Below are 143,328 nucleotides of genomic sequence, written 5' to 3'. Positions count from 1 at the left end.
CTGAACAAACCCCTGTTTTTTGGGAAGTGCGGCGTAAGCAAGTGGCCATGCAATAACTCACTCTTCCAGACCGTGAAATGCAGTATGAATAAAGCTGAAGGATAAAGCAATTGGAGAGCATTAAGCGCATCCAGAAGTGTGTGACTCACAGACATGAGGCGCAATTTAAGTGACTGGCTGTGGTATGATCTTCAGAGCTCTGGCATATTTGGAGCAGCCAATTTCCTGTGATTTTCACCAACAGTGTTATCTCAAGTTTACCAAAAAAAAATCTGAAAAGAAATATATTGTAGTTGACTTAACCGGCTGTGTAATCCACAGTCGGGTCTGAAAGTCAATAAACTGATGATGTGCAGGATGCTGAGGAGCAAACAACCTTCTATCAGCTACAGCAAAACAGAGCTGGGCTGAGTTCCTGGTTCCACATATACATAAAACAATAAAACAAAAGGTGAAAGAGGAGAGGTTTAATCAACAATCTGGTTGTTTCTGATGCAGCAAGCGCCGACAGTCCAGGCTGCTGGTCTGCTGGTGAGGATGGAGCCTAATGACTTTGTGACCCCCTGACTTTTCCATTGGAGCCATCATGAGGTTCACATTTGTGCTTTTATGCGAAATGTCTCCACAGGTATATGTAATTCAATTAACAGGCTGATGCCATGCTAACAGCTCTGTTAGGGCTGCTAGCGTAGTTGTAGACTCATGGTCTTGTTCATCTGGATGCTTCCTGCAGGATGCTGCGTTACTGTCTAAAGAGGGTTTCAGAAATAGAATTATGTCTATACACAGTGCTGATCTGAAACCAGTAGATACACCACAAGCTCTCCAGAGGCTGTGTGTTGGTATCAGCACAGGCCACGACCTGTGGAACATCAACAGAATTTTGCTAAATCCGTGCACCAAATACATTTCAGCTACACCTGTAAGGTGTACACGCGTGCCTGTGTTTGCATGTACACCTTGCAGGTGCTTGAGATTTCTGCAAAGGCATAAATTGAGGTGGATGTGAACTGTTTTTCTAAAAGTCATTTTTTTCACTCTCTACTGCAGATTCCACATCTAAATACACCACCATGCTGTCTGACTCACTGACTGAACCTCTCCTCTTTCACCTTTTGTTTTATTATTTAATTGCACAGTCCTTTGAATAGGGACTTCTCGTCCTAATCCCTGTTATTTGACACCTCTTCTTCTCCTTACCTATCATCCGCCCACAGTAACCGTCTTCTGCGAGACACCAACCCACCTTTTATTTAATTATTCCTCTTCAGATTTTATTATATCTATCAGTGTTCTCAGCTGAGTGAGCTCACACTCACTCATATATTTGCAGCTCTTTGCCGCAGATTGTCACAAACCTCTGCTGAACCTTTTGTACTCTGAGGATTTTACAGACACCCTTAAGTGTCTTGATCATTTACCTGAAGTTACCTCAGAGGTGACTGAGGGGTGCTTTGAACCCTGTGTGGTACCTGAGGGCAGAGCCTGCTGTCTTTGAAGCTGCCTTAGGTGATAGAGCGGTGCTGCGCCTTGTGGTTACAGAAATACAACAGCAGCTGAGATGACAGAGAACACACTGCTGCGTTGAGATTGCAATCTATTGACTAGTGTTACACCCTGCTGAGACTAACATTATATAATGGAGTATTGCAAGGTCACATGGGGACAAGATTACAGGCCCTGTCGAGGTGTGGTATGTGTGCTTCAGTGGTGTGGACTTAAATTCAGGGATGTTTGGAAGGGCGGTGTGTGTGGAAGGATGTGTCGGTTTCACAAACCTATGCTTGCAATTAGCACCTCACACCAGCTGGACCCATAAATCCACTTGATTGTCAAGTGTGTGCCAGCTTGCATGAAAAATACAAATGTATAAAAAAGCAAAGGAAAGACAAATTTATCCCCCCCCCCTTTTTTTTTTTAACTTTTACAAGACTTTATCATGAACAGATACATCACCCAGCAGGAGATATTCACAGACATCTTCAAAAAAAAAAGAAAATACAAATCAGTTTGTACTCTTTTAATTAGTATACTTCCTGTAGATTAATAAATAGTATGCCATGACATCAGTATGTACAGTCAGAAACATTCATTGACAGAGATACATTCTTCAGAGCCAGGTGGCCTTGTTTTGAGATCCAGTGCGGAGTAGTGGAGGCTTCTGCGGTGATTCGGACTGCTGAAACCGTCTGAGTGTATCGCATCGCAAAGCACCTATTTACAAGTTAAAGCAAGCGTAGCATCATCACTTGTAGACAGTTCACTGATCCTCTTTGTCCAAAAGGGTACATGGAACACTTTACAAAATTAAATCGCTTTTATTTTTCCATCTGTAGCATTATCTTATACATAGAATTTACAAAAGAAAAGGCTATTTTAAAAGCGCTCTTGTAGAATAGCGTGACGTTTTGTCGAGGTTGGCACATTTGGCACATTAAAATGTTTCTGGTGCAGTTCACAAACCATCATGCACTGCGGTCGCCCATGAAAATAACTTCCACTGGGCACCACTTCCTGCATGTGAAACAATTCAAAAATCAAACTTCTTGCAAATCAATGAACATATTTGATGATATAACTTACATTGTGCGTGTTTGATTTAACCACCCCTGCCACTCGCCGCCTGCTCACACTGAACAGTTAAGGGAGAGTTGAACAATATGTGCCAAAGACGTCTGTGAATCCACACAGCAGTGTATAGATGTACTGCTCTTGCACTTTTAGGAAGGTGTGAATGGTAAAAGCATAAAGAATCGTGTCAAATCTGACGAATGACAGAATGGCAGATGAAGGTAACTGACAACAGTTCACCTGAGATGACTGAAATCAACGATATTTCACTGGTACTCTGTTCACAAGACTCAGGCAGCTGAGGCGTTTATGGCCACTGGCATGTCGATTTTTACAGTAAAACCATTCAGCTTTCTTTGTCTAATGCACCAAACTGCTACTTTTTTAATGCACTGCACTATGTGACCACTTAACATTTAATGACGCCTCCTCAAACCTTCTGCATATACATTTTTTTCTCCATGATTTCTTTTAAGTAGCAAGAATGAAGCATAATTACAAAAGTTAGAGACATAATAATAGATAATTGAATGTTTGCATTCTGTAAATTTTCCCACAGTCCCTGTAAATGAACTTGTTTTTTCTTCATTTCGGGGACTGTAGCTCAACCCCATTGGCCCTTCTTGGCAGCATCAACACAGCATGGACTTGAATTTCCAGGATACAGAGCATTCAGCATGTCAGAAATTACATGAACACAGTACTTCCACGTCTTCACTCTCTCTCCAGCAAATCACATAAATCACACCCAAAAGCATGACACACAATACACACAATGCAAATACTCTCTCTCTCTCTCTCTCTCTCTCTCTCTCTCTCTCTCTCTCTCTCTCTCTCTCTCTCTCACACACACACACACACACACACACACACACACACACACACACACACACACACACACACACACATACACACTGCACCTCTGCCCCTCTCTGAAGGAGTACAGAAAATGCCACAAGTTCTACAGTGCTTTCTTTGTCATCCAGAATACGAATACAATATAAGGCAATTGTAGATATCTGGTATATTTATGTGCGTGTTTGTGTGCGTGCGTGTGTACGGGCATGCGCGCCACTGTGTGTATTCTGCACTCCAGCAGTCGTGCTTTTCAGATGCTGCTGTGTATGAATAGCGAAAAGCACAAGAAAATGAAACCGTTTGAGTAAAATCGAAGTTCTGTTGATGCATGCTGACAAAGTGAGTGGAGGCTCGCAGCTTTTCTCTTTTCTGTCTGCCCCCTCGCATGTTTAGGGCAGTTACCCCCCCGGCCTGACAGAAGTACTGGCTTTTAGGTCAGTGTTATCAAATTATGACTACGTCCAGACATTTTTCGGTCACGTGTTTAGAAGCTGACAGTGGATTCCGTCCAGCCGTTCGAGCCGTCCCCCTTCATCGTGCTGGCTGTGCGGCCTCGAGGCGGCTGGCTGTCGGTCAGGCCGAAGAGGCGCGCCGCTGCGCCGCGGTATTTCCAGGACATGGTGTTATAGAGGATGGGGTTGATGGCGGCGCTCAGGTAAAAGAGAACCACGGACACCAAACTGCAGTACTCGGACAACAGAGACAGCAGCGGGGACGGAGCGTCCAGAGAGCGGAACTGCACGTAGCGACCCACGTGGAACGGCAGCCAGCACAGGACGAAGGCCAGCACCACCACCACTGGAGGAGGAAGAAGAGCAGCAGGTGAGGAGGAGGATGAAGAAGAGGACGAGTAAAAGGACAGGAGAGGAGTAGAAAAGCGGGTGCAGGAGTAATGGATGATGGATGAGAAAATGAATGAACTTGAAAACATTATTTTCAAACTAGATAAAAAAAATGTTTTTCTACCTTAATTACTGGAGGCTAAAGTTAAGACTCAGACTTTAGTTTACTCGGTGATCGATGCCCACCCGTGTAAATATTAACAAACTGTGAAGTTACGCCTGTGCGTAATTTGCGCGCTCTCAACATACCCAACATCTTGATGGTCTGTCTGTTGCTTTTGTCCCGGTGAGCCACACGAGAATTTATGTTTGTCTCTCTGTGTCTCTGCCACAGCCGACGGCCTATGAGGCTGTAGAGCACTGTGAGACAGAACACCGGCATGAAGAAGAAGACGGAGCTCAACCACACCATGGCCCCCATCAGGCCTGACTCCACTGCGTAGTTGGTTATCTTACACTCCCGGGTGTCCACGGCCTCCAGGGAGAAGCCAGTATCATTCATTCCCGAACTGTGATTTGTCGGCCACATGCTGTCATGCTCCACTCCAACCATGACAAACACGGGTCCGGCGCTCAATAGAGACACAGTCCAGAGTAGAAGAATGAGGGCACGGACCCGCCTTTTGGTCACCAAAGCCTTGGCGCGCAGCGGGAAACAGATGGCCAGGTATCGCTCCACTGACAGCGCGGTGATGCTCAGGATGGTGGAGTAGGTGCACGACTCTGACACGAACTGAAAGAGCTTGCAGAGCGCGTCCCCAAACCGCCAGGGCCTGTACCTCCACATACGGTAGAGGTCCAGCGGCATACAGAGGAAGATGAGCAGGTCGGATACGGCCATGCTACACAGGTACAGGTTGGTGGTAGTGCGCATGTCCCGGTATTTACTGACCACCAAAATGGTCATGACATTCCCGGCCACCCCGACCAGAAACAGCAGCGTACAGGCGATGGTGATGGCTGTGAGCAGAGGGATTGAGTAGTAATTGAGAGGAGGCGGGCCAAGGTCAGCGTTCCTTGTGGCGTTGTGGGTCTCCTCCCAGCTGCAGTTATGGGAGAGGCACTCCGAGAGATTGGGCCCAGAGGGCATACTGTCGCCGCGCGGTTATTCACGGGGCCGTGCCTGGCCATGACAGCTAAAAGCACCCCGGGTCTGGGACTCCTCAAGCCCCTTGACGTTGCTCTTTTCTCCCATCACCAATGTTTGATTTGAGGAGGTAATGGCAAAGGTTGGCAGCCGTGCGTAAAACCAGGATCCTTGCGCGCGTTGCAAATAAGTAACCCCTATTTCACAGTGAAGTTTAAACAAGTGACAAGCCTGAGTGGCCGAAGTACGTCAGAGATGCTCCAGGGAATAGATGGTCCTCTCCAGAATCTAACACGCGAAGCTATCTTAGGTCGATCCAAACGATCCACTTCATCTGCAACACGCGCTCCTCAGTGGTCCAACAATGTTTGGTGCTTAGAGTACTTTCAAAAGAAGAGTAGGCGTGTTAGTTACAAAACAACTGACAGGCTGGAAATTTAAGATACACATCGTCTGCCGAAATACCTGCGGGGTGTATTCCAATCAAAACAGACGCAGCAGAAAAAACAGTACAAACATGTACTGTCAAAAATGATTTAAGAAATTTAGAGATAAGTTATCTCCCGCGTCCTTTCTGTTCCTGAGCGCCACTGAAACATGAGAATCCTTCATGCGCCAAAGCATCCCGAGGAGTTCCCATCACGGAGAGGCAGCGCGTCCCTGCGTTTGCGCGTCAGACAAAAACAAAACAGTGGCTCGGTAGGCATGTGATGGTGAGTCACAGGCAGACTCGTAATGATGCGGCAGCAGCGGTGAACATCTGTCCCGGTTACCGCACCGGAGCTCCAATTCAGCCGAACACAAACGGATAAATGACAACCAGAGTGAAAACAAATACTGTGTGACGGAACGGAGAGAGTTTTATAAAAGTCACAAGCACCACGAAGGAGCGACGCATTGTCAGCATAATCATCCAAATGAGACTTCAAAATGATTTAAGCTCATTGAAGTTGATGAGAATGGCAGAGAGATTCACTCTAGCTTTCCAAATCTGCTCCTCCAGCTATGGCGCATATCCAGAGTGAGGACTCTGACTCCCAGTGCGCAAAACATCATATATAGGTGAAGTGGCGCTGCTCAAGGGAGGGTGGTGTGGGGGGTCCACTGTGAGTCCAGTGCTGCAACGCCACCTACAGGTGCCTTTAGGGCAGTGGTGACTGGGGGGTTACTGGTCACCAGTTTTAGAAAACCTCTGTTTCCCACCAGGTCTTTCAGAGAGCGCTGAGGAAGAATCCAAGAGGGAGTCCGTCCTCTGATCAAGACCCTAAATGACCACCTGCTGCAGAAGTGTGGCTCTGCAGCTGCAAGGAGATGAGTAAAAAATATATTTTTTCCCACATGGATCAGTTTAGACAACAGTGTAATATTATAAGGTTCTACCTGAGATCCTTACAATAATCTGCATATGGATTTTTTTAAAGAGCTATTTGGGCTTTAAGTTTGGAAAGTGCAGTTTTTACCTGGTGGGGCGTCAAACTGTTGATGCTTAACATCTCAGACCTGCACTCATTAAATTCCACAAAGCATCAAACTGCATTATAGTCAGTCTGAATCCCAGATTGAATTTACGGCTCCAAGCTGCCCTCTGCAGAATGACAGCAGGGACCATGGTGTGGCATTTAGGAGCATGCTGCTTTAAAGAGTGTTTGCAAATTTGCAACATAACCCCCCCTGTCTGCTGAGGAGGTTTGTTTGCAAAGAACATTACAGGACATGATATGCACATGCATGTGGAGGATGTCATGCTTCAGCCAGAGGAGAAATGCTGCATGGTGCGAAATGAGGTTAGAGCAGACAAACAGAATATCCTGTTGTTCTTAGTCTTTAAGTGACCAGTTAAATATGTGATTCAAAAGTAGTTTAACCTCATTAAATAATCTAAATTCCAGTGCAGCCAGAGTCTGGTTTTAACTTCATTTTCACTGAGTGTGTAGTTAACACTACTGCACCAGGTGGAATACAATACTGTACACTGCATCGCTGTCAGCTTAGATCAACAATCATCGTATCTTATTTTCTTACTGCCTTAATGACGGTCTGCTGCAGGTCTTACTGCTGAAACAAATGACTGGATTGGATATAAGTGTGAAGCTCAGCACAATTTGCAATTTGTATCTCTATTTTTACAGCACTGATGAAACCATCATGCTTCAGATATTGTTATCTCTCCGCCCTTTGTGCTGTTTACCAGTGGATGCCATTATGTTTATGACCACTGAATACGTGTGCGTGTGCGTGTGTGTGTGTGTGTGTGTGTGAGTGAGAGAGAGAGAGAGAGAGAGAGAGAGAGAGAGAGAGAGATTTTAATGGTGGAAACAACTGGAGCAGGACGTTTGTCAGAACTCTTGGGTCTTTCACAGCCTCTTTGGCACCTTTTCTTCAGGTATGTGTCTGTCTGTGGTCATGTGATGCGTACATGTATTGTATGTGTGTGTTTGTGCCGGTTTGGCTGTGTTAGTGTGTGTTTGAGTGACGGTCCTTTTTAGATTTTCAGGTAAGACCTTAACCTATGAACTTCTGACATTTGTATCTAACTACGTATCAGTGGTGATGATGATAACAGCCAAACAACAAGCCGAAATCAGCGCTATTTATACACCAAATGTCCAAACTGGACTGTTTCTGAGACAGCAGGGGTCAAAGCAGCAGCACTGGGCGTCTTCACTGAAACACGGCTGTATTTTAGAGTCAGGAAAGATTTTCCTGTCTGCGCTTTTCATGGCTGTGAGCTGAATGTGATGTGTATGACACAGAGGTCTGTCATGGTTTCCTGAAGTTCATCTCTGTTTGTTCTTTTTATGATTTTACTGCTGTGCGTTCTGTGCATTTACCGCTCGACTGTTGAGGTCCTCGTTCCGCTCATGTGATTCCTGAGTGCGTTTGGTAAGCATGGAAAAGAGGTTGTGTTTTCAGTTTGATGTTGTCTGACTTCGGCTTCCAGGGTGCGGTAGAGAACGGGGTAAAGTCCCTTTCATACACACACACACACACACACACACACACACACACACACACACACACACACACACACACACACACACACACACATGCCTTGTTTCCATCATTAATGACAACATTACATAGACTTACATTCATTTCCTGGAGACTTACCCTAACCTCAACCCAAGTCTTTACCCTGAAATGTAATGATTTGTATTACATACCTACTCACTTACCTCAATGTGAATGTGTAAACAGTCTATGTCACCACAATATGAGTAATACACATTCACAAACACACACCCATGCACACACACTTTACAGCTGAGTGGTTTTTGAGGGGTGCAGTACATTCCTTCATCCACAAGATGGAGGAAGAGATCTCTCTTGATTTGTACTTGAACCTGTGGCTCTAAAGACTTGCTTGTGAGTGGCTGCCAAACCAATGAATGGTTTAGTTCTACAGGTGTTATATGAGAACTTTTCAGCATTCAGCTGGACTTACAGGTAAATCAAAGTCTTGGCATTATTGTTTGTTCTTTTTCTATTTTTTGTTTTTCATATTTTTAGATTTTTTTTTAACAATAAGGACTCAAAAGGACTCACATGCATGCAAAACCACAGGCAGTCAGACATGCTCATGAATACACTGATGTGAACAGACAGACAGACACAGGCAGGTACATGTGCATAAAGCCAGAGAAACACACACAGACAAACACACACGCACACACACAGACACACACGCACACAGACCAGAACAAGAGACAAAACAAAGTGAGAACGTGAAATGATGAGATCACAGGCAGCACCAGTGTCAGTGTTTTCTCCTCCTCCTTCACCAAAAGTCCAGAAGTGTTTTTATCCAATGAGAGACGCCTGTGGGAGGAACCTGTTGCTGCGATTGGTGTAGAGTTTCAGAGACCCCTCCCTTCCTGAGGAGTTGGAGAGAGTTCACAGTTAGTTTTCTCTCAGCCACACTTACTGAGTTAGAGAACAGAGGGAGCAAAGGATTAGCTGTCTGCTGAGTGCTGCTGCACACGTCTCTGTGGGGAGAGTGTCTGTCTCAGTGTTGCCGTCCATTCAGTGAAGACAAGGGGACTGATCAGCAACCAGCATGTGGACTGCACGTCCACAGAAAGAGCAGGTTGGTAATGTCTCCCTCTCCCTCTCTGTTTGCCTGGGTGTCTGCTCTGTTCTATTTGCGTCCATGGGCTTGGGCTGGAGGGGGTGGGATGTGTGTCTCTGTGACACTCCTTGGGTATGGGTTGTCAGTGGGATCATGGAGAAGAATGTGCAGTATGTAAGGGTCTGCCATTATGCCTCCAGCTCCTAACAGTGGGCTGGGGGCAGCTCTTGTCGTCTTGCTGCACAGCAGATGTGTGTTTAACAGGAGAAGGTGTCGCTGTGTCTGCTCATGCTGGACAGACGTGCGTTACGTGGTGGAGGTGACGCTCGTGGTCCTGCAGTTCGGAGTGTTTACCAATGAAATGCTGCAACAGTTTGTGTGTTACCTGTTGTGTAAAACTGCACAGGTGTGTGTGTGTGTGTGTGTGTGTGTGTGTGTGTGTGTGTGTGTGTGTGTGTGTGTGTGTGTGTGTGGGTGTGTGTGTGTGTGTGTGTGTGTGTGTGTGTGTTGGCCTGCTGCCCCCCTTCTCACGCCCTGTTGTGAAACTTTGTTGCCTCAGCTGGAATGTCATGGGAAGACTGGAGATATTTTGCTTCTCTTTTCTCTGCTGCTACCACCCTCCTCCTCCTCCTCCTCCTCCTCCTCCTCCTCCTCCTCCTCCTCCTCCTCCTCCTCTTCCTCTGTTGTCTTTGAACTGATACACATGATACTGACCTCTGGCATTCAGCAGTCTTCCTCCTGCACAGGCTGCAGCTGAGGCGTGACCTCAATAATTCTCCGATGTGTTGACAGCATGCACGTACAGTAAACTTTATCGCCGTTGCTCCTGCCCGAGGCTTCGATCGTGTGCATGTGTGTTTAACTTTATCGACCCATTTCATGTGTTGTAGTCCGGAGCTGCGGGTGATGCACGTCAATCATTAATCTGGACAGTGGGAGAAGGTGGAAAGCTTTAGTCCACAGCCGCTGACCGTTCTCCAGCTGAAGACGTAAACTTAACAAGAAGTCTTCGTCTCAGGAAGGACTGGAAGGATTTCAAATATTTTTAGCCAGGCGGGCAGATTGCTTGTGTAAACTTATTCCAGATGTGCTCTCATATGCAATGCTCTGCCTCATGTTGAATCACCGTCAAAAAAGCCACAGTTTCCAACCACAGCCTCAAATTTGTGGGTCATTCAAACACAGCTTTTAGCACACAGGACATTGTTTCTGCAGCTTTCACTTTCAGGCTGCATCATAAGACTGCTCGTCGCTGATAGGAAGGGTTTTCGGGCCTCGAAATCCCGAACAGGGACTTCATTTACTGCTGAAGACAAATGAAAGGTCTCTCGTGCACAGACTGATAGATAGAAGAGGTTCATGAGATGCTGATATGATGAAACCATCATCAGCACCTTCAGTTTGCCACTATTCCTAAACTGTCTCCCAATGTGTTGTCTTATGAGATTTCAGAGATCGAGGTGGCTATCAGGTGATGTCTTGCAGACTTTAAAGGTTTTGGTCCACCCAGTTCCAGAAATCATGTTTTACCCCTTGTCGTTAGTGCTATCTAGTCCAGCAGATAGTTTTTGTTCATTTTGCAGAGGCTCTGAAATTTCCAGTGTCCCCAGATCAATGCAGGTAAATGGAGATTTCTTCAGAAACAATGCTCTCATTACTCTGTTTGACTATTCTTAAAAGTCAAAGCTCCAGTGAAGCCTCTTCTCACCTTCTTTTGATTCACTGGTTTCTGTGAAAACATGAAGCTGCTGACTTTTTAAGACGCTGTTGGCATCACAAATGAAATTCCATTCAGCTTCATTATATTTGGGTGGTGGCGGAAGTCTAAAGGACAGGTATCTCCACACCTGGGCAAAGAAAACCAGAACTGTGTTCATGGCTAAGAACTGCTGCAGGCGGTCCTCGGTGCTTTCTGTCCTGCCACTGTAATCATGGTGAGTCAGAGTCGCTTCAGCGGTCGGTAAAGTATAGTTTGGTCATTTCCAGGCTCTAACTTGGCTGCTGTGGTCTGGCTGAGTCAGGCTTGGCTGAAGGAGAGAGAGAGAGAGAGAGAGAGAGAGAGAGAGCAGTTCCATCACTCCTTCAGCACAATGATGCCTTGTGTCGCCGCCAGCAGAACGCCACTCTGGCGATGATGACGATTGCGCCGTCTCCTTTTCTGGCATCTACTGTATGTCTTGCTTTCTCTGCCGCTCTGACCATCCCTATCCCCCTATCCATGGTGTGAAGGATTAGATAATAGGCAGCTTTAGTGTGGGCAGAGACAGAGAGGTGTCACAGACCTCTCTTGTTGCTTCTCTATCCGTTCCTCCCTCCATCTTCTCTCTCCCTCTTTGTACCATCTGCGCCACGAGGAGCTTGGCACCACACGAGCTGTTAATGCCAAGGTTTATTTTATCTTTATTGTATGGATGTGTGAGCGTGAGTGGTGCACAGTGAAGATGTTTACATGCACTGTATGTATGGTATTCGTACAATGAGTTGAATCATTCACTGTTTGCCAGAGCACTTTGTAAATGTCAAGCTTGTTATCGCACATCCAGGAATAGACGATGCATCTTACAAGTTATCTATTTTTCCTCACGCTCGGTAATCAGTGACAGCATCTCCATCGATGTTGACATAGCCGTTCAGCCCGCCTCCGGTGTTCTCTTCAATAGTTTGACGCTTTTCAAACACGTATTGCAAAGCGAGCCCAGCGCCGAGGGACAAAAGCAGGAGCGCCAGCGCAAATGTCTGACGCGCAGAGCTCAGTTTATGGTGGGGATGACTGTGCATGTATTCTGGATAACACATTTTTGATAAATGCTGTGATAAGATATGAGGATCACTGTTTGATAAAGACATCTGGTCAGAGGTGATGAAGAGCAGCTCTGACAGCAAAACTTTCTGCGTTGGCACTGAAACTGTCGGTGCGTTCCACAGCTTTATGATGAAATGCTGGAAATTTGATTTGTTGTCTTCACCTTTTTCTCAACCCGTCATGTAATTCCACTTGACTCAGTGATTTCACGTTCATCCAGAGAGACCAACCCTATTTTCAAAGTCTTGATTTGATCCTACCGTTAAGAGAAAGAGCGAAAGGAGACGACACACAGAGAACGAAAGCAGAATGCAGCTGCGACATCCACCTTAGACCCCTCTACCTCCAGGATGCCCTGAAGAGGTGGAGGAAAATCCTTTTCGTTATTTTATTGGAAATATAAACATTCTCCACCCAGCCTGGACAATGCAACCGTTTCCCTGTTCAAAGCGTTCAGGATTTGGTTTCTGGCCTCGTGCAGTGAGCACAACTCAGCTCTGGGCAGCAGCCACAGCACGGCAAGTCGAGTAAACCCCCCCAATCCCCCGTGTGTCTACTTGTAAGAGAATAATTAGTGAGCTTGAGGACAGAACAGGCTGCAGCGTGTATGATCACTTCACATGGGGACCAATGGCAGCGCCTTCCCACACCGATCACAGACGTTTGGCAGTGAACTGGATTTTTTGGCTGCAAGCGACTCAACTTCCTGACTTAATTTTGGACAGCTAAGTGAGGGATAAGGGATGCAGATTTCTTTTTTTTTTTTTATCTGTCCGTCAGTACAGCCATGGCGACCTTGTGTCCATTCCCACGTGTCCCTGCACTGCTACAGGAAACAAGACTCAAGACCACAAAAACACATCTTTTATTTCATGAGTCACAGAGAAATGTTTTATGTTACGATGCGTCTCAGGAGGACAGTTGGAAAGGCAGGTACTGCAATGCAACACGGCTTCCCGTGAGACACATTCAACAAAAACGGGGTGAAACCTTTCTTCTATCAAGGGCCATTTCAGTTTTAATAACACCCGTCAAGGGCCTCACTCTGTTACTGAACACGTATGACACTAACCTCTGCAGTGGCTGGAGCTGCTTCTCTTTGCTGATGTTAGATAGCGGTGATGATGATGCTCCTCGCAGCTGGTTTCCAGGTTTTATGGTCAGTCAGTCTTTTCAGTTTTGATAAGAGTTGCTCTCAGTTTCAGGTCGTTTCTTCACGGCTCAGTGATTTCATGGTTCAGCATTAAACAGCGAATATGTTAAACTCCCTTTGTTGACTTTTCGTGTCCTTAAACCTCTCAAATGCCTGAAGGAGGTTTCACCCTCAGCAGCATATTCAGATGTCGTGGCAGGCTTTTGCTCTTGCACAGCAGGTTCCCACAGCTTTAATTTCACTTCAGTTGTTTTCAGATGATTTCAGCTCTGACTTGTCCTTTACTTCAACAAAATGTCCATTTCTCTTTTGTTCTGCTGACAGGCACCATGAAGCATTGATGTGAAATCAGCTGCTATGAGTGTTGCGTTCAGGGACCGCTCGGATGAATGTGTTTAGTCTACCATTTTATATTATTTTTTTTATTGCTGAAAAAAGTAATTGCTTTTTTGACTTAATGAATCACCCCGTGGCCCAGATCAAGCGGCCTCCAGAGGCCAAAGGTTTCCCACCGCTAAGCTAAAGCAAACTCGCCTCATCCTGCTTTCTTCTTCCTGCAGCTGTCTCAGAGTGGCATGAATGGGTGAAAATGGGTGTGAGAGATTAATGGATCAACCGTATGTTGAATACAGTATTGATTGTGGATTAACCTTCTGTAACTGTCAGTAATTATTAAACTTTCTAACAAGTCCCCATTTATAAGTGGCCACAGGTTTCTCGCTTCCTAATAGGCCATCAGCAAAAGTTAGTCAATCATCTGTAGTTATAGATCCTAAGGAGCTAACATTTAAAAAATATATGGAAATCAAAGCTTAAGTTATGAATGTTAAAGGAGCGGTTCGACGTTTTGGGATGTTTATTCATCTTTTGGCGTAAAGCTACATGAGAAGGTTGATACCGCTGTCACGTCTGTCTGTTAAATTATTGAGCATTTCCAAAGCTTTTCTCAGACTTTGTGCTAAGCTAAGCTAGCCGACAGACATGAGAGGTCAAACTGTCCATTGGAGCCGCTCATTTGATGAAATGAAGAGCTGAAGACGAGGCAAGTGTGCTGCTGGGGTGGAATAAACATCAGTCAGAGAGAATTTTCGCAGCCTGGTTGTAATGATTTATTACCCCTGTTTATAAAGCCTCTAATTAGATCTGAAACAGACCCCTAATTAGAAAGTGGTACCAAAATTTCTCCAGTGGGACAAACGTCTTTCCCAAAACACAAATCTGAGTTGAATATCACTTCTCCAGTAATGGATTTGGTCTTAATAGAGCGTATGAAGGTTGGTTCCTGCATGAAAAGTGTGGCAATATGTTTTAATGGCTCTCTCGGGCAGGTTGAGAGACGAAATTTCCCATGTGTCGCATGTTGGGAAGATTGACTAGTGCCCGCTTTGCTCTTATGTCGATCATTTTTCTCTCTCGCTGCCACTCTGCGCTGAACCGCCGCAGTTCTTCTCCCACTCATTCTTTCACTTCTTCATCTCTGAGTTCACAACGCGTCGATTCCATCTAATTGACATTTAACAGGGATGCCAGCACATGAAGGGAGAGGCGGACGCTCTGAGCCGCTTCTGTTGATATTTATATACAGAGTAGCTCGCTGGCTGTTAAATCTATCGCCATGACAACAGGACAGGAAGCAGGAAGTAGGCAGCGTTCCATTGGAATGGAGTCGAGAGATAACGGCTGCAAACACTGAATTCCACTGCGTTCTCGTCCTCTCTCTGCTCGCCTCCCGTCAGGTCGCACGCTGCAGACACATCACCAGCACTTTCATGCACGGACGTGCGTGCATATGTTTGACATCTGAGTCTGCACAGGCAGACGTTCAGGCCACTTTCAGCATTCCCAGCCCCTCTCCAGTTATCCTCTGGGTGGGTCAAGCCTGTCGGGGGGTCATGGATATTCTTAGAGCAGCGAGATAACTGCACTGTCATAAATACGCTGTCTGGAATCTAAGATTTCCTTCACTCCCCACAAAAGTTTCACCAGTGATGCATCCTGCGTGTCGACCTAGACCGAAATCATATTTGTTATTAATGATTTAAACAAAAGATGAACTTCTTCTGTAGGAATGTGCGTTTTCTGCTTTGTCTTTGTTCTATTTTCCAGATGTATGGTTCAAATTAACCAACAGACTTACACAATGAGCCTGTATTTCTCCTTGAAGGCTAAATACAGTACAAACTTTATTATAACATTATGTAATTTCCATGCAACAACATTCATTCATTCATTAGCATTCATTCAGATTTTTGACCATCATGAAAGATCAGTGGGAAAATGTGCACTCAAATACAAGCCCTGGTGGTCATGAATCAAGGAAGTTTGGCTTCAAGCGAGTCATGATTAAAGTCTAAAAACCGCAGATCTGCATACGCAAACACATTTCTTCACTAACTTGTGTAAAAGCTTGGGCAGTAAAGGTGTTTTTTCAACCAGGGCTCCCGCCTTTGACTGCATACCTGCTAATGTTGCTACCGGCTAACTAACTGGCTAGCAAAGAGTTCAGATCAGGCTGCTTTGAGGTTATGTTGGACTGGATTAAATGGTTTTTCAGTCCGTTCAGTCAGTTCAGACCCTTTACTAAACATGTCCAATGAGGATGGAATAATTCAGATGTCACTTCATTCTCAGCTGTGTTCACTATCCTGTCCACAGGGAGATATTTAGAGCGGCCGCTGACTCAGCGACGGACAAACATGCTCTGCTTAGGAATGTGAAAACACTGCTTTTAGAAATAGTCTTGAAGAGCTGTTTTCTATTCGAGTTCTATTTGAACAACAGTCTGCTGAAGTCCTGCAGTAAAGTGATCTTATTTCAGAATCAGAATGAGAAAATGATGGGATCAATGAAGAGGTAAACGCCTTCACAGGCACAGCAGGAAGCGTGCGGTCGCTGCAGGTAACGGCTGACTGACGGTACCTCTCGGCTGTGTGAGCGTGTTGGATCTTGTTCAGTGGAGTGCGAATGTTTACCGTCAAGCTGTTATCTGTTGGTGTACGAGCTCGCGTGGGATCAACTTGTCGCAAACATTTTTAGCTCCTAGCAGAAGAATTTAGCACTTTGGTGGGAGAGAAGTTATACAGGCTCAGATGTTAGATTTAGGCGTGATAGACAGCTGTTTGGACGTGGTAGTCAATGGAAAGTCCTTAAAGGTAAACCTCTGGAAGAGAGTGTGATTTCTTCGGCCTCCACTCGCCGAAAGGAAACTCGTCACTTTGTTCTTTTCTTCAGTCTGTCTCATGTGTTTGTGTTGCTCCAGCCTGGACTTGCCTCAGAGAAAACGTTCTAGAAATCTGATGAATCACCGAAAGCTCATCCTTCAGTGCTTAACCTAAGGAGGAACGAAACACTGCCTCTGTTTACAATTCTTTCAGAAAATGGCGACAGTACTTTAATAGCTCCACTTGTAGCTTTTTATACACCATCACCAGACTTTTTTTATTGTTCTGTCACGGCTGTGTAACTGCCTTCTCTGAAACTTTAAGCAGCATTTCCAGTAAGGGGATGTTTTCTGTCTGATTTAACCAGACTGCTGTGAAACGTTTTCCACATTGTTTCATATGAATGCACACATTTTGGATCACTGGGATGAGATAGCAGCACATGAACACACATATTTACACGTTTCCTCTGCAGGATAAATCTTTTTAAACAACAGGCCTTGTTGACGTTGTCTGCAGGAGCGTTAATTACACCTCCAGTCCAAGGTGCTGTGTAAAATGCAGGTAAAAATAGAAAGCAATCATTTGCAAAGAACAGCTCACAAAGTGCTCCTCAGCCCGCGTAGTGATCTCCTTCATCCAGTCATGTGTTCACAAAGTGGTGAACCTCGCTTCATCCTCACTTGTGAACGACTGAGCCTTTCCAGGATGCCCCTTTCATACCCAATCATGATGCTATCACCTGTTACCAATCAACCTGTTTACCTGTGGAATGATCCAAACAGGTGTTTTTGGAGCATTTTCCCAGTCTTTAGTCGCTCCTGTCCCAACTTGTTTGAAACATGTTGCTGCATCAGATTCAGACTAAGCAGATATTTACAAAAATCAATGTGAGTGTAAATTAAATATATTGTCTTTGTACTGTTTTCAGTTGAGTATGTGTCAAAAAGCAAATCGTCACGTTCTGTTTTATTTAAGTTTTGCACAGCGAGCGTCCCAGCTGTTTTGGAGTTAACAGTATGAGAGAGTAGCTTTTCTTTTTGAACTGAATTGGTTTGCCGGTACCTCACGAAACAGTGGACAGAATTTTTGTCACAACAATTAAGGAAAAATGTGGGATTCAGCATGATGGAGTGCAGGAAATGATCTGCTGTGATGTACCGCAGTTCAGGAGTAAACAGACCAAAAACTCCTTGAGTAAAATCTCTTTTCACAATCTTTCCCTGCTGAGTCAGCAGCTCTCTGTCTCTCCTTTGCTTTCTCCCTCTTATCCTTTTCTGCTCCATCTGGACTCAGAGGGCGGTTTGCCAATGGACCACATGCGTATGGGGTAGTCTTGGATGGCTGAGCGTACTGCTTGGTGGTATTTAGTGTCTTTCTTTGTGAGTGTTTCGTTCTGGATTTCAGCGGTCAGAGACTTAAAATGCAGATTACAGTGCAGCTGTTGGCTGCAGCGCTCTTATTTTCCACTCCCTGCCTGTACCCTGTTCTTAGTAATGCAGCGTTTTACGGATGACTGCTCTCGGTGCTAAAATGAAGTTGGAGCTGCAGTGTGACAAGCACACAAGAAGAATCGTTTTTCTAACAGGTTTAACAGGTTTTTGGCATCTCATGAAGTGGTTATCCTGTGAAACTGAACCCCCGTTCTGAGCTGTGGGCTCTGGTGAGGTTAGGCACAGTGAAACTAAAACAAAGAACTGAGGAGCTTCTCCATAAGTAAACATCTACCGAACGTGATGGTGTGTTAACATGCGTATATTCTCAAATATTTGCCTGTGAGGTGTAGAGATGTCGTCGTTTGACTGTGTTTATTCTTGGTGTCATGCACGACCGCTATAATTAGCGGTATGTTATTGTGACATGACTGCACAGCTGTGGGTGCATGCCATTTTTTAAATTCATTTTGGGGTGTATGGCTGACTGTATGCATGTGTGTGTGTGATGCTCAGCTTTGTCAGGTTTTACTGACAACATGGCGTCTTACACAGAAAAAATGACATCACCGCATTGTTTCGTCAGCAGCTCCACCTCCTATGGTTGCAGTCGGTCCCAGACGCACTGACAAAACTCCAGACCACATCTTTTATGAAGTAATATTTGGCAAAGATGTCACAATCCAGATCTTTACAAACCTCACTCGAAGAAAGAAATGAGCTACTGTGGCTTTTGTGAATTTTATTGCATTGACCAACAGTGGGATGAAGGAGGAGATGCAAGATATTTATTGGAAATGTAAAATTAATGATGGATATTAGCACCAAAATCAGTCTAATGTTAGTTTTTATGGCCACGTCGTAATTTTTGAGCTAAATGCCAAGAATACTTTTAACTTTTCATTCTGTAATCATGTGATCTGATTTTGATGGGAAATTTACTCGTTTTAAATTGTATTTTGCGTCGTGTTTTTAAAATGATTCAGAGAAAAACTTTTTGTCTGTTGTCTAATACGTCAGATCTTAAGTTGATCATTTTCAGTCAGTATCTTCTGTGACACAAATGTTCATCTGCACCGTATGAGTGTATGATAAGTCATTAAACTCGTGATACCATGTGTGATTATGTGAGTGAGATCATTACATGTGTCAGTACAAACAGCTAAATTCAGCCATTCATTAACTGGCTTTATTGCAGGAACGTCTGAAGTCACAGAAGTGGTGACACGTTTTATGCCGCAATAACTCCCAAAGAAATGGGAGTTCAGGTGCTGCGGTGGGAGGTTGGGTGGGGTTGGGGAGGACGGGTGTGTGCAGGCTACCTCTGCTGAGGTAGCACAAAGACGTGCAGTGAATCACTAACCTACTGGTTTTGATGCAGTCATAATCGCTGCTAAAAAAAACTAAAGTGAATGACGCCCCCCTCTGTTTTAGGTTTAAGGGTTTAAAAGCCGTCCGACTGCAAGCATGGCTGCAAGAGAAAATCGTTCGGTTGCGGCAATTCTCATGACAAACAGCATTTTAACCTGTGCACGCAGGCCTGAGGTGGTATCAGAGAACAAAATGTACAGACGTTCCTCATACTGTGCGTCAAAAAATGCAAATATTGCCTGAGAAAAATCGCGAAATGAACGGCTCTGGAGGCGATTACTAATAAAACAAAGAGAAGATGACAAATGCAAGTGCTTCAGACAGGATATGTTTTAGTTTTACGAGCATGAAAATGATGGGATGGCTACGCTGCAAACAGATCTCAGCCGAGCTGAACACCTATGGGAGGTTCTGGACCGATATGTTTGCCCAAGCTCTCCTCCAGCACCATCGTCAAAGCACCAAATGAGGGAATAAAATGATGGGCTTTGAGTGCTGCTGTGTCGTGAGTGGTGACCTCATGTGACCTAGAAAGCTGTTCCAGCTGTGGCTGCAGTTTGTTTTAGAGTGCGTTTGTTAATGAGGCTGCATGCTCGTGGGGCCTTCAGGGACTCTTATAATAGAACATCGGGGTCTTGTGTAACCGGTCATGATCTGTATATGATCACTGGAGGGTTAAAGGTCAAATGGCAGGCCCTGTCTGTGGGAGTGTGTCCACTCAACAAAGACATGCAAACACACACTCAAACACTCATTTTTCCAGCATATACAGTGTTTTATTTTTTGGAAATGATCGTGCCTCCTCTCCTCTAGGCTCGCCCTGCTCTGGGGGCTAACTGCTAAGCATGCTGGGTAATGCTCCGCCCACGACCAGTAGTCTCAACCTGGTGACATCTGAAGTTTCTGACGTCACAGCGAACCCGGACGAACTTGACGGTATCAATATGGCCGACCTCGTGGAGAGCCTGGATACCAGAGAGCTGGACATAGGCGATGCGGAGGAGACGGACTACGATGGAAGCTTAGGTGTGATTTCACCCGCGTTTCTCCCAAAAACAAGATGTAAAAGAAAATCTAACAGCAAACAAAGCAGATAACCCTGAGTCACACAAACACATGCTGTAGGTGTGATCTGGAAACACAGTAAGACAGTAAGAGCTTGGCAAAACCGCCAATTATAAACGAACAAAGCAGCCAGTTTCTCTGGTGATAAGAGATTAAACTTCCAGGAAACTCAACCACAGAAGCCCAAAGCAATGAGTGTGTCCTCTGTCCTCTTAGGCTTGTACCCAGGATCATGTAGAGAAAACTGAAGCTCGGCTAAGTGGGCTCAATCAATCTAACAGTGCGAGAGCATGACGGTGAATCTTTCCTAGATCTCACAAACTTTACTGGAGAATAAACTGAAACATTTCGACCTAACGCCGCGAACTAGGCAGACATGAAAGTCCTGAACAAAGGCCGACTTTTCCAGCGATGCAGCCTACTCGCTCCCAAGCAGCCTGAGCAACTCCTACATGCACAAGCAGAAACATCACACTTTCTATGAAGACTGCTGCTATGGTGCATTATGGGGGCATTCAGAGTGAATGATCATGCATCCGTAACACACATGATGCTGTCTGATGCACGAGATCGACAGTCATAAAATGTGACTTATAATGAATTATCTTATGCAAGAGTCTTATGAAATGTAGAGAATTACATTGTGTGTGTATAAGTGTGTGTGTATGCAAAGGGAGGTTGTAATGGCTGCAACTGTTACAGTGGCGGCATACCAGCTCATTCATAGTGATATTAAAGCTTGACGCAACACATTTATCATATGAGTTTTATAGCTTAAGGTTCCATTCTTCATTCAGACAGATTATACATACATAATAATCACTTGTGAAGCAGCATGGATTCTTTAAAATGCAGGAAAATGCATTGCACCTTGCTTACCAGGCACCAACATCTGCTTCACTTCACTTAACGCACGCAGTGATCACTTATGATACTGCATGGACGATTAGCGTAACAAGTGCTTGCTACTGGTGACTGATGAGGTGCGTTTGAGTGCAGGTAGTCATAATATGAACTGTACTAAAAGCCCATCAGTCAACCTGTAGTTCAACTAGTTAAGAGCATCCGTAAGACTCTTGAAGTTTTAATTCACATGTATGATGTTTCATGACTGTTGATATGCTGCATCAGAAAGGATCATGTGTGTTTATGAGTCCAGTGAATGCTCCCATAATGCACCATGGATGTGGTTTTCATAGAATGGGTTAGCCCCCATGCTAACCGCCCACCTCTCTTCTGTCAGGGGACTGTCGGATCCCGTTCTCAGCCGTCTATGCCACAGTGGGCTTCAAGGAGGCCAACGCTAAGGTCTACCTGCCCACTGTGTCCATCAGTGCCCGGATCCTGGAGGTGGAGAGGTTCACCACCGCGCAGGACCGCTTCAACCTGTCGCACCACAGGAGCGTCAACAAGGTACTGCGCACGCACACACACACAAACAGTATTTATGGCCGGATTTTTGCAAAGACAGACATTTTATGTTCTTTCCTTGCACTCCTTACCTTTGCTTTTTTTCCCATCAGGTCCCAATTTTTGCTTCTAAAATAACCATTTCTAACTCAACTAAAATCACTAACTGCTACCCTTCCCCTAATGTGTTGTGTGTGTTTTTGTGTGTGCGTGTGTGTGCAGTCTCTGCCAGCAGTGTTTAGGATCGAGCTGAAGCACGGCGAGTTCACCTGGGTGGTTAAGAGGAAGGAGAAACATTTCATGGAGCTTCACAGAGAGCTGAAGACGTACAAGACTTTCATGAGGATACCGCTGCCGTCACGCAGGTTGGTGCGCACACACACGCACGCACACACACACTTACCCTCCCACACACAAATGCAAATGTGCAGACACTAATGGACACAACGCTTATGCTGCATTCTGCTCCTGGAAAATTACCTGAATATCAACATTAGCTCTAGACTGCTCTCTACACACTAAACAACAGCTAGAGCCAGAGGACAGTTAGCTTAGCTTAGCATAAAGGCACACCTTACCTGACTCGGCCCGGGTCTGATTTACAAGGAACTTTATGGTGAAAGTATTTCTCAATGACTGTAATTAAAGTTTGTTTGTATCTGCTTCAAACTAACTAAAGTAGCTCGTTTAGCTATTTAAATGATGAATACATGTCTAGGCTAGGAGCAGCATCGTGGAATAATGCGTTTCCCCATTATACGTGCACATGGATTCCTGCTGTGCCAACAGTGCTTGAATGCATCAAAAGTTGCCTCCAGGATGTCTAATTCGGCCTTAAACCCGCCACTTATCATTTTTACGTTTCTATTTGTGTGTGGCAGCATGTTAATTGGTACAACTTGGAGGTGGTGGCGGGTGGATTTTTAAAAAATCTTTGAACAGAGCCAGACCAGCTGCTGGTCTTTGTGCTAAGCTAAGCTAATCGCCTCCTGGCTCTGGCTTCTTACAGACAATTAAATAAGTGGTATCAATGTCAAACTACAGGTTTCAGTGTTTTAATCTGCTGCTTCAGTAATCTTTGAATTATTGTGTAATACTCTCTACGGCGCGGTGGTACTCTGACATTTGAACTCCCTGTTTTCTCCTTTTTCATTATTATTCCGTCTTGCTCCCTCCCTCTCTCTGCCTCCTTATTTCTCACTGCTGATGTGCACACACTTTGAAAACAAAGGAATGCTACCCTTGGACTTTAAGAGGATTTACTTCCCCCCCTCCCCTCCTCTCCCTCTTTCTCTCGGCCTGTTGGTGTTATTTTGCCTCTAAAATAATAAGTCCCCATGTTTTCAGTAAAATAAGTGATTCTGCAACCTGTCACTTTATGAAGGATTTTAGATTTGCTTGTCCAAACACCCGCTGGCAGGAAAGCACACAGGAAATGATGCGTTTTCATTTCAGCGCTTTTAGCTTTCGGGCAGCGGTTGAACAGAAACAGCAATTTCCCAAATGTTGTTTGTCAAGCGCTCGCTTCGATCGCATTTTAATTCACTGTTTTCTTGATTTCCTGTCTCAGCCACACGGTGAGGAGGAGGACGGTGAGGAAGAGCGAGGTGAGGGAGATGCCCTCCCTGCCACGGGGAGGGGGGGACGAGCTGGTGCGAGACGAGCAGGTGTCCAGCAGGAGGGTACGCCTCGGCAGCTTTTTCGCCCCTTCTCCTGCTTGGAAAATGTACTGTTGTCGTAACTTCACTTTATTTTAAGGAGCTCTCCTGGCACTCGCTTGTTGCCATGGCATTTAACTCCTTGCCAGTATCCTCTGAAACCCTCTCCGACTGCCAGTGCGTGTGTGTGCATGTGTGTGCGCATGTCATATGTGTTGAAATGCATGGAGTTTGTCATTAAAATACTCACAGTGGCCAAAATACAGTGTGTGTGTTTTTACAGAGACAATTAGAAGACTATTTGAACAAGCTGCTGAGGATGGCCATGTACCGCAAATATCACCATACTGTGAGTAATCGTACTAAGCGCTGCGAGCTGTGTCACTTTAACTTTGCCTCGTGATGACCGCCCGCCAATCTATGCAGTCACGTTTGTGCTAATTATGTGTATCATCAATATCTCCAGATATGAGCCACAGGTGTCATGTGCAGCGATGGAGGGAGTATTCACATCCTTAAGCACTAACACAATAATGCAAACATACTCAATTACTAATAAAAGTCCAGTATTTAAAATCCTACTTAAAGTCCAGAAGCATCAGTAAATGTATTTATAGTCAAGTATGAATGTTAAAGCGGTCTTTGTGTAAGCAGCATTTTACTGCTGCGGCTGCTCCAGGTGGAGCTGCTTTTAACTACTTTATATGCACTTTGGCAGCGTTTGCCAACGTATGGGTCCGGAGCCCTCCAGAGCGTCACCAGAGAAATGTGAAGGGTCATGGGATGATTGATGGGAAAGAGGAAAAAATAAAATTTCGGTTCATTTTCCTGAATTTCCTGTGGCGTTTTTGTGTAATATTGGTTCAATTCTACAGTCGTTTAAACGATAAACATCCGAAAAGGTTAAAGGAAAAGTGTCTCTCTGTTGGAGACGTGCGATACGTGACAACGAGCCACGACTTACTCGAGCCAATAAGGCTGGATTCACCTTGAGCAACATTTTATGTAAAATCTGAAAATAATAAATACAATTACCTCAAAATTAGAAATGCATTCCAGCACTGGTCATGTGCTGCTGCAGATACCTGCGCTGCACTGTGGAGGTAAATATAATTAAGGGTGTTTTTCAGCATTTCACTGCTCTCTGCCCTTATGAGGGAACGTTGAGTGTTGACACAGATGATCAGTGTGTTTACCCAAAGCACTGTGTGTTTCGTGTTGACACATTTCCACTCATTTAAGCTGAAACACAAGACGGTCATATCAATAAAGCAGTGTTGATTTACTGTACTTATATTAACTTGGCAACACATTAGATATTTATGGAGCTTTAACACAGACAATGCTATGATTAGCCGTAGCATTGTGCAAGCTGTGTGCTGCCGTGCATCATTCTAACGCATTAAAAGATCACATCGGAGGTGACAACACACGCTGAGGTAATTGAAGATGAGTCACAGGTGGACGGTGCGGTGTGCGTGGATCTAATAGCTGCCTGCTCACAGTCACATGTGAACAGCACAGTATGTATCAGGTTTTGTTGGCCTGCCTGTACAAGAGTCACTGTGCTGCCTCTTCCTGTCTATTCTCAGATGGAGTTCATTGACGTCAGCCAGATGTCATTCATTCATGACTTGGGGCCCAAAGGACTGTGAGTGTTTTCTGCTTCCCATCACTCATCTCCTGTTTTGTTTTATGCCCTCTATGCATCCCAGTGCAGAAGATTTGTAACTGTTTTCTGTCTCTCCCAGGGAAGGGATGATCTATAAGCGCTCGGGCGGGCATCGTATCCCTGGCATGAACTGCTGTGGTCACAGCCAGGCCTGCTACCGCTGGTCCAAACGGTGTGTGGTTACATCTGTCCTTGTGCATTGTGTGTCTTTCTTCACCTTTGCCTTTCAGTCTTTTTCTGCTTGTGTCTCTCACATGCTGACGGTTGAACAAGGTTTAAAGTTTAAATTTATCCTCATTATACTCGCAGCTCTCCTGCCGTTTTGAGTTTTTGGCGTCGTATGATAATAAAAGTCGGATTAGACAGAAGGATTAGCATTTTCTTTGAAACTGGCGAACTTGTCTGAATTGTAGGTGTGATGGCTGCTGAAATCGTGCAGATTTCTGGCAGGAAGCTGTCTGACTGTGGGTGTTCAAACACAACGGCCGCTCGTTGCATATGTAACAACACAACGCTGATCACGCCGTAATAAGCGCCGGTTTTGGCTATCAGAATCTCAGCAGCATCTTCAAACCAGCTGCACTGGCGCACGCTCGCCTCTCTCTTCATCTGTTTGTCTGTTTGTTTCCCTCTCTCTCTGTCACAGCCAAATTATTATGTGAGCAGGTTTTTTTATTTATTATTTTCTAAAGACAAGACAAAAAAGAAGCCCACACGTTTGAAACCCTCGGCCCGTCCACCTACATCCACATGTCGATATTCTTCCTACATCCTTTCTTTAAAACAAGAAATATAAGACAGCGGTCCCCTGCAGTCAGCGGGAGCTTCACACTGACAGACACTTCATGAATCCTAATGATGATGATGGTGATGATGATGAGGATTGTGTGTGTGTCCTGTAGCTGGCTGGTGGTGAAGGACTCGTGCCTGCTGTACATGAAGCCAGACTCAGGGGCCATCTCCTTCGTCCTGCTGTTGGACAAAGAGTTCAGCATCAAGATGGACTCCAAAGACACAGAGACCAAACACGGAGTCCGCATCGACAGCCTCTCCAGGTTATATTTCTGCGTGTGTGTGATGATTTGTAAAAGAAATCGACTTTCAGTTCAGCTTTCATCCCCCAGACGGCAGGCATGGACCTGTTGCATCCATTTGTGGGTTTTATCTGGAGGTGGAACACACGAGATCAATAGCAGACATGGAGAAAAACTCCCTCCCTTTGCTTAAACGTATCGCATTTCATTCAGGTCTGCTGGTTCTTTCATCTCAGGTGGCGTAAAGCATTTTTGTTGTCCAACTCGCTCTGAAAATGTCAACCTTTGCTCCCAAAAAAAGGAATGAATGATCATCAGTGGGCTCAAAACTCACAAATTCATACCGCAGTGAAGTTAGTTTTAAGTTGGATATTCGACAGACATTCGCTCCTAATAATTATTTGGAGATTTAAAATGTAAAAACAAGAGGTGCATCTCATGCAGCCAGCGGAGTAATGATGGGATGATAGTACTCCACTGGCTGCATGAGATACACCTCTTGTTTTTACATTTTAAATCTCCAAATTATACCATATCCAATACTCCAGTCAGGAGTGCTATCATTCAATGTGCAATGTCAGTACTGATTATTCATATTCATATCAATGTGCAATATCGTATTGTTGTATTGTTTGCTCAAATTTCATTACTCCTTGTTTATATTGTTTGGTTTGATATTTAATGTCCTTTTACTGATGCCCTCTATGTTTGCTATCCACTTTTGCTGCTGTAATACCTGAAATTCCCCCACTGTGGAACTAATAAAGGTATATCTTATCTTATCTTATCTTATCTTATCTTATCTTATCTTAAATAATTATTAGGATTTAAAACTAACTTCACTGCGGTCAGCTTCGTTGCTTAAAGCTCTTGTTAACGGTCTGCTGTCACAGGGCGGATTGTTTCCTTTAGCACCTTTTCATTACAGCTCTCGTAGTCCAGGCCTTATTTTATTTTAGGAATCATTATGGGGCTCTGCCATCCCATAAAATAAAAAACACAAAGCCTGCTTTTATAAACTGACCAGCGGCGCGTTAAGCTAAAAATCACAGCATTGCCTCATTAGCCAGTAAAATCTAAATATATGTGTTTATTGTGCATATATGTGTTTTATTCATATCAGGACGCTGGTGTTCAAGTGCAGCAGCTACAGACACGCTCGCTGGTGGGGTCAAAGCATCGAGAGCTTCGTGAGGAGCCACGGGAAGGCTTTCCTCCGAGATCACCGCTTCGGGTCGTTCGCCCAGGAGCAGGAAAACATCCCTGCCAAGTGGTAAGAGCACTGGGAGAGGCCATTAGCGGAGCTGATGCTGGCAGTCGCAGACAGGCAGAGTAATAAAAATACAAAGGCGGGTTATTAGGGGAACAAAGTTTTGCATTAGTTTCAAACTGCCATGTTTGTTTGTTCCTCTGTTGTGTGTCACGTTTACAGCTCCGTTCAAGAAAACTTCAAGAGTAAAATAAATAAAACTCACACATTTTCAGCATCTCCTCCTTTCCTCTGCCTTCCTGTTAGCCTCCGCTGGTAACTATGGAAATGCCTGAGAGGACTGAGCAGTCAGCTCTCTCTTTCAGGTCTGTTTTCTTTTTTTTTTTGCACTCGCTCCCCCTCAGCTGGCAGATTCTGCGATATTGAATCACTGATGTGATAATGTGATCGTGTCGTTTCTGCGCTCAGCGTGGAGCCTGAGGGGAAGGCGTGCTGTGCTGGTGTGAGCTAATGGAAAGACATTGTTTGAAAAACAGGGTGCAGCCCGGTGCTGGGAAAGTTTGGGAAGCTCTTTCTTACTTCCACTCTGCTGCCGACCCGGCTGTGGTTTTGTGGCAGTTTTAAGGCGAGCTCCAAAAAGTGAAACGTGTGTCAACACAAGCACACGTGACAGCGACGTCCGCTCTCACAACACTGTCCTTCTTCCCCTGCAGGTATGTGAACGGAAAGACTTACATGGAGGACGTGGCTGATGCTTTGGAGGAGGCTAAAGAGGAAATCTTCATCACAGACTGGTGGTGAGTTTCAGAGTAAAGGTGCACAAACCCGGGAATAAACAGCTCAGTGGGCTTCATCTGTCCTGTCCCTGCACCCCTAAAGTATCTTTTCCTTTGCATTGTCCGCCCCATTCCCCTTGATAATTGGACGAGGACAATTCCAGAAAGTCCAGGTGTCTTTTCCACACTGCTCTTCCAAGATATTTTTGAGTCATTCAAGTACTGTAGTGAACAGAACCAGGGGAGCTCACTACCTGAGGCCTCTCACTTTCACACACAGTGAAAACAAATAAAAACCAAAACATCTTAAGTAGAAATCTTATTCAAGTGGTACCCACAAAAAAAATTTATACAAACAGGTTTTGTGTACTCAAATCCAATTTTCTCTTTTCTCTTTGTACTCTTAGGGAGAAAGTTTTTCCATAATGTAAGTTTTATGTACTATATCCATCCATTCCTCGGTGGTGGGTGGTTCTACCTTAAGCCATTTTCTTCTAATAGTTTTTACTGGCTGCCAATAGTACACAAAGCAATTTTTTATCATTCTTGATCCAATTGTGAAAGTCATTGTCTCCCAGATACATAGATTCATAGCTGAAGGTAATATTCCTCCCCATTACATTTGTTATATGTTTATGGATTTCTTCCCAAAATTCTCTGATAACCTGGCAGTCCCAGAAAATATGGAAGTGATTGGCTCCACTAGTGCCACATGGTCTCCAACAGAAGTCACCATGACCCTGATGTCCTTTCTGAATGGGTGTGATAAAAAATCTCACAATGTTCTTCCAACAAAACTCGCGCCATATGTTTGACCCCGCTGACCTCCACTGTAGCTGACATACTCTTTCCCAACTCTCCACCGAGACCACTGCCATCCCTTCTTTTTCCCACTTCTTCTTTATATATATTGTACTGTCTTGTTTTGATTTTTGGATGCCATTGTACAATATGGATATATTTGCTGCAAGACTGGGACTTAAGCTGCGATAAAGGTCCTCTTTTCCCACTGCTTTAACAGCTTTAACGTCCAGTGCAGCCTCAGCGTACACCTCCGTGCTCATATGACTGGATGTACGGTGTGTGATGTGGATGTGTTTGTGGATTCTTGAATAAATGTCCCAAAAGACGAATCTTAAAAGAGCAGGCTAAGGTTGTCGAATCATGTGACACACGCACATATCAGGCATCGCTATCATATATCCATCTGTCTTTGCACCTGTAATAGTGTGTTTGAACACTAAAAGCTGCAACGATGATGGAGGTGATGCTGTAAAAATAGTCACGCACCAGCTGAACGTGCTGCAGAATAGCTGCAAAGGCTCATTTCAGTAGTTTGTTACACGCTCAGACCTCCGTCACGCTCCAGCCAAATAATGAGGGGACAACTTGACACCCTCATACCCAGTTTGTGTAGTGCATGCTGTTGCACATTACATTATGTATTACCCACAAGCCCTGGCTCTCATGCAGGCAATACAATAGTACTGGCTCTAATTACAGCCTCATCCACACACCCAGAATAGAAATACACCGATGGAAAAACACAGTCTCCATATAGTCTCTCCACACTTCTGCTACACCCTCTTTGTCTCGCCCTCTGTGTCCTCTGAAGTCTTTGATGACTTGGAAGTGTAGCTGTGCCGCCATGCACGTTGCATGCATGTCTGCTTGTCTGTCTATATCTGCCATTTTTTTAGGCATGTAATCCAAGTATGTGATGACGTTTATACTCTTCACCTGTAAGCGGTATATTGCAACCATGCAGTTTAAAGATCAATCAGCTGCTTTGCTCTGTTTTATCTAAAGATCAGTCTTATCTTAATGTGACCTTTCAGATCTGCATTCGTGTTTCGTGTCGCCTTTCCAAGGGGAAATAAACACTGTACTTGTCTCTAGACACAGTTAGAATATTCTTGACAGTGTAATTACAAAATGAAATAGTTTATGGTCCCTGGTTGCCAAATGTGCAGCAGCCTGACGTGGCTGAAATCCCTCAGTTGCAAGGCAGTAATCACCGGGCTTATAGTCTTAACCAATGAGGTGTCAGCCTATGTGATATTAGCCAATGGCATCACAGACATGTAAACTCAGGATGCCAATGTGAGTGACTCATGAGAGTATATTATTATAAGTCATGTCTATCATATGTACAGTGTCAGGAGCCTTAAAGAGTGAATGTAAACATTACTCTTCTGCATCTTTAAATGATTTTTTCTGATTCTCTTCAAACCTGAAAGTTTCCTCCTTCCTGTATCTGTCTCTCTTTTTCATCAGGCTGAGTCCAGAGATTTTCCTGAAGAGGCCCGTGGTGGAGGGAAACAGGTGGAGGCTCGACTGCACCCTCAAACGCAAGGCAGTAAGTCGGCATTAAAGCATGGGACAATTCATAGACCCCAAGAAACAAACTATTCAATTGCAAACTCTAAGAATGATAGGATGTCACATTAAATAAGTGTTAAATTAAAAACAATCAGAGTCTTTTCCTCACAAATGATTCGTACTGCTTCGTGTTGAAATATGTGAGCAGGTTCTTAAAATAGTTTTTCCTCTCTGTCTCTCTACAGCAACAGGGAGTGCGGATCTTTGTGATGCTGTATAAGGAGGTGGAGCTCGCCCTGGGCATCAACTCGGGCTACAGCAAGAGGACTCTCATGCACCTGCACCCCAACATCAAGGTGACATATGCAAACCAGACTGTCTATTGTAAACACATCACACATTGTATTTTGCCTGTGCCGTGTATTTGAATCCATGCGTGCTGCTGTTCACGTTGTGGCTCAGGTGATGCGTCATCCCGACCACGTCTCCTCCTCCGTCTACCTGTGGGCGCATCACGAGAAGATCGTCGTCATCGACCAATCGGTGGCCTTCGTGGGCGGGATCGACCTGGCGTACGGCCGCTGGGACGACAGAGAGCACCGGCTGACGGACGTCGGCAGCGTGACGCGCTCCGTGGCCCTGGAGCAGGTCTGTCGCGCTCGCACACACAAGTCATTAAAACGGCTTGTCGGCAGTTTGGAGTTATTGGCAATAAATGTGGTTGACAAATGGTTCAAATATGAGGAGGAGAGGGGGAGCGGAGAAAATGATTTCATTCAAACTCAGCCAGTGACAGACTCAGTGACAGCCTGCGGACACGGCGAGTGTGGATGAGTTAGATCAGAAGAACAAACACTTTCACAGCGGCAGCTCTCGACCCGGCCTCTCCATTTTAATGACACACGTGAAGGACGAGCGCACACGCATTCACAACTACACAAGCACATGCTGCACTGCTGACCTCCAGAGATAATAATGAGTAAGATTTTTCCCTGTTAGCGAGGCCTAAAGGCGTTCAGTGACCCTCTGCAGCCGCTGTCTGCTGAATTTCCACCTGTTCTGTAATATTAAAATAACATGAACCTTCTCATGAAATTTTCTGAGGACAATGATGTTCTACAAAGGATGAATCACTCCTAAACTTCACATTTAAACGTACCTTTTAGGCAAAACAGTGGCTGCATTCCCATGAGAAAAGCTCATATTTGTAGTTCCCAGGTGATAAATGACCAAACTTTGTGGACACAGTTTTCCTATATATATATCCATACATGTATGTATATATCCATATACTTTATTGTCACTTTTATGCTCTTTAGAGTGTGTTTAGCTTTTATTTTGTTTTGCTGTTGTGAAGCACATGAGCGCTTCATCATTATTATTATTAGCATTTTCTGACCATTTTCTTGCTACCAAGAGGATAAACATTGATGGAAAAAATGTTGATCAGCTGCTGTGAGTCAAAACTGTAATTTTCAAGTGGATATAACCGATAAGTTAAATGTGTATTGACAATCTCTGTGTCATTTATATCAACAAAGCTAGACTAAATATCAGAATTAGCTTTCAGAGTAATAAAATTCAATTCAACAGCACCTCAGTCAACCTCCAAACCTGTCTTCAAGGTGAATGAACGTTATCACTTTTATGAAGATTTGGCTTATTCTAAGGTGTTGCATTGAACTGCGTTAGCTTAAGCTAGGTGTAGCTAACAAACTAGCAGCTGAGCGTGCATCCCTGCTGTGTTCATGCACCCAGGCTGGCCCCACCAACCCTCCGTCCACGAAGGGTGTGACATCCGTCGACGGCGTCTCCAAGAGCAATGGACGGGGGACGCCGCCCAATGATCCGGTGGACCTGCCCAAGCTGAAGGGGATTGGACGCAATAGGAGGGCTCGCTTCAGTCTGTACCGACACCTGCACAAGCACACTCTGCAGCACGCAGACAGCGTCAGCAGCGTCGACAGCGCAGGTGGGTTAATGCGAGGAAAGTGTGAGCATGGTGGGATATGCATTGGTATGCATGTCTTCATTCTGTGTGTGTGTGTGTGTGTGTGTGTGTGCAGGAAGTGGCTCAGTGCGAAGCCTGAAGACAGGTGTTGGAGAGTTACAGGGCAACACCCGCTTCTGGCACGGAAAAGACTACTGCAACTTTGTCTACAAGGACTGGATCCAGCTGGAGAAACCTTTTGATGGTGCACGACACACACACACGCACACGCTCACACACACTCTTAGTTATGTCTTAAGCTATTGCTTAGTCTAAAATTATTTTCCTTATATCCCCACTTAATATCAAGATTTTAATTTTTCCTGTAACGCCAGTTTAATGAAAAAGAAACACAGAGAGAAACATTTATTCCACTTCCTCCTCTCCTTCTGTCTTCTTCCTGTCACACCTTCTTCCTGCCTTCACTCCGTGCAGACTTCATCGACAGGTACATATATCCCAGAATGCCTTGGCACGACATCGCCTCAGCGGTTCATGGCAGAGGTGCCCGGGATGTGGCCAGACACTTCATTCAGCGCTGGAACTTCACTAAGGTACAGTACACACACACAAACACACACTATGTACATTGACTTTAAGACTTCTACTGCAAAAAAAAAACAATGGAAACGGGACAATAAACACTAACCTGTTGAAACGTCTGGCTGTAACACTGGAAAAACCACCTTAATCCTCACACTCACGCTCTCCATGGCATCAGCTTTTCCCTCTCTGTCTCCTCTCTTGCCCTTTTCCATTCCTCCTCTCACTTCTTATTTACCCTCCCTCTGCCTGCTCTCCTCCTGTCTCCCCTTCAGATCATGAAGCCAAAGTATCGCTCCCTGTCTTATCCATTCCTGCTGCCCAAGTCTCACTCCAGCGCCAATGAGCTCAGATACCAGGTCCCTGGCTGCATCAATGCCAAAGTGCAGGTAAGAGAACTGAATACAGAGCAGCGTTTTGACTTAACTGCACTCATAAAACAACATGAATTGTGGGAAAATGTGTTTTCTTTCTTGCTAATTACACAAAATGAGAACCAACCGTCCACCAACCGTGAAAAGAACCACAGAGCGAGCACAGAACAGTATAAACTCCTACTTTCTCTGCACTTTTTCTCCCAAATCCCCGTCTGTGAACGCTGCTGGAAAGAGATGAAAGAGAAAAAAGTCTCCACGGGCCTAAAAGTTATATAACTCCAAAGGTTTGGACTCGCTGAAGGGTTTTTAGCCGCAAGGAGCCGACCTTTGAGCGAGGTGTTTCACTAAAATAAGAAGCGCGTGGAGATCCCGTCGTGTTTTCTTCTAAGACAAAGTGTTCTTTTTTCTTTTTTTCTCTGGGCTGTTTCATAAATTTGTCTGTCACCTGGTTTCCAGTTGACACCTCTGTGAACGCTATGTCCTTTACTATTTGTGGCACCCACAGCTAATAATACACAACAAGTCTGAAAATGTGTCTTTAAACTTTGGCTCTCTTTGAATTTCCACATTATTTTTACCTTTAATTATTCCAGTAAGTATTGTTAAACAAAAGTACTCAAAGTTGCTCTTTATAAGGTGGGAAAAGTCATGAAAAAATACTTTTTTTTACTCATACAGGTGTTTGGTTTTGCATTATAATGATCACTTATTGCAACCTTGATTTCAAAAAAGCTGTAAAGCTGCAAATTCAGAATAAGCAGATATTTACAAAAATGAATGAAGCTGATGAGATGAAACATTCAATATATTGTCTTTTTAGTGTTTTCATTTAAGCATGTGTCATGTCATGCACATTCACATGGATTCAGCTGTCATGATTCAGCCCGTCTTAGTACTCCCTCTTTGATAATCCTCTCTGTGTGCACAAGGTGTTGCGGTCATCAGCAGATTGGTCGGCGGGCATAAAGTACCATGAGGAGTCCATCCATAATGCCTACATCCAGGTCATCGCCAAGAGCAAACACTACATCTACATCGAGGTACGTCGGCAGCGAGGCCAGGACGTGAAAATAAAAGGCTGTGAACTGAGGTTGTTCCGAGAGTTTGTTTATAAAGTCTGTGATGAAGTCGCTCCACTGAGGTTCGCTCTGATAGCAGTCATTTTGCCGGTGTTTGTCGTGGCTGTGGAGTGAAACGCTTCTTCGCTCTGTCTGTTTTCTGGCTCGTGCCTCAGAACCAGTTCTTCATCAGCTGCGCCGACAACAAGACGGTGTACAACAAGATCGGAGACGCCATCATCGAGAGGATCATCAGAGCACACAAGTACTTCCCTTTATTTGAGCCGTGCTTTTATTGAAGTGGTTCCTCCGATTATAGGAAGGAAGATCTGTGTCTGTGTCACTGATAAGCTGTGTAACTGCTCACAGGGAGGGTAAGAAGTACCGCGTGTATGTGGTCACCCCGCTGCTTCCTGGTTTTGAGGGGGACATCACCACCGGGGGAGGGAACGCCATCCAGGCTGTCATGCACTTCAACTACAGGTGAACCACACGACACTGTGACGAGGCCCAGGTTAACACCGAAAGAGGAACAGCGAGGGGAAACGAGAGCCATTACAAGTCAACTGTATTGTCTTTATTTCAAGCTGATTCAATATTCATGTACTTTTTGATGAGTTTGGATCTCCTGCCTCCTCAGGACCATGATCAGAGGAGAACACTCCATCATCTCCCAGCTGAAAAAGGAGAGTAAGTACAAGAATCAACTCAACATTAAATATCTGACACCTGATATTAAGGTGAGAGTTGGAAAAGTGCTAATCATCCCCTATTCAAATATAATCTTAATAATGTACTCAAAACTTTGTGTTTTTCCTTTCCTTTCCTTTCCTTTCCTTTCCTTTCCTTTCCTTTCCTTTCCTTTCCTTTCCTTTCCTTTCCTTTCCTTTCCTTTCCTTTCCTTTCCTTTCCTTTCCTCTCCCAGTGGATGACCAGTGGATGAACTACATCTCCTTTGCTGGTCTTCGGACTCACGCCGAGCTGGAGGGACGTGTGATCACAGAGCTCATCTACGTCCACAGCAAGATGCTCATCGCTGACGACAACACAGTCATCATCGGTTAGTCTCTCATCTGCTTCCATCACCTTCTGTCTCTTTTAATTTCTCTCATGTCGTTTTTCGCCAGCTACTATTCGAGGCCACTCTGCCTTGACACCGTGGAAATGTGATAAAACTGAAAATCTGGCTTTATTTTCTCTTTCTGTACCATGTGTGCAGCTAAAAAACGTGCATACAAACGCTGTTTAAATTTTGTGGAGACAGCTGCAGCGTAGCTCTGCAGCGCCCTCTGCTGGCTCACAAGGTGCAGCTCACCCTCTGACTTAGCAAAGGAGGAACAAATCAAAAGGCTGAAAATTGTTCCTGAACGCTCCCCTTCATCACAGCAACATCAATTTTTTATTCATTTGTATTCATGATAATAAGCTAAGTCAAATAAATGCATAAGATCTGTTATCTGTCATTTAGTCTGCAGTGGGACCCATTACTATACTTCTATTTAATATGTTGAAAGAGTTCACGCAAAGGTTCAGTTTCCATCCCGATTCGTTTGTTTCAGGCTCTGCTAACATCAACGACAGAAGCATGCTGGGTAAACGCGACAGCGAGGTGGCGGTGATTGTCGAGGACTCGGAAAGCGTCCCTTCGGTGATGGACGGACGGGAGTATGAAGCTGGAGCCTACGCACTTCAGCTTCGCCTCGAGTGCTTCAGGTGTGTGTGTGTGTGTGTGTGTGTGTGTGTGTGTGTGTGTGTGTGTGTGTGTGTCAGAAAGAGGAAGAAGCCTGATTTAATCCAGTGGAAACATTATGCAGCTCTTCAAAGTTTTGCTTTAAGCTAACAGCTTGAATAGATCTGTCACCATTATTCCCGCAGTTTTAAAAGTCCTAAATATAAGCACTGTGGACGTTCTGGAGAGGTGGTGCCATCTGACAGAAACATTTACAACAAAAAGAGCGAAAAGGCTTCATTTTTAACCGACTGTACTCCTTGTTTCTCGTCTCTTTCGGCCTCTCTCTGAGCAGGACTGTCCTCGGAGGACACACTGACACCACCATCGACCTGTCTGACCCCATCAGCGATCGCTTCTACAAGGAGGTGTGGATGACCACCGCTGGCCGCAACGCCACCATTTATGAGAAGGTATGCGTGGAATTAAATCTCAGTCGTCAGGCTGAGGAGGAAGCACACGTGCCAGATGGTGTTAAAACATTTTGACAGGGATTTGTCCTCTTTGTCGTGGCCATTCTGGGCGTGGCCATCTCAGACTCAAGCTTAACTTTGTATTGTCAGTCAGACTTGGTCCGTCCTACATCGTCAGCCTCAGCTGTGCTTACTGTCGGCTCAAGTCGAGCTGAAGCTCAAAGTTTGAGCTGAATCTCCCATCTGTGTTCGTCTGTGGGGCCCATGTGGGTAGTGAATGGGCTGTGGGTTGTCCAGGGGTTTTAATAATTGCCCTGTGTCAATTGCCCACGTGGATTCATGCAGGATTAAACTTGTTGTTAGGAGGGACCCAACTTTGGAACACATGCAAGAGCCATCTCTGTGTAGGGACTACATGGCCTGATAAATGGGTCAGTCCAAGGGGTCGATGTTGCCCATGTAGGCAGGACCTCAGAGAACCTTGAATATTTTCCCAAATATCAGGGATGTCCATCCAATGGGATATTTAGATATCAACCATGGTGGACTAACACTGCCGTCCCACTAACAGTCAAGAGTAGCTAAACCTGGTGCATTTCGTGTCTGTGTTTTGCTGCAGGTGTTTCGCTGCCTTCCTTCCTCCCTGGTGCGGAACAGGTCCGAGCTGGAGCAGTACCAGTCCAAACCAGGGCTGGCCCAGACCGACCCGGCCCGCGCTCAGGAGGAGCTGCGCAAAATCCGAGGCTTCCTGGTCCAGTTTCCTCTAGACTTCCTGTCCGAGCAGAACCTCATGCCGCCTGTTGGATCGAAGGAGGCCATGGTCCCAACTGAGGTCTGGACGTAAAGGACGTGCCGCGCTTACACATTTGAGTTGAACCATTTCTTCAGCATCCTGGGCGAAGGATCTGCATTGTGGTTGTCATCATATGTGTAATATTGGATTTGCAAGAGATCGCCTTCGATCCAGAAATGAGGGTCTGTTTCCTGCATCTCCTCTGGATTGAAATGACTGCTGGGCATTGATTATTCTCTCAAATCTGTTTCTGCTGAAAATCCTAAACAGTAGTTACAGCTTACAGGGTAAGCGCTAGGTTTTGGGATATATGAAGAACAAGACGGTGTCGCACTTGAGGACATTTCTTTATTGCTTTGTGACTGCATTCAAGCTGTGGAGATGAAAAACAGGCACGTGGACTTGGGGCTTTGGGAATAAAACTCAGCTCCAGGCACTTCGACCTTTGGACTGCTGGAAAAGCTCACAAGACGGCGAGGAAGGGACCAGGGTGAGGCGGGAGTAAAGGTTTTGACAATGAAACTAACAAATACTCGGCTCTTAGCTCAATTGAAACACAGGGACGATGATGCATGCGCTCTACAGAGTTTGTGATGTATACTTGTGAGGTGCATTCGTGCTACGTGTGCTGTTTATGAGCTCGCACTGTGCTGTTGAGCCTGCGTTTAAAAGCTAGCTATATCAGATACACCTTGAGGATCGTTTATGTAAAACAAATCCGAAATGTGCTGCAGCACACGCACAGAGACAATTTTACTGATTTAACAGCGGTGCATGATTTACTAACTGTGCTCAGATCTTCTTAACATGATTACTGTAATGCATGTACCAATCACATCTCTGGAACACCCCTCAGAGACACGAGGGACGCTCAGAGACGCTTTAATGCTGAGATCAGAGTGTTGAGCCGACCCAGGTGCAAAAGCTAACCCAACTCAGTTTTATCACACTGTCTCCAGAAGGATGAGTCGAGACTTATTATGGCCGAGGGCGAATGATCAAAGGCTACGGAGGAAAATGATCGTGCCAGACGGCAAACTTCAGAGTGTGGATGAGACAATCGGCCCACAAATTCAAAGGTGTCATTTCCTCTCCGCTCAATAGATGGTGCTAGCGTCTTACAAATGCAGTTAGTGTACAGCTAGCAGGTGATCTTTAGTCTTTTTGCTGGTGTTTTAAATGACAAGACTGACATATGTCATTCATGTGGAGCATGGCAGTTGTACTATTCATTCTTATGTGTGCAAGATAAGCAAGGTAACAGAACAAGTGAAATCCTTAAAACACACATGACAGACGAAGAGCCCTCTTTCCTGCCAGTAGGGATTTGGTGTCGCACACTGTGGTCAATGGACCTGCTTCCTTAGAATTGTCAGCGCTCATCACTTTCAGTGTCTGCAGATGTTGTATAACTGCTGTTGTAAACTCAAGGGAAATTCTTTGTAAACCTGCACGGAGCACAACAAAGGCTTCCTTCCACGAGAAAAGGAAAGGAAAGTCAGCGGATGAATTCTGTGGGAAAATGTTAACACCTGATTAAGTATAGAGTAGGAGGCCATAATTAATGAGCACCTGTCAATAAGATGTGGTTCCTTCGAATTCCGTTGGGCACGTTGGGCTTCCCTCGTTGTGTCTTTGCCTGTTGACGTGTCTTTGGCAAGCAGTTTTCCAATGTGCTGCATCATTTCCTCTGGTCAGGTGCCAAATCATACTCAGCACTGTACATTTGATTGGAGCAGAGGAGTTTCAGTACCTGCGGGGTTGTGTGGACATGCGTACCTGTGCATCCTGCAGGTAACTCCACTCCCTCTTCATGACATGACAAACCTGGTCTCTCTCTGCATGACGTGCGTTTAGGCTGATTTCGTGGCTCCTGAAGTGCTTTTTATCATTGGCAGAATCAGTCGTTATTTCCTCTCTTATCAGCTGCCTCGACCACAATGGGAATATTATTCTGTAATTTGATTTTTACACATGAAGTTCAGTTTACTCTTCAGCCGTATGATACGTCGTGTGGCTCTGAAGGGGCTTTCCAGTCTGACTCTGTCTGTGTGACAGTTTTAATGATTAAACAGGAGTCCTGTGTGGAGGCATCTCTTTCAAACCTCACACAGGACTCCTGAATCCTAAAGAACGACTCCGTTGAGGTGCAGTATTGTAAATGTAGGATCTTCACCCACAAAATGGGACTTTTTGCTTAAGCGAAGTGGCTCCTGAAGTTCTTCTCAGCACTGGGAGAGTCAGAATATTTCATTAACTGTCACTTCGTTGATGATAATGAGGATGGGACGTCGTCTTTAACCCTCCTCTCCTCTCCAGGTCTTCTAGCTTCTCATTGTGCGCAGTTACCCAGCAGGCCAAAGCCTTCATATGAAGCAAACACACTGAAATTGCTTCTTACATTTCCTGTCTGTTCCAGTGATTTCTTGCTGGAGCAAATAGAAAATTCTCTTTTTGTAAAGTAACACAACCTACATCTGTCAAGAAGAAACAGAGCTTTTACAGGGTTTCGAGGCAGAATGTGTGAATGTACGGACTTTATGTTTTCTGATTTCTTTTAATTTTTCACAGTTTTCACAGTATCTCGTTTGAACACCAACCTCCTCTAAATGTGAAGCTAAAGAACCACTCCTTTAGACTCTACTCTCCATTGTTTCTCAGTTGTTTCATCTGGCAGAGCCCTTACTGTTTTAGTGTCTGTGACGCACCTGACATAGGAATCAGTGGCATTTATCTAACAGAAGCAGACATTGTGTGAGATCTGATGATGAAATATTCATCTTTAAATGGGACCAGGGAGTTGAACCTCAACTGAAGCGCTAACGTTTGGAAACTTTATGCTCTTTGTTTCTGCAAAGACTCAAACCATTTTGATTTTCGCTCTTTCATGATTTTGACAATATGGTCTGTATTGTTTACCCTTGCTGTATTTGTCATTGCATTATTTATGAATTATGAATCATTTAACATTCTTTTTTTTTTTAAATGTGCCGCATGGTTGTGTGGATGGTTCGTGGATTTGAAACTGAACCTCTGTTGCTTTGTCACAGCCATCACGCAGCCGTTTTCTCCGTCAGCTCTCTGCAGCCTTTGGCCTCAGTTCAGCTGCTCTTGCTTCCACTCTGCTCATGTAAAATATCCTCTTTTTACAGTTGAAAGTGTTTCTAATTTATGTCTGTTCATTTAACAAAGTGTAACTCATAATTTAAATTGCTAACAAATAAAAATATCTTGGGATTTTTTTTATCTCTTGTAAGTAATGTCGGAGGTGAACGCACGCAGCAGCTCATAGATTTGAGATTTTGAAAAAATGAAAAATGAAGCTGTTGATTCATGAAATCCACTGTCAGTGCCAATGTTGTATAACACAAGGAAAGTTGCCGCTTGTCGAGCTTGCTTTTCTTGTATTGTAAATCAAAAGACTGACATGTCGGTCGTGTGAAATGTGGTACTTCTGCTGTTAACGCTTGTCTGTCCAATCAACGCAATTGTAGGGAAGTTCTTTGGAAAACCACAAGGAACAAAACAGAGAAAAGGAAAGTTGAATTCTGTGGAAAAACACTGACACCTGAGAGAAGCCCTCTCACCTTCCCTGGAAAGATTAAGCACAGATTATGCAAGACAAACATGAGGCCATGATTAAACAACACGATCTGATCTGATTCCTTAGAATTCTCCTCTTCACGTTAGGGTACGAGAAAAAGTCTGAAAGAGAAAAGGCCTTTTGTGCAAAGCCACTGCCGACGCTTTTTCAGCACCAGCCGCACCATTGTCACCGGTCAGGTGTCAAATCAGCAATGTTTAAAGATGATTGGAACAAAAATTCAACACCTGCAGGACTGCGTGGACATGCGCTCATGTGCATCAGGTAACTCGCTCTCTAACATCTTCACAAATCCCGTCTCTCATTTCTTGCATTTGGGCTGATTTATTGTCTCCTAATGTTCATTTTATCATTGGCAGAGTTCACTCATTATCTCCTCTCTCATTGACTGTCATTTCCTCCACCGTAATGGGAATATTATTTTGAGCTTTAATCTCACAGGTTGGGAGCATCAGTTTTACACATGAAGATCAGTTTACGCTTCAGCCTGTGAAAACAGTTGAAGGGAGCTTTCCAAACTCTGACTTCAACTCCTAAACTCCGAAAAGAACGACTGTTCAGTTGCAGCATGGGAAATGTAGACGAGGGATGAGGGAATAAAGGTCTGAATCAGGGGTGGAACGAGTGCTCAGATGTTTGCTAATTCATTACAAGCAAAAGTATGTAAATATATCAAAATGAAAGCCTCCTGTGTCTTTATATAACATTCCTGTCTTCATGGAGGATGAGGAGCCTGTTCCTAATACTTCATACAGCAACACTTGGCAACTTTAATCTATAAGGATGTATCATGCAGGAGTAATCTCAGTACAGTGTGTTAAATCTGAACCTGCAAAGCAACTGCAACTGTCAGTGTAGCAGCATAAAGAGGAAAGCGATACCTATAAATTGTACTTAAGTATAGCACTTGAGTAAATGTACTTAAATGCATTTCAGCACTCTTAAGAATAGCTTGGCCTCTGCTGCGTTATTTCTCACTATCATTTGTATCTTGTGTCTCTTGCCTCTCCATGAAAGTGCAATGCTAAATCCCTGATGTGCCAAGTGAGAGAAAATGCAATGTTGTTGTGCAGAACGGACAAAATATCAGGAACATGTGACAATCCAAACACAAAATGATAAATCCACATCTTCCACTTTAACACTAACATTCATGTTGACTGTGGCATTAAGGTGTTGCTTCAGCTTAAACGTTTCTCTCATCTCATCATTTGTGTAGTCGCTGCGCTGGATTGGACCATACTGTAGGTGTTCTTATTATTTTGTTTATATAAACAAATAAACTAAACAGAGGGAGGGAAAAAGAGAAATGTGCTTAGTTTGTCTTCTGTTTTTGTATTTCTGTTGTGTTTCCAGTGGAAATCAGGAAGAGTCAAATCCATACGGAGAGATTGATAGATGATTTGTTTGAACTATATGTATATATACATGCATTCACGTGTGTGTGTTTCTTGTTTCTTAGTACTAAACTGAAAAACTTAGGATAGTAAAAATGACAGAACGAATCAATACTATAAGTAGCCGTATCAGTCAGTCTCAGTCAGTGTGTAATGAGGGCTGTTGCAAACCAAAAAAAAGTTTGGGAGTCCCTGCTGCCTCACCAAACCCCGCCCAGGACCAGGCGTGGTTTGCGGTGCGCTCCCCCTCCCTCCCCTCTGCACACTCACTGGCTGTCACAGCAGCGGCTCCAAGACCAACAGTAGCAGCAATCCGCTCTCCACAGCGCTTCACCTTTCTCTGTACCGTCTCCACCCCGCAGACATGGACCTGGAGGTGCTAACGTACCCGGCGCACTCGCTTCCCATCCTCCCCGCGTTTGCGCTCTAGCTGTGCGCTCCGGGCCCCAGGCACGTCCCGCTGCCGATCGCAAGGAGACTGGTGCTATTTTGTCCATCGCTGAAACATCACTGTGTAGGACAGCAGAGACCGAGCGGCAGAGAGGACCACACAGTCGTGACAGGCAAAGGCCGTTTCAGGATATCGGGAAACTGAGAGCGGCTCTTTGCGTCCTCCATCATGGCGAGTGACTCTCCAGCTCGGAGTCTGGACGAAATCGACCTGTCCGCTTTGAGGGTGAGATGATGGGTGACATTTCTAGCATTTTTCATGTGCAGCTTCACGAGAGAGAAAGTGGTGCGTGCGTGCGTGTGTGTGTATGTGTGTGTTTGTGGCGTCGTGCGCGCGCGCGTTCCTCGCTCTCTCGCACCTGACAGCGCTCCATGAATAGCAACCGGCAGGAGAGCAGAGGAGGCTGCGAGAGGCGGATGTGTGGGAGACGGGCAGCCAGGCCGCCACAATGTGATAAATTATAGATCAAATTATATTTAGATATTAACTAACATGGAAGCTGCCTCGTGCATCTCGTGCCTTATCCATCCCGCGTCAGACGCAGGAAGGCTGGAGTGTGTGATGCTGAGGTGGCTGGGATTCTGCTGACCTGGATAGTGTGGGGTTGTGTGTGTCTCTCTTTCTTTCACAGCCTATTATAGGCCCATCAGCCTTGATTCAGACAGCAGTGGAATTTAACCTATTTCTCCCACGCGCTGCCGATCCTCTTGGCTCGTGTGTTAGAGAGCGAGGCAGAAGCTGTTCCTTGATTTCAAGCCCAATTTGTCTTTGCTGCACAGTTCTCGCCTCTTAATGGCAAACTAGTTTCCCCTCCTGCTGTTTTTCGGGCTGTTCACCTGGTGTGTGTGCATGTGTGTGTGTGTGTGTGTGTGTGTGTGTGTGTGTGTGTGTGTGTGTGTGTGTGTGTGTGTGTGTGTGTGTGTGTGTGTGAGAACCTACCTGTAGTCAATGTAGCCCTCATTCTGCTGAAGCTGAAGCTTTGCCTGCTGCAATATTCTTTTGTTCATCCGATGTGTGCTGCAAACGACAACACACTCACACAGACACACACACACACACACACACACACACACACACACACACACACAGACACACACACTCTCACACAGCGTCCTCCGCTTGTGTTAATGCGTGGATGCCCATGTTTTCGCTTTGCCGGGCACGGTGTGTGTTGTTCTCAGTGTGTGTGTGCTTCTAATGTCTGCAAGCATGACATGCTGCACATGAGGAAGGGGCTTCAGCTGAAGACCTGTTTGCTGCTGTGAGAGACGAAACCACATCACACACAAACACACTGAGAACAACACGCACACACACAATGCAGCTGTTGTCTGCCTGCCCGTATTTACCTGCTTCCTCGTCTGCTTGATTGTGTCCGCTCGTCTGTTTTTATGTCTGTCTCTTCCCCTCTGTTCTTGTCCCTTTGCTTGTGTTTCTTCTTCAGTCGCATCCATCCACCCGATGCTCTTCTTTCTTTCTTATCAATTTTATCACCCCATTGTGTTTTCCAAGCATCTTGTTTGTCTGACTGGCTGAATGCGCCTCCCTGTCTATCTGCCAGCCGCTCTGTCTCTTAGCATTATCCATCCCTGCCCTGCCTGCATGAGGAGAGACGCTCACAGGGAACAGTGAATGAATTGTGGTTACTTTTGAGGTTTGCACCCATGGCATGTGGCGTGTTTTGAGCAGTAGAATGGAAAGGAGAGCATGAGAGGAGAGGGGGAGTGAGACAGACAGAGATGAAGATGAATGAGGAAGAGGAGGGAAGCGTCTGTGCATTGGGAGTCAGCCCATGCATGTCCTGTTCTTTTCAGAGGCGTGATGTCAAGCTCGTGTCCCTCGCTGTGACTAAGAGGCAGCCACAGGGACGCACACACATACAAATGCTCACATTCGTTTTTACGATGTCATGTATGTGAATTTAAATGAGCGCGTTGATCAAAAGTGATCATCTGAGACCTCTTTTATTTGTACAGCTCATTAACAGAGAGAGGAAGATCCTCTTTGGCCTGTAAATATTTCTCAAACATGACATTTCAAAGCGCCTCTGTAACCTCTTAAAACCCGCCGACCTGCCGATGGGTCGCTCGTTCCAAACTTTCTGCGCAGCTGAGCTTTGCATAAACACACATAACTTCATCCTGAGACGTTTCCATTTGTGCAGCCATGAAAAACTCTCGGGTTTGAGCATTTCCCCTCAGTGTAAACGTCACGGTGGCTTCAATCAAAAGTTGGAACAAGCTAAAACAGAGCAGAACAGATGATTTTTTCCAGCCTTTAAGCAGGTTAAGGGGAAGTAAAACAGTAAAACTTCACAGCGTAACTCCTCCGCAGGAGTGTGATTCAGTCCTCTTTCCTCAAACGTAAATGTTTTGCACAGCAGCGGCGTGAAATCTTCAGGTGAATATCACAGAAGTCTTTAGAAAAGCAAGATTAATCCGTCAGCATGTCTGGACAGGACTGTCCAACTTTTACAAAATACACTCTTTATCTCTTCATCTGCACTGTTCTACTTCACATTTTTCCATCTTTTCATCTATTCCCACCTCTCATGATAGCCCCCCCAACACACACACACACACACACACACACACACACACACACACACACACACACACACACACACACACACACACACACAAAGACTATGTCAGATGAGTGTACAGTCAACCACTGGACTGGCTAGACAGGAAGTAGGTCAGCTGGCTCTGCTGTGGGGGGGGGGTGACGGGTGATTATAATACTGGCATGGGTGGTGGTGATGGGGGATTGTGGTTTATGTGTGTGGGGGGGGGGTGGGGAGGTGTTCGTTGGTCTTGCTCTTGCACTCGGCTGCACTGACCATCGCACACAAAGACACAGGCAGAGCTGAGTGGGAAGTGGAGTGGAGAGAGAAGTGGCTTTTCGTGTTTGCTGCCTCTGCACTTTCCCCCCCTTTCTCCCTCCGTCTCCCTCTCTTCTCACGTGCCTCGTCGGCTCCCTGCGACATTCGCTGGCGTCGCCCACCGACCCCGGCGGCACCTGCGTGGACGTCGCTTGTTTGGCTCGAGCGGGAAAGGCCAGAGTTAGAGTCAGACGCTGAGATGTCGCCGCCGGTTCCCGTCTTGTTGTGAGTCACAGTGATACCAAAAGACCAGATGAGCTTGAAGCGCTGTGGTTTCTCGATGCAGACAGTGGTTTTTATGCAAAGGGATACGCACACGTGTGCACACATGCAGGTCAGAGGCGTCAGAAGCACGGGTTCATCCAGTCAGCTGACGAGAGCAACAGATGGCGAACCAGCAGGAAGTATAGCCTCGGCACTGCGCGCACACACACACACACACACACACACACACACACACACACACACACATACACACTGCTAGTAGACAAATATGCTGTGCAGGGACTCAGGTGTGAGATCCGAGATGAAAGAGGGAGCAGGTGAGGATGAAGGGATAGTGACACGGTCAGAGGAAGACAGAGAGAGCCGGAGCGATGGATTTCAAGGAGAGAATCAGGACGTGTGAAGATGAAGATGAAGGCGGCTCAGAGGGACTCAGGGGGACAATGAGAGAGCAGAAGAAGAGAGCGACAGGGGCTGTGCTCGGGCTAAAAGGTGGAGATGTGACCAGTGACTAAAGCAGTCCAAAGCAAAGACCCCTCTCCAGATCTCCTCCTTCCCCCCTCCCTCTCCATCCCCGTTGCCCAGTAAGGCCACATTCCTCGGCCCCTCACCATGGACGCCATAGTAACGGGGCCACAGCAGTGCCCAAGGCTTACACAGAGCTTATTCATGAATAGTCTATATACTGTATGGCAGTCTGTTGCTGAGAAATGCCCCCCTCCCTCCCACCCTCCTTTCCACTCTGCCTGCCTGCTTCTAGTTGACCTATTTTTTCCCCCCCAAGTCACTGATGGAGTCTTTAATTCTCTGTTACACTTACACAAGCGTGGATGTGGAAGTTCGCGCTGTATGCATGAAACTATGAAGTGTGGAATCTGCCAAATTAAACTAGATTTCGCTGACGTTTTTGGTACCAGCTGAATTAAGAAATACCACATGCAGGAAGTGTTTGTTGTCCCCAAACATTCAGGTTGAGGACAAGTTTTCCTGGGAAAACTGTCTCATGCACGGGAAGAGTAAGCGCACTTTCAGAGTGTGAAATTCAAGTAAAAAGACATCCACGCTCTTTGATTTCCAAGTGATTTCTTGGAAGCGCGCAGCAAGGAAGATGCTAAACTGAGCAGAAGCTGTGATCTTCCAGATTGTAGCTTTAAATCGTTACTCATTCGGTTTCAGCATGCTTTAAAGACATTTATGAATACATTAAAACCTTAATATGCACAAGACCACACTCGCTAACTCTTCCCCTTTTCTTTCCTCTTATACTTTAATGATCAAAGTGCACACACACGCCTGATCCGACGGGCTTGCGCGTGTAAACAAAGCCCATAGTGGGAGTTGAATCCCTCCGTTGTGTCTGAGTCACGTGGCGGCGGGCGGGAAGATGGATTGAAATGACAGAGGGACAGAGCGGCAGGCAGAAATCGAGAAGAAAAGATGAGCGATGAGGAGGATGGAGGGATGGACAGAGGGACGACAGGGAAAGGTGCGAGATGACAAGCTGGCAGAGATGGATGGAGGGCGAGAGGCGAGGACGCGGATGGGTTCATTAGCATCGCAGAGCGAACTCTGCGGCGCGGAGTGTCTTCGGCGGCCTGTAAATCTGTGATTAAGAGTTGACTCCTGTTAATGTACTGTACATGTCTGGGGGGAGATGGACTGGGAATTAGGCTACAGCGGCATCCCCTCGTAAAAGCAAGCAGCGGTGAGCCATGTTGTTAAGTGTAAGTGGTTTTTGTAAGAGACCTGGCCCCAGCATGACTTCTATCATCCTCTTAGGGTCTCTAATTCAATCCACCTCACTTCTCCATAATTCACTTTCTATAGACACTAGCTGCACTCACCTGGCTGCTGGCTGGTGCACAGAAACATATGCTGCACTTTAGATACACAGCGGGCCTATGGTCTAGAGAAAGACCAGGCAGGGTGAGTTTTAAAAGGATAATTATTAGTTTTCCAAACACTTTTAATCCCCGTTGCTGCTTGAGTCTCACACAGATCTGCATTTTACTGCATTAACACAGTTCATGCAGCGCTAAGGTCCCATCGCTGTCTGAAATATGTGCAGAGTCAACTCTTAAAGCTGCATTAATAGTTTGCTTGTGGCTACCTGGGGGCAGCAGAACAAGCTTTAAACACAACATCGACATCTTATACGCTGCTCAGCCCCAACATTTAACCCAGTGAATAACAATGACTGTGTTTACATGCACACTGACATACCACTATTTTTCCAAATATTGAAATTGATGCAACGGCACATCCCAGTTGGATTTTCCAAATTAGGCCTTTTTTTCTGAATGGGGCATAAGACATGAGGGATATGTCGACATTATGCAGATTTTAGGAGCATGCTTTGGATACAATGCATTCAAAATGAGGTCAAAAAGCTGTATATATTGTGCATGTAAAAGTAGTCTTTGATCATCTGGTTACAATACTCTGCGAGCATTCACATAGACGCTACTTTGACACGTACCACCCACCTAAACACCGCTGCAGACCAAATACACCCCCTCTTGGCAGCAGAATCCCATGATGGCTGTGTTCAGGAATAGCTTGAAGAACATGGCAGAGCTCAAGGTGCCGACTTGCCTTCAAACTCCCCAGATCTCAATCCGACTGAGCATCCCCTCACTGGATCAGCTGTGATCCATGGAGGCCCCGCCTCGCAACCCACAGGACCCACAGGATCTGTCCTGGTGCCAGACGCCACAGGACACCCCCAGAGTCCACACGCCTCGATGGGTCAGAGCTGGCTCGGTGGCATGAGGGGGACCCATGCTACATTAGGCAGGCAGTCTTAATGTTGTGGCTGATTGGTGTGCAGCTGATACGACGAACCTGTGAGCAGACAGTCGCCTGGTTTCATTTGGAGTCTCGTTTCTAACGCTTTTTAACGCTGTGGGCTGTAAAACCGAAACACTGAGCTGAAAGATGCTAAAATGCTCAGTATAGCCGAGGGCACACACACTGCACATGTTACATGCAGTAATTTGAACCATTGTTTTATATAAAACCTTTGATTAGTGCAGTTTTAATTGTAATTATTCCTTAACTTTCCAGCACCGACCCCTCTGTAGCAGACCTATCTGCCGTCTTGCTGTCTTGTTTAAAAGGTCGTAACTGAACTTCTTCGTTCTCTTGTCTGTAATTAATGCAGTTTGTTTTCAGATTGAAGTTCATCTCTTTAATTTGTGCCGTTGTGTGAATGCAATCTCACAGATTAGATTTTCACACTGACTCTCTGAGTTATTTCTGTTTTTGCAGAAGTCTAATATTCACTTATTGCACTGGTGGTGTTTGAGCTCGTGAAATGTGTTCACACAAATACTTTCTCTATCTATAAACCGATAAGACCATAATAGACAGACATCTCATGCCAAGGTCTCAAATAAACGTCATGTTTCCAGTAATAAAACGTCCTTTGAGCTGCAGGTTACAGCCGGCTCTCAAGTATCCTTCCACTCTCTCTTTGGATTGTTTTCATAATTCAGTTCCACGTGGCTGACAGAGACAGACGTTTAGATGAACGGACGTTCAGACCTGACGTGAAAACAGGAAGTGCTTCAGCAGAGAATCCATTCATTGGTTAACAGTTATGGTTCTGTTTACTCACTTTTAAGTGTTTGCCCTTCAGTCAAAGCACTTAATTTTGAAGAGTTATCTGGAAAAATGTAGCATATGGGAGGTGGCACTTGCAACCGCCCACCCATACACACACACACACACACACACACACACACACACACACACACACACACATGCACGCATCACATTAAATGCAGTAATTTCAGTTATTGTTAATATAAAACTGTTGAATTTGAATTTGAGTTGAAAACTTTTTGTTTGGAGTGGCCTTGGACAGGTGGCCAGTTCTCACACATTAAACTAAAATGTTCTTTTCATGATTTTACATGAACACAAAGAACAAAACGCTTTATTGTGTGGCCGGTTTGTGTTGACATTGAAGTTTATCGCTTTGAGTCGTGCCATCGTGTAAATACAACCTCGCACATTAGATTTCTGCACTGATAAGTCTAATATTCACGTCTTGCACTGCTGGTGTTTCGCTCTCCTGAAATCTGCTCACGCACATACTTTCCTCCATCTGTCTTATATTTTATTTCCTGCTAATCCACGTGTCACATGTTGATATTGTTGGACTGTGCGTTTGGGTGTTTGTCTGTGTGATGGATGTGGATGGAATCTTAAACTGATAAGCAGAACCATAACCGATAGACGTCACATGCCAAGGTCTCAGATAAACGTCACGCGTCTGGTAATAAATCCTCCTCTGATCTGCAGGTTACGGCCAGCTCTCAAGTATCCCTCGACTCTCTCTTCACACTCAGTAGCATTTGTATTGTTTTCATAATTCAAGTCCATGTGGCTGACAGAAGCAGACGTTGAGATTAACAGACCTGATGTGAAAGCACAAAGTGCTTCAGATGAGAAACCGTTCATTGGGTAACACTTGTGGTTTGTTTACTCAATTTTAAGTGTTTGCCCTGCAGTCACACACACACACACACACACACACACACACACACACACACACACACAGACACACAAAGTACAGATGTCAGTCTGAAAGTTGCCAGAGACAACAAAACAGAAACGGAGAGAGGAGGAGCGTCTGTAGTGCTCTTCAGAATTTGGCAAGCGGCAGTGGATTAATAATTAACATGAATTGCTCAGCTTCCTCAGTCAACAAGTAATTACTTTACTCGTCAGTTCAAAGGAATTCAGCTCGCTCTGATTTAAGCTAACATTATTTTATCCCGGCATCAGAGATGTGTGTGTGTGTTTCAAGTCAGGAGCCTTCGTCGCCAACGTTTGTCGGGTCACATAGAGGATCATGTGCTTTCCATTTTACTCCATTCAATTTCATGAAATAAAACCGCTTTTCAGTGACTCACAGCTTAAATGGGTCAAACAGACCAGCAGCACAATCATAGGATTAGAGAAAGAGCTATCCGCAGATAGCCATTAGAGCCATTGTTGTAGATGGTGATCAGTCACACTTCCGATTAATGACCCACAAATGTTTCCCTCTCAGCAGCTGCCGGCCAGTTTGTTAAGGAAACTTTGACCAGACATTCTTGCGTATGCATCCCGTTAATTGCATCCCTTATCAACACCCGGCGTGGCTTTGCTGATGGATGGATTGCAAGTCATTTGTTTTACAGTTAAGGTCAAATGTAGGATTAGCTTTTGGTCAGGTAAGAGTTAAGGTTAGGAATGTAGCGGAGAGGATTAAGGTTAGGTGGAGGAGTGGAAGAATGAATGCAGTCCCTAAAAGTCCTCACACGTGTTATAAAGTGGCTTTCACAAGAGCTGCAGCCCTGCACTCTAAAACCCATTATTTCTAATGGCCTGCACTGCTCATGGACCAATATCCCCTGTTCAAAGAAAAGAGTGGATCCAGTGCTGCATCCATTTCGGTGTCCTTGTGCCCAAAGTTAATCCTGCTGTTGCCCAAAAGCATTCGATGTTAAGAAGAAATGGCAAAGGGGTAAGCAGGAGAGGACGGAGGCAGAATTATGAGGTCCAAAACAGACTTTTTATCTGTGGATGAGAGTAGAAAAGGTTTAGCTTGTTGAGTGTGAAATGTGCAAAATATTAAAAGGAGATGAGCCATCTATGACCAATGAATGTCAGACTGTCAGTGTTGCACTGAATGCTGCCGTAGCATAATAGCATTGCTCTTCCTCTGACTTCTAGATAAGCGGTGAGTGAGGTTAAACCGTGTCCTATCTTAAAGACGCCTATAATAAACATATCAGCTGCTATTGTTGCGTGAAAGCCTTGCAAGTCAAACTTTTCTTTAAAAACATGTCAGAGAAATGGAAAGAAGTCAAGTCCTTTGTGGGTTCTCACCCACCTGGTGTGCTGTGAAAGAGTAATTTCAAAAAGTGGTGGATAAAGTCATCGAGGTTAAATCTGGAGAAATGATGCGTGTGTGTGTTTTTACATTGCATTTCAACCTCATTCTGACTGCCCTCAGCACTTTTCTGTGCATGTTACAGTATATTTAGTGCCTTCTTCAGCAGCTGGTTGCAGACACACACACACACACAAACACACACACCGTGATTCATCAGCCACCAGTGAGGTCATGTGGCAGTCATGTGACGCTGGCAAACGCTCAAAAGGAACACAAAATGAGGAAAGGGGAAGGGGTAAAAATTGCTCCAGTCATCGGGCGCTCTAAACAATGACTTGCACTGATGGCACCAACAAAGGGTGGCCAGGAGGGGCCTGGTGCAACTGCTGACTCTTAGTGAGTCACGTATGCATGATATACTTCAATCTCAAATTTTGCATTGGATATTATTCAATGAAATCAATAATGTATAGTTTTCATTATGGCTCATGTCAAAGGAAATCACATGTAGCCAGCCAGCTGCTTTTGACCGTCTGTCCCTGCATCACACTCCGACCCTCCCCGAGATTTTCAGTGACCCTGGTGGCCACCCCGGTGAAAACTTCCTGAGGATGCATCCTCATGGCACACACACACACACACACACACACACACACACATGCAGACACACTGACAAAGCCCGCCTCACACTGAGAGCTCATTCTGCAAGTGGCCTATAAAATATGAATGATATCGTGCTATATTTTTATCAGGGAGCCTAAGGATATGTATGAACTGGAGCAGCAAAAACGCTCTGTTTTTCTAGCCACGGCACTCATTCTGTATATTTTACACGGAGGAGAGGCTCCACATGCATGCCTGCATCATGTGTCTTCCAAAGCTCGCGGTGCTTACATGCATATGAAATAACAGCACGTGTGTTTGCATGAAATTATCTGAATGTTTCTGCAAAAACAGAAAGAGAGGCAGAGTGCATCCTGCGATGTGTCTTGGGAGTTGCTGTCAGAACTTTGTATGCAGCTGTGAGAGTTAATGCACACGGCTGCCAAACACAAACACACACTCGCAGAGTGAAAAAGGAAGTGTGGGGTGGAAAACTCTACCTGCATAAGCTGATAGCAAGGCGAAGAGTCGCAGTGCTCGCGGAACGTTGCTGTCTGCACTGTTGAAAGAAGCTCGCAGTCTCTCTCTGACTCTCTTTCTCGCCCATACACATGCATCTAGCGAGACACACACTCTTCATTTTGTGCCCACTCATACTCGTTAGAACATTTGAACACTAGCCCTTGTGTGGGAGTGTGCTTTTGGCACAGTGTGTGTGAGTGTGTGTGAGTGTGAGAGAGCGAGACAGCGGGAGGATGTACTTGAGACAGAGTGTGAGAGAATGAGTTTGTCTGCGTTTGCGTGCGTTTGTGTGTGAGGGCAAGTGCATGTGTGTCTGCTGCACACAACAGAGAGCGAAGGGTGAAAAAGAACGACAGGAAAAGGAACGAGAGAGCAAGAAAAGCACAAGGCCCCGTCTTCAGAAACCGCTGACAGGTTGACAGGTCTGCTGAGACCCGCAGAAACAAACATATAGAGACAGAACGAGGGAGGGAAAGAGAGGGAGAAACCGGGGAAACAGAGGGATGGGAAACTGAGAGAGAGCAGATGAAAGAGAGAAAGTGAAGGCGTGCAGACACCTTGAGCCTGTGCACAGTTTCATACTGTAGCTCCCCAAAACGCACTTGCAAAGTTTTGCTTCTTCATTTGGCCACGATCTCTGTGTCATTTCCTTCTCGGTGTGCTGAAGCGGCACCCATCGACCTGCGTGTTACGCCGGCACAGTTAGCTGAAAGTGCGATTGAAAATTCACAGAGATGGCATGAAAGAGAGGCGCAGAAAGAGAATGCAACGACGAAAAGCTGCGGGAGAGAAGAAGCGACGAGGTTAGAGCAGAGAGCCGGGGAATGGAAATGGAGTGCATGTGTGGCCTTTCAGAACGGAAATCAAAGGATGCTTTATTGAGAGGGGAATTGTCTGTGGAAAGTGGATATCGTGTAATATCGTCTGTTCTCCGGCTTTAGATGAGTCCCAGCGCAGATCAACACAATACCGCAGTTTATTCTGGTGAATCAGCAACGAAATAAGCCTCAAGCGTCCCCCCCCCCCCCCCCCCCCCCAGTAGAAGATCTTATTTTTAAGCATCTTCTTTGGCTTGTCCCAAGATGATACTGTAGAGCCGTTTTTTGAAAAGGGAAAGAAAAAAGGACGAGAAATGACAGAACTGACTTTGGATAGTGGTGTATTTTTAGCTGACCCAGTAGAATCGGCTGTAAGTTCAAGGGAATCCACATTACAAGCATTTTATAGTGAGAACTGCAAGCGTCAGAGCCACAACACCCTGCAAAAACCTCACAGCTGATTGTGTTATAGGCCACTTACAGTGTCGGATTGTTGATAATAATATGGGCCCGTCACTTGCTGTGACATCTCCACAGGCACCTCTGGCAGGAAGAATGAGGAACAAAGTTAAAGACAGTTAAGAGTGATGCAGAAAGAATGATGGTCTGTAACATCTACAAAGCTTTTTAATAGCGAGAAGGATACATGGGGAGAAAGGAGACATAAGCAAAGCTGGTAAAAAGGGCCTCAGTGTTTCTGGGACTCGGCTGGAATGAGAAGAGCGTTGGAAAGAAGGAGCTTGTCCTGGACTCTGTCAGGAATGAAGGAGAGGGAGAGAGCATGTAGATAAAGGGGGAAGAGAGAGACATAGATGGACTTCGGCTGGAAGCTGGTGGAGCAGAGGGAGTGTGAAAGAGAGAGGAGCGAGGAGAGGGTGGGTGAATACCAGCTATTGTTGGAATGCCGTAGCAACACGCGGCACAGAGGAAGGGGGAGGTGTGTGTGTGTCCGTTTATGTATGTGTGTGTGTGCAGGGGTCAGTGGGTTTTACGCTCTGTTCGAGTTGCTCCTTGTCACAGATGCGTCGAGTTCCGTGCTGGCAACCTAGCGACTGTGGGCTTAAATTATTAGCTTGTCTGGACGCGAGCCTAAAACAATCCAGTGGTGCATTTCAGGCCGATGTATCAACACCCGGAGAGCTCAGTTGTTAGTGGAAGACGTGAGCTCTGCCTGGGTTAGAGGTTCAGCTCACGCCATTGTTAAAAAAGCAAGTAGTAGCTGTTATAATATGGAGAACAGGGCTAAGAGTCTGCAGCCATGCTAGCAGCTCTGTTAGCTTAGACGCTTCGAGCCAAATCCTATCGTTTGTAGTTCACGATTGGCCATGATGCTGGTAATCGGTGAGCCACGACAAAGTCATCTAGTTTGCCAACCTCCTGGTGGTGCTAGAGGGAACTCATGGCTCACCAAAGTCATTAGGATGCATCTTCTGGGGACCATGAATGCCTGACCAACATTTCTTGGAAATCCATCCAATAGTGGAAATTTTTCAGCCTAAAGCGAAGCAATGGACCGACATCACGACCCGCTAGCTCCATGAAAGCATGGCGTGCTCTGTCATACATACTGTTACTGTCTAAATCCCATTCGCTGTACCTGGTTGCATTAAAATCCAAACACATTATTTTGAGACAAATGTATGAATAATCCTTGTATTAGTCCGAATTCATCCTAATAATCCCTCTATGTTCCCTTTGTCTCTGCAGGATCCTGCTGGCATCTTTGAGCTGGTTGAGCTGGTGGGAAATGGCACCTATGGGCAGGTGTACAAGGTAAGATACACACATCAGAAGACGTAGACATTAGTCTATCTTTCTGGTAGCACGCTCCACTATCTTATCAGCTTTTGTTTATTCTTTCCAAGGAGCCTGTAAGGAATAAAGAATAGAAATGTGCACTGTGACTGAAGGAAAGAGAGACGAGGAGAGATAAAAGCAGCGCACGAGCTGAGGAGAAATGGAGCGAATGTAAAAGAGGAAGAAACTGGGGCACATTAAAGTGCTTTTAGGAGATTTTCCTTTCCCCCTTTTCTTGGTTTTCTCTCTCCTTCCCTGCTGCATTTGTGTTTCTTTCTCTGCTTGTCCCCTTCTGAGTTAGGCATTTCAGGAGGAAGCGTTTCTCGGCGACACAGGAAGTGCATGCGCTCAGTCGGTCTGACGTTGTGACATATCTGTGGTTTAAGGTTTTTGCCGTCAGTTGGGCTCAGCTGTTTCCCGCTGTCGTTCGAACACTATCTCTCGGTCCATGTCACCGTCTGAACTTCCTCCTCCCTCCGTCCTCGCTTCCTTTTCCTGATTCTGCTGCTTCATCCTGCCGCCCTGCAGGATGTGGCACCAGCCTGTGACACCTCTGGCTGGAGTAAACATGTGTTTGTGCAAATATGCCAAGGCATGGACAAGTGAAGCCCTGTGAGAGCCTGTAGTTAGTGTGTGTGTGTGTGTGTGTGTGTGTGTGTGTGTGTGTGTGTGTGTGTGTGTGTGTGTGTGTGTTGGAGAGTGTGTCTAATGGAGCAGAGAGTCAAGGTGAGGTGGTGATGGAGAGGAGCTGTTCTTGGAGCTGATTTGGCCAGATGAGAGGTCAGGCAGAGGTCGGGCATGCTTCGCCACGCTTCTAGGAATAATCTGACATCTTCACGTGTGCGTGTGTGCATGTGTGTGTGCACGTGTGTGGACAGAGGGGAGGAAAAAAACACAACAGGAATGGAGAAGGAGAGTTATGTGTATCCATTTATTGCTGACTCTGCTGTCTTGGTGAAAGTCACGGCTCATTTACTGGCTGACATTCAGCCAGTCTGTTCCTATACGTTACCGAGCCACAGCGCGCCTATGGCAGCAGCACCGGCCTGTTGGGTGTGCAGCCCATACAGCTGATCCACGCTGCTCTGTGATTGGGTGTCACGCAGGGTTTAATACTCAGTTATACCCAGCTGATTCTCTTACTGCTGTTGGTTAACAGATATAAAAATTTTTTCTTGTGTGCACCTGTGAGCTTTTGAATGTGTGCAGTGAGTTTTTAAAGCCAAAGTTCTTTATATTCGGCACATATTTGTACTATTCATTCTTAAAGTTGGCGGCACAGTGGCGCAGCAGGTAGTGTGCGTGCCTCACAGCGAGAAGGTCGCCTGGTTCGTTCCCCGGGTCTGCATGTTCTTCCCGTGCATGTGTGGGTTCTCTCCGGGCACTCTGGCTTCCTCCCACAGACCCATTATAAAGATGTGTTCACGCATTCAAAACTCCATTGGTGTAAACTAGAAAATAAAACTGTTGAAATGATTGACAGAGAATTAAGCGGAAAAATTAAGGAAAAATGCTTAACATTCCTCCATGTTGGTTGTTAGGATTTGGTGTCTTTTTGTCTTATAGGAAACCAAATGTCTTTGGGTTTTTGGTTGTTCAGATGAAACAAGCAGTTAGAGAGCGTCATGTATAGCTATATGTATATTATATAATCAATGAACCAATGAATAGCTGCAGCTCTAATAGAAATCTTCAATGCAAACGATTAGTGCAGAAGTGAAAATACAACACGCTACAGCTGCTTTGAGCTGTATCGCCCCTTCAGCGCTGCAGAAATAGACTCAGGAGTAAACTGGAAAAGATTGGACTCATATGCACAGATAAGGAGCTGGAGTCACTTGAGCAAAAACGCCATCTATTTTAAATTCCTCATGCGCTTGAGGTCCCTCGTCTATAGGCAAGCTGCCTGAAGAGGATCAACATCTTGCGAGCAGGTGAATCTCTGAGTCACTGAGATGATAAATTGACCTTCAGCTGGGTTGGTATTAGTGAGCTGGAATTGCTCCGGTTCCGTCTGAGCCATTTTTAGAAATATCAGAAATATACCACATAAGAATACCATCCTGTGTACAGCTCTGGACTGCAGTACCCCCAGCTTGGATCAATGAATGCTTGTCAGGCTGCTGCGGAGTGAACACAGGAGGATTTTTTGCTCAGATATAAAGATTGGAGTCAGGCTGGCTGTAAACATGATTTTAACTTCTCGTTTTGATTCCAAAAATAAATTCCATTTGCTCAGTGGCCCGGGGCCAGTTTTGCTCTGATGTATCTGTGATCATAGACTGCAAGCCAACAAGTTGTGCCTTGATATTTTCTTTCACACCAGCGTTGGCTGCAGAAGTTTAAAAAAAAAATAAAAAATGCGAATCACTCGGCAGCTCCTCTGCCCAGGCCATCTTTTATTTTGTTCTTGTATAATTTTATTGTGAAATTTATGCAGATTAATAGCTCGTATCAGCGTTGCAGGATGAAATCATTCTAACTCCAAAATTGCTGTTTTTCATTCTGCTGAAACTGAATTATTCATGCCTGTGGATGGACAAATTTAGGCTACCTTTGGGCTTATTAAAACTTTAATAAGCCCGTTGGATGGAGTGAAAAATGCATCAGGTAAAGCCTGAAAACTAAATGTCCCAAGCAGTTGACAATTTGGAGATGTAAAACTTTGTTTTAGCATAAATATATGTCATTTTTAACCTTTTTGCAAAGCAGATATTTTTTCCTGCAGCAAAAATGGGACTCGAAACGAATCCACTGCGTTCTGCTGCAGCAGTTTTCACTGGGTGTGCTGTATGTAATGAAGCTAGAGGTACACATGTGTACCCATGCATGCATCCCTGTACGCGTGTGTGTGATAATAATGCAAGCACGGTGTTTTATGTTATTGGTGATACAGGGACAGTAATGTGCCACGTCGCTGCATTTATGTGTGTCTGTGAGCAAGAGATAACAGGTTTATCAACTATTCCATTACCCCATCTAGTTAAATGATACAGATCTGCTCCTCAGTGCTCTCTCATCTCTCTCTCTCTCTCTCTCTCTCTCTCTCTCTCCATCCTTCTCTTCTTCCCTCTCACGCACACCCAAAATCTCAATTAAAAAAAAAAAAGCCTCGAGAAGTTGTTGCAGGTTGTTGTTTTTTCGGCTGCAGCTTCCCCGTCAGCGAAAAACAGTGTGGCCGAGAGGAGAACAGTGATAGACGAGTAGCCGCGGCGAAAAAGATAATTTTAGCTTCTCCCTCTGTCTCCGTTTCTCATCTTACGTCTCCATGGCGGCTCTGTTTCCTCGGTTTTCCTCCTCTGTCTGTTCACCCCCCCCCCCCCCCCCCCCCACCCCCGCTTCTTCACCCCTCGCTTCTGCGCATCGCTCTTATCAATATGTAATCACGTTTTTCTTCTTGTTTCCCCTGTTTTTTGGGTTGAAACTTCCCTGGTGAGCTGTACTTAAGGGAGCAGCCTGTGCCTACAGTATGAGTATATATAGTTTCTACTGGCTGCTCTGAAAGGACCATAAATAGAGAACATGGGTAATGCTGAATAATTAAACACATTCTCTCTCTCTCTCTCTCTCTCTCTCTGCTTCCTCCTTTAGCTCTCTCGCTCTTTCTCTCCAGCTGTTGGAACTCTCTTTCTCATCATCCCTCTCTCCATCTCCCTCATTGGTATTTCCTTCCTTTATCTTGCCACGTCTCCCTCCTCTGCTCTCATCCCTCCAGCCCTCCCTCCCTCCCCTGCTCACTCTCTCTTTTATGTTATCATGCTTCTGTTTCTTTACTGTCTCCCCCTTCTCTCTTTGCTTCTGATGCCTGTGAATATTTGATGGGGCTTATGGGAATTGCAGTTCTCCGAATTGAGCTCCTTGCCACGGCACTGGGCGGGCACGGGGACCGTCCCTGGCCATCTGTTGGCCAAATCACTCCCTGACTGACCGATAGGACGACTTATTGACCGACAGACTTATTGATCGGCTAATTGATTAATCACAGCTCCTCGTCATTCCCGCGGGAGGAGACATTTTTCTCCCCGATGGATGCAAGGACGACTTGAGAGGGCAACTAATCATATCTCGGTCACGAGAACACAGACGCACGCATGCACAGACGAGCCATCGATGACACATTCAGCCCGCCGTCTCATCGACCGTCTCCTCGGCTCTGACAGTAACAAAACATCCTGTGTTTGTGTGGGTTTGTGTGTGCGCGGATGTTTTCACATGCACATGCTTTTCTCTCCATGACTCTGCTGTCGCCATGCAGCGCAGGAGCAGCAGAGGAGGCGACCAATCTTTTCCTTTCTGATGACAGTACACATCCACTCTGCTCCTCCTCAGGCAAAGTGCTCCACACACTCTTTAAATATTCACCAGTCACTCTCTCTCATGCACACACACACACACACGCACACACACACACACATAAACAAACCACGCGACGGCTGGGGACCTGAGCCGTGTGGGCTTTTATATGCTCACCTACTGTGACAGCGACTCTGTGCAAAGAGCAGCTGTGTGGTTTCCATTTACTGCAGTGGTGTGTCTGTGTATAAACCAGTGTGTGTGAACAAGGCAGCATGTATGTGGTGACCACATGTCACTCTGTATGTTTGTTTCATGTAGCCAGGTGTGTGTGTGTGTGAGTGTGTATATGCATGTGTGTATGGTCCTGAAGGTTTTCTTCTTATCGTGGATTTCTGATGAACACGTGAGACCAGAAAACACAAAACGGAGGCAGGTGTTGTCATCACACTCATTGGCTGATAGTCTTGTTGCCGTGGCACCCAGGGTCTGAGAATGTAAACAAATGGATGGGATGTAGGTTAGAAAGGCTTCTTGTTAGCCAATCACACTGTAGCTTTCTCTCGCTCTCTTAGTGTGTCTATGTCTCTTTATCGTTTTCACCTGCAATGCCCCTTCCTCTTTTACACTCCGGCCCACCTCTTCTCCTCCTCCTCCTCCTTCTCCCTCCTCCTCCTCCTCCCTCTGCCCTCTTAAGAACCACATAAAACTTCAAAGTTGTTTTTTTTACCTTCCTTATCTGCTTGAAGTCACTCTGCAAAGGACTGTGGGAGATTTTACTCTCTGCATGCCCTCCACAGCCACTCCTCTGCCTCACACACACATGTGAGAAGCAGCATGAAGTGTGAAACCTCGACACGAGAGACTCAGGAACAGGATGGCAGACGGAGTGACGTCATTTCTTCCTCGTTGTTTGATATTCTGAACTCCTCCAGCTAGTGTTTCTCAGCAGGAAAGGAGATCAAACAAGGCGGCATGTACAGTGTGCATCTCTTTGAAAGTAGCCACAGATCATTCTGCTATAGTAACTCACCAGTCGTGGTGTTACTTTTCGAACTGAATATTGTTATTTCTTATATTATCTGCACATAATATTTGTTTTTATTTTATTTTTTATGACCAAAGTTGACTGGGAAAGATGTGGAACACCCAAAAACACCTGATCCACAGGTAAACAGGTTGATTGGTAACAGGTGACAGTATCATGATTGGGTATGAAAGGGACATCCAGGAAAGGCTCAGTTGTTCACGAGCGAGGATGGAGCGAGATTCACCACTTTGTGAACACATGATTGGATGAAGCAGATCACTACACGGGCTCAGGGGCACTTGTTGTCAGTAAACACAGCTCATTTGTAAGTGATTGCATTCTGCTTTATTTACATTTTACATGGCGTCCCAATTTTTTTGGAAGGCACTAGTCCTGCATCAGTCACTCTGTCACTCTTGATGATTTAGTGATTGCTAAATCCTTCCAACACAGAGCTGCCTAGTAGTGGGTGATAAAATATACTGTCAGATACACTCAGTTGCCAGATTATTAGATATAACTACAAACTACTCCAGTCTAATGCAACAGCCCTGCAATAAATCCTTCCTTCAAAGAGGTGTTTGTGTATTTAAGCCTCTCTCATTGATATAAATGAGGTACACAAAGTCGTAGGAACACCTGCCAGCGTAATGCAATACAGTTCAACGGCAGTGCAAACTGCAGACACTAAAATGATCATGAGGGTGGATCAGCACCTCTCTGAAACTGTTTAAAAAACTGAACATCAGAAGCTTTATGAGGGATTTATCGCAGGACTGTTGTAGTAGATGTAGTGCAGGCTGTAGTGAAGTAAAAATGGACTTGGTTTAGATGCAACAGGCTCACAACTATCATATTGTCAAGTTATTTTACGCTTTAGGAAATGATTAGAGGCCTGAAACTTGGACGGAAGATGATCATTTGCTAACAGCGCAGTTAGACGTTCACTTCTGCTCCACTGAGCCACATACGGTTTTTGTGCCATCGCTTTTACGTTCCATATAAACATTAATCAGAAAGCTGTAATTTGGGTCTGTTGGCAACAGCACTGCTACTTTCTGCACAAGGGGAGAGCATTACTCATTCGCAGGCTCCCATAGAAAATGTAGGTTAGTAATGTGTGCTGTATCAGTGGATTGCAGTTAGCGTGATAAGGGGCTGACATATGTAAATGAATAAAAAATGTTGTGTAGCATTAGCGCTAATGGGAATGCTGCCAGGGGATCTCAGCTGGGAGCTTCTGCAGGCTTTAAGGTGCACTTATGGTTTGTCTGCGTGTACAATAAGTGGATCCATTTGTTTGCTAGTTGCCGTATGATCATGACATGTCAGTTTGACGATTAATTGTCATGAATAATTGCTGTTGATTTCATGTCACTATTGTAGCTTAAACCTAACCCACACATACGCCGTATAAAGAAGAAGAGCCATTTATTGCATTGAATATTGTAAAATAAAAATAAAATTCCTCTTCTTTTTGCCTTATGGGCATTATGAAGTTTATTGGACTCAACCAGCTGATGGAAACACACCGAATTCACTGTTTACTTGTGTTTATACATGCGAATGGAAACTATTCTAACGATTATGCAAATGATCGCGGTCAGCTCAAACGATCAATCAGACATAATCAGGCGATTATGTAATGTGGGGACAGGCCTGGTCTTATGCAGCACACGGTCCTGGTGTGCAGGCACCAGGCAGTTGTTGGCTGTGTGACACCGTGTCATTGCCTCTCTCCACTGCTGCGTTTCTGTTGTTTGTCTGCATGCGCTTGCTCACGCACACGCAGACAGCCACGCTTCAATCTCCTGAGTCCTTATGAATGAACTGTGAACCGTGACTGAGGTGAATGTTGCTTGTTACCGTGGGAACAGCAGATGTGCTCGTTCCGCCCACGTGCAGCGACGCATACACACACACACCTGGCAGTGTGTTCATTAGCCTACATACACTCTCTGTCTTCCCCAAGGCCACACGCCCCACTTACCCACAATGCACTCCTGCCGCCCAGACCAGGGTCAATTAGCCATGCCTGATGTCAATAACGATCTCTCACTCTCTTTGTCTTTCTTTCTCTCTCTCTGCTGTATGTTTTCCCGTCAGATCTTCTAGCTTTAATTGATAGCGCGCACTGTAAAGAGCTGTTTAACCGAGGTTTTTTACCCCACAGCGGGAAACACAGCTCATCAATAGTCAAGTCAATAAGCTGAATCTGGTCCTATTATCCCTCTGTCCTCTCCTTTCTCTTATTAATGATTTATTCCGCAGCCTTTACCTTCTGATTTTTCCATCCCTGCTCTCCTACATCTCCATCTCTTCATCTTTTCTGACCTTCTTCTTCAGCTGTTTCCTTCCCTCACCTCCAGCCTGTACAGTAAATCAGCTCGGCTGTTTCGTTTGACCTCCAGAGGCAGCGGAGCGTGATGCCGATGTGCTGAACCTGCCGCTTTCCCTCTTCGCGGCAACCCTCCTCCTCCTCTGTAGCGTTCCCTCACTCATGCCCTCTCCAGCTGCGTGTTGGTCTGCTCCTTCTGCAGATGTTGTCTCTCTCTCTGAAGACGTTTCTGCAGTGTGATTTGAAAGGAGAGACGAGTGGATGAGTGGGCAGGTCAGTGACTAACAGAGTGAATTAGCCAGTGAGTGCATCAGTGAGTGAACCTGTGGAAATGCCTTATAGTGACACAGTGAGGTAATGTGGGCATGCTCTTGTGACAGCCTTGAGTCAACAGTTTGGGGGGGGGGCTCACACAGCTGTTTAGATCAACGGCATCAAGCTGAAAAGCAACATTAGTGCGCAGTACATCTGTTTATATGAGAGTTAATCTGGGTCAGCCTCAAATGCCTGCCATAAATAAACTGCGGGGACACACACATGTTCATCCAGCGAGTGGTTATCCTGTTAGGGCTGATTTACCTCCATCACATCAAAGGATGGTTTATGACGAGGACGAGCTTTTACTGTTTTCTGACCTGCACACGCACACAAACACGTGCACACACAGCGCCGCAGATCCTCTTTGTGTATATTACATTATGTTAAATCGTATTTCTTGATGGTGGCTTTGTGCATGCCCCCCGTCTCCTCATCTTCAAGCGCCGTGGCACCACCACAGGGAGTGACAGATGTGCTTTAGACGCTTGTGATCAAATCTGCGTATTTGCCTGTTTGCAGACTTAAACCGTTTTATGTGGCTGCGTTTGTGATTATTTAGCGCTGCGCCAAATCCTCTCCCCGACCCCAGATTAGTCTGTTTCTCATACGTTTGTGCGTCCACCGGCTTGTTAATTAGCTTGTTGTACTGTGAGCGGGCAGGTTAATGAGCAGCTACATTTCAGACTGCTGATAGATTATTTCAGCGAGCTTTAGCCGATAACAGCAGTTCATTCAGAGTGAAATCAACACTCGCTGTCTGTCTGTCTGTCGCACAGTTCTCCTTTCTGCAAACCTGTCAATAAAGCCCTCTGGACTATTCTACAGATCATTGCTCCCATCTTTCCTCCTCTCATCTTTCTTTCTCTCCTCCACCTCTCCTTCTTTACTACCACAATCTCTCCGCTTGTATATGTTCCCAGCACCTCCACTGGCTCCAGTTTCATCTTCTCTCCTTTTAAATCTCCTCCCGTCTCGATCTGTCTCTCCTCTCTCCTGTGTGAGTGTGAGCGCAGCCTCGGGGTGCTTCTATATTTCCTGGCCAGTGCAGAAGTAGATTGGAATGGAGGCCTTTGTCACTTTTATTTACTGCCTCAGTGATTCCACAACAGCGTGCATGCGTACGTGCGTGTGTGTTGGTGTGTGTGCGAGCACGTGCGAATGCGGAATGATTGCAGGTGTTTGAACCGCAATGAGGTGTGTCTGCGAGTATTGCCCCCTTATTTCTTTGGGCTCCTTCGGGCAGAACTGTGTTTGCGCCGTTTGTTAGCCGGAAAGTAGCTTTAATTCCGCATCAGCTGCAGCTGAGCATGCTGGGATTGGGAGGCTTCAGACTTGGACCGGTGGGTGTTGATAGGAGGGTACAAGCTGAAACACTGATTGTCTGAAATCCTTCAACCCGAACGCTGCTGAGCTGCAGTTTGGTGTGTGTGTGAGTGTGTGTGACAGCAGTGGGCAGTCTCCCTCTACGACCTGCCTGCCAGAGAGAGACAGACAGAGAGGAAAACGTATGGAGCGAGAGCCCAGGGGCACATCCCACTTTTCCCTATGATGCTGTTACCATGCGGACGGGCCCTACGCAAGGGGAGCAAGTCTAGCTGCCATCGACTCACTTTCTGGCTGATATGTGTGTATGTTTGTGTGTTTGTGCGTGCGTGGATTACCATGACAGCACGGATTAGGATTATGGTGTGACCCATTTCCTTTTTACAAAGAGCTGGCAACACAATCTGGCAATCTGTTCCCAGTGAGTGTGTGTGTGTGCATTCATATGCTTTAGTATGTACAGTATCGTCGGCCGTGTGTCCTTTGCAAACAGGGCACACATGCGGGTGATGAACCTCAAGGTTGCACAGCATTGATGAGTCCGAATCGACAAAAAAATTGATGCAGACATTAGATTTTTGTGCTGTCTGTCCTCAGTAGGCCCGTGTTAATGCTGAATCAAATCGCGTGCTTTCCTTTACATCACTGGATATTTCAAAAAGGCTGCAAAAAGGCATTGCATTAAGTGATCCAAGTAGAAAAGAAAGCCTAGATAACAAATAATAAGCAAGCACGGCGCTGTGAAAAGCATCATTTGATCTGTGTTTGGCAGCCGCCTGTGAAATGCCAGATGTCACAGTATCCTTGAACGCACCAACAGGTAGAGCGGGGTTTCCACCCGGAAACTGTTGTAGCAGAAGTCATTAAATATGTCTTACCTGCAACTGCATCACATGGATGACCAAAAAACAAAAAAGTTTGAAGTCTCTGCAAGGTGATATTGAATGTTAGTGAAATTATTAAAAACCAAAGGTTCCCTAGAGAGTGGGACATCAATCTTAATATGGCCTAGCTTTGAAAAGGACGTTTATAGTTAATGAGCTAAAGCATGCAGAGAGAAGGTGTAGGTGTTTAAAGGTGGTTAATGCGGAGGCTCGAAATGAAACGAGGCTCTATTTTTGTCACTCGCTCTGTTGTTCAAAGCGAAATTTGGATGGTTTCTTTTGACCTTGCAGCTTGGCCACACAGCGAGCGCACACTGAGGACAGATGCACTGTGAAATTCAGCTCTCTCACTCAACTCCTCTTCCCCTCCCTCATTTCTCCATCACCTCTTCCTCCTCTCCCTCCCTTCCTCACCTCATCTCGTCTTCTAAATAACAACTCTCCCATATCAGGACAACAGTCTCTTATTCCCCCCCCCCGTCCCCTCCCCTGTGTTGCTGTGTGTGTGTGAGCATTTGTGTATGTATGTTTAAGTGTCGTGCCCACTGTACTCTGGCCAGCCAAGGCTGTTGCTAGGCTACGACAGGAAGTGTCCTGCATAGTAAATGTGTCCGAGGGGGGGGGTCTGTGTAATTGACTTGGCAAGGGCAGGGATGTGCACACAAACAAATAAACTACACACACAGGAGAAGCGTTGCTCACATTCACACATGCACACGCACACACACACACACACACACACACAGGTGCGTTGGGTATCATGAAATCCACCAGCAGGTTAAGGCAGTGGCTGGCAGGTTCGCCTGCAAGCTGAGAATGATGAAGAGCTGCTTCCCTCTGCAGCCTGTGGTAATTGTGTGTGTGTGTGCACATGTTCCCTTAAACATTCGGCTCCATATAGCAGCAGACGAGTCATAAAAGAGAATCATTACAACACACACACGCACAAAACCTCCTCTTCTTCACCCCAACACACACACACACTCAAACGCACACGTCACACTGAGGACTCTGCAGTGCTTTACTGGCATTTTGCTTTCGTTTTGCTGGTGCAATTAATCATAATTATGTGTTGATGATAATTGCTGGAGAAGGTGCACTTCGTGTCAGTTTGACACCTCCCTCACGGTGCACACGGACAGGGACAGACAAGACGAGAGACAAGATAGCGGCGTAATATTGGACCTAAAATCTCGTTTTGCGTCTCCGCCTTTTACGGCGGTGTGAGCGCACACACGGCATGATGAGCGGCCGGTTACTTTTCAGCACACAGCAGCTCCAAAGTTGAGGAAGGGCTGAACAAGATGAGTGTGTGTTTTTACTATTGATAGCAGTTTGAGCGCTGTGCAATAAGGAAGTTAAGATACGTAAGAATCATATGATTTTGTGTCCGCAGAGCTTGGGCAGACAAGAAATCCCCAGCAGCTTTAATAAGTGACTATTCAGTCGGATTTTGGAAAGCAGTTGGACAAAACTGGATGATTCAGACGTCACCTTTGACTCGGATGTGAGTTCAAGCTCTGTGAGGAGCAGCACAGCAACAGAAAGCTCATAGGACGCTAGATAAGTTAAGAAGACATAGTCAAACACATATTTCAGTTTTGGGTAAAATGCATTAAAGTGAAGCATTAGTGCAGCAAAGCGTGCGTGCCTCTCTGTTTAAGGAGCAAATAGCTGTTCTGTCTGTTTGTTTTAATGCTTAAAACTGGTACCTGGAGGAAGAGTCTGGATCTCTGAGTGCAGTGGGCGATCAACATAAAGAAGGATGGCACGGGCTTTCTGCAGGGCTTGTGTCTTGAATAATTCAGGCAGACCAGATTGTCTGATTCCTATAACCTTTCTGCAGCTTCGCAATCCGGCTCAGAGTCATTTTATTTTTCACACCTGGAGATAGACCGTCGAAAAAGGCCATACCGACTGAATAAAAGCGTGTAAAACATGGTCATTGGTGTCTTATCAGCACTGGACGACCTCAGTTTCCTAATGTTGACCCTTCTCACATTAGACGTCAGTATTTGCGAGTTGTGAGGAGCATTTTGCAGCAGTTTGAGATCTTTTATAGGCTTGACTAAATAAATGGTTAATCAATTTCTAGAATGAATAGATAATAAGAAGTAATTAATATTTTAAACTGCTGCTGTCTTTGTCTTATGTGATAATAGATTTGATTTGGGGAGGGTAAGTCGTTGAGATTGCATTTTTCATTATTTTCTGACATTTTGTTGACCAAATGATCCCTATATTAATTGAAAAGTAATGAATAAACAGGCAATTAAAAGGCTGTTTCATTTAAATTGCAGGTGTTTGGGGGTATTGTGTCCACTTTCTGCATGTTGGTCTGTAATCATCACATCTCCAGTCATCACAAAATGCTAGGAAGGAGTAAACAGAAGCATTATTTCCCCCGATTTATGTCAGATTTAATCAGGGAAACATTTGAGACTTCACAAATAAACAGCTGAACGAATGGAGCCGTCCCCTGACGGACACGTTTAAAACAAATGAGTGTAAATGATCCTGGTTTATGGAAGCACGAACCCGTCAGAAAAAGCCCTGCACTCCATTTTGAATCCCAACCCCCAACAGCAGTTCAAGAAACACTGACCTGCAGGGACGACGCCAAGTAATGACTCCCCCATGATGCGGCCGCCTGAAGGCTGATTGGAGATCAGCTTGGTATCGGTTTGCCGTCTCCATCCCAGCGTGGCCATCCGAGCGCAACAAACGTGGTCAATTTGGTCCGTTATCACGTAAAACACACCTGGCCTGGCGGCATCGCAGCCCCTTGCCGATGTGGAGGCGTGTCTGTGGGTGTGAGTGACAGATGTTATCGTATTTGGTCAAAAATGTGAAAGAAATGGTGGATTGGACATCATTTCCAACACCTAATTTGAAATGTCACTGTGATGATTGAAGTTAATGCACATCGTTCTCCCTGTAAGTATTAGTTGAAAGCATTTGTGCACACAACTGTTCAGTGTATGTCTTTACTCTGCGGGCCAATGTCAGTGCATTGTGGTTTGCAGAAGGCGCTACATGCATTAGCAGAGGCAAAGTGAAAGGGTTGCAGGGAGTCCTCGGTTTGTGTCACATTTGCTTGTCGAGCTCAAAGCTCAGCGCTGTTTTGCTGGCATTAGCGTTCAGCTCAGTCATGTTCACGCAGGACCCGCTTTTCACAGGCCGCTGGTCTGAGCTGCGAGGCATGAGAGACACGGAGACAGAAAATACAAGGGGACGGAAAAGTAAGCAAGACATAGGGGGAGGACGGGAGGAATAATGAGAGGCATAAAGAGGAGATTGTGAGAAGTTAAGAGGGTTAGATAATGAGAGAGAGAGGGATAAGAGAGGGAGAGTGAGTGAGAGAGGGAGAAAATGCAGATCTAGGTCAGCGAGGCAAAGCAGTCAACAGACGAGTGGAGGAAGGGATGAAGAGGCCTGAGAGGCTCAAAGCTCCTCGCTCTGAATGGGACGGATCGGGGAGAGCGTGGGTCATCCTGACGAGAAAGAAAGAAAGATGACAGAGTTATTTTCATGCTGAGTGAAATCAGCTTTTTTTCCCTTTATTTTTTATTTTCAGGGCTGCGGCAAACACATGTTTTCATTTTCGATCAAATGAACAGTTCAGCAATTTAGGAAATGTGCTTACGCTGCAAAAACCCAGCCCTCAAAAACAGGACAAAAAAGCAGCAAAATGCAAGAATTTTGACTTTAAATGGGCAAAAAAACTAAAAAGTGAGTAGTGCGGACAGACTGGAAACAAGGACATTTGTTTGGGTACAAAGAAAATCATGTCAGTGATGATCAAACTTCACAGTTCTGGAAATTTTGGTTTCAAGTTACTCAGAACCGGTGATTGTGCAACGCTCTAACATAAAAACTGCCTAATAAGCAGATATCTCATACAAAAAACAAGCACGTTACTTTGATTTATGATATTTCATCTCACTTAGATTCACTTATTGCAGTGTATCTGCTTTCGCGCACAGAGTTTGATGAGAAGACTGTTGACACTCTCATATCTGTGCACTGAGTGTGGAGCCGGAGTCAGGAAGCAATAACGTTAGCTTAGCTTAGCATAAACTGGAAGCAGGGGGGGAAACAGCGAGCTATCTAAGCTGGTTCTGTCCGATGTTAAAAGAAGCTCACTCTGAAGCTCACTAATTAACACATACCATCTTTTTTTATGTGTGCACAAACAGACATGTAGAAACAATCATTTGTTTGTTTTCGGGGGTTTTAGCTGGAGTTAGCCTACATGCTACTGTTTCTTGACAAACAACAGTGACTTAAGTGACCACAGTGTTTTGTGTTAATTATTGAGCTAAACATGTGCTAGCAGCCATATTTTTGTGCATTAAAACCCAGGCTAGCTGTTTAGCCCTGTTATTAGTCTGTATGCTAAGCTCGGCTAACCTTCTCCTGGCTCCATCTCCATGCTTACCACACAGATGTGAGCGTGGCATTGTTCTTCTCATCAAACTCCCGGCAAGAAAGCAAATAAGTAAATGAGTTTATTTCCTTCCTTTGTACGAGTTCCCAGAGCTTAAGATAACGTCTTCAAATTGCTTTGTGCTTTGTTGCAAATATTTGTCATTATATCTTGATAAACAACTGGCGATTAGACAGTTCATTGACTGATGGTCTCCGCACTCTCTCATCTTTGTCCCCTTGAATTGTTTTATTAGCATTGTCACACCCATTATCCCATTAACTGCTTTGGAAATGCTATTTTAGTTGACATTCATATAACCAAGACCCACCCCGCCCCGTCTTTAATTTGCAAATAAATGAACAGGGAGAGGACGAAGAAGCGAGAGATGAAGATGAGCAGACAGTGCTAATTCCTTTCTGTTGCTCCTTTCACACTTGGTCATTTAATAAGGCTGGATGTCATTACTGCTGGATGGAGGGAGGTTGTCGGGTGGCTCCGAGTAATGAATCTTTATCCAGCTCCGACGATGCCCGTGTCCGATATCTATTTGACATGTTCTCGCTCTCTCGCTCTGGCTCCCTCCATCATCGCTTCATGTCTCTGTGTGCACATGTGTGGGTGTTTGCAAGAGTTCTTCTGTCTGCGCGAGCAGCGGAAATAAAGGCCGATCTTTTTACGTTTTCTGTGCGTGCGCGTCTCTGTGAGTGTATGTGTCAGTTTCTGGTTTGTAAGTGGCTGTAATTCCTTTGTTGCTCTCCAACAAAGCCGGTCCTTGTGCTCGTGGAATTGGGGCAGTCTGATCCTAATGAGAAATCCCTGTTCAATCTTTCCAGCTCTTTTACTCTCACAGAATCTGCACTGTGTGTGTGTGCGTGCGCGCACGTGTGTGTGCGTGTGAGAAAAAGAGAGACTGATCACACTGTTCAACCATCCAGTGGTGCTTAGTTTGCATTGTGCCGCGCCGGATTGTGACACAATGAATTATCATATTAAAACCCTAACTTTCTTTCAGCAATAAATCAGCGAGTTCAAAAGTTTTTTAATTCCGGAGGAGCTGTTTAATGAGAAATTTAACTCATGGCTTTAAATTCCACTCATTCAGGGACCTCAGCTGATGTTAACATATTGCCAGTCATCTTGTGGGAACCCAAGTGTAGAGTTTTGTTCCTGCTTACGGCTCACAGAGCGCCGTTACTTCCTCAACTCAACGCAAACTGCGGTGACTTTGAAGCACGGGATGAAAGAAAGGTTTAAAAAGGTTCATGTACATGTAATACTCAATCATTAAATCAGCATTTATTTAGAATTTGACGCCCAGTAGAAGTAAAAGCATCACCTTATGACTCTAATGGAGATTTAATCATCATTATATTGACCGCTGACTACTTCATGAAATGCAAGTGTTGAGGAAAAGTAAGCTATTGAGCCGCCGACATTATTTTGCAGTTAATAACTATATTGAATAACCTCCAACTCCCAAGCTATTCATCAAGTAAAGTGAGTTTTGGTGAGCCTGCGACTACGATTGATCTGTTAAACCGAGAGAGTGTGAGGGTGACTAATGGCCAGTGGCGGGATGCAGAGATGCTGCTGTTGCTGTGAAATCACTCCTGCAAGAGAACCGCAAAGCTATTGAAACCCCCAACTTTCAGCCGTGATGGGCTTCTGTTCTTATTGTCGCATTCCTAGCCTCTGTTTTGGCTGTTTTCGTCGTCAGAGCAGCCCTTCGATTAAAGCCCTCAGGAGGCGCTTTCGAGCCAGACCATTAATGCCATCTGGTTTATAACAGTTCCACCAGGAAAAACAGTCCTGCCCTTGTTTTGAGTATGTGTGTGTGTGCGCTTGGCAATGTGTGTATGTATTTGTTTGTTTGCGCCACTGCTGCTAAGCTGCTCTGCCCAGACTGTAACATGCTAATCAGTTGAGTCCAGACAGGTGGAAGTAATAGCCGTCAGTGGTTTTAGCTTCTGTAGCCCTGTTAGCTTCATTAGCTAATCGCGGCCACAGATGCTCTGTTGCAAACGAACCACTTGGGCCTTCCATTCGCCCTCCAGCTTCCCATCTCCCGGTTCCTCGCCTCCTGGCTCCCCCAGGCGTCTGCCTAGCCTCAATATTACACAACACGGCCAAGTGTCTGGATGGGTATCTGCCTTTGTTTGGTGCTTTCTCCATCTTTCAACCGTGTTTTTGTCTACAGTTTGGCATTTTCGGGGCTTGACGCGTCTTTGATTTGCCGCCATAATGTTTGACCACATAAAGTTTATTCAGATCACTGAAAAGTTTGATGTAAAAATAAGCTTGTAAAGTCACAAACTTTTATTCCCCAATCAAGATTCAATATTCAATCAGGGACTTTTTGTGTTTTAGAGAAATAGTTGATCAGTTTGGGAGCAATAGCAGTTTATAATCTAGTATTTCGGTGTTGGGGTGTTTATATCTTCAGTTGTGCCTTAAAAAACTCGAGGCTACATGTTGTGTTTGTCGTTTCTTGGACTGGATCACCTTTGGGAAGTCATGTTTACGACACACATCTGTGCATGCACTGCATTTTTCTGAGAAAACTCCTTCAAGGACACTTACATTTTGTTTTTTTTGTCTCCCTCTCCTTTCCCTCTTTCACCAGGGTCGCCATGTTAAGACAGGGCAGCTCGCAGCCATCAAGGTCATGGATGTCACCGGGGTAAGACACACACACACACACACACACACACACACACACACATACACACACGCATGCACTCTCGCACTCACACACACACACGCACCCACGCACAGCAAATCATCTCAAGTGATTATACCACCGTCGACCGTGTCATCTAATTATAAGAGATGAGTCAGTGCTGGTGCGCGTGTGTGTGTGTGTGCGCACTGCACGCACGTGTGCATGTGATGTGGCAGAGAGGAAATGAGGACAGGCCTATTGCCATGGTAATATTAGCTGGAGGTATTAGGACAGCAGCGTGGTCTCAGGCGTGTCTGTAAAGCAGGAGGGAATCTCAGCTATATTTAGAGATCCTCTCACCCGACGCCTCGCTGTCAGCGCTCAGCTGCCAGCAAAACAATGGAGGACTGCAGGAATGAGGCAACAAAGGAGCGGATGAGTGAATGAACGGCGGCATGAATGAATGATTAAGGAAATGAGAATATGCAGGTGTGTGCGGATGAAAGACTGAGCACTCAGGAATGGAAGTGTGAACAATGAATAAACAGAAAATATGAATGAGTGTGTTTGAGTAAATCTGCTTAAATGAAATAAAATTGTATTAAATTAATGAAAATTAACGCAAAAACTGCCAATAAATGAGCTGCTGCTGTACAAAATCAGCTTAATAAAGCAAGTGTTTTTGTTTTCGGGGCTGATGAACAATAAATTGAAGTAATCAATGCATAATTTCCTGACACTGTGCCTAATGAATAAGAAATTACATTTTTAAGTAACCAACTGCCACCATAACGACTTGTTTCAAACAACCGCTTCTGGCTTTGTGGCAGTCACCCCCGAAAACGAAAGCAATTAAAAAGTAATGCTGTTATTGTGGAATATTTAGAGCCCAGCTGTGGGCTCTGCAGCAACAGTTTTCAGAATTTAAATGGATTGGAAATGCAAATCCGTCAACAACTTCATTCCTTTTGCTCCATCGCCATCCTATTAAGATGTTGGAGGGGTCACAAATAGAGGTCGCGGTTTAACGCCTGTTGATTTTTCTCTCCTCGTTTGTGTGTGCGTGTGTGTGTCAGGATGAGGAAGAGGAGATTAAAGCGGAAATTAACATGCTGAAGAAGTACAGTCACCACCGGAACATCGCCACCTACTACGGAGCTTTCATCAAGAAAAACCCTCCTGGCATAGATGACCAGCTATGGGTACGCCATTATTCGTGTGTTTTCGTGTGCGTGTGTGCCACAGTCTGCGTTTGTGTGTGTGAAATGGAGTGTGACGCCAAGAGAAGATGGCTGCGGCCTGTCAGAGCGACACAGCGCGACATAAAGGAGCGACTTTCCATTTTTCGCTGTTGCATTCATGTGAAAGATGTGAGTGTGTCGTTTGTGGCTGCAGGTTTGTGTGCGTTGGAATATTTCTATACGTAACGTGTGTGTGTGTGAGTGTGTGTGTGAGATATAAAGCGTATGAATGAGTGTGTGGCTGGCTGGCTGCTGCAATAAATCATGTGTTAACGTGATCTGAGGGAGCTCTCTCTTCTCTGATCCTGTAGCATTCATCACATAACAATGAGAGGACACACAAACACATGCATACACACACAGCAGCCGCATCCACCGCCTGCATAATTCCCCTTAACTCAACAGCCTGTGTTCCCCGTGTGTCAGTGCGTGTGTTAACGAGCGCGCAGCGTGAGCTGTGTGCTTCCTGCTTTGACATGCATCCCTTCATGTTTACGCATATATGAGTGTGTTTCTTTTGTCTCTGCGTGTGCGAGCGCACACTCGCTCCGCCTGGACGAGAGGGGTCGGCTATTACTCTCCAGCTTCCTCTCGCTCTGTAATCCAGAGCGATGATGAGGGGAGCTTGACGCCGAGCCAGAGCTGACCAGCTGAACTTTTGCCTGCATATCTGTGGGGATGTAATTCTGGGAGGGATGAGCGAGGACAGCGGGAGGCAGCTGAGGGTGGACAGAATGGACACATTGTGTTTGGGTCAAGAGATGGACTTGATTCATTCATGTCGTCTCGTGACCCCGTTGAGTCAGTTCACGCACTAGTTTCTCTAATCTCTGTGGGGTGTGACGGGACATGGCTGCTCATGTGTGCTGTGATTATGGGTACTGTGTATTTTCTGTATGAGATGCTTCTTATTATTTTACAGTTGAAGTTCTTATTTAAATACAGCTGCTGTTAATCAATCAGTGGATTGAAAAGTGCGATAGAAATGGAGTCCACTCACCCATTTAGAAATAAAAACACACAAAAAAAACTAGTGCTGTCAATCGATTAAAATAGTTAACTCGCGATTAATTCACGCTTGACATCCACACAAACCGGTAGCCTACTCTCTTACAGCTAGCGAGCAGACAAGCCCAAACACGTGTTTTGCTATTGTTTTGTTTCCGGTTTACAGTCGGATCCTGTAGTTTTTGTACGTTACCAGCAGTGGCCACAGCTTATAAAAAACTACAAGTTCACTAGGTCACAAAGAGCGTTAATCTCGCAATTAAAAAATTACGCCATTAAAATTGATTTGCATTAATGTGTTAATAACGCGATATTTTTGACAGCACTAAAAAAACATATTAACCTTAAATTAGGAAATGTATTAAGCCAAATATGCATAAATAAACCTGCTGCAACAGAAACATTTCCTTTAGTTTCTAGATATATTATATAGTTTTTGCATATTTGCCAATATACAGTCCAGTACTGATCTATATCTGAAATAAACTCATGCCGGCATGTAGTTTTGGTCTGTCGTAGTAACTGTCAGGCTCTTGTACTTTGATAATATGATTAGGTACAAGGTGAAAAAAGAAATTTCTGTTTGTTGTTAATTCATCTATTAAAATGTGGGAAAAGATTTCCCCCAATGACTGTGACTGCTTACGAGCTCCCTGACTATCTCAGTAACCTGTTTTTCGGGCTTGTTTGGAACAGATCCTGGACCAGATTGCTTTCTTTTTGCAGAACAATGAATAACCGACCTCGTATGTTTGCAGCTGGTCATGGAGTTCTGTGGAGCCGGCTCAGTGACAGACTTGATCAAGAACACCAAGGGCAACTCGCTGAAGGAGGAATGGACCGCGTACATCTGCCGAGAGATTCTCAGGGTAAGACGCCGTGTGGCCAAAAGCACTGGCATCGCTTAATCCCATATCTGAGAGAGAGATTATGGTATGTGAATGTTGAAGAGTCAGACAAAGATCCCTCTGAACGCATCCCAGGTGAAAAAATATTAGATCATACTTTTTGAAGAATGTACTAAGTACATTTGAGTAATACTTGAGTATACAGTTTTAAATTGGCACAACTTTCTACAAACGTAAAGTGTAATGAAGTTTACACACCAGCGAATGATTAATCACGTGATTTATGGAAAATAACGTTCTCAAACTCTCAGTGTTATGGCTGAATTTAGCGGTTCAGGTCAGGATTAAGGCTCTAGCTTTTATTTCTGTTTTTCCTTCACTTTATGTGACAGTTCTTAAAATTTTCCAACTTGCAACCAAGAGCTGATTCACATCCTTCCGCAGCACAACAAGACACGACAACTGTGAATCAGCGGAGAAGTTCAGATAATCACATAAACGCAGTCATAAGATAAACGCGTCCTCGTTTTTGTTCCACATTTACCGTCGTTCTCGTTTGTTTTATGCTTTGGTTCCTCAAACCGCTTCCTCCTCCTTGCACAGGTACCGGTACGATAATGACTGAAGCCTCAGTGTTAAAGAACAGCTGTCAAGTCAAAACACAGGTTCAGTCACAGCTTCCGTCATTGCTGCTGACACACGAGTCGACTCGACCCGCAGGGAGTCGACTGTCACTGCAGCTGAAAACAAGTCCCCGCTGGCTCAATTAAAACCAGGGTTTATGCCATAAAATACATATATTTTAAAGCATTCTGTAGTTTCAAAATGTTACACTTCTTATGAACAAATCACCTTTTTCAAATACTGATTGAAGAACTTGAGGCAGCAAACTTTGCCATCATTTCCCTCTAATTTCATGCAATAGCTTTTCGTCTTCGGCGCTCTCGGCTCGTCGGCGTCTTATCGCGGACTCGGACCTGCTCTTTGACAGGCGTCGCCGGTTGTTTTTGTTCCATGACATCTGTGTTTTTGAAGTGATATGAATCTCCCACATTCTATCTCTGCGATCTGGTATTGTGCGTTTCTCGTGCTGAGGGCTGTCGCCTCAAACAGAGGGCGGCGGTATCGCTGCATCTCGTCAGTTACCTGCAGCGCCGCTCTGAACTGAGGCAACAATGGCTTCCTTTCATCCGCTTTTATTTCTCTCCTCACCCCTCGTCTCTCGTCCTCTTTCGTTCGCTCTCTGCTTCCTCTCATCCCGCTCTCATTCAGTCTTCCCCTCTTTCTCTCTGTCCGTCTCTGTCCATGCACATTTTGTCTCCCGTCTTCCTCTTTGTCTTCCCTCTGTCCCTTCTAACATTTTCACCCCCTGTCTCAGCTGTCTCACATTACTCTGCGTTCAGCTTCGCTAAAATAAGAATTCTTAAAGTTTCAAAGCATAAATACCTGACATTTTACTGCATTTTACTCGGTTTTAACATGTAGCAAGAACGATTTCCAAAATCTATTGATTACTTTGAGACAACATGCATAATATAACAATTAAAGATTCGTTCATTGGTTCATTGATTTTCCTGACAAAGAGATTAAATAGTTACAGACAGGCGATGCTGAAAATAATCCACTTCAGATGATGGATTTTGCTCAAAAATTGGTGACCAAATGCTGCTGCTATCTCCCTCTAGGGCACCTACAACTACTTAGACTAATGATAGTACTTCTGCTGCTTTCTTCCTTGTAAGGGAGAGGTCAGAGGTCAAGGTCAGCCACACAGTCGCAGCCAAGGAGCTGCTTCTCCTCTCAATGTGAAATGAGCCCTTTCTGTCATTTTACCAATAATAATAACCATCAGCATGACTTGGCTCTTTGCTGCTGCGGCGTTCCTTCACTGTCTGTCTCCGTCTGCAGGGTCTGACTCATCTCCATCAGCACAAGGTCATCCACCGAGACATCAAGGGACAGAACGTCCTGCTGACGGAGAACGCAGAGGTCAAACTAGGTCAGTCTGTCACCAAACCCCACTTGACAAAGTGGCTTTAGGATTGGGAGGGCAGGAGGAGGTGTAAAGTTTCACATGGCTCAGAGGTGTGTGTGTGTGTGTGCGCGCGCGCGTGCGTGTGGCTTTTCTTTCTTCTTTTATGCTGAATACCAGCCTACTCATCTCTCTGTAGCTCTGCCACCGTCCGTGGTGCAGATTGCTGAAGAAGGAACTCTCTCTCTCTTTTTCGCTCTCCCGCTAAAGCCCAATGGGGAGGGGATTATAAAGTGTGTGTGCGTGTGTTTTTGTAAATCGGGCAAGCCATTGTGGGTTGGGTAATTCGTTCCTGTTTAGAGTCCATTATCGAATTCAGTAAAGCCCACTGGTGTGCCTGTGCATCAGCACGCACACAGTGAAAAACAAACGTTTAAGTACTTTGCAGACTATATCCTGAAGTATTGTACGTGTGTGTGTGTGTGTGTGTGTGTGTGTGTGTGTGTTTGCAGTGGACTTTGGCGTTTCAGCCCAGCTCGACAGAACCGTAGGACGGAGGAACACGTTTATCGGGACGCCATATTGGATGGCACCGGAGGTCATCGCCTGTGACGAGAACCCCGACGCCACGTACGACTTCAAGGTGCGCCAGCAGCCTCGCCTCCGCTGAGGATGTGCGTCGTGCTTTTTGTGGTCAGCCTGAATATTAACGCGCTGTGTCTCTGTCATTGCAGAGTGATTTATGGTCACTGGGAATCACGGCAATAGAGATGGCCGAAGGAGCTCCGCGTACGTACCCAATCATTAACCCACACCTCTGCTGCGCATCCATTTTTAGCGCTGCTGCATTAGATCACTGTAATCAGGAGGCGGATCGTTTTTCAGTCCAGGCCAACGCGACTCATCTGTAGCCATAAGTTTCTGTGAAAATCTGCCCAAGCTCCAGTCGGTAATTGAGCACAGTAATCTTGAGGACATCGCTTTGTTTTGTCAAGGTTGTTCATTTGTAGTTCCAGTCTGGGACAGTGCTGGGCTGCGTTTTGGGAGAAGGTCTGTAACTGGATGAGGATGTTCCAGTGTGTGCTTCACAAGTTAAACACTTGTATGAGCGTGCAAACACAAAGCAATCGCATAAACTAGGAGGCCAGCAAATGTCAGTCATGTGGCTCACAGAGGATGAAGTAAAAGCTGTGAAAGCATTCAGGGCTTTTATTCTGGTTATCATTTCCAGCTGAACATGATTTAACCCGAAGCTAGCTCAGACAATGTGAAGTTTGAATGTTAAACACCTGAGAGTTACCAGCAGTACATGCACAGCTGCTCATTTGTAAGATTGATAATCAACTTGGGAGTTCTATCAGAAGACGAGCCCTCGGTGGGTGCGCAAAACTACTCGATTGTTATCAGTATTGACAGCGTGTATTGATCAGGTGAGGGCTAACTCCAGCTGGCTTTGACTATATGCCATGATAACGTTTAGCACAATTAGCTAGAAGCAGTCACCTTAACTCACCATGTTTGGTCCCTGATTTCTGACTCCTTAGCGCTGTGTGACATGCACCCAATGAGAGCCCTCTTCCTCATCCCGCGCAACCCCGCCCCGAGACTCAAGTCAAAGAAGTGGTGAGTGTGTATCTCCATAACTTCCTTAGCCATGCGGATCATTCAAAACAACGCTGTCAGAGGGATAATCAGTCCAGACATGCGCAGGATGACAGCATTTCACTCGCTTCAGGTCCAAGAAGTTCCAGTCGTTCATAGAGAGCTGCCTGGTGAAGAGCCACAGCCAGAGACCCAGCACAGAGCAGCTCCTCAAACACCCGTTCATCAGAGACCTGCCCAACGAGAGGCAGGTCCGCATCCAGCTGAAGGACCACATCGACCGCACCAAGAAGAAACGAGGAGAGAGGGGTGAGGAGGAGCAGCTGTAGACGTATGGATTTAAATGCAGATGCACGCTAATTGCAGTGATGATACTGATATGACACAGTTCTTTGAAAGCTACTGGTGTGTCTCTTCACAGCGCTACTAAACAAACTCACGCTTTTAATAAACAAGTCCGTCATTAGTTGGCCTTTTTCCATCACGCCGTGAGTAACCACGCTCTGATTTCAAGTGGCACGCAGTGTTTTTTCACACAACAGCAGAGCAGGGCAACGACTCGGTTACCTTGCTGAGGAGCTGGAAGTGTGATGCCTGTCACCCGTCACTCTTCGTCTCGCAGCTCAACGTGGCCGCTCCTTCCTGTAGCGTTACTCCCAGCAATATTTAAAGCGTGTCAGTAAAAACCCTTTGATACGATGTGTTTTCTGTGACCATTTCACAATAAAAGCCACCCCGTGCTTTTAATGTGAAGCAGCAACAGTAGGAAATGCTGCTAGATTACAGCCTTTTATTTCCTATGGCGGACTCAGCTGCTGGCAGTGACAATAAATACATAGACATGTGAAACGGAGGGCAAGGACCTCCACAATTTAGCTGACTGAAGCAGCGTATTTGGTCTTGACAGTCACAGAATCAGACTCCGGAGAAAAGATCTAAATACACTGAAGAGTAGAATCAAAATCAGGGTTCGATTTTATGAGAAAATCTTAAGGATTACGAAGTCAAAGTGCATCTGATTCAACTGTTACCTTCAGTGTGGCTGAAATATTGTCGCAGGCCCACACAGATACACACACAAACTCAAAGAACAAAAATGGCCGCAAGGGTGAGGTGTGATCCGCTTTCAGATGTAGACAAATTCTCACACACGTGTGCCGTCACATTCGTGGTTTTCGGCGAGTCGGGAAGTGAAAGTGACAGACATCCATTCGGCTCCACCTCGACAGGCAAACACACACTCCGTCAGTCAGGAGCGATAGACTGACGCTCGCGCACAGAGCCGCGGCAGTAAGAGCCGCATTAACCGCTTGAAGAAACAACATACTGCGGGGGGACGTCGTGATGATGTATAGAAATGTCTTGTCATTGTAGAGACTGTGGCTTCCTCCAGCTGTCACTTTGTCACATTCGGAGGACAGGTCCGGGCGGATGTGTCTCCGTGAGAGCCGGGCAGCGTCTGCACCCGTTTGACTGAAAGAGCTGCGAGCTAATGTTCCCCACCTCGCTACACACAGTAAAATTACAATTTATACTCTTATTCAAAGCGCTAAAAGAAAGTGCCTTGAAGGAGTGAGGATCCGGGAACGCCGAAATCGTGAGCAGTTTAGTAATGCTCCCAGATAGTTCAAATGAAAAATGGCTTTGCTCGCTGCTGGTTATTACCTTACTCTGCTTTATTCTGTTCTCTTGTTTTTATTATTTAAATGTCCCTGTGTCCATCAGATGAGACAGAGTATGAGTACAGTGGCAGTGAAGAGGAGGATGAAGAAAGAGACATGGGGGAACCCAGGTCAGCGTCTTCACAGATCCACATACACATAACCACAAAGCACATTTTGACATCTCCTCGCTGACTCAAAACCATCGTCGCTGCTGCTCCCTTCCCAGCTCCATCATCAACATCCCAGGCGAGTCGACCCTGAGGCGGGACTTCCTGCGCCTCCAGCTGGCCAATAAGGAGCGCTCGGAGGCGCAGCGGCGGCAGCAGCTGGAGCAGCAGCAGAATGAGGAGCACAAGCGCTTGCTGTTGGCTGAGAGACAGAAACGCATCGAGGAGCAGAAGGAGCAGAGGAGGCGGCTGGAGGAGGTAAGCGATAGGAGGCATTGACCGTGACCTTTGACCCCAGTGATTGTAGTTATATGCAGCAGCTTGTATAAAAAAATCATTTATAACATCCCAAATTTACCTCCAGTGATTATACCAGATATGGGATAATTTAGATTTTAAGAAAACTTAAATTCACGTGCTCTCAACAGGTCGTTTGCACATGACGTCACGTCACTCTTTTGTGGTGTGAACTGCAGATGGAGGGCAGGAAGTGATTTTCTGCATAGGATGCACTGTAACACACACTCCCATTGCCTTTGTTTTCCCTTGTTTACAGTTGCTCAAATCAATCAAACCGCAAGGAGCTTTTATTGAGTACCAAAAGCTGTCGTTCAAGGGTGAGAAATGCAAGAAATTGATCGAGAAACACAGGAAAAAAAGGGCATTAACAGTTTCACATAAGACAGGTGAATGTAAATTATGCACCCTGTCTTGTTTCGTGACAATCCACAACCTCAACTGTAAATGTCAACATTCAGGACTGCGGCGCTGAATGTTTGTTCTAGGTTAATCCACGGGACAGTCGAAGCTGCGCTCCCTGGCAAAAACAAACCAAATGACATCAGTGTCATCCAAGGAGCACCTTGGTACAGAACCCGTGGACCCAACCGCTAACAAAAAAGCTGAACGCCTCCGTACTTTTGTCCATTTTCATTTGGTTTCTAGAGCAGAAAGACGTCTGAAAAATCCTCTTCATAACGTCAGGGTCACATCCAACATATGTTATGCAATTATCTGTTTTTTCCTTTCTCTCCTAATTGCATCTAAACTCTAAACTTTGCTCCATCTCGTCCATCGCAGTTTTCACTTCCTGCCCTCCATCTGGATTTAACGTCACGTGACCGCAAACAACCTCTATATTCAAGCGCCCAAAGCCAAAAGAAGCCCTCTGTTTGGCTCTTCTTGCTCTCTACTTTCAATCGTTAGAGGCTATAGCAAAGCTGTACAGACACACACACACACACACACACACACACACACACACACACACACACACACACACACACACACACACACACACACACACACACACACACACACACACACACACACACACACAGCCTTTCCCCAGTGTCCCTCTCTTAGTTCCAGAGAGCAGGCTTACAGAAAGAAATCCTCAGCCCATAATCTGTGCGCTCTCTCTGGGTTCCCACCAGGACTTGCCTCCCAATGCACGGCTAAGCACCATGACTTGACTCAACTAACATGACCCCTCCACTCAGGGCCAAGCGTGTGTGTGCGCGAGAGCAAATGTGTGTTTGTGTGTTGTGTGAAGGTGCATCAGAGCTTCGGGGCATTTCTTAGTTCGTGTGAAGACACAAACTGTCGACTCATTGCGTTGTGACCCTGAATCGTCTCGTGCTCCTGTTCTCCTCGCAGCAACAGCAGCGGGAGCGCGAGCTGAGGAAGCAGCATGAGAGGGAACAGAGGAGGCGCTACGAGGAAATGGAGCAGCTCCGTCGAGAGGAGGAGAGGAGGCACGCAGAGAGAGAACAGGTCCGTACGCCTGTTGTAGTATTGTATTAAAAGATTATTACTGTATGCGGACGGACAGCGTGGTGCCACAGAAATCTGTAACACCGCGACAACTCGAGTCCAGAATCCCTCATTTGCCCTTAAACTTTCTGTTGTTTTCTGTTTCTTTTTATGGCAACATCTTCCCCCGTCTTCCTGACTCACTCTGATTCTGCTTGTCTCCTTAAATTACCTCAGAGGCGTGTTTTCCTCATGTTTTTTTTTCTTTTTCAAGGATTCCAGTTTCAGGCGCACAGAACTTGGACGTTTTTAATCTGATGATACATTGTTTTTCTGTGCTCGTGGCTCCGTCCTCATGTGGAGTTTTTAGGTCACTTTCTTCTTCTCGGCTCCTGGATCTTAAATACTGCTGCCTTCTTTCACTCTGATTATGTCTATATTTTGTCTCGCTGTTAATCAAACATTATTGCATTATGTTAAATGTTGCACAAAATAAAATGCAAGAAGATTTTTCTCCACTGGTAGGTTTAAAGTGAATAAACTCCCTGAATTTTAACAACAGATCCAAAAGAAAAGTGTCGTGAGAGACTATTAAGTTTGGAAAAGCTGTCAGCTGTTCCCAGAGGATTAAACTCAAGCTGTACCAATATTATGTATTATAAGGCTCCAACTAATGGCTGGTCTGCCACAATATAGGAGCTCCAACGGGTCTGAGGCTGGTCTAATGGGTGCATATTATATGATCTTTCAAAATATCAATATAAAGTCCACTGAAGCCGAGAATGCCCGTGCAGATCACAAGTTAAATATTTCATTTTCTCAAAATAGCAAAGCTCGTTTAGCCACTTCTTGTGAGAATCTTTTCCCTAATGATTTCATATGTGGGTATTTACATTGTGGTGCTTTAAGAAGCAGGCTTACGTCATTGTGGTCAACCTAAAGCAGGTGTGTTACGGTCCAGCAGGCTACAACCAAAAGAAAGGGGAACCTTTTACCCGCACTGGTGGGTGTTTGAATGATATAATAAAACATGTATAGAAATAATGAGACTGAAGAACAGCCTGATGTGTTTAGCTAAGTAATAAGAGCAAATAACCTTTTTTTCCCTGTGATGAGTTATCTGGTTATCTCCAGAATTCTGCCTTGCGTTGTCCGAGATAACCAGATAAATTAACCCGTTTGCACGAGGAAATGAGCTTTGTTATCTCAAGATAACGTGATAATTACCTCATGATCCCCATATAACGGCATTCAAAAATGAATGGCTGTTCTCAGCTTCCATAAAAGACACTGTTGAGTTGCTGAATAATTGTGCAGTGAGATTAAATTAATTTCAACAAACGCCTCTCTGGCTTTATTCATTGCACCTCTATTCATGCAACTCTTGTGCAGAAAAAGTGAAATATTTCCAGGAATGCATAAAAAAACTTGTGATATGATCATTCTGTATCTTTCTCTACGTCTTTCTCCCCTTGTCCTCTCATTGAACCTACTGCTCTGGTGTGTATTTTGTGTCCGTCCTGCTCCCTCTTTATCGCTCTGTTGCTCTCCTCCCACGCCTTTCGAGTGTTTTGGAAAGACATATTCAAGCCTCTTTTTTCTTCCTCTGCCTCTTTGTCATTTTGCCTTTGTAACGCATTACAACAGTTCAAGAACACGGCCTTCTTCGCTTCGCCTGACTCTCATCTTCTCTCCTCATTCACAGCCACCTCAGGAGATTATCTTCTCTATTTCTTTTCCGATCTGTATTTTCTCTCTCTGCCCGTGTTTGCACGTTCAGATTTCCTGATTTTCGGTCTATTTCTATCTTCTTGTGCCGACATGCTGTTCAGGAGTATATCCGTAGACAGCTGGAAGAGGAACAGAGGCAGTTAGAGATTCTCCAGCAGCAGCTACTACAGGAACAGGCGTTACTGCTGGTAACCACAGCCCTCCCATGTGCTACTACTGCTCCCCATCTGTGCTGTGTGCCCCCCAATTCCCCACTGCATGCCCCCGTGTGGCAGCTGTAGAGAGGAACTGACTGTGAGGGAATCCACAGTCTGAGTCACTCAACCTGTTGGCTCCAGATTTGAGGAAAACATGAAGCTGAAACATTGGGCTGCATATCTCTAATGCCTGTGTGGAGTTTATTCAGATCACTGATTGCATGTATAATACCATTAAGATGGCTGGATCTCAAAGGATTCCCCAGGGGGTGCAGGAAAAAAACTGTTTTGTCAGCTGCAATCATGTTGGCTCACACAAGTGAGAAACCCAAGAAAAATGGAGCATTTGTTTTCCACAGAGGGTTTCTGTCGCTGCCCCAGTCTCTTCTAGAGCAACAGTTTTGTGCTTTATCAGTCTGAGGAATTCACAGTATGTCGTGTACAGCTCCTTGCATCCTATTTGAAGGGAAACATATTAAAGGAGAACACTTGGAGAGCCTGCAAGGAAACCTTTTGAGATCCAACCTGTTCAGACTCCAGCCCAAATCTTCCTTCCTTCCCTGCTGCCGTGCTTCGTGCCTCCATCCTCCTTCCCTCTCAGTGCCTCCTTCCTTTCCCCTGTTTAATAAGATTTGCCAAAACCTTATGTCCAGTAATTTCCGAGCCTCCTTTGTCCATCAAGTTGTGATTATAACTGTGAAAAGTGTGTGTTCCAGTTGTCAATACTTGTGGTCATCAGTTCTGTTTTGCATGATTTGGGAATGCGTGACTCGACTTTGACATCAGAAGAAGGCCCGCCTTTCATCTCTGTCCTCCCTCACGTGCTCCCCGTCTCCCTCCAGGAGTACAAACGTAAGCAGATCGAGGAGCAGCGGCAGGCGGAGCGGCTACAGAGGCAGCTCCAGCAGGAGAGAGCCTACCTGGTGTCTTTACAACAGCAGCAGCAGCAGCAACAGCAGCAGCAGCAGCAGGAGGGAAGGCAGGCGGAGAAGAAACAGCTTTACCATTACAAAGACATCATCAATCCTAATGACAAGCCTGCCTGGGCGAAAGAGGTGCGTCACAACATGCATGATGCACAAAGACATGCATGCGATCATGAATATGTGAAGAGTCATGTTCTAAAATGTGCATGTATTGGTGATGATCCCAGTGATTTTGTACACACCCAGTGGCCGTCTTGTGTTGTTCGTATCTTGTCCAGCAGAAGCAGGGTCCTGTGAAGAAAGTTCAATGGAGAAAATGTCGAGACCTCGCTGTTTGAACTGAAGATGCTTGAGAATTACTGCTGCTGCTTCGATAATCTCACTGTGATGTCTGCCTTGTGTGTCTTTGTTGTGTTGCTTACCCTCCTCTGACTCTGACTCCTAGGTCCCGAAGCAGCAGCATGTTCAGGGTAACCCGCCCCACTCCCAACTGCGACATCATCAGTCATTCAACCAACCGGCTTCATCTGCTGGCTCTCATGGCCAACACAGAGCTCAAGCCCCTAGGCGAACCCCATCCCATGGTGCCCAGCTCCTTTCCCCTCAACTCCCTCATATTCGCATTTCACTAGACCCTGGAGAACCCTTAGATCCTGGGCTGAAGCAGGAAATAAGTCAGCAGGTCAGAGAGTTCAGGGCTCAGAAACTTAGCCAGAGGGGACGCAGCCCAGGACCCATCCGAGAACCCAACCAGGCTTCTAGCCAAGGGCACAATAAGGCACCTAGTCATAAAGAGCATTCTAGTCAAGGGCCAGTCAGCCAGTCCAATCCAGTACCCAATCCTTATCCTCTGGGGCCAGGTGATCAAAAAGAGAAGCCTAGAGACAGGCCTCTCTCTGCCCCCAGTCAGGCAGCCATCCAAGGGCTAATGTCTGCAGACCCACATCTTAAGGTCCTTCAGCCTTATCCTCAGTCCCCCGGACAGGTCCAGAAACCCCACTCTGGACCTAACCCTGTTTTCAACCCTGTGGTCAAACTGGTTAGTGGCTATCCGCGTGCCAGGTCGCACTCGCCTCGCTGTAGAATAGATGTAGAAGTAGATCCGGAGGATCAGGGAGGGTGGCAGAACGGGATGAGGCCGGCCGTCAGCCACGAGAGTTTTATGGTGCCCTCAGACTGGAGGGTCACAGCATTTGACCCAGCTGCCCCCCTCTCTCCATCCTTCCCTGACAGTGCCCTCCACTCTGCCCTGCCTAGACAGAGAAACTCCTACTCACCTGCCTCCAACAGGGGCAATTTTCTTCAAGTCCCTGATAACAATCACTGTCTTTTCCCTACTTCTGTTACAGATAGAAGAGGGTGGATAGGGGGGCACAATGCAGTAAGAGGTAGCTCCTCTATGTGTGACCTTAGTGCCTCTGCCCCGGCTGACTTACTCAAATACAACCTGGCTGAGGTCAGGAAAATTAGTAGTCAGTCCTCTCTTTGCTGGCCCTCAAGCTCTCCAACCACTCCAGCTCCTTGGTTGTGCGTTTCTCCTAGCACCTCTCCAAAAAACTCACCCTCCACATCCCCCACATCCCCAAGCTCTTGGTCCACCAGCACCCTGTCCCCTCCGTTTTCTCCTGACAACCCTGTGTCCAACAGTGCCCCAGAATCTCAATCTATCCACACCCACCTCTTCCTGCCCGACCATGCCTCCTTTCCCCTCCTCATCTCACCAGCCTGTAGCCCTCAACGTTCCCCGTGTGGCTCCCCCTTCGGATCTCAGGCCCAGATCTGCATCAGATCTGTTGGAATGGAGTGCTAGACCCTTGTCTGAAGCTGACATGTATAAATGTATAGAAACACATACACATTTTTCTACTTCTATAATTGTAACTGACATAATGTTTTCCCTTGCCCAAATTCCAATCTTAACCACAGTAAACTCAGCTGCACTCCAGCCCTTCTGGACATTGTACCTTGTGTCACCTTCACTACTGGTCATGACAGCATGAAGGTGTTGGCACACACACATCTTTCATGGCTCCAAATTTAGTTAGAAATGTGTACTTGATATCCATCCATCCATTGTCTATACCCGACCATCCCTTTTGGGGTTGCAGGGGGGCTGGAGCCTATCCCAGCTGTCATTGGGCGAGAGGCGGGGTACACCCTGAACCGGTCACCAGTCGATTGCAGGGCAACATACAAAGACCTACGAACAATTAAGAGTCACCAATTAACCTAATGAGCATGTTTTTGGTCTGTGGGAGGAAGCCGGAGTGCCCAGAGAGAACCCACGCATGCACGGGCATGCAACGTAAAACTGTAGTCCAAACATATTTCTTCAATGGCCACAAATCAAACATCTACTACCTCTTTATGAAAACTCAGCCTGAGCTCAACCCTAAAACCAAGTATCAACCTTCAAACAGCTACTGTCTCAAATCAGTCCTCACAACGAACGAAGTACGAGAGCGTACACACTGTACATTCAAACACACACACAGCATACATTAAAGACCTGTAAATATTTCTACATTTATCTCTACAAAGTAGACGTAGAAGGTTTTTTTTAATGAATTTTTTTTATACAGCTGCAGTTTTTGTTTATTTTATACTCAAGCTGGGACTGAGATCCAAAGGAGAGGTGCCAGTATCCTGTCTCAAATATCACCCTGATCCATCTGTAACATAGTTAACCACAGCCCCGCCCAGACCCCCCCACACCCCCCACCCCGCCAGCCCTTGTCACCGTAATCACCGAGTTCCCACAAAGCACCGAGGCAAGCCCCCTGCTAGACATATTGGTGTCTTCAGGAAAACCCCCAGCTTATTTTTAGGTCAGTCAACCTGTCATTCAGATCCCGTCTTGGTGGACGGTGCAGACCAAGTGGTGGTGGGATCCTTCTAGACGAATCTGAATCCTCAGAGGATGCCCTCTGTCCTTCCTCACTCACCTTTTTCCTTTCTTAGTGTAGCTGTGCCAGTGGCCACAACTAACTAACTAATGCTCTGTTTTACCTCTTAGAACATCTGCTAGAGTAGAAAGAGCTTTTGGGTGGTAGGCAGGAGACAAAGCCAAACACTTGACATGAAGATTTAAACAGTATTACCCAAAAGGTTTTTCCTCTGTGAAGGACTTTAGTAATAGTAATCTCTCTTTCTCTTAAAGGTGGATGGATGCTCATGCTAACCTTGAGCACTTGCTGCCTCTACAGCAGTGCTTGAATGTTTCCTTTGGTTGTTTGTGCTTCATCAGTAGTTGCGTTTCATCCCAACTAACAAAATATTTGCCATGTCTGTCATCATCGGCGTAGTTGACTCCCTTGCAGGCAACTAACAAAGATTTGAGAAATGACACAGTATTGCATAGTTGTTCCAACCCAGGTCATAATCTTGAATAATCCTACTAGATTATGAGCTCATGTGGAATTACAGAAAGCCTCCAAAGGGGATGCTTCTCATTGCACACGCATGTTTACCTGGGGGCTGTTGACACTATGCCCTGCTGAGCCATGACTCAACCCTCCACCAACCGTTGAGTCGATTGTTTGGAGTGCAGAAGTGTGATTTGGGCAGCTGGGAGCATTCCTAGGAGCCTTCTCTCGCTGCACAGCAGATAATCCGATAATCTGATTACTCTGGCAAGAGGAGCTTTCTGCCTTCCTCACTCAGATATTTGGTGCTCGTTGGCACCGACGCACAAGCGCACCCCCACAAGTCGGTGGAAGCAGTTGCTCAAACTCTTATGTAAACTAACAATCAAACATGTGTGCACGCACTGCCTTCGTACGTAGTGAAATCCGCGATTTGGGTTTGAATGTGGTGTCTGCTAAAGACGATTAGGGATGATTCTTGACCTTTCCCCACAGCCATCAGACACTCTTACTCCACAGCTGTATGTGGGACATGGAGACACATGGACCAACAAGTAGATGGGGGAGATAGGGAAACAAAACTACAATGGTGTGTGTCATGTTGGAGCATGCAACCTGCTTTATGAGATTTTAGATATTCCTTTGAGGCTTTCTGTGGATTACAGTTCTCACGAGAGAGAGACCTTTAAGACGAGGAGAAAAACAAGTTCTGTGAGTCTATAAGTTATGGGAAAATACGACAAACGGTGGTGTGAGAAAACACACCACACTGTCCCAAAACGCTGAGCGATCTTAAGATTGTCTGGTGGCTCGTAGGGGTGCATGTGGGGGAGCGATACCCGCAGCGGGTGAAGTGTGGTGATTGGTTGTGCTGCATGCTGAGCTGTGAGTGACAGTGGTGTGTAACTTGTCCCAGGTGGAGGAGCGCTCTAAGCTGAACAGACAGAGCTCCCCAGCGCTGCAGCACAAAGTGTCCAACCGCATCTCCGACCCCTCCCTCCCTCCCCGCTCCGAGTCCTTCAGCAGTGGGGGCATGCAGCCCGCCCGCACCCCACCCATCCACCGCTCCATCGAACCTCAGGTGTGTGTGTGTGTGCGTGTGCAAAAGAAGGCAGGTCAATGTTTGGTGTGTTTCCTAGTGATCAGTCTGTCCAAAGAAATAATCACACACCCTTTCGCTCCTTGTGCCATGAGCTCCTTTAAAAGCGAGAGTTTAAAATCAGTCAATCTCTCTCTCTTTCATTTCTCCATCTCCCTCTTTGCTCTCTTTCCCATTTCTATCTTATTTTTCTTCATCTCTATTCATATTCTGCCTTTCCCTACAATTCTTCATTTCCCCCTTTTCATTCATTTTGCTGCCTCCTTCTTTCTTTCTCTACTCTGCTGTCTGCCTCCTTTCATCTCCTGACCTTCTTCTTTCAACCTCTACACCATCATCCTCCTTCCATCCACCCGACTCATCCCCTTCATCTCTCCCTCTGTCTTTCTTTCTCTCTTCTTCTCTCCCTCCTCCAGATGGCTCACCTGGTTCCGGTGAAGACCCACTCCAGCTCCATGTCCGGCTCCCAGTCTCTGCAGGACCAGACAGGTTCAGCTCTTGGTGAGGGCGTCAGCGTGGGCTCCCCCAGGCCCGAGATGCCCCGCCAGAACTCAGACCCCACTTCTGACACCCCGGGACCCCCGGTGCGTGTCACAGGCAGGGAGGAACGGGACAGAGACCGGGACAGGACCGCCTGGCTGAGAGAGGAGGACATCCCACCCAAGGTCAGAGAGTTGATATGTTGTAGTGAATTTTGTGTTAATTCGTTTTCTCTACGCATTTAATGTATTGTACTGTAGTATGCATTTACATTTCTCATTAATTTCAGTTAATTATGAAAACATGCCCTTTGCTTCAAAAGCATTGCATCATCATGCTGGCCATATTTCAGTTCTGCTTTGACATTGCACACAGTGTCGCCCTCTGCAGCAAATGTAGTTTTGCAAAGTTTAATCAGCTTTTGTTGAAAACTTGAGAAGAGCTCTTGAGATTGAGACTTTGATACAAGGAAATACAAACATGATGTGCAGTAACCTGACTTTATGTTAATTAGACTTTGTTGGCATTGTAAACCGGGACAGGCGTAACACTACCATCCAATCAACATGACTCACTAGCAGAGTATTTAGAGCTTGACTGCCAACAGTTTAATGCACCAGACGTTTTACTGTACCACCACACGGCTTTATTAATGTATGCTAATCAAAAAGCATTCTGGATACAAGCTTTGAGCTCCTTGTTAGGGGACTGAAAACCAAGCTGTACCAGCAATGGTGACCTCCTGCCTGTGTGTCCAGGTCCCACAGAGGACCACTTCCATCTCCCCAGCCTTGGTCAGGAAGAACTCCCCTAATGGAGGAGTAGGTCTGGGCCCTCGCACAGGCTCTCAGCTCATACGGGCCAGGTAAAGTTCATATGAGCACATTGTCCACCTCTGAGGTCTAAACTAAACATCTGATGTCACTTTTGTAGTCTAGATCATCCTTTAAGCCACTTCTTGTTTATGCAGACTGGTTGGGTACCATTATTTTTATTTAGCTTTGATAATTGTCTTGTGTATGTATTATTTTCCTCCTGTTTCAGTAACCCAGACCTGCGGCGCTCAGACCTCTCTCTGGACGCCATGCTGCAAAGAACCTCCTCCAACTCCTCATCCTCCTCCTCCCCTTCATCTCAGGGAGGCTCAGCCGAGAGGAGAGGTACAAAAACACATGCATGTGCACGTAAACTGAAATGAAAGCTGACGTGCACACGTGCATGCTGGCAAACACGCAGACACGCTTGCACGCTAACAATTAATCACCGGTGCACCTGCTTGCTCTCGTAAACGTGCGAGTGCGGACAGTGAAACGCTATAACATCCACGTGCACTCACAGGGCTTTACCGAGTTTCAGAGGCTATCAGCGGGACATTGTCAGTCGCAGTTCTGCTCTGATCAACCTGTCTGATGTGCCCTGTTACTCTCGGCCTCAGGAGAGATAGAAGAGAGGAAATAAGAGAGGGTGATAGAGGGAGGCGTGCAGGGATGTGTCAAACAACAGGCCAGAGGGATATCTAAGATATGCATGGATCTCCCCTTGACAAACACATGGCAGAGAGGGAGGTTGAAGTATGGGAGGACCGCTTTTCATTCATGCATGTTGGATGTTATTAGCATTTCACAATAGGTTTGACAGTAAATATGGCAGAAATGTAAAACATGAGATATCAAGACAGGGTAAAAAATATTAAGCATGTAACAGCTTGAAAATATTTGATGAATGGATAATGAACATTTATAAAGTGACATTTTTTGGCTATTTTAATGAAACTCATGTATGTAGGTCAAATGTGTAATTACGTCCTTGTTATGCTCAGGTCAAACCATGCAGGAAGGATCCCCTCCAGGAGCCAATCAGGAGGCAAAGCCCAAACAGGAGGAGGGCCGTGAATCAGCCAGACCCAGCAGACCTGCAGTGAGTCACGCAGCGCAGACACACACGTTCACTTTCTGTCACAGAAATCTCCCCTGCGGGAATCTTCTACTGGCCTCTTCTCCTTTTTTCTGCTATTCATCGGCTTCTGTATCTCTGTCTCTGCCTCCTTCTCTTTGTCCTTCCATCCTTCAGAGCTATAAGAAAGCCATAGATGAGGTTAGTGACGCTCGAGTCCCCTTTCTTTTATCCCGGTTCTCCTTTGCCTCGATCTTCAGAGCCCCTCTTTTTCCCCTGGCATGGCGGACTTTCACGGGAAGATGCCATTTGTTTCTTTTAGCTTTAAAACATCAGGGCGGTGGTGGTGCATGTGTGCTTCCACGCACATACCTGAGAGAGCGTATGTGGACGCGTGCTTGTGCGGGTGTGTGTGTGCATGCATGTGCTGTGTGTGCGTAACCTAAACTGCCAAGCACCTGAACAGTCTCTGAATCTCTTCTCCTGTTTCTCTATTGTCACGGTTACTGGTCAGGAGGAGCTGGTAAGCCCACCGTGTATGACGGTCTTTCCCCCCCGTCTGCATGATTTGGTCTGATCCATTGGCGGGAGGGAAGGGAGGGGAGGAACCACGGGCCAGTTGGCATGGGGGTGATAGGTAGAGGGGGTGCAGATTGATGCTGCACTCCTGTACATCACACATCAAGCCTGATTATCTGTATTTCTCTCCTCTTACGGCCATTCTTTACAAAGTCGATATATTGCTCGTGAGCGGATAAAAGGGCTGATCTGTGATCACTTTTTATGTCAGGAAAAAAATTTTAGTGTGGCTAAGCAGAAAACGTGGTCACAGATACACACAAATCAGCTGTCCTCTTGTCATGAAGCTTTGGTTTGTCCCACTCTTTGCCCCTCTCTGCTCCCCTTGTCCTTGTATGTGATTTGGTCTCCTCACCTAGAGATACCTACAGAACTTATGGACTAATGGACTTTTCCTCTTTCTCCTCTCCTCTTCTGTTCCTCTCTATAGGACCTAAGTGCTTTGGCTAAGGAGCTCAGAGAACTGAGGGTAGAGGAGGGCAGCAGGCCTCCAGTCAAGGTACAATGACTTTTATGATAGTGATGATGATGAGTAGATGAGTAGAACTGCAGAGTAAAGACATAATAAAGCTAAAATCTTATTTCCTTTGTTGTCCTCGGTAATAGGACAACAGCAGGAATGTATATCAAGTTCCCTCTGTGCTCATGTGCTGGTGTGCACAATACAGACAACAAAAAGGTTGTGAAAACTTTGCTCTATAGCACTACTAGTGGTCAGAAACTCCCCAGGTTACCTTTAATCTCCAGAGACAGATGTCTGCATATGAATGCAGAAACTGCAGGCGAGTAAGATTTTGGCTTTGCAAGCGTATTGCTGTCAGTTTGTAGTTTGTTTGTAGTCATAGTAGTTTTGACCAATCACGTTTGAGCAGGCGCTGCATGCAGGTAAACAGTCCATGTGAAGTGAAAATTTACCTACATGCATATGCTGATATGTGTTCATAGAGGTTACCTGAAATGTCTTCGGAAAGCGTCTGAAGAGGCCAAATCGTCCAGCAGATCATTTAATTCGCACCTCATCACAGAGTTGTTTCTGACCGATTCTCTTCATCTAAAGGTGACAGACTACTCGTCCTCCAGTGAAGACTCAGAGAGCAGCGATGAGGACGGGGAGACGGTGGGGCACGACGGGACTGTTGCTGTTAGCGACATCCCCCGCATCATGTAAGCTGTCCCCTCTGCTTTTGTTTTTCCCCTCGCTCTGTTTTTCCAAGCCGGACTTGTCAGTGTTCATTTGTGTTGAGGTACGCATGTCTGTGGAATATGCGCCACGCCAGTCGCTCGTTGGTGCAGTTTGGGCAGAATTGCTTCGTAAATAATCGGGTCTGTGTGTGTCTTTGTGTGTGCGCCGCAGGCCGGCGGTGCAGAGCAGCAGTGAGTCGTATGGAGGGCTGACAGAGGACTCTCTGGGAGAAGCCTATAATAGCTCCAAGGACGGCACTCTGGTGATGAGAGAGGTGATGAATGCCTGCACACAGAAGCCACATGCATTAAGGAAGGAGTGAAAACAACAGGAAATATTGCGCTTGTATTCTGCTATCAAACCGGGCTAATTCCCCGTCTTCACCACCACTTTATCTTCATTTGCGTCGACTGTCTTCGCTTTCTTGTGAACTCTCCACATTGCGTCTCCTCTTTCCCTCGTTTCTAAACTCGTTTCTCCCTTTTTTCTGCCTCTCAGGCGGAGGAGCGGCGGAGAGGCGGTCACACGGAGAGTAATGGCTTTGGGAATCACAGTAACAATGGTAACCTCCCTGACCTGGTGCAGCAGAGCAACTCTCCTTCAGCCACACCCACCACAGCCCTGCAGGAGCTGGGCGACATGGCTGAGGTCAGACACACATGCACACACGCACGCACACACATTCCTGGATATAGTGCTCTAAATAAAACCTAAAATTAGATGAATGCAATAACTCTTAATTCTATTAAAAATCTACTTATTCATGATAAATAAGAAATGACTCAGCGACTTTGTATGTGACTTCTCGCATCTGACATTAAAGGCACTCTCAGATAAAAGTCCTTTTTCACATCATTAATACATTTTTAGGTCTGTCAAAAAGAAAACAGGAGGGAACTTGGAAAGTTTGTGTCCGTAGTCTGCTGCTAATTACTTCCTCACTGTTTTCTGTCTGACAGTTTGGTGTGGGTGGGTCCAAAGCGTCCTTCACCCCGTTTGTTGATCCGCGTGTCTACCAAACCTCCCCAAGTGAAGACGATGAGAACTCAGCTGCAGGTGAGCAAAGTTTTTTATCGTCAGCAGCAGGTAATTTTTTGGTGGTTTCGCACCTGTAACGTCTGCACAGCTGTCAAAACACATCAAATCACCTGAATCGTTCTCTGTTTCTTTCCTCTTTGCTATCCCAGCCATGTTTGCGAACGAGCTGCTGAGGCAGGAGCAGGCCAGACTAAACGAAGCCAGAAAGATCTCAGTGGTCAACGTCAACCCGACCAACATCAGACCCCACAGTGACACACCGGAGATCCGCAAATACAAGAAACGCTTCAACTCTGAGATCCTGTGTGCTGCGCTGTGGGGTGAGAGGCGACATCCTTCACTTTCTCTGCTCTCCTGAAGACCTCCATCTGTCTCTCCATGTCTCTGACTCTGCTGCGTATGTTTAGGTGTGAACCTGCTGGTGGGAACAGAGAATGGTCTGATGCTGCTTGACCGAAGTGGACAAGGAAAAGTCTATAATCTGATCACCAGGCGGCGCTTCCTGCAGATGGACGTGCTGGAGGGGCTCAATGTGCTGGTCACTATATCGGGTGCGTCTTGGACAGGCACACTCACACTCTATCCAGATCCAGATTGTAGCTCATATCATACCTATCGTGATGTGCATTTACCATATTGTGTCTCCATCAAGGTATATTTACGCACATTTTGAAGTGTTGCAAACGGCAAAATTCGGAAAAACCAGCTGTTCAATCTCAATGAACCGACTCCTAATAATTGCACAGCGAAAGTGGATGGATCCAACTATTTATTTTCATTTTCTTTTCTCAATTTCCTCGAAATTCAGTTGAAATTTGCCAAATATTAGGAAGGAAAAACAACTATTTATCCGAGAGTTTTAGTCTCTCAAATTCAGATAAGCTTGAAATGTAAAAAGGAGAATTCAAGAACAGGTAAGAATAGATATTATGTGTTTCAACACACGTTTGGTAAACAATTGCAAGAGCAGTAATGAAGTATAACAGACACATGAAGAGAGGAGGTTTGGGCTTCTTACTTCATTTCCTCCTCCTCCTCCTCCTCCTCCTCCTCCTCCTCCTCCTCCTCCTCCTCCTCTCAAAGTACAAATCTTGAGTCACAGATCACTCAATGCCATCTGCCATTGTGTGCTGTTGACAGCTGAGCAGCTCTCTGGAAAATTTAGGGATTTTACCGGTTCATTCCAGTTAATTTGATCTCATTCCTCCTCCTCCTCCTCCTCCTCCTCCTCCTCCTCCTCCTCCTCCTCCTCCCTTTGTCCCTCCCCTCTTAGGTAAGAAGAATAAGTTGCGTGTTTACTACTTGTCTTGGCTGAGGAACAGAATATTACACAACGACCCGGAAGTAGAGAAGAAGCAGGGTTGGATTACAGTTGGGGAGCTGGAGGGCTGTGTGCATTATAAAGTTGGTAAGGATCTGTGTGTGTGTGTGTGTGTGTGTGTGTGTGTGTGTGTGTGTGTGTGTGTGTGTATACACATGTATATCAGGAATAAATAAATGCATTCGGATTGCATGTGCAGAGGCTGATATTCGGGTCTGTGATCTGACATGTTCTCTAAAGAAACAAATGGGGTCATGGAGCTTTAGGATGAGCGCTTAACTCACCTCTTTGTCGTGTTTCCAGTAAAATACGAGAGGATTAAGTTCCTGGTGATTGCTCTGAAGAACTCGGTGGAAATCTACGCCTGGGCTCCCAAACCCTACCACAAGTTCATGGCCTTTAAGGTTTGGAAGCACAAACACGCGCATACTTCTCGTATATTGTACCGCCACCTTCTTCAGCACACGTCAAGATTTCCGTTGGCTGGACTGATTTCTCTCTGACTTCATCTTTCTGCACAGTTCATCTGCGTCTGTCTTCCTGCTTCACTGATTTTCCCATCTGTCCCCCTTTCAGTCATTCACTGAGCTGCAGCACCGTCCCCAGCTGGTCGACCTCACAGTGGAGGAAGGCCAGAGGTTGAAGGTCATCTACGGCTCCAGCGTGGGCTTCCATGTCATCGACGTGGACTCGGGCAACCCTTACGACATCTACATCCCCTCACATGTAAGAGCACACGTCTCTCACGGCGAACGAGGCTCTCACACCTCCTACTTGCTCACTTCCTCCTGCAGTCTGCTGATCTTCTCCTGTGCCAAGGTCACAAGGTCTCATGAGGATTAGCCTCAAGGAATACAATGAGGCTTTCTTGACAAATTACCTCTTTGATTGATTTACTGTCATGCAAGTAAAAGATTGATGGGTGCTTTACGTCTCGCGTCAGACACTTTTTTAGTTTGCTAAATATGATGGATTGGATTTGGACTGCGTGTGTTAAGTGCACAGAATGTCGCTCAAAATGACCAAAGTGCTCCTATTACAGGACATTAAGAAATAGTAGCTGCTACCAAATATCCTGTTGCAACAAAAGTTCATCCAAAGAGCTTTGAAATCAGAAATCAGAGTACTCTTTAAGCACATAGTACTAAATTGATGCATTCAGAATTGTAGTAAAAGTACAAAAGCACTCATTATGCAGAGTCACTTTAATATTGATTGTGAATTTCCTCCCAGGAATGAAAAAAGCCTTATCCTATAATAATTAATTTAATAATTAATGACTATATTTTATGTCATTAGTCTGAATCTGCAAAATAACTGGTCAGCCCTTACCTTAAGTACAAAACGTTTGCCATATGTGCTTTGTTTCCTCCACTGGTCATAAATTCAAGGCTCTCAGTCTCTCAGGGATCCATCAGTCGTCTATTTGCGTGCTTGAATGCAAATCAGTTTAGGTACTTGCATGCAGATTAGTTTACTCCGTGGTGGCTTCGCTAATCGCACGCTTTTGCTTAAAATCAAGTTCAAGCACAGTTCAGCCAAACTCTTGATTTAGTGGCAGTATTTCAGTAAAAATAAACCTCTGGATGCAGATGTGATGACACGCAACTGCAGCCTATTCAGTCAGATGCCGCAGAGCGAATGAGGCCATGCTTCACGCAGCGTGCAGCACGTGACTTATTATTAAAGAACACTGTTGACCTCTTCAGGTGATTGTCTTTTCCTGACTTTTTATGCCTTTAATCAGTGCTTCCTCTCTCTCTCCTCCCCTGCCAACGTCTCCTCCAGTGTGCCAAACAGACGAAGGTGACATCCTGCCATCCACCCTTTAGACTAGATCAATAGATCTCTAGTAGAACCGCGTAGTGGATGCACAGAAGTACTACATGTGTCTACGTGCAGCTACACCTCGTTAGAGTAGAGATTAATGGACAGTTTAGCTAGAAGCTGGTTTGCATGAATAAATTCATCTTACCCACGGGAGACATCACAAGTTGCTGAAGAGATATGTGCTGCTACCAGTGAGATGTTTGGTGGAGCCACAACACAAAGCTGCATTCAAAGCCACGTGTTTATTAGAATAATTAGTTATGCTTTCACTGAAATTGCACTTTCCAATAATGTGTGAATGTGTAGCAGAAACGTGGCGATGACCGTCTGATGTTTTGTCCCTCGTGGGTTAAGATGACTTTCTTCATCACCTCATCACGCACTTGTTTTACTGACATGAGCCCTGGTGGTGCTCCTGAAGTGTACTCACAGGTCACACCTCAGGAGAGCCTGCAGGCACGAATAGCGGGGTTGGTCTCTGGGCTGCACTTTGGGTGAAGTGCACAGATCTGAGCTCTTTCTGTGCCGCTGTGACTCTTCAACTCCTCCAATGTTGCTCCTGTTAATTAAGGTCAGAGGAAAGCGGAGTTTGACAACTCAGTTATTAAACCGAACGAGGCTCCTCAGACAACAAGCCAAAGTCTGAACCTTTTGATGCACTGATGCTCCTGATATTTGGCAGCCTTGTCAAAGTCCACAAACTTGCTCTTTGGAGGATTACAGGATGCAGGCCAGTCCAAAAAATGTTACAGAGCCAGCCAAATTCTGTTGCATTAAATGCCCACGATGAAGCCTCTGTAATATTTTAATCTAATGTATTCGGATGAATTTTGACAGATTTCATTAAAGCCTCTGATATGTTTGCGTGTGTGTAACAGATCCAGAGCCAGGTGACGCCCCATGCCATCGTGGTGCTCCCTAAAACTGATGGAATGGAGATGCTGCTGTGTTACGAAGACGAGGGCGTCTACGTCAACACCTACGGTCGAATCACCAAGGACGTGGTGCTACAGTGGGGAGAGATGCCTACCTCTGTTGGTGCGTCCCGCCAGCATGAGTGTTTCTGCTTGTTTAGTTGATTTAAATGGCTTTTTCTTATCAACACTGGAGTCATTAAAACATCACAGAGAAACACCCGCTTCAGTCCCCAAACTTGTTAAGAGTTAAGAGGTTTAAATAACTTCACTGATACACGCTCGCACCCATTCCAGCGCCTGTGCGTGTGTGTGTCGCAGCACAGATCAAAGGTCTTGTGAGTTCTCTGAGAAGTGAGCTTATGGGGGTTCATTTAAGGTTTAATTGCATTCAAAAATCAGTTTATGATATCAGCCTTCACGGGACGGCTTCCAGAGCTGCTTAGCAGGAACAAGAAGAGGGAGAGGGGAGCGAGGGGAAAAGTTTAAGAGACATGGAAAGTGGATGTTGATGATCACAAGCAAACGGAAAAGGAGTCCAACAAAGAAATGTGCATCTTAATTTCTTGTATTTCACTGCCCTCGTGTGGCAGCCGGTGGTATTACATCTTTAAAACAACCACTTTTTGAAGGCCGCTGCTAATGCAATCTGGATTTTCTGCATTGTGCCTTTGGTGTTTTTTCCTCATCACTCACGCCTCTCTTTCTCTTTTCCAGCCTATATCCATTCTAATCAGATTATGGGCTGGGGTGAGAAAGCCATAGAGATCCGCTCTGTGGAGACAGGTCACCTGGATGGAGTCTTTATGCACAAGAGAGCCCAGAGACTCAAATTCCTCTGTGAGCGGAACGACAAGGTAAAAAAACACAGCGGGATGGGAGTGAAATCATATCACGTTCAGAAAATACTTGACCTGCTCCGGTCTTGATTTGTCTCCAGTCGAGCGGTCCTGATTGGACAGCGCTGCTTCTGGAGACAAAATATTGAAAAACACGTGTGCATACATGAGCTGTTGTGATCATGAAGTTTGGTCGAATTTGCACAGATCTTACAGAAGCAAAAAGCAAACTTTTAGATCTCTATCAGGTGACACAGATACAGCTTTGTCATACCTACTCAGATGTGAGCACAGAAATGTGCTTTTAAATAGAATAGATGCTTTAAATGCATGAAGAGTTTGTGCTGAAACAGTGTAGAAAAGCTGACAGTAAGCTCATGCATTGAAATGCATCAACATAAGAGCATTAACTGGTCATTTGTGACCTGTAGTTATGGAGAATTTATTATATTTAGAGCTGAAAATGTTTGTGACATTCCCTCTGCAGGTATTCTTCGCATCGGTGCGTTCGGGAGGTAGCAGCCAAGTCTTCTTCATGACTCTCAACAGGAACTCCATGATGAACTGGTGATGGCTCCTCTGGCCGTCCGCTCTGTCTCGATCTCCCATTGGCCAGCCCGGCGACCCCCCCGGGCCCACGGCAGATCTGACAAATGAACCCGAGAGCTGAACTCTTTTAACACCCAAAAGACTAAAACGGTGTAAAAAAACAAACAAACAAGTTATCGTAGAGAAAAACAACAAATACAGAGACATGTTACCCTAGATTATGCCGGGTCATGCAGAAGCCATCGTTACTCAACTGACAAACTGGCAAACTGGTGCCACTGACTTTCCAAATATTCCCACTTTCTCTGTCTCCGTCTGCAACTCTTCCCTCTTTTTGTCTCTTCTCTCCAAACGGACCAGTGCGTTCAGAAACACACTTGCCTCCATCTGTCTCTTTCTTCTTCTTCTTCTTTTTCTAAATCTTGTCGCCACCTTTCGAATCCTTTGACACCCACGTCTTCCATTTCCCTCACTTCCTTTCCGCCATGCGTGCGCTCGTTCCCAGCACAACAGAGAGGCTGAAGAAACAGATGAATAAGATTTAAACTGAATTTGAATATGACAGCGCAGGGAGGGCGGCTGAGCGACGACAAATCAATTCTGGATGTCGGAGGCGAGAGCGGACAGCCCGATTGATTTTCCTTCTCCTCTGTCACTCCCCTCCCCCGCCTCCTCCACTTCCCCCTCCCGCCGTCTTTTTGGGCCTTGAGTAAACTCAATTGTGATTTAATGTTCGATCGCATCTCGCTGCCGTCGCAGGCGGGTTGTTAAAGTATGCAACGATGATGTCTGTGTCCCTTTAAAATGAAACCACTGGTCCGTTCTGTCTTCTTCTCTCCCTCTTTTCCCCTCTCTCCATCATCATCATCGCACTCATCTCCCTGTTTTCCCGTCTTTAAACTCTGAAAGGTGCTGCATCAGATATACTGTAATATTAAATGAACAATGAGAGCGTCATTCTGTTCATTCTGTTTCTTTTTCTGTGGCTGAGTCAGTCAGTCTTTGAGGCTTGATGAAATGTACAGCACATCTGTGTCTCTGAAATCAGGAGTGTGTGTTAGCCAGCGTGTGTGTGTGTGTGTGTGTGTGTGTGTGTGTGCGTGCGCGTGCTCGAAACGAGTCCCGTTCAAATCAAGCTGGGATGTCGAAATCAATGTCCAGAAAAAGAGTCAAGTAATTCACTCTCTGTGCGTGAACTTTTACCTTAATGCCATCAAAGCAACACTGAGTGTGTTTACATGCAGATTTATGATATTATCTTCTTAGTATGGAGTTTATGAGTTGGTGTATTTGAACACCAAGCATTTGAAAATAGGCAATATTCGTGGTTCTTTTGGGGGTTTTTTCGGAGTGTGTTTCCGTTGATGCAGAAATGTTTTGGTGATTCACACATACAGCCGTGCTGCTGTAGGGAACGCGAACAGTTCATCCTGAATGCAACCTCGGCAGGATACATGAGCCACAATCCCGAATACTGTGCGCACGTGACGGCGCTCGTTGCCGAAAGCCGTGGAATCATGCTCCTCCCTGATTGGTTCCTCTGATTTTTGGCTCCTACCTGTTTGTGCAGTGCCTAGCATGATGTCAGCAAAAAAAACAAAACAACGGAGGCCAAAAGTTTAGCGCTCACGTTATAATTAATCATTTAATCACCTGTTTGGTTTCTTTACACCATTTTTTTTGTGCGTGTTGTTATCTAACGTTAACACATGATGATGTTATTTGTCTCCTCTAATCGAGATGTGTGTTAGCAGATTTAAGGCTTGATTTATTCTCTGAATATGGTGATAGAACCGTTTCTTTCTGAATACGTCACACAGCTCAATCATGAATGCATACTGTGTTGAGTTTCTAACACTATTGTCGGTGGGCTAGTTGGAGGGCACTGTGATGCAGATTCATCTTTTCTTCCGGTGGATGTGCTGCAGGTATAGCAGTATGTTGCCTATGGTTAACAAAAGTGAGGTGACACAAAAAGGTAGACTCGTTCTCACTCCACGTGATGATCATTTGAATTTGTCCGTATTTTCTGTTATATTACACATCCACACCGTAGCTGCTCCCGTGCAGCTCTAAGTTAGGTTCACTGATCTCTGTCAGGGGGAGCAGGCTAACATTTTAGCAATAAAGAGTTGAGCTGAAGAGGCCGCCGTCTTCCCTGTGTGTGCACGCATGCATCTGTGTGTGTGTGATTAATGAACAAGTGTGAGTGGGGCATTATTACTGTCTGTCCGTCGTGGATTTCACTCTTCCCATTGCAAAATGCTAATGGTCATTACACTGAGGACTCTCCTTTCAAAGACGAAACCACTGTATTCTTTATTCTGTTTATTTCCTGTTTTCTTTATTTTGAAAGAGCATTACTAATGTCCTGTTTTGGGATTTATTTGTTTTGTAAAAGAGAAGCTGTAAGAGAGAAATAAATGAAACTAGAGCATTAACCTTCTGCGTCTGTGTGTTTTTTGTTTTTTCAAGGACGTGTTTGTGAGAGATCTTGTGCAAGTCTGCCCATTGGTATCAGCACTGACCCTCAGACTTTGTCCATCCCTCAAGTATATCATTAACAGTGCGTGTCTGTGTGTGTGTCTGTGTGTGTGTCTGTGTGTGTGTGTTTGTGTGTGTGTGTGTGTGTGTGTGTGTGTGTGTGTGTGTGTGTGAGAGAGAGAGAGAGAGAGAGAGAGAATAGTGTCCCAATGTCACTATATTACAATCAACTTTAGGGAACACACAACTTTAAATCTGAGCAGCAACATGTGCTATTATGCGTCGTCAGCATTTGCATTAATCATCACATACAGTAAATGACTGACCTTAACCTTCCGGTCTGAAACACCACACATGATCCATGTCTTCCACTATAGATCCCCGACTGTCTCGGTTTTATCACCATGATAATCATTTTTATTGCTTCCTTCCATTCAGAAGCTGTGAGTTTTTATGTAAACGGTAAATCAGACCGTGGTTCACTTACGTGTCAGAGGCGTGTGTGTCTACACGTGCATGTGAGTGAATTAGTGAGTGGCTGCGGCATGATCATCCATGCCCCTTTCATTGATCATTAGCAGCCTCCTGGCTGACACTCTGGATCCACCATGGAGGCAGGAAAGGTAGGAACCGATTCCTCACATGTACTGTATTTCAGTCATATATTCTGGAAATCAGTATTTGCAAACAGGTGGATGGTCACTGTAATGGTGACATATAAAGCTTTGAGTGCTCGGAGGGTTATGTTTACCTCTGAGCTGGAGGAACATCCGCCGTGTTATTCGTCAGTGTTATCCATGTGCTCATTTTGCACAGGAGGCTGTCGTAATGTGTCTGCCACAAGATCTCACTTCAAATGTATTTATGGCACATTCAAAATGGTCCATTTAAGCATTCTTACTTAACTTTTAGAGCCTCTGTGTGAAAACATTCTCATGATTGTCTGACATAGTGCAGAAACCAGTAAGTAATCGTCAACAATGTGGATAAAGTCTTCCTGTTTTTTGCATTTTTATGTGCACTGAGTGACAGTTTACATACCCCTGTTCTTGCTTATGTGCGTGTTAACGTGTGTGTTTGTACATGCGTTCGTCCTCGTGTGAATGATTACCTCTCACCCCTGCAGCAGCTAACCGGCACGTTGGCTCTGGCTGTGTTCACGGCGGTTCTAGGGTCCCTGCAGTATGGTTACAGCCTTGGAGTCATCAATGCACCCCAGAAGGTAGGCGTTACTTCAATGCAAGCTTCGCTTCCTGACTGGCTCGACTGTTTGCTGCAGCATACTGATATTTAGCTGCAAATCAGAATCGGAATCAGAAATACTTTATTGATCCCTGTGGGGAAATCGTTTTGTTACAGGTGCTCCTCACAAGAATAAAATTAGAAGAGTATATGTATGTAATATACATATATACATATATACATACATACATATATATATATATATATATATATATATATATATATATATATATATATATATATATATATATATATATATATATATATATATATATATATATATATATATATATATATATATATATATATATACTGAGAAGTATAAGTATACACATAGACAAAAGCAAAAATAGATAGTAAAAAGAATATATACAGTAAAGAATGTGCTTTGTTTTAATCAATAGTAACATGATTATTGTATTAAGTCAACAGTGAACTGCAGTATATATATATAAATGATCTGACAGGGAGTGAAAAGGTCCGGGGGCCATTCAGAGGCAGGAGTTGTACAGGTTGATGGCCACAGGCAGGAATGGTTTCCTGTGGCGTTCAGTCTTGAGTTTTGGTGGTATGAGTCTCTCACTGAAAGTACTCTTGTGCCTGACCAGCACATCAAGAAGTGGGTGTGAGACGTTGTCCAAGATAGTCCATAGCTTAGTCAGCGAGTGTGAGTAAGCTTACTTGACCCCATGGCCGTGTAAGTTTTCTGCATACGCTTTCTGCAGCACTGGAGACAGATGACAACAAACAATCTGTCCCTATCTCACCGACAAACAACTTTCTCCACAAGTTCTTCGGAGTTTTCTTGTGCAAGCTGTCTGAAATTCCCTTGTCTGTAGTGAACAGCAGTTTGAGTGTCTCTCCACCAAACATGTTTTGAACGGTGGCAGACGAGTCAGATTGTAGCTTGTGCCAACGTCTGTCTGCTCCAAGCTGCTGGAAGAGTTGGTGTAACTGAATTCCCTGCAGACTGCACACTGAGGTGTTGTCTTGTTCCCATCCAGTTTTGTTCAGGCATTGTACTCTTTGATGGCCCTTGCAGACTTGGTCTTTCTCTACAGACTACCACTGGTGAGGAAGTTATTTCTTCATTGTCCCCACTGTGGATTACATTTCAGATTACATGTCTCTTCTAGAGTCGGTCAATCATTGTTTAGAACTGAAAACATGCAGCAGCTGTAAATGTGATTTTCATCCCCGAGTCAGTGGCTGACCGTCCCCTCCTGTGTCCAGTTCATGTTGTATTCACGTGCTCCTCGTTGGGAGGTAGTCTTTATGACTTCAGTGTGTTCATGAGCTGTGGAAACAGCACGGATGCTACAAAGGTGTGTTGTCAATAACTTTTATAATTGAGGTCACCATGTGTGTATATAGTCTTCAAAGTGCTTTACAAAGGCCATTGGACTTGCTTGATCTCCTGGAGGACGGTTCACCTCTCATCTAAGAGGCCTCTTCAGTTCTAACTGACTGGTGGGGGGTCCTGGGTGTTTATCCTGTTGCAGGATCCTTGACCCACCCAGCCATCATGTGAGTCGTTAGGGTCAGGATGTGAATGGCTGTTACGCTGCCTGGGGAGGGATCTCAGGACTGCGTTGTGAGTGGCTGATCAGTGGTGCTGAAGACCACCTCCTCTGTTCAGTCATGGTGGTTCCATTTCCTCTTTCAAACCAGCGGTCCTCCCTGGCCAACATATCTATGTTACTGTCCTCAGATGAGAGTTCCTTAACCTTAAGATGTAGGTGATTACTGAGTTTTGACCTGAAGTGTTGGTCCCATGTGTTTTTGACATCAGACTCGGCAAGTACCCTGACTCTGAGTTGTTGTTGAATGCAGGGGAAATTATCAAAGCACTTCACCACCATTGACCACTTTCGTCTCGAGCTTGTAATTATCATACTTACCTCCCCCCCCCCGTGGGCCATAAGGCCACAATAGCGACGTGTTGAGCCTCATTCCCAAAGCTGGCCAGCCATCTGTTTCAGATCTGCTGGAGGTGTCCACCTCAGCAGTTGCATCTGCCTTCGTTTTTCTTTAAATTTTAAAGGTTGGGATCTTGTTAATGATGCCGCAGAGCCTCCTCAGGTGTCCTCTGTGGAATGCCTGAAGGATTTTTCTTCATGTCAGCTTTGTGTTACCTCGACCATTCAGAACTGTTACAGTGCTGCATGACAAGCTTGTCTGTCTTTCCTTGTATGATGTGATGGTTGGTGGCATGGATGGCGAGGTCGTCAGCAAAGTCCAGATCTTCAAGCTGCCAACCAGGTTAATAGATTCAGAGTCCTCCTGTGTTCAACCAGATAAAACAAGGGGTCATTGGGTACAGATGGTTCCTCATGATTGGTGGAGATAATAATAATATTAATAATAATAATAATAAACTACTTTTATTCATATAGCACCTTTCAAAACACAGTGCTTTACAATAAAAATAGAAACACAAGCAAAATTACCAAAGAGCAGGGATTAATAGATGGGAATAAAGCTGCGATTTAAAATATTTTATAGCTTGCAGCCCTGATCTCCTCAGGCAGGTTGTTCCAAAGTCCTAATTGATGTGCTAACAAACGTATGAATCTGGACCTTGGAGCAACCAGGAATGACGCATTTGAGGACCTCAGGAGAGAGGGTCATAGAGCAATGCAAGATCTGTGAAATAACTTGGGGCGAGGCCTATCAGGGATTTATAAGTAATCAATAATAGCTTGATACAGTTCTGAACACAACATGCAGCTGGTGTAGTGCAGCCAGGATCGGTGAAATGTGATCATGTTTCAGTTAAAATCCCGGCAGCAGAGTTTTGGATGAGCTGGAGGCTGGAAATAAGGTTGATTTTGCCTTCTTTCAGACTGCTGTCAGATACCACATGTCGAGAAAACACCAGCATGCTCACTGCAGCCCCTGATCTGCTGATATCACGGTGTCCAGCTAGAGGACCATGTAGTCACTGTGCAGACACGGCTGGCAGTTTCCTCAAAACAAGATGCAAGCACATCTGAAATTATGCTGAACAAAAATATAAACGCTACACTTTTGTTTTTGCTCCCATTTTTCATTAGCTGAACTCAGAAATATTGAATATTGGTCCACTCCGCTCGATCCAGAGCATCCCAAACATGCTCGGTGGGTGAGAGCATGCTGGCCATGCAACAACTGGGGTGTTTTCAGCTTCCTGGAATTGTGTACAGATCCTTGCAACATGGGGGCGTGCATTATTAGCGGCAACATGAGGTGATGGTTGTAGATGAATGGCACAACAATGGGCCTCAGGCTCTCGTCACGGGATCTCTGTGTATTCAAAATGCCATCGATAAAAATGAACATGTGTTCGTTTCGTGTCATAACATACGCCTGCCCATACCACAACCCCACCGCCACCATGGGCCACTCGATCCACAATGTTGACATCAGCAAACTGCTCACACGATGCCACACGCTGTCTGCTATCAGCCCTGAACAGTGAAAACCGGGATTCATCCGTGAAGCGAACACCTCTCCAACGTGCCAGGTGCCATCGGATGAGAGCATTTGTCAGGTGGAGACCCTGACGAGGACGACGAGCATGCGGATGAGCTTCCCTGAGACGCTTCTGTCAGTGTGTGCAGAAATTCTTTGGTTATGCAAACCAATTGTTGCAGCAGCTGTCCGGGTGGCTGGTCTCAGACGATCTTGGAGGTGAACATGCTGGATGTGGAGGTCCTGGGCTGGTGTGGTTACACGTGGCCTGCTGTTGTGAGGCCGGTTGGATGTACTGCCAAATTGTCTCGAACGCCTTTGGAGACGGCTTATGGTAGAGAAATGAACATTCACTTCACGGGCGTCAGCTCTGGTGGACATTCCTGCTATCAGCATACCAATTGCACACACCCTCAAAACATCTTTGGCATTGTGCTGTGTGATAAGACCGAAAAATTTAAAGTGGCCTTTTATTGTGGCAAGCCTAAGGCACACCTGTGCAATAATCATGCTGTCTAATCATCATCTCGGTATGCCACACCTGTGAGGTGGGGTGGATTATCTTGGCAAAGGAGAAGCGCTCACTAACACAGGTTTAGACAGATTTGTGAACACTATTTGAGAGAAATGGATCTTTTGTGTTTATAGAAAATGATTTAGATCTTTGAGTTCAGCTCATGAAAAATGGGAGCAAAAACAAAAGTGTTGCGTTTATATTTTTGTTCAGTGTAGAAATATCTGAGCGGAGCCAAAAAACACACAGCCCACCCCGAATCTCGCTGTGATTAAAAGTGATGGTGTGATTCAGATGATGAACACTTTGACTGTGATGTGAGCACGCCTCTCTGACGGATGATGCATAAACATGTCATGTGTTGCAGGTCATTGAAAAGCATTATGCGCGGTCCCTGGGGGTGTGGTCGGAGAGGGCGGCTGTCCTGTCAGAAAACACCACAGAAGAAGAGTTCTCAGAGGCGGGACAACACCCTTCCGTGGTCGTATATTGGTCGTTGTCGGTGGCAATCTTCTCCATTGGTGGCATGGTGTCGTCCTTCCTGGTGGGATTTGTGGGAGACCTGAGAGGGAGGTGAGAAAAGACAGATAAGATAAGGACATGAGAGTGCAAGAATGAAAGATTGGTGGGACAATGAACGCCTGAGGAGGAAGTGATGGAGTAAGTGATGGAGTAAGGCGCCACGGTGCACCTGCGCTTATCCATCCTCCAGCTTCTCGACATCTCTTCCTGCCACCTTTCTATCTCTCTCTGCCTTGCAGGGTAAAGGGCATGTTAATGATCAATGTCCTGGCTGTAGCTGCTGGACTGCTGATGGCTCTTTGCAAGATGTGGAAACCTCACATCATGGTCATCGCCGGCCGCGCTGTTATGGGCTTCTATTGTGGTACAGTGAAGCACACTGTGTAACCTTTGATTAATAACTGCTCATGAGTTATATACTGTAGAAGGGTTCATTTGTCCTCATTATCCTCCTTATTGTCTTATATCCAACAGCAAATGTTTGGTTAAAGTCAGTGTGTTTGTGATGTGTGTGTTTCAGGGCTGTCATCCGGGCTTGTGCCTATGTACATTGGAGAGATTGCACCCAAGGCTTACAGAGGGGCTCTGGGAACATTACACCAGCTGGCTATTGTCACTGGCATCCTGATCAGCCAGGTGAGCTGCACTCACACACACACACACACACACACACACACACACACACACACACACACACACACACACACACACACACACACACACACGCCAGCATCTTCGCTTCTCTGCATACTGAACATGTAACCTAAACTGTGTGTGTCTGTGTGTGGATGTAGGTGTTAGGCCTGGACTTTATCCTTGGTAATGATGACATGTGGCCCCTGTTGCTCGGTCTGTCTGGAGCTCCGGCTATCTTACAATCCCTTATGCTGCCTCTATGCCCCGAGAGTCCGCGGTACCTTTACATCCTGCTGGGCAAGGAGCAAGAGGCTCGAAAAAGTAGGAAATACACACAGCAGCTCTTTATGTCGCCCTCTTTCTCTCTGAGCAAAGGATCTGAAAACTGCTAATAAGCCATTCATATAGACTCATGATAGACTCCTGCATTTGTTCCCTGTTGCTCCGTGTTTTGCTGCAGGTCTGCATCGTCTAAAGGGGGAGTATGATCCAACTCCTGATCTGGAAGAGATGAGGAAGGAGAAAGAGGAGGCAGACAGGGAGGACAGAGTCTCCATCCTGTCTTTGGTAGGTCTGTGAACAGGAAGAGGGTCACTTTGAGACATGATGTCACACTTACCTGAATACTCCCCAATGAGTCTTACTTTAACTCAACAACTTTGAGGAAAATGACTTAAATTTTTGGGCTTTAAAATAAAATAGCTGATAAACTCCCAAAGCCACCAAAAGCACTTGCATTAGATTATTACAGGGCTGACATTCCTCCGCATGGTGGACAAGGACACTCTGAACCATCCAAATTAGTCAGCAATCAAAGTGCAATGACGATCTCATGTAGCTGATCAATCATTAGCTAAATAAGTGATTTTAAATGAGTGCATCAGCCAATATAAGACTCGAACCAGCACCTCACCCCCACTATGACTGTGAGTTCCAAGATTACTGAATGAAAACACACTTTAAAAAGGGCTGCAGATGAGGCCGTCCCACCGTGCAGCCCACAGATTCCTGCAGCAGCAAAACGTGTTAAAACACTTCCATAAAAACAAAACAAACTTGAATTTACTTCAGCAGTCGTATTCAGAATACTTCATTTATTCACTGATCCCCGGGGGGAAATTGGGTGAGCTGCAGCAGCTGCCATTGTAAAATAAACAAAAGAAACAGGAAATCAGAAATATCTCACAGAATATGTAAAAAATACAACATAAAGAATATACATTTATGCTAAAGTGATTCTACTTAGCATACATAGGAATGCACTTAGTGACATCTATCATAAGTTAAAGAGATATTTATGTGGATTGCAGCTGTGTGCTTTGGAGAAGCATTGCAGTGACGATCTTTTCCTGCTCTGTATTCTCCCAAAGATCCGCTCCTCTGTGTACAGGCAGCAGCTGATCGTCGCCCTCATGATGCATCTCTCCCAGCAGTTTTCTGGCATCAACGCGGTGAGTGGAAAATTAACTTCAGCTCGGACTTTTTATGACTGTCATTTGGTAAAGTTCAACTAAAATTGGAGTAACTTTGATGGCATACGGGACATCTGTGTTACTGTGTTGTACAAACATAAAAACCTCTTGCTTCATATTTGACTTTGTAACTACAGAAAATCTATAATTGTTTTGTCTTCAAGATTTTTTATTACTCCACGGCGATCTTCGCCCGGGCTGGTGTCACTCAACCGGTCTACGCCACTATAGGAGTCGGCGTCATCAACATGATCTTCACTCTGGTGTCTGTGAGTGGCTGCAATGATATGCATAATACACACATTCCTTCTACACACAAACACACACACACAGGTAAACAGTGCACTGTGTGTTCCAGGTTGCGCTGGTGGACAAGGCTGGCAGGTGCACCCTGACTCTGGCGGGGCTGGGAGGGATGTGCTTCTGTGCCATCGCCATGACAGTGGGCCTCAAATTCCAGGTTTGTTCAGTCAGGCGTCAGAGTTTTGGTCCATCAGCAGCTTGAGCTGAGCTTCCATCACCGCCCCCTTACCTTGTTCTTCACCACCTGTGTTAACCCACTGAGACAAAGGTGTTGAGCAGCTTTGCTCTTCCTAAAAGCTGTGCTGCTTTCAGCGTAACATCTACAGTTACAGTGAAAGTTGTTTGACATGAACAACAACAAAAAATCTTAACTCAAGGCCCACTTGCTGTCTTTTTCTGGAGCTTTCCACTGCATGCTTCCTCCTCATGCATGTAGCTTAGCCTTGTTTTTCTGAGCAGTTTTTGTGCACTTTAAGTTCAGATTGCCGTGCACTTCAGGCCCAGAAAACTATGCTATGAATAAAGGGCAGACGGGTATCACATAAAAAACTGCAACCATTTCATCTTTATTTCGCTTGAAAGTGATGAAGCAAATAATGCAAAAGAAAAGTGATGGATGGTTCAGTTTTGCAAACTATCGTTTATTAAAAAACAAGACAGTCAGATGCCTCCTGAGAGGGAGCTCAGAGCTCTTTCTCCTAAACTGAGTCTCCTCATTGATGTGCTCCTTCTTCCAGAGTGAATTCAAATGGATGAGCTACGTCAGCATGTCGGCTATCTTCCTCTTCGTGAGTTTCTTTGAGATCGGTCCCGGTCCCATTCCCTGGTTCATAGTGGCTGAACTGTTCAGCCAGGGACCTCGGCCTGCGGCCATCGCCCTCGCCGGCTGCTGCAACTGGACCAGCAACTTCATCATAGGCATGACCTTTCCGTACATACAGGTAGGCAGAAAGGACGTGCATACTGTCAACTTGTGCAACACGTGGGTTGAAGTGTTTGCTTCATCCACGCAAAATCAGCCCCTCCTGACTCCTTTTATTTTTGTCTTTTTTTCCATTTTCAGGCCGTGCTGGATAGTTACGTGTTCATCCTGTTTGCCGTGCTGCTTTTCGGCTTCACTCTGTTTACTTACTTTCGTGTCCCTGAGACTAAAGGCAAAAGCTTTGAGGAGATTGCCGCTGAATTCCGCAAGGGGCACAAAAAGCTGGCGCAGAGCCCCAAAGACGCCACCGAGCTGCAGCAGCTCAAAACGTCCTCGGACGCTTGAGCGTGTTTGAATGCGTGTGCAAGTGTGTGTCGGGCTGTCAGTATTTTAAAAGTGTTTGTGTACATTTATCCTAGATTTTACTAGTACAGTAATTTATATATATATATATATATATATAACTTGATGAATTAAGGAGAATTAAGGAGAAAAGACAATAGTTTTTTTTTCATGATGCACATATAAACGCTACTCAAAAGTGACTTAGAATATCATATTTCCGTTATATGGAGTACTGTTTACACTTAACCAAATTGTAAACTTTCATTGCAGTATTATGACGTGATGGGTAAAGCTGCTACAGTCAATATTGGATCACATGTGGACCACTTGTATTGTTGAACCTACAGAGAATTAAGGCGTGATGCTTCAGTTCCCATTAGCTATAAAACTCAGTGGGGCTTGCAGATGGTTTTCTTTGGTCCCGGCATGCAGGAGCTAGGAGCTAAAGAATCGGATAGGAGGGTGAATGTGATGGCCAAAAACATAACTCCAAATGAGCGCTAACATCGCTCTGTGCATGCTGGATCTGTAACTGGTTTGCTGCTTTACCACCAACCAGGCATTTAAAATGCTTTAACTGTGGAGTTACTGAGCCAGGAACGGAAACAGCGTTTGCATTTGTGGAAAGAGAAAAGACAGTTAAGTTTTACTCTTATAATACTTATTATAGTGCCTAGTATACTGTAGTGCTGTTTGGTCATCCAATCTGGATATTACTCATCTGAAGAATTGCTCCACAATTTACTGTCTTGAAATATAATCATAAACTCCTCCACTCAAAAATGTGTCGTTCATTGTCACTTCGCTTGAATGTCTGACCTTGGTTGTGCATTGTTCGTTTGTGTGTTTCTGTGTGAGACATCTTGTACATTTGTTTGCATATTTATGTAATCTGGAATTTTAAATGAGGGAGAAATGGCTGGTTGGAATTTTTAAATAATTGTCGTGAGGAAATTAAACTTTTTGGTTGAAAGGAAAAACCCATCGAACACAGAGCGGGGTATTTTTCTGTGTCTTTGTGTCTGGGGTGGAAATAAAATACATAGATAAATCTTGTATAATATACCCATGTTAGATTGCTTTGTTTTTGGGGACCAGTGATGGAGATCATATAGCAGACGGCGAGATTAATGTTTAACGGATACCAGAGGAAATTTACTCTGCTTGCAGAAAGATCTGTTTACCCAAAGACAGTCTCTCTTACACAGCCCCCAGCAACACGACAGAACTAATTATAGACTCTTAACAAGCTGGCTGTGCTCTTCAAAGTAAACACCTCATTTCTGCTCTGAGCTCAGCAGTGACACACACACCTGGAAGCACAGGAAATTTGCAGTAGCGTTGTTCATCTTCAGCCGTAAAAACAATAACTTTTGCTTGGTCGTCATGGAGTGTGTGTCAGAGAGACAGAGAAAAGGAGATGCAAAGTGCCTGCAGTGTGAGGGAAGTCATCCTGCAGGATCAGCAAAATGTCCTAAAGGAATTAAGGAAAGTAAGGTGAATAAGATCAGGGCAGAGACGAGCTTGTTGTAGGCTGAAGCGGCGAAGAGGATGAGGAGAAATGACAGTTAATGATGGCAGTGCAAAAGGAACTGGAGCAGGAAACAAACAGTTCTCACGGTAAAGCTGCTACGATCCAGTAGGTGGCGGTAATGCAATACACGTGGATGCAAACAGCCATAAAACTCAGAGAACGAAGAAGAAGACGTGAAGGAGTATAAGGAGTAGAAGAAGACGAGCTAGTGACATTTCCTCTGAGGTAGAAGAGAGACGCAAGGTAAGGAAGTAGGTAAATTGTGTACAATTTTAAACGCTAAGTGACCGATTGTTTGCAGTGCAGTGGCGCCTTATATAATGTGTAATACTGTTAGCCACTGTCGATAACGTTAGTTAATGAGTAACTTCTGTGTGACGCTCTTGAGACGATGTTTGACGAGCGGTTGAAAGAAGTTAGCTCGCTACTTTAGCAACATTAGCAACAGTACCGCCTGCCAGCGTCAATGGGTGTGCGTCGTGTTAGCAAGCTAACTTGGTTAATGATGATAGAAAACACATGTAGTGGGAACCTGAAGCTAGCTTACTGTTTCAGGCTAATTTACCGTGTAACGTGCTCACCTGGCCCAGCTGCCACGTAACATGGCTAGTTAATGGCGTGCTAGCTTGCTAACACAAGCGTTATTAGATTGCTTTTTAAAGACGGTGAACTCACACGGTAGCTATTTGGGATATTTAACTCGTTATGTATTTTCCCAGGACCGTGTGAAAGGAAATTTGAGATTACAGCAACATGACGTGCAAGTAAATTCTGCACATTAGCAATTAACGTCAGCGGTTAGCTTTTCACGTAGTCTTCCAGTGAGATGACTGCGCTACTTCTGATAATTGTTTGTATACAAGTATGATGAATGAATGAATGAATGAATGTTGAATCGGAGAGCATGGATCGCTAGAAATCTGAAACCTCGACATGAATTGGCGTTAGGTTGGAAAGATCACTTTGAATTTTAACGTCGAGCAACGCGCAGAAAAGCGTTTTTAGCTGACATCTGTACTTATTTTTGGAGTATTGATTGTAAGCACTCACGACCCAACCTCTGTCCACTTCCTGACAGAGAGCAGACTGAGCATGACCACGTATACCAGCTGTTTCTGATATCTGCCTAAACTGGTCTTGCTTGCTGTTTTGTTCACAACAAACACCTGATTAATCCTCTTTTGTGTTTGCAGTCGTGGCTCTTAATATCTCACACACCCTTTTGTGAGTGACGCTGCTGTCCGTCACATTCTTACGTCTGTTGGTGTTTTCTTCTGCTCATTTGGGTAACCTAAAACAACCCGTAGCCCATCATGGCAGACGACTTTGATACTGGGGACTCTGGGGCCTCTGCGACGTATCCCATGCAGTGCTCTGCGTTAAGGAAGAACGGCTATGTCATGCTGAAAGGACGCCCCTGTAAGATCGTTGACATGTCTACCTCAAAGACAGGCAAGCACGGGCACGCCAAGGTAAGTGCATCCTCTGGAATGCAGGGCTTAAGGCACATTAACCCAGCCTGATGTTTCCCAGTTTTACAAGCAACTCCCAAAGCCAGATCTAACCACTTATGGTATTTTCCAAGGTTCACCTTACTGGACTTGACCTCTTCACTCAGAAGAAGTATGAAGATATTTGCCCATCTACCCATAACATGAATGTCCCTCGCGTCACAAGGAAAGACTACCAGGTGAGACGCGCCTCTCAAAGCTCTTTGTGTAGCCACGCATTGGTGGATATTGTACCAGTGGGACACGTTTGTACCAGAAGCCCGTGGTTGTTTCTCTGGCCATTATCGGGTGTTTCAGCTTTTGTTTGGACCCCAGTGCATCCTTTTGTGATAATGTGTTGGACTTTATGTAATTCTTCCTACTGAAAAAATGTGACGTGAGACTATAAATGCTTTTTCGATTGCTCAACGGGTGTGTCTGTCTCTTCAGCAGTTGTGAAAGGGTATACAGGTTTTGAACTTGCTGAACAGGTTTTGTCTTTACCACCCAGCAGTCTCTTCTTCCCTCATTGACGCCTCTTTTGGGATAGCAGTCCTCTAAAACCACAAGAAATGAAGACTGTTTAGTTTTTGCTGTCAGTTTTGATCGAGTTTGTCTCCATTGGACTGTTTTCATGACAAATTTCTAATTTTCATTCAATTTTTTTTTTTTTTTTTTTTTTTTTTTGAAAATGTTAATCTTGGTAGGGCCTTACAAATTGTACATGGCATTTACCTGTCCTATGAAAAACCTGTTTAGTGGACAAATAACATGGTTTCATTGCATACAGTAACGACTTTGGTCTCTGTCGCTGTCAGTTTTGACTTGCAGCCACTCTATTAGCCAGATTTTCAGTGTGTACATAAGTGACTTCTAAGTCTGCCGCTTTCCATGTTTTAGCTGTCCCGGTGACTTAATGTTTTTAACACTTTACTGCTTTCATTTTTGTCTAATGGCACATTTAGCTATGTGATGTCTCCGATGGTTTCTTGTCCCTGATTGATGACGGTGGAGAGACCAGAGAGGACCTTAAGTTGCCAGAGGGCGATTTGGGAAAGGAAATCCTGAAGAGGTTCGAGAATTCTGAAATGTTTATGGTGAGTTTCAGTGGCCCAGTGGAGGGCCAGTGTTCGGGGTAATGTAGTGAGATTTCTGTTATAATATAGCAATCACTAGATCAAGTAATGTGTTACTAAGCATTCAGCAGCCATGAGCGATGTCAACCCTTTAATGATATTGGACACATGGGACAAGACCTCAAAAGGACTGCTGTTAAATGCAGGTGGGGTCAAGAAACAGCCTCCTCTTGAATGTTTGAGACATTAACCAACGCTGACAGTTACCAACATAAAGCACCCTGTTAGCACCGGGTACTGACTGAACCAGGGCAACAGTAAACGCGGGTCATGACTCATCTTGTCATACGTTACATTTCCATTAGTCATACAGTAAATTTTCTCATGGTCTCTGATATTTATGGAAACTTTGACGGTGTCTCTGACGATGCACAAGCATCAAACGGATGTCTTCGTGCAGCTTTATGGGTTGACTTAACAGCAGTTCATTCATGATTTTGTGCTTTCGGTGACCTGAGTGAATGAAGGGACCACTGCTCTGGTCCCAGGTCTTATTTTTCTCTTCCCTTTTCAGGTGTCTGTGATGAAAGCATTAGATGAAGAGCATGTAATTGGCACCAAGGCCATGACCTCTTAAATAAGTCGAGGATAACGCTGGAGACCTCACACTCCATTATGGCTTTGAAGCCTCACCAAAGCTGCTGGCCTTCACCCCACATCTCCACCAGTTTCCCCGCTGGTCGACTGAAATCCGGAAACTGGACTGGGTTAGCGTCTTTAACTACACCTTTGGCTCAGGGCTGACTGGCATTCTCTTCGATCAGTGAAGTTGCCCACCCTCAGCCATCACAACTTAACCTCGCAGTGGGTACTGATGTTATTCCAAGAATATTCCCAATAATATTCCAGCAAGTCGTAACATTGTTTTTACTGTGTGGGTGATATGCTCTTTTCCTGCGTGCATCACTTTTTTTTAATCATTCCTATTGTTCTTTTTGAAATGCTGCACCTTGCTTTCAACTTAAATTCTCCCCTAAATGTTTTTGTCTTTTAAATTGCATCTCCACCGGCTGACCGAGCGCCTCGGTTAATGCTCCAGCTCTGCTTGGTACGCAGTTCAGAGAGCATAAGAACTTCACTCATTTCTGAAACGCATTCGTTCACATGCGCACTTCGAATTGAATTTCTGCAATCAGCAACATTTCCTTTACTCTGCATTTGAAGTATCCCGCTGTAAGATTTCTCGTGCATCAAGCTGGCCTTTTGGTAGCGGGGAGCTCTGCTGCCTCAGGTGTTCTGCAGCCAAACAGGCCCGGGCGGGGGGGGCTTTTCCTCTTCTATGCTATAAAACTTTTTCCTTTCACTTGATGCCTTTATGAGCTGACAAATGTATAGAAAATAACCTTGAAAGAGCAAAACTTGACTGTTACAGTCTTAATTCAACAATTAAGCTTCAGTTGAGAAAAAAAAAAAAAGTTGCATTATTACAACACTGGGCGCGATAGTGGAGACAAGAAACCATTTAAAGTCTTTTAAGATGTAGCTGAACTTGGTGGTTGTTCCACTGTGCGTTGCGATAAATGTGTCGGCATTGAGTCACACGTGGGGTCGCGGGTGGGGGAAGGTAGCTGTGTTTGGGGTCGGTAGGTTTTTATTTCTGTTCGCAGTTTAATGGGATTTTAGTAATTGTGGTGAAAGGTTGTCGTTGTGTTTATGTTCGCACAGAATTGCAGGAAATCAGAGTGTGTTTACACGCACTGCGTTAGCGTGGTCGCTGTAAAATCTGCATTTACGTGCAGGCAGTCAGTTTTCTCTCCTACCTCCTATCGTAACATTTTTTTTCAAGGGTGCGCGCGTTAAAATAACCCGCCTTCAGCTGCGGAGACGACGTCTTTAGTCTCGCTTTAGTCTGACTTTGGATTTGGGCGCACTACGATCTTTCCACCTTCTTCACTCTCGTCACAGCAGTACTTCTCTAATTTCAAGTGTCGGCCGGGAACCTGTGCTCTTTTAAGAAACGCTGTTAGAAACTCAGTGAAGCGAAGTGTTGACGCCCGCTGACTTAAATGCGTGTAAACACACTGATTGTAATGCTGACAGAGGAAGGTACTTTGTACTTTGTTCTTTGTACTACAGCAGCTGGTCTGTTACTTTGTTCAGGCTTCAGTCCACTTAAACTATTTTTACTTCAAGAGAAAGTTTTAGCATATTAAGTTCTCATGAATTTTCTTCGTTCTCATTAGCTTTGTGTTTTTTCTTTCCCTGGGGAACACCACGTTAGGGGCTGTGGCTTTTTCTCTGGCCGTGTCGGTTTTCACTTAAGGTACCAAACACAACAGCAGCACTCTGAACTGCAAAGACCAAAGGTGGAAGCAGTAAGACTGTACTCAGTGTACCAATGGTACGTTTCACATTGAGTATTCGTCTCTTTAAGCAGCAGGAAAAAGCATTTGCCCTACAGATAAATGCTCTGCAGGCAGTGCGGTAGAAACTTCAGGCCTGTGGGATGTCCCTCGCCTTTATAAGCTTCACACATCCGCTCACAGCGTCCGCCTGAAGCGTCTCCTCCTGACTTTATTGTCGGGGCCGAGTAACGAGGCTAACGAGCACGTGGGAAACCTAACCTGTCACATGCTAACTGCAGAGGATCCTGGCCTGGGGCAGGGACGCTGTACACAAGTTAAAACTAGTTTGACCAGTAGGTCGGCAGAGACTGAGGCATTGTGCTTTGTCCATTAGCTTCATTGCAAACGTCGGCACTCTGCCTGTGAACCAGTTTCCAACATGTCCAATCAGTGGTGCAGTTTAACAGGTAAACCGTTTTTATGTCTGTCCCCGCAGCCCTAACTGAAGACCACTGTCTTCCTTAAGCCATATTTGAGCGGTCACATGTCTCTGTGACGAGGGTCAGGCTCCTTCCTCCCCCTCAGTTCCTCCGGCCTCTGATATGTAGCACTAATTACGACCACACGACTGACCTCTGATTCCGTTTTGAGAAATTGTTTACACTGTAAGAGAGACATCCCGTCCTCGTGCTGATCTCAGATCAGAGAGCCTTCGGGATGCAACAGCGGCTTGCCTGAGGTCAGCGTCGCCACATGGGGACAGATTTTCTCAGGGCTCCAAACACAGCGTTCGGAGATGTGTTACTTTAAAGGTGTCAGCGGCGAGGATCGTTATCCTCCTTCATTAATGACATCATCGGTGTGTTTTTATGTTGGAGAATGTTAAATTTCCTGTTTGTCTTCTCCGGTGCCTCTCATCAAAGATCTTAGCTGCTTCATTTTCTCTTTTCTCTCTTTTATTTCTGCTATTTTATTATTATTATTATTATTATTATTATTATTCTTATGAGGGATGTTGGTTTGGACCACAGGTACGCTGTGTTGTGTTCAGATGGGGAAAAGGTGAATTATCAATAATATATCCTGTATGTTTTTGTATGCTGGCGAAGGGGTTTTAGGGTATTTTCTTAGCTTGATGCATGACTCTCTGATTTGAATGTCTAATCCAAACCGTTTCAAGGGTTCATCTGACGATGAGCCTCTTCTGGAACGTAAAGATACATGTGCGCCTCCCTTGTCCATTCTAATGTGCGGCTGCTGTCTAAGAAATCACGACTGTCTGTTTCTATTAGGCCAAATAAAGTTCATGCAGATGTTACTGGCGACAAGACGTTCGTCAGCTGTTTCCTTTTGTGACCAACGCCTCAGTGTAGCTCATTACAATAAAGAGTTTCTGGTTTCTTTGTTTACCACTGGGACAAAATAACCATCTAATCTCACGGTAAAGTCCACATGTATACCAGCAGATGGACGCAAACATTTTGTAACAGACTAGATTAAAAATGATCAAAGAAAAGTCAATGTTGCCTTTTTTCAGTGGTGAAATGTAACATTTACTCTTCACATTTTAAACTGCTTCATACTTTTATATCTCACAGGGAAATCTTTTCCTTTTTACTCTATTACATTTGACAGGTGTAGTTACTAGTTTTCATTATTACAGTTTTTCATGCCCTTCCTGTCCAGTGAAAACCACATATCTCCATATTTGGTGCTTTTGAATTTTTCCTGATAAACTGCAGAATTGAGTGTTGTCTTATATTAAAAAAAAAAAAAAAAAAATCCCCCAGCCTCTTAAAATAAACAGTTTGAAAAAGAAAGTTGACTCTTCGGAGATATGTGGTTGTCACAGGACAGCGACGCCACAGGCGTACAACGACCTTCCAGAATCTGATGCATCGCTGAAGATTAAACCGCCCGACTGTATGTAAAGTGGTTAAAATGAGCTCAACCTGAAACATCTACAGCAACAATAATCTGAAAAATATCTCAATAAAATAATACATACTTAGTTTTACTTCAAGTACACACACACACACACACACACACACACACATATATATCTAATACATGAACTACAGCATGTAAATGACATCATTTAACGTGGTTTTTAAAGTAATCACATTACATCACATGCTCAGCCCAGACTTCCAAGCAGCTTTTGATATTAAATACTTTTACTTAAGTAATTTTTTAAAAGTAGGACTTTAATTTGTAGGCTTTTAGGCCACTTCAGTGAAGGATCTGAATACTTTAACATTCATGTAAATGAGGTTTAACAGGTGACATCTTTCTTATTTTCAGCAGGTAGCTGCTGAGCTGATGAACACTGCACTCAGGATGTTTACTGATGTGCTGTTGTGCTCATCAGTTCGCAGACCCGGGCAGAATCTGTGAGATGTGTACTGTACCTCCAGCTGGTGTAAACTCGGGGATATTGGGCTCAGGAAACTGACGGCCGCTCCAGACCCTTCACTGTTTTCTCTCTAAGCGCTGAAGGGTCGGTTTGGCCTTGTGTTTTGGATCATTGTCGTGTTGGAGAATGAGTGCTGTGTGCAGCTCCTGGCTGATGAATGCAAACTGCATCCATCTTTCAGCTCTGGCTAAAGTCCCTGTGTCACTGCAGCTCACACACTCCAAAAACACCAGAGATCCACCTCCAGGCTGCACAGCAGGGACGGTGCACTTTTCATCAAACGCCTTGCAGACTCCTCTTCAAACACAGCGTTTACAGTTTGACCACGGACCCCCAATTTTCTGCTTCTTTATCAGAATTTGAAATCTCTTTACGTCCTTTTCCTGATTAAGTTCAGCTGCGTCTTCTCACAGTTCTTGTTGCTTTCCCTGTGACTCGGGATCCAGCAGCCCTGGATGAAATGTGCAGGAGCTCTCAAGAGCTAAGAAACTCATTTTCTATTTAAACACAGACGCTAATTATAATCAAACAAGTCACAGGTGTGGAAATGTACCCGTAATATGCATTTAAGGTGGTTTTCTTTTATCATGTGGGTGATGTTTTAGAATTGGACCTGATCCGACATTTTTTCCCAAAAATGGTTAATATTTCACAAATTTTCCAGGGTAATGTAGACTTCTGAGCACAGCTGCATGTCACAGAGTTCAGTTTGTGGAAGAGTTTTCTTGAAACAACATCAAAAGTTTAATCTAAACATAAATATACACCAAGCTAAAGCTTAACTTCATGTAACAGGGCTGAGTTATATCACCATCTTAACCACTTCTTCTGGCTTTATGATCAGCCTCCAGCTGCTGGGCTCAACCAGTTCTCAATTCATGTTCACTCAAAGATGTAGAACATGGAGTCAGGCTGGACCCAGAGCAAAGTACGACTTGGAATCGATCAAAATGCAGCAAACAAAATGATTTGTCGTTATCCTGGAGTGAATACTTCTGTACACAACATGTTGTAACAACTAGTTTTATAGGTGCCACTTAGTTTATCAGTGAGGGGAGCATACAGCCTTTGTAATGCAACAGCAAGTGTAGATGTGCAAAATACCAAAAGAATGAGATAATGTCAGTTATCACAAGATGCATTGATGTTACATGATCAGTAGGTGGCAGCGACGCATCACTTTTAAGGCTCCTCTGAAGTTTGCTCTTGAGCCAACAGTCTGAATATCTGTTGCAGTGTGTCTGGACACAGAAGAAAGTAGGCTAGACAGTGTTTGTGATGCTGCAAGCGCAGGTCCCAGCAGCGGCGACGGCGGCGGCGGTGGTAGTGAAGGTAGTTTTGAAAGCCAAACACATGCTGGGGCTTTAAGGAAACTAATGCTGCAAAGGTGAGCACATGGCAGCTGTGCACGAGACAACAGCACAGAGAAATGTTTCAGTTAGTTGACTTCCCCCCAGTAAACAAGCCACATGGAACCACCTCGCAGTCCCTACAAACCAATTAAATCCTCTCCACGGCCTTCACAAAGAAACCTTCTTCCCCCCCAGGAGTGTTTTACTTGGACCGCCTGATCTCTTTCAAGGCTCGGCATGGAGACCGAAGCGGGGATTCTGGAGGGGATTGGCAGAGGTTTTATGGGCCATTCCACAGCGCTCCGAACCTGTTTATCCAGACGGTGAAGCCCCTGTATTCCCGCCTGATGTTTGGAGGACATGAACTGGTTTGGAATGATTGGAGATTTGACAGAGTTCCAGGCTGGAGGGGGATTCTCTTGTAAATCAGGGAAAACACGAGTCCAAACACACACACGGGCCCTATACGGCAGCGCCGAGCAGAGAGGGGGCCCATTATGTAACGGCAGGACCTGTGTCTCCAAACAGCGTGAGCTGGAGAGAGAGAGGAGATCAAAGCATTAGTGTGAACCATGTGCTTTTATTGAAAGTGTATGGGATTGACTGTGCTTGTGTGTGTGTGTGTGTGTGTGTGTAAAAGAAGACCTATAGAGTTTCCTCCAACTGTTTCCTATTGGTCCTACAAATAGCTGTACTATTACCGGTACTTCATTCAAGATCACTGAAAATTTATACACCCTCTGAGATATTTGGAAGTCCTTATGGCAGTATTATACACGACAAGAAGTGTAATCAGCTTACATTTATTGTAATGAACCCTTATATAACTGTCAAAGCATCGCATTAAATCCCTGAGAAAAGCTATACGAGGTGCACCATCACGCCTTCAGGTCTGAAATAGACGAGAAAATAATATTAGCATACGCTTATCAGTGTCACACAGAAATATAGGCTCTTTAAATAGCATAGTGTTATGAGAGGCATTAAGTCCAGAAAGAAAAGAGAGTTTTTTTCTGTATATTCTAAATATTATAAGTGAGATTTGCTTGTTTCTCAGTGTGTGTATGTGCATGTTTTCATGTCTGCATGAGTGCGTCTGTATGATGGATGAGGTTATTCAGGCTGTGTGTGTGTGTCTATGCATGAAGCCCACATGTGTGAGTTTGTGTGTGTCTCTATGTCAGGGGTGCTTTTTGAAGATCAGTGGAGTTATTGAATCCAGATTGTGAGGTAAAAGACGGGGAGAAAGAGCTCCTCACCTCAGCCTCTGACGGGATTTGGAGGCCTGATGGAGGACAGAAGGTGTCTTTTCGTCCTCCTTTCATGTGTTCAGTCCTGCTGAGAGACGAGCGCCGGGGAAGGTTTCTTTATGTTGTGACAGTGTGCGGCGTGAGGAAGAATATTGAAAGCAAATTCGACGACCATTTGTTGGACGTGCAGAAGTGTCTGCCTCAGTTGTTTTAGCTGCAGTGAGGTGGTGTGGCTGAAGGGACGACATCGGTCTGCAGGTCGCTCAGCCACGTCTTTGGTCCAGACTGAAACATCTCAACAACCGTACGATAGATCACCATGAGGTTTCATGTAGAAGCTCATGAATCCTAATGACTTTGGTGATTCCCTGACCCTTCCTCTGCCTCCACCATGATCTTGTGCTTTTGATTGAAATGTCTTGAAAGCTGTTGGATGGATTTTCATGTAATTCACAGTACAGACGTTCGTATATTATTGATAGAATCTTATTGATCCTCGTTGTGCACCTGCAAAGCTAAAGACATTCCCACCCTCTACTTTGTGTTTATGCATTTATTAGCAACTGTTAGCACGGCTGCAACGTTAAACTAAGACAAGAGACATACACAAGTTGCACAGATGTAATGGTTGATGCGTCTGGTGACGTAAATAATGCAGTAGTGCAAAAAACCCTGTTAGAAAAACCAGCATAGACAGCATCATTTCCATGCTGGTCTATGCTGGTTTAGCAGTGGCTAGCAGCCATCATCAGGAGGTTTGTGAAGACGAAGTGAAACAACATCAGCACAATGCTACATTAAATGAAGCTGGAGTTAACCAGCCTGACAGCCAGTTAGCAGAGCTGCGTAGCATTGTACCTGCTAACCAACAGCATGTAGCTGTGAGCATGTTAGCATCCTCACAGAGCTGCTTTTAGACATGGCTTCAAGTCTCTGTTGTGTTTATAAAATTGTTCCACATACAGGTTAGACGTGTAACACAGCAGGTAGATGTTGGACATCAAGTTTAAAACAATGAGCTGCACGCCAAGTATTCATACTGGAGTAGATTTAGAAGCTGTTGAACACATTCAGAAGGATGCTGAGGCTGACTCGAGACGTCATCTCAGTTTTCATTTTGGGGCTGCGTGTTTCAGGCTCGTGGTCAGTGTCAGAGCGTCGGTTGGGAAAGGCGAGGCTGCTGTGCACGTCTGTCTCTGTGTGAGTCTTTGTGTGTGCACATGTGAGAGAGTGATTCAGACCAGGAGGGCAGGGGAGCGTTCTGTCTTTATACCTACACAAACAGATGTGTTCATTGGAGAACGGGGCTCGCAGCATGGACTTTCTATTTTAGCCGACAGCCCTCTGAACACTCACACTGCTGGGTAACCCCCCCCCCCAAAAAAATGAGCGAATGAGCGAATGAGTTCACCAGCAAAACAACCAAGACTGGACTGTTTTTTTAGAGTTTGTCAGGACAGAGGATTGTCACAGGAGGACGACATGAATCATCAGACAGTCACTCCAAAAAGTAATGAAGCCTAAAACATTGACTTTAAGCATTTCATTCACATTTAAATCTGATAGAATTCAATCACATGTGTTTATTATGTTGCGTCAGTGTTATTTAGTTATTTAATTTACTCACACTGACTCAACATGGTAGAAACACACTGAATGAAACATGAGCTTTCACATCAAACCTTTGTAACGAAATTCAGCGCACTAAAAAATGTTCATTGTGCACATCTGGCACTCTTCCCATCCTTCATGCCTTGTGTGAGAACGCTGAATGCAAAAAGGAAAACTCTATGTGAACTGTATGGCATCTCTTGGACAGCTGAGTACACTGTTTTCATTAATATAATATGATATATTACAAGATATAGACAAAATTATTAATGCTACGCCTCTAACAATGTGAGGACGTTAATTAATGAGTGAGAATCATGAAAAATAGTGTTACTTAAACTCATTATATACATTAAGAACTGCTAAATTAAATGAATAAGAATGAGATATGAGCGTCTGGCCGACCTTGAATATAGATATTCTAAACAAAATGAAAAATAAATCATCAGTCTGGTCATATGCAACAATCTTAAATTATGTCGAAGACGCACATTAACACAGGATGGCGTGGAGCTGCTGGTTTCCTGGCTGCCGTCTCTGCGTGAATGGAGTCTGAACATTCTGGTCAAATGCAGCGTGTTGTTTCTGGCCACCTGCTCCCCCTCTGGCACAGCTTTGAACCTCCCCGTGTGTGTGCGACCTGCGACGTCCGAGCGTATTTTTTGTAAGGGCAGTTAGTAGACTAGTAGTTGAAATGAAAGGTTGTGTCCAACATCTGGAGGCTGACTCCAGCAGGAGGTGGGGAGACGGCCGTAAAAGAAGAGCTGATGGGAGCTGGGCTGGGATGGGTCCTTATTCAAACCAGATGAGGATAGCTTCTCATAGCTGATGAATAAAAACACAGCTTTTTGTAGTAGTCTACATTTAATTCACTTTACAGGACTTTGTTTTCTTTTTTTTTACAACCTTTAGCTTGTTACCAGAAAGTCGTTAGTCACTGTTTCTCAAGAACAAGATTATTTTTAGGCAGTCATAATCAGGTGACAAAGCATTTTGATAGCAAAATATCCGCTGTGCATTTCTGACTTTTTTGCTCACACATTGAAGCCAGGATGAGCTTAGTTCCATGTGGCTGTGGCTGCTTTTTCCTGATGATATAGCAAACAGTTGCCTTCTTCTAGTCGCCTAATGATGCTCAAAGTGACTACAGAGATGCAAAACGACCAGAAGGAGACTCAAAATTACCACAAGACACAGAACGACCCCAAGGAGACTCAAAGTGACTACAAATAGATGCAAAACAACTATAAACAGATGCAAAATGACTATGAAATGAGGCATTTATCCTCTCATTAATCCAGGTCATCGTACTTCTAAGTGCTTCCAAAGGCACCTGGACCTGCTTGAGCTTCTCTGAGATGGTTTGCTTCTCATCCAAGAAGCTTCTTCAGCTGCAAACCGATCAAGTTTCTTGGTTCTGAACTGTTCCAAACTCTTGGACGAGAGGTGCAACATCTTCCAGAACCTCAAGTAAGTTGAACTGGCCTTGAAAAGGACAGACACGAAGAGTCTGGGTCATTTATTAAACGGTATAAACATTTATTATTGCCAAGTACTAGGTCTTCAAACGTCAGTCTTAACACGTTTTAATGACCTTCAAAGTTTTCTACCCACCCCTGCCGTCGAAGGGTCCAAAGACAACAGACAGAAGCCTTTTGGCTAACACTGGCACATTTACAGCAATGTTTATTAATGTGCAATGTCCTTGTTAAATAAACCGATACATAAAAAATGAGTCAAAACAAATGACACACTCTGACTGGATAGTAGATTACACATCTCAAATAAGAGCTATTTTTCATTGGGAGACCTTGCTCTCGTATTACCAGCGCCTGCTGATTATGTGAAAGATGCAAGGTTGTGCAAAACCTGCGTCATCAAGACCAGAATGATGATTATGTCGACAGTAATGATGTCCAAAGAAAGATGGTTTATGGTAATACGCTAACCATCAGCGACTTTTATCTGGAATTCTTCTGTTTGTCTTATTACTCATGCTGATGCACTGAGGCAGATGAGGCTGAAGGAACGTCCTGGGAGTGGTGGAGGAATGCTGAGGAGATGCTATCGTACTAATAAACAGGTGTCCGTCTGCTCTCCTCCCACTGTTACTGACTTCCTGGACGTAGCTGGACCCACTAGACGGCTGTCCGCTGGACACGTTACGCAAGAAGAAACAAACAATACTTGTGTTTCCAGTGGTGCTGGGGTGGACGTGGGTTTGTCCAGATTGACTTTTGGTCCCCGGTGTATAAAAACGTGCACATGTTGGTGCTTATTTATACGGAGATGTGTGTTTGTTTTAATGTCTGGAGAAATACTAGAAAAACTAATCAACAGAGAAATAGCTGATTCTGAAACTGCGCTGGCAGCTATGAGAATGCAACGGCCCTCCAGCACTAATGCAGAGAGAGATGTCTTTCATATCTGTTAGATCTCAAATGAAATGAGTTGTGTATCCTTGAAATAGCCTCAGCTGCAGCTTTTGTGTGAATGTGTGGGTGTGGATGCCGCCATAAACATCAACTATTCACAGTGCCCTGAAAACAGTCTCAAGGACACCCTGAGTGAGCCACTTTGCCGCCGCGCTGTGTTTTTATGATGAAGTCCCCTTTTCTGCAGGCTGCTCTCGAAACGGCTCGCTCATGTTTTGTCTCGTCGCCGAAAAAAAACATGGCATGAGAGAATGAGTGTGCTGCTGACGCGGCGGTCCAGTCTGTGGTGAAAAGCACAGTGATTAACAGCCACAGCCTCACACAATCAGCTGACACTGTTCTTAAAAGGGACTTAAACTACGACGAATAGAAGACTTAAAAATAGCAGTGAGATATCTTTACTTGGAATATTGTGTGTGTGTGTGTGTGTGTGTGTGTGTGTGTACCTGTTGTAAGAAGAATGCTCATTTCTAGAATAACATGAGAGGCTCTTGAAGGCAGCACTAACTTAACAAAACAGTTTCGCTTTTGAGCGTGTTTGTGCATGAGTGGGTGACCGAGGATGTAATGTGGTGCATATGTTCTGTGGTTCTGAGTGTTTGTGGACCGAGGACGGGGAGCGGTTATGAAAACACCGTTACCCAGAGTACAGTTCTCCTGGAGCACAGGTTACTGCCCCGGGGGTTGTGGGATAGGCAGGGCCACTGTAGGGAGCGGATAAGCCTGACAGCGACTCCCAGAGAGCCTGTGTGTGTGTGTGTGTGTGTGTGTGTGTGTGTGTGTGTGTGTGTGTGTGTGTGTGTGTGTGTGTGTGTGTGTGTGTGTGTGTGTGTGTGTGTGTGTGTTTAATTGACCCCAAAAGAGCAGGAAGTGGAGACTGACGTAAGTGACATCATGGTAAAGCAGAACAATCTGTTCTCTGCTATAATCACCTCTGACGTTCCTGTTTGTGTGTTTTTGTGTGTGCGTGTGAGTGTGTGTGTCTCCACAACCAAGACCATATGTGGTGGAGGGGAGTCACAAATGGACCCCTAGCCTAAATACCTGTCATCCTCTGTGAGTTTCAGGATGTTGATCCCAGCAGAGCGACTTGGCTTAAAACGTGCAGGTGGACATGCAGTCCTGCTTGTAAACAGCAGGTGGTGCCACAGCGCCTAAGAAGTGGCCAAAGATCACCATGCAGCAGCCTGATGCAAATGATCCTCTGGTTGACAAATCGCAAACTCCGCTGATTTAATATTTAGATGCAAATTCATCATCCTGAGGTCGTTTAATGGTCAAGTGTTTGTCACTAACACTGTGTATCCTTCATTCTGTGTTTCCCCACATGCCCCCTCAGCTAACCTCTTTGCTTCATCTTTTCTTTTCTGGCTCCCGTTTCACTTCTCTCTTACATCACCATCACCATCACGATGCTCACGATGCCTCCTTTTTTTTTGTCATAATCTTGCTGAATCCCTTGTACTCTGCCTCACTGTCTTTTCTAATGGTCTCTGTGTCTTTCATGCTCTGTCCCCCTGCCCCAAACCTTCAAGTAACATGACATCTCACATCTGGGACGCACCTGTCACGGTGAGTCCTCACTTCCTGTGAAGTTAAAAAAAACCCTCTACCCATTTAATAAGTATAAATATTTACCTGCGTGAGTTATGATAAGGGTTTTGGAGCTCTGCATTGAACTCGGGTTTCACTCGGTTTAAGACTTTATTATCTGAAATCGGAAAATTGGTTACGGTTTGCACACGTAAAATTGAAAACACACGGGATCAAACAAATGATGATTTGAAGATTAGGAAAGTGAGGAAGCGTGTGGGAATATAAAGCAAAGAGACTGTTGCAGGAACGCACCCACAGAGAATACCAACACACGATGCATAGTTCATAACTGCCCTCCAAATATTTATTGATCTGACGCCCCCTGCTGTTTCCCAAAATCATTGCAAATCACTGTGGTTATGGTTGGTTTGGGTTTAGGCCCAAAAATGACCAATTTCAGGAAACAGGAAGTGAGCAGCTTTGTGGCCTGTGTCAAAATTTGACATTTTTGGAAGCATGTCAAGTTTGGTGTTTCATTGATTTGGAGTCCTTTAACAGGCGTATGAAACCTTCTCAAGACCAATGACCTCAACCCAAAAATGAGTGTTGGTGTCTGGTTTCCTGAGGGTTGATGGGTGGAAAGCCAGTGAGGGAACACAGCCCTCGCTGCACACAGTGGGAACCGGGCGTTAAGGTGGCACGGTGGCTCAGTGGTAACACTGTCGCCTCACAGCTTCGAATCCCGCTGTGGGCGCTGGGGGCGTGTCCTCCACCACGCCTTTGGTGCCTGCTGCTCGAGGAAAAATAAGGGTCTACCTGTGTGGAGTTTGCATGTTCTCCCCGTGTTCACCTGGGGTATCCTCCATAAAAATACCCCCACTAAAAACATGCGAGAAGATCACCACCTGACCAATGGTGACAAACGAGAGCTGGGTCCCCGGGCGCCGGTTGACTGGCAGCCCACCGCTCCTGGTCTGCCGTGGAAGGACTGACCATGGATGGGTCAAAAAGCGGGCAAGAATTTCACAAAAATGCATGACGTGTGCAGTTTCCCCCTCAACTCTGCATGTTGTGTGTAAAACAATTGTGATGAATACAGGAATTCTTCTTCTTCTTCTTCTTCTTCTTCTTCTTCTGCATTTGGAAAGTCAAAGGTTTTATTTGACAGAATTGACCTTCAGCCTGTTTTGTCACTTCCTGACTCGCTTTGTCTTCCCTTTATTACTGCTAACCGCAGCTGCTGTAGATTTTGCTGTAAGCCTCTGCGTTACAATCTCACATTTCCTGTCCATGCATTACCTACGCTCATGTGAGAGTACCGTGTTTCAGCGCGTCTGTTTGGGAGCTTGGCCGCAGTCTGTGCGATGCGCTGGATCATCCTCAGAGCCGCTCTGAATCATTGTTTCCAAAGCCTGTTGCTGTGGCAGCCGGAGGAGCGAGGGATCTGACCGAAATACAACCACATAAATCTGCACTTTAAAGGGAGCTGCCCCATGCCCCCGCCTCTGCCTTTGTGTGTGCGCTTCTGCATTAAAATATGATGACTATCCGATATGACTTTGGATTTCCCGATGCATTATTGATGAAGAGGAGACACGGTGAGCGTTCGCTGTCAGCATTATGTTTGAGGTTATATTTGTGATACCGAGTGACAGCAAAGAAGAAGAGGCTTGTCTATTGATCGGAATTGAAAATCAATGCAAACAATATCCTCAGCCTCTCCTCTCATCTCCTTTGAAATCGTTTCCTCATGCTGGCGCCAGAAAACATAAACCTGACAACCCTGAAAACAGAGAGAGAGACAGAGGGAGGGGTGGGTACCGCAACTTGTTTCTATTAAACCAAAGCCAGGCCATTGTTCTGCGAAAGGAAGGATCCAACGCGAGAGGCCTTATTGATGACCAAGACCTGCTGCCTCTTTCTGTGTGTGTGTGTGTGTGTGTGTGTGTGTGTGTGTGTGTGTGTGTGTGTGTGTGTGTGTTTGTGTTTGCACACAACCACCGGCATGCTAATGAGTGGAATGCCATAGCTCTGCGCTCGCAGTGGAAAAGGTGGAAGTTCCACATTGATTGGAAAGCTGCTCTCTGCTCCCTCTATTGTTGAGCTGCCAATCTGTCGACATCCAATAATAAACAGCAGTTAGAGTGTGTGTGTGTGTGTGTGTGTGTGTGTGTGTGTGTGTGTGTGTGTGTGTGTGTGTGTGTGTGTGTGTGTGTGTGTGTGTGTGTGTGTGTGTGTGTGTGCGAGCTGGAGGTCGCGGAGCAGCCTCTCCCTCTTTGTGCTCAATAATAAACATTAAGGAGGTTGTTTAACAATCGAAGACACTCGCGCATTCGCAGGTCGCTCTTCTCATGAGGTCTGCGCCATTTTGCCTTTTTCCCACAGCTCTGGAAAAACAGGGACGTGGGAACGGGGCCGGACTCACTGATTAAATGTGATACACACACGCTCACACATAAACACACCTGCAGCTCATGTATTGTCACAGTTTCATACAGCTTTTGAAACAATGGTAGACCAAAGCTTGTTGCTAGCCACAGACCGTCCTAGAAGATTAGCTAAGTAAGCTAATGTTAGCTTCATGAGGTTAGCTTCATGAAGTGCTGTTTGTGGCTAAAGCTGTAGCCTGCGTCCCAGAGAAAAAGTCAGCATCCTCACCGGCTGATGATGATATAGAGGACGTAGAAGTAAAGACAGCATTGTTTGCACGATGTTGAGCTGTGATACCCTGTTTAGCAGCTTAGCTTACCTGGCGAAGCAAGACTTGGGTTAGATTTCCCTGCTAGAAAAACCAGCATAGACCAGCAAAGCTAGCCACCAGCAAAACCAGCATATGTTGTGTTTTGATGCTGGTGAGCATTCCATGCTGGTTATGCTGGTCACCAGCATCCCGTACTGGTTATGCTGGTCCAGCATCCCGTGCTGGTTAGGCTGGTTCACCAGCATCACTAGCAACAACATGCTGGTCCACCAGCGTTATTAGCAACACCCTGCTGGTGTACCAACAAAGCTATGTTGACTCACCAGCTAAACCAGCATCAATCCAGCATAAACCAGCATAGACCAGCATGGAAATGATGCTGGTCTATGCTGGTTTTTCTAGCAGGGTTGTGCTTCACTCTGTGCTTTTCTAACAGTTTTCACTTGAGGGCAAACTAATGTGTTTGTGTTTGGTGTTGGTGGAGGGTAAACTTCCCCAACTTTAACGGACAGAACAGCGTTAGTCTTGAACTGGGATTTTTTAACGCAACCACAGGAAGGAACGCTGGTTAGGCTTCTGCTGGAGACAGAAAGCTACTTAGCTTCACATGCTAATGTTTGCAACTTATAGCAGACAAATACACAGTTTAATACAGTTTAATACATTCCTGCTCTTGTATTTTTGGGTTTGAAGTGGCTAAAAATAAAAAAAGAAATCCACATCTCAGAGAATTGCTCTTATTATGCTACACGCTGCTTTCACGTGGAGAACTCCAAAAACTTAACGGTCCTTTTGTGCCTAGTTATGGTTGCTAAGCAATGAATGAACAATCACTGTTCAACAGAGGGGTTTAGAGAATAATTAATTTGACTCCCGCAAAGACAGAAAAGGGATAACAATGAAAACCAACAGAGAGACAATTACAGAATGCCAACACACTGAATGGCTGTCGCTGAATGATGCCAGACGTGGATACTACAAAGAAATGAGGGTTGATACAAAGAAAACCTTTAAACCTACAGTTACTGTATGATTGCTAAAGTACAGGCAGGCAGGAAAGGTCAAAATGAAATCTATAAAACGGAAGGGAAGGGCAAGCCAGTGACAAAGAGCAAGAAGTTCCCATGAAAGTCAGGTAGCTGCAAAATTTCTCAATTCAAACGCAGAGCGGTGCTGGATGAAGACGCTCCTTTGTGATCGGCCTGTAGCTGCTGTTCATTTTGTTAGCGTCTGCTTTGACACTAGTTTATGGAGTTCTCACGTCGGGCAAACAAAGCGCCCACTGATCTGAACTGAGAGACTGAGCGTGAGAGGAGAGCGTGCTGCAGTCGATGCGAGGGATTTAGCCAGACAAAGATAGTATGAGGATGAAAGAGGGCGCTGAGATGTGAGAGCGTAATAGAGAAGGGAGGATGTCAAGGGGCTTTCCGCTGTGTGAGAGACCTAATTGAGTTAACCGACATCAGTCATGTGACAACCACTTACTGTCCCTCAGAATCAGATCGCTGTCTTCCAGAAACACACAAGTGTTTTTATTGGAAAGTATTTTGCATCAGAAAATATCTGATTCCGTTTCAGATAACTTGCAAAAAGATGCTAGAAAGCGGTTGCAAAAGACGCCTCTTGGGAGGATTTTAAGCAAACGGGCTTCATTCGCTCTCCATTTCTCTGACCATCACGCTCCATCTGCTGAGTCTGGACCGTAACGCGAACCATATCACCCCATCTGGATCTGCCAGAGGAAGACATGAAAGGGAAGTTAACTTGTGTTTTTACTGTATGTAACGTCCACCACTGCTGCCGTCGCAGCGTCTGCGGTATAAAATCATCAGTTGCACATGCAGAAAAAGTGCGCCATAAAAACCAGAGAGCCTCTCTTCAGTTCTTCATTCAGCGCACGTCAGATTCACTCCATCATTGTTTCAGTGTGAACGACATCTCGGTCTGCAAAGGCCTGAATCTTATTGAGCTTGTACGTTTGAAGCTGAAGACGTGCGCTCAGTGGCCACTATATTGGGTACACCTGGCAATCTGGTGGAAGTCAACACAGAAGCTCTGCCATACGATCCGCAGTGGCATTATATTGAGAGGTGTTTCTAATTTTTACATACATGAATGGAAGAGAACATAATGCAGTGCAGTCAGACACCACCACTAATTTGCCTTCTTACCTCTTGGCATAATCAAAGTCAACTTTATTTAACAGTTGGATTGGATTGCATCACATTGTATAGTTGGAGCTCATAATGTGGTCACCATTTATGTAAAGGAATGAAATGACCCCTAAAATAATGAAGATATTAACGTTAAAAGCTACTTTGATGATGCTATGAGACACAGAGAGCTCATTGTGGTGAAACCTGAAGCTTATGGAGAGGAGAGTGGTAGCAATGTGCCAAACCAGTGATTGTTCAGAGGTGTTATTTTACGGGTTGGAGTGAAACACTTGGAGCGTTTCGTATGAGGGAAACATGGTGATAAAAAGTGGTTGTCATTTTTCTCTCCTCTTGCTTCACTCGCTCTTCCAGCGGTGCCACCCACAGGGAGTTGATTCATATTTCAAATTTTAATGGTGGTTATGTAAACCGCTTGTGTTTTGTTTTTCCTTTTTTTGTTACCTTTGTCCTTTTCTTTGCAAAATATCAGCAGGTCAGATACGGTCAGAAAAAACAGCTCTAACAGAAAAGGTATTATTTCTATCCTGTTTTTGAAAAATCATACTGTTTCCTCAATTATTTGAATATGATTTTAAACAAACAATAAACTTTTACCTCCACTTTTATCTGTTTTTGTAAACCTGCAACAACAAGCTGTGAACACATCGCTGACATTTTATCACCAAGTTGGCGTGGCGAACATGTTGGGACGCACTTGCCTGTTTACACATACATAGCTCTATTACTTGGAGCAAAAAAGGAAAAAAAAATGAACAACAGTGAGGCCAGAAAGCACCACAGATATGAAAAACAGTCATTTTTTGAACAACATAACGTTGCTCTGAGTCAGGATTTGGAGATGAGAGATCATTCCATGCACAGCGTCTGTTGCAGGAATTTTATTTGTGGAGCAGGACTAGCTGTGACTGTGTGTGTTTGCGGAACAGTGTGTGTGTGTGTGTGTGTGTGTGTGTGTGTGTGTGTGTGTGTTTGCGTGCATGTGTGTGTGTATGTGCTTATCTCAATATGCTCACTATGAACGCTCAAATTCAAAACATGTTTTTCACTACTGTGTACTGGGTGCACATGAGAGAGTGGGACAGAGAGCACCAACACACACACACACACACACACACACACACACACACACACACACACACACACACACACACACACACACACTCGCGCACACACACTATGCTTGCCGGGTAGATCATAGAATCCACCAGTGGTCTTGCTTACTTTGGCCCCCGGCTCTCCTTCTTTGTTATCCCTCTCTCCATCCCTTCGCTTTGTTATCCGTCTCTCAGTCCATCCTCTCTCCTTACCCAGCGTCTGTCTTTCATACACGATCAAAGGCTGAGCCCCTCCTTGTGAACACTCATTTTCATCACGCCGTACAACAACAGAACTATGTGCGCCGTTTCCAGCTCTCCCACACACACGAGTACATGCAAAAACACTTCCTATGAAAGCTTCAGGTTGATTTGTTAATCTGGCATTCAAATACGTGCAATCAGACAGACATGAGCGCACACCGTTTGGAGGGTGTGTGCTCTATTGGTCCAGATCAATATCTTGTTTTTTAATCAGCAGTCGGGGTAATGGCTCCCTGGAGACTGTGAAGACTCTCTACCAAAATTTCCTCAAATTCTTTCCCTCTCTCGTTCTGCTCTCAGAAGTTAGCCCCGTGCTTAAACCAACTTCTGGCTCGCTCTATAAAAACAAAACCTTTTGGCTAATCAAATCCTCACCATCTGCTCCGCAATCCCTTCAAACTTTCCAAACTTGCCATCCCTTACGATGCCTGCTGCTTCCACTCAGTCACACCAATAACAATGCAACAATTTGAAAGCTTGTTTACTACCAGAGCCAACGGCAGCTTTATGCATTTTAATGTGGATTTCATCTTGGAGTAGTGTTAATGCTAACAGACATCCTTCTTGCACTGCACACCCAGAGTAAATATAAAGTCGGTGTAATGGCTCGCGTTAGTGGTGCAACATGATTTATAATATAAATGATTCCAGATCCTTCAAAATCAAGAGTGAAATTCTGGCTACGGAAGAAAATAAAGTTTGAATACATTAAATCTGAGGAATTTTGTTTACTATGCTGTATAATTATGCAGCTTTCCCTGCTTTACAGTACTTATATTAGACTACATGCATTCATCATTTGTGTTTTTGGTGCATTTTTCTTGAGAATGGGTCACATGACTACATATTAGCAGCTTCATGGCCTCTTTCAGCTCATTGCTTTTGTTGTTTTGTCGAGTTTACTGTGTCGGCTCGCTGTCAGCTCTGTCATCCACGTCGATTTTGGCTGAAAACATAGACGTCTTTTTTCTGAAAAAGCTCTAAAAACCTCTGCACATCTACCCAGAACGACATGGCAGACAAAGGTAGAGACTAGCTGGTGTCTGTAGTGGAGCATGTAGCAGCTAAAGAGCCAGATGTTCTTTCTCAGGAGTTGGTGGAGACCAAAAAAGATCTAAAAGGGGCATCAATATTTGCCTTACATATCATCAAGTGGCCAGAAACATGATATTTAAAGAGGTAATAAGTAATAATATGTCAGTGTTACGCTTACAGCTCAGGCATTGGGCCAAAATTCAGGGATTGCAGACTTAACTTCTTGGAATATACAATATTTAATATTTGCTCAAACTAACATCACCAATAACAATATTTCTCATTCACTGTTCTGATCAGTATCAGTATATCTCCCATTTCATCACTTAACACTGTGTTGTTTCTGCGTTCTTTTTAAGGAGCTCATCACAAATGAGGCTGTAGGATGAAAGAATGTAAATGCAAATAAGGAAATGTATAACGTGAACATAATGTTAAACCACCATGAACGGGGGGAGTCTCTCTTCAAATACACAGAAATGTTAGTATGTGGGATTTTAACATTTCTCACTCTGGCGCCCCCACTGATACACCGATACACCCCTCGGCCATATTTTTCTATTTCCTCTAAAGGGATGAATTATTTTTAAACATTATCTGCCATTAAAATTCCCACATATGAGCTGAAACACTGTGCACAGCTGTCATGCGATATATCTGTGTGTGTGTACATGTGTGTGTGCGCATCCAGCTGTGCTCCAGTGTTCATTGTGAGTTTTTTGGGGGGGAGCTGCAGAGTTGTCTTTTCTCCTTAGTGAGATGAATACTGCACTTCCTCCCCCAGTTTAAATAAACCACTTTCTAATCAGACAGTGCAATCATAGCGTTGAGGCAGGCAGTTATGTGCACACTCAGCACTGAGCCTGAGAACACACACGCACAGGCCGCCCCTCACTGAAAATAGATGTGCTCACTATTAGACTTTTTGCACACTGTGCAATAAAATGAAACCTGTGCACAGTAGCCGTCACACACATAAAAATACAGTATATAAAAACAAAGTAAAAACACACATTACTGATTTACCTGAGCTGCATGGAGTCTAACCTCAACTCTCAACCTTAAAAATAAATTATTACCCTCACGGTGGCCAGTTTTTTGTCCCATATTTAGGCCACATCAATCAGCGAAACAGCACGCAGGACCACAGCTCTGGACAGTTCGGTGGTTTCGTTCTGCCAGCTTCCTCCGAGGTTACCTCTTGTGAAACCTGCTCGGAGTTGAAACAGAGATACGCTGTGCTTGATTTCCTTAGGAGGCCTTAAAACAGAGCGAATAATTGAGCCAACAGTTCTAACTTAATGCAGTAAATTATACCTCGATCTTGATAAGCAATCACGAGTTCCAGGCCTTTGCTGCACTTTAATACTGATTCTTTGTCTGAGGAGCGTGTGTGTGTGTGTGTGTGTGTGTGTGTGAGGAATCCAGCACTCAGCAGTGGCGATAGCATCTGACGCTGGCAGGTTTCCTTGTGTGCTCGCTCTGTGTGTGTTTTGGTGTATCATTGATATGCAAGTGTATTTTAATGGTTTTCTTTGTCCGTTTATACATGAGTGAATGTGTGTATTTTGAGGGCTTGTGTGTGGGCATTAGTGTGCATTTGGTCCGTTCTGTGGTGTGTGCGCTCTTATCGTACATGCGCATGTGTCTGCGGGTTTACGTGCACGTGAAGCGTGTGTGGTTATGTTGGCACTGTGTGTGTTGTGCTAGTCTGGCCCCAGTGGTTCTACGATGTATATCAGGCAGCTGTTTGGTCCAGCATCCAAAAGATCAGAAATAGCGTTGTTATTCTAGCAAAATGGTAACTGTGTGATACAGTTTCACACGCGTACGCTCACACACCTTCGCACTGCGAATACAAAAGCGTACGATGCACGCTCACACACACACTAACACACACACACGGCCAGTCGCTTCTGTTCCCGGCTCTCTCCCTCTCTCGATGCATTCCTCAGTTTGCGTTGACCTTTCAACTGAGAGGTCAGATAACATCTCAGGGGATGTACTCTACCGGCTGAGTTTTCCTTGAATTGTTGACTTAGCAGCAGTAATTGGTCTGAATTGAACTTCACAGAGGCATTTCAGGGAAAGGTATTCACCGCAGATATTTCTGACTTGTGGGCTTGGGGGATTTCGCTCCCCAATATTTTGGCTTTATTCAACGCCTCGGGCCACTCAGAGCAGGAATGTACACGCGTAAATGAACACGTGCGCATTATATTCCTGAAAGTGTAGAGTCATGTGTGCTCTAAGTTTCATGACTTAAGTCCTGTTGTTTTCTCGAAGATAAACGTCAGTCGTGCAATAACCTTTCTTCAACAGCAACTGCACCTTTTGTCCAAAAACAGCAATATTTGTGTGCACAGAGAGATGCACACACATACATGGACACACACACACACTGAGCTGCAAGTCATGTCTCAATCAATGTAAGCTGATCCTTGTCATCTGGTTTTGGTTTAGATAGAGTCCATTTCAGGACTGATTTGATCTAAGTTCAGCGTGTGTTGTTTCTGTTCCTCCACGGCCGTTATGACTCACTCGCACACTGCTTTTCTAGCTGTACGTTACACAAACTCACGTACTTGCACCGGCAGTGAGAGAAAAGGAGATATTTCCTGCGCACTCCTGTCACTTGACCCCATGTCCCAATATGTTAATCATTTCCTGCTGTATAATCCAATGAAACGGTTGAATCCACTGAGTTATTAGATTAGTCAGCCTGCTGTCCATGATGGGGAAGCAACAGCAGAACTGGATCTGGACTTAATTCAGTGGAGGAGCGCTTCCATTGCAAACTCTTACCCTCCTGTTTTTCAGCTTATGAGATGTGTGCAAGTTCTTTCCTCAAATTTAAACCCTGCTGAGGTAAATCTCAACTTCCCAGCTTCTTTAGACTTTTAGCTTGACAGGATAACTTTAGCCGGTCAAGAGATGCAACTAGATGAGATGCCTCCAATACAATTTGCTGCACGAGACAATTGATGTAAGACTAGACTAGATTAGTCTTCAGTGATCCCTGCTGAAACAAGACTCTGTGACTTTTAGCTAAATGCTAAGGTCAGCATGCTAACACTCTCATGTGACAGTGCTGAACATGCTGATGCTCACGTTAAGCATCCTAGTTTAGTGTGCTGGGGTGCTAACATTTGCTAATTTGCTCTGTATGTCTTTAGTTTTGCAGGTCATGAACCATAAAAGTACGAGGCACATTAAAGGTTTACCTGATGATTGTGCGAGAGGACAAGTTCAGGGATAGGTCTGTACCATATTTCATGGCCCAATTTTTATTTACCCCGAAACCAAATATCCATAACTCATGGCTTAGCATTATAGTGTGATGAAAATGTGTTGCAGCAACAGCACTGTGCAACACATTTTACACTTTTTCAGAGGAAAATGTTTGATGCTTGACCATCTGGACAGGTACGCTTAAGAACTCATAAAGTTGTTTTTCACCATGTGGTGTCCATAATCTTATAGACGCCAAACGTTAAAACATACAAAATAAATGTCGTCCAAGTAACATAAACATTTGTGAATGAGTGAGCAGAAAAATGTGAGTCTACCGCTGAGGAAGACCTCTGGCATCCATACTAATTTGCTCCTCATTTAAACTTTGACCCCCCCAGGGCATTCCCTGGACCTCAGGGACAGCCCCAGATGTCTTCTTCCTGTCTGCTCGGGGGAAACCGTAATTGTGGCTCTACTTCTGGTGATGCCCTGAGGCTCGAGTAGAAAACACGAATGCATGCTCGGCAACATTAGGGACCGTGCTACCCTTCATCGCATGGACACCCCCCTCACTATGAGCGGATTCAGTAGAGTAGCAACAATGACTCAGCTATACTGGGACAGAGGATGCACACGCCTCTTGTTCTCTCTGCAGTAAATTCTCCTCTTTCACTCCCTTTTTCCTTTCCTACAGCGTTCCCCTGCACCTCCTCTCCAGCTGCAGTCAAGCAACTCCACAGCATCATTTTTTCATGGCCTGCATCAGCGGGATCCGATTGGCCAGTTGTCCCTTTTTGGGCTAGGTGGTTAAAGCATCAGGTGTCAGAGAGCTGTGTTTATTGCTGTGTTTATGTGTATAAAGAAAAAGACTGAGAGCTGAAATAGGAGGACATAAAACGGAAGATGACATTTAACCAGAGGAGGGACATAAATACACTGGAGAAAGGGACTCTGGGCGAAACAGAAATAGAGAAAATGGGTGTTCGCTGTCTGGCTTTATTCTTTGTAATGAGATCCTGTCGGCTCTTTGTTTGTGCTCCCGCACCTGGCTGGGAGGGGGGCGGGTCTGGGCCTGAGAGGCAGATGTTGACTGAGCTCTTCTCTTTGTGTCACGACGGCGTCTCTGTGTGTGTTTGAAAAAGGGCCTTGAGTCTTGTTGAACCTGTTTACAATTTTAAAATCTGTCCAATGAGAGTGTAACAGAAATGAACGGAGGTCTACGTTTTGGGTGTTTTGACTGACAGGTGAGGTCAGTCAAGGTCGTTGGGTCCTGGCTGTGCCATGGCGGTCAGTGGAGTCACCAGAGGCCAAGTGTCAACAACAGTCGATGCGAATGGTTTTTAAATCTCCCGAGGACGAATGAAAGGACAGCGTTTTAGGTGCTGTCCTACAATGCTGTCCAATGACTCAAATGACTGCCATTACACAGCCACAAGCACTAATGACCCGACTGGATGTCTTGATAACAACCCCACAGATTTTAAATAGCTGGACCCCACCAGTGAGCCAGAACTGATGAAGCCCCTCAGAGGAGAGGTGAAAGTCCAGCCGCCCTCGATTCAACCCTCCATCTGTATGTGTGTGCGTGGCTGCCCTCTCACCTCCACACAGCTGGCCAATCACAGCCTGAGGTGGGTGTAAGTGTTGGATTGGTGGGACAGAGCCCCTCCTTAATCCGACGTTGGAAAGGTTCGAGGGGGAGGGGGGATTCCAAAGCTGCTCCACCATCAAACATCAGGCTTTCCATCTCCACAGAGTCAAAACAAAACAAATTAAAGTATTGATTAATCTAACTTGAGCGCAAGAGCTGAAGAATTGTGGTTGAAAAATCCTGGTTTTGCGTGCCCTTTAAATGCCTCGTCACTGCTTTCTCTTGCTGTTTTTATCAGACATGCAAACGTGCGTCAGGTCCACACAAATGATCACAGGGAGAGGCAGTGTGATGTTAGAGCAGGCGCTCTAACAGCATGAGGTTCACCTCCAGGACAAATCCACACGGTTTTTTATCACGACTCTGTGCTTGTTTGCCCCCGAAACATATTTCTTTTCCTACATATCCATCACTGCAACTGCTCACATGTGATGTTTGCTTGCACTTTAATGAACTTGTATTAATTGGCCTGTTAAACTAACAGCAGGTGGGGCAATTAGCTAATTTGTTCTGTGGTTTAGTCTGGCCAATACTTTATAGGGTTACACAAACACAGATGGGACCAGTGAGAGTATAATTGAAGTGAATGAAAACATTAGATTTGATAATCCTCAGTTGCTTTTACAGACAGGAGAGCAGCTGTTTGTAGTTTATACACAGTATGATTTACACCATGCGTGCTGTAAGTAAACATCCAGATTTTAACTCCTAAATATCAAACATGTTTGAAATGACCAGGGCAGCCTCAATGAGTCTGTGAGCACTTCAGGAGGTTTCAGACTGGTTGTCAGGGATGTGAATCTGCAGTAAATCAGCCCAAAACTGCTGTCGTCTGAACCTGTTTTAACAAACATACAGACTCTCTTCACATTAACGCTCCTCTGTCACAGTGTCTACGGTGAAGTGATAGAGGAAATAGATCCCCCCTGATGGCTTAAAATGCTATTTCTTTAAAGTGAGGAAACATTTACCAAAGCCTTCCTCACACAGCGCTGCACACTCAATAAACTGTGTGCATGAGCGGGATACAGGAGAGAGAAAGGGAAGAACAAACATTAAACTTTGGCTGATTTTTGCCATGTCAGCACATCACCGAGCTGCCAAATCATCAGTCAGCGTGTCAAGATGATGGAAGGATGGAACAGTGACTCTTTACTAAAGTTA

General features: G+C 45.1%; 5 protein-coding genes across 22 annotated transcripts; 4 read left to right on the top strand and 1 right to left on the bottom strand.

The window, feature by feature from the left end:
* Nucleotides 1–2,038: 2,038 nt before the first annotated feature.
* ghsra (growth hormone secretagogue receptor a) lies at nt 2,039–5,648 on the bottom strand. Its single transcript, XM_070979282.1, has 2 exons — nt 4,521–5,648; nt 2,039–4,227 (listed from the first exon to the last, which is right to left on the bottom strand). The coding sequence occupies exons 1-2, from the start codon at nt 5,359–5,361 to the stop codon at nt 3,914–3,916; spliced, it is 1,155 nt and encodes a 384-aa protein (XP_070835383.1). The 5' UTR covers nt 5,362–5,648; the 3' UTR covers nt 2,039–3,913.
* A 3,623-nt stretch (nt 5,649–9,271) lies between these two features.
* pld1a (phospholipase D1a) lies at nt 9,272–40,643 on the top strand. The gene is made up of 26 exons (XM_070979149.1): nt 9,272–9,445; nt 20,162–20,374; nt 21,657–21,826; nt 22,046–22,188; nt 23,394–23,505; nt 23,765–23,830; nt 25,074–25,132; nt 25,233–25,325; nt 26,056–26,208; nt 27,311–27,460; nt 28,111–28,194; nt 30,451–30,532; nt 30,741–30,851; nt 30,958–31,143; nt 32,254–32,467; nt 32,562–32,690; nt 32,921–33,039; nt 33,304–33,417; nt 34,335–34,445; nt 34,640–34,728; nt 34,833–34,946; nt 35,104–35,153; nt 35,389–35,523; nt 36,023–36,176; nt 36,488–36,605; nt 37,225–40,643. Exons 2-26 carry the CDS (start codon nt 20,194–20,196, stop codon nt 37,447–37,449), a joined length of 3,162 nt encoding a protein of 1,053 aa, XP_070835250.1. The 5' UTR covers nt 9,272–9,445; nt 20,162–20,193; the 3' UTR covers nt 37,450–40,643.
* A 2,037-nt stretch (nt 40,644–42,680) lies between these two features.
* Nucleotides 42,681–103,511, top strand: LOC139342750 (TRAF2 and NCK-interacting protein kinase-like). Of its 17 annotated transcripts, XM_070980003.1 has the most exons (36): nt 42,681–43,075; nt 55,500–55,565; nt 72,831–72,887; nt 73,946–74,071; nt 75,877–75,987; nt 77,875–77,965; nt 78,451–78,581; nt 78,673–78,727; nt 79,483–79,561; nt 79,674–79,849; nt 81,266–81,332; nt 81,431–81,629; nt 83,031–83,147; nt 84,959–85,045; nt 85,897–86,109; nt 86,426–87,019; nt 90,262–90,426; nt 90,861–91,109; nt 91,683–91,789; nt 91,969–92,084; nt 92,744–92,841; nt 92,995–93,018; nt 93,827–93,895; nt 94,454–94,560; nt 94,751–94,853; nt 95,078–95,227; nt 95,539–95,635; nt 95,767–95,937; nt 96,025–96,168; nt 96,891–97,025; nt 97,242–97,342; nt 97,515–97,664; nt 98,727–98,744; nt 99,647–99,806; nt 100,400–100,539; nt 101,009–103,511. In XM_070980003.1, exons 1-36 carry the CDS (start codon nt 43,019–43,021, stop codon nt 101,090–101,092), a joined length of 4,614 nt encoding a protein of 1,537 aa, XP_070836104.1. In that variant the 5' UTR covers nt 42,681–43,018; the 3' UTR covers nt 101,093–103,511. The 17 variants fall into 17 exon arrangements, with proteins under 17 accessions (XP_070836104.1, XP_070836109.1, XP_070836110.1 ...); XM_070980008.1 differs by lacking the exon at nt 84,959–85,045; XM_070980009.1 differs by lacking the exon at nt 86,426–87,019.
* Nucleotides 103,512–104,162: 651 nt separating this feature from the next.
* slc2a2 (solute carrier family 2 member 2) lies at nt 104,163–112,963 on the top strand. Of its 2 annotated transcripts, none has more exons than XM_070978971.1 (12): nt 104,163–104,177; nt 104,684–104,776; nt 109,131–109,336; nt 109,525–109,649; nt 109,806–109,921; nt 110,080–110,242; nt 110,382–110,488; nt 111,292–111,372; nt 111,558–111,662; nt 111,752–111,853; nt 112,434–112,637; nt 112,760–112,963. In XM_070978971.1, the coding sequence occupies exons 1-12, from the start codon at nt 104,163–104,165 to the stop codon at nt 112,961–112,963; spliced, it is 1,521 nt and encodes a 506-aa protein (XP_070835072.1). The 2 variants fall into 2 exon arrangements, with proteins under 2 accessions (XP_070835072.1, XP_070835071.1); XM_070978970.1 differs by having other exon boundaries at nt 104,681–104,776.
* A 1,747-nt stretch (nt 112,964–114,710) lies between these two features.
* On the top strand, nt 114,711–120,916 carry LOC139342773 (eukaryotic translation initiation factor 5A-1-like). Its single transcript, XM_070980054.1, has 5 exons — nt 114,711–114,740; nt 115,805–115,969; nt 116,083–116,187; nt 116,953–117,084; nt 117,638–120,916. Exons 2-5 carry the CDS (start codon nt 115,811–115,813, stop codon nt 117,698–117,700), a joined length of 459 nt encoding a protein of 152 aa, XP_070836155.1. The 5' UTR covers nt 114,711–114,740; nt 115,805–115,810; the 3' UTR covers nt 117,701–120,916.
* Nucleotides 120,917–143,328: the final 22,412 nt, after the last annotated feature.

Source organism: Chaetodon trifascialis, chromosome 14, assembly GCF_039877785.1.
Source record: "Chaetodon trifascialis isolate fChaTrf1 chromosome 14, fChaTrf1.hap1, whole genome shotgun sequence".
In the NCBI taxonomy this organism is placed as follows: Eukaryota; Metazoa; Chordata; class Actinopteri; order Chaetodontiformes; family Chaetodontidae; genus Chaetodon; species Chaetodon trifascialis.
Note: the sequence above shows the minus strand (reverse complement) of the source record. Positions and strands in the feature narration are given on the sequence as shown.

Coding starts and splice junctions, on each gene's coding strand:
- ghsra (XM_070979282.1), bottom strand. CDS start 5,361: ATGCCCTCTGGGCCCAATCTCTCGGAGTGCCTCTCCCATAACTGCAGC. Junction 4,228..4,520: donor ACAGACCATCAAGATGTTGG/GTATGTTGAGAG, acceptor TTCCTCCTCCAG/TGGTGGTGGTGCTGGCCTTC.
- LOC139342773 (XM_070980054.1), top strand. CDS start 115,811: ATGGCAGACGACTTTGATACTGGGGACTCTGGGGCCTCTGCGACGTAT. Junction 116,188..116,952: donor TCACAAGGAAAGACTACCAG/GTGAGACGCGCC, acceptor TGGCACATTTAG/CTATGTGATGTCTCCGATGG. Junction 117,085..117,637: donor AGAATTCTGAAATGTTTATG/GTGAGTTTCAGT, acceptor TTCCCTTTTCAG/GTGTCTGTGATGAAAGCATT.
- LOC139342750 (XM_070980003.1), top strand. CDS start 43,019: ATGGCGAGTGACTCTCCAGCTCGGAGTCTGGACGAAATCGACCTGTCC. Junction 91,110..91,682: donor AGGAGGACATCCCACCCAAG/GTCAGAGAGTTG, acceptor CTGTGTGTCCAG/GTCCCACAGAGGACCACTTC. Junction 92,085..92,743: donor AGGCTCAGCCGAGAGGAGAG/GTACAAAAACAC, acceptor TGTTATGCTCAG/GTCAAACCATGCAGGAAGGA.
- slc2a2 (XM_070978970.1), top strand. Junction 109,337..109,524: donor GTGGGAGACCTGAGAGGGAG/GTGAGAAAAGAC, acceptor TCTGCCTTGCAG/GGTAAAGGGCATGTTAATGA. Junction 110,489..111,291: donor GAGTCTCCATCCTGTCTTTG/GTAGGTCTGTGA, acceptor ATTCTCCCAAAG/ATCCGCTCCTCTGTGTACAG.
- pld1a (XM_070979149.1), top strand. CDS start 20,194: ATGCTGGGTAATGCTCCGCCCACGACCAGTAGTCTCAACCTGGTGACA. Junction 20,375..21,656: donor GGACTACGATGGAAGCTTAG/GTGTGATTTCAC, acceptor CTCTTCTGTCAG/GGGACTGTCGGATCCCGTTC. Junction 21,827..22,045: donor ACCACAGGAGCGTCAACAAG/GTACTGCGCACG, acceptor GTGTGTGTGCAG/TCTCTGCCAGCAGTGTTTAG.